General features: G+C 37.7%; 1 protein-coding gene across 1 annotated transcript; it reads right to left on the bottom strand.

Moving 5' to 3' along the window:
- Positions 1–62,859: 62,859 nt before the first annotated feature.
- GNAI1 (G protein subunit alpha i1) lies at positions 62,860–143,355 on the bottom strand. Its single transcript, XM_025449357.3, has 8 exons — positions 143,170–143,355; positions 91,337–91,379; positions 91,081–91,222; positions 81,745–81,902; positions 77,705–77,833; positions 72,391–72,520; positions 71,065–71,218; positions 62,860–64,929 (listed from the first exon to the last, which is right to left on the bottom strand). Exons 1-8 carry the CDS (start codon positions 143,285–143,287, stop codon positions 64,739–64,741), a joined length of 1,065 nt encoding a protein of 354 aa, XP_025305142.1. The 5' UTR covers positions 143,288–143,355; the 3' UTR covers positions 62,860–64,738.
- Positions 143,356–144,179: the final 824 nt, after the last annotated feature.

Here is a 144,179-nt window from a genome sequence, read left to right as displayed (position 1 = left end):
TAGGGGACCATGTTAAAATGTGGATTCTAATTTAGTACATTTGCAATAAGGCCAGAGATTCTGCAAGTATGCATGTGATGCTGCTGCTGCCGGCAAATCACAATTTGAAAAACAAAGGTCGGGACTCCTGGGTGCCTCAGCCATTGAGCTTCTGCCTTTGGCTCAGGTCATGATCCTGGGGTCCTGGGATCTAGTCTTGCATCAGGTTCCCGGCAGGGAGCCTGCTTCCCCCTCTGCCAGCCTGCTTCCCCCTCTGCCTGCATCTCTGCCTCTCTCTCTGTGTCTCTCATGAATAAATAAATAAAATCTTTAAACAAAAAAAAAAAAAAAAAAGAAAGAAAGAAAGAAAAACAAAGTCTAAGATTTTAAGGTATTCCATGTTACTCAAGGTGAGGAATAAATAAAATTGTTTTGAGCATTAAAAGGAGATGTTATAATAAAAATACAATGTTATTATCTATTTGCTCCACAGAGAAAATTTTAAGCTCTTTCCATTTCTATCATTAACTGTAAAAATAAAAAAATGATGTCTTACCAATCGAGATTATAACAGATAAGTAGAGACAAGTGACAACTAACTGTTAACTATCAGCCCTTTTTTTTTTTCAGCTAGCAGTAACAAGCCTGCCAAAAAAAACCCCAAAAAGCTATACTTGAAAAAGATTACTCAAATATCAGGTTTAAACAACAATAACAACAACAGTAAAACCAGGAACGATAGGGAGGAGTTGAATATTTAAAATCATGATTAATATTAGAGGGCAAAGAAAGTGGGAAATTATTTGCATTGTGTATGATGGGCAAAAAATTAGTCTTTTTAATATATAAAGAGCTCCTAGATGTAAAGATGTGCAGTTTAAAAATGGGCAAGTGGGGATCTCTGGATCGCTCAGCGGTTTGGCGCCTGCCTTCAGTTCAGCCCAGGGTGTGATCCTGGAGAGGCGGGATGGAGTCCCACGTCGGGCTCTCTGCATGGAGCCTGCTTCTCCCTCTGCCTGTGTCTCTGCCTCTCTCTCTCTCTCTCTCTCTCTCTCTCTGTGTCTCTCATGAATAAGTAAATAAAAAATTAAAAAAAAAAACATAACCATACTAGTAATCAAAGAATTGCAAATTTAAAATATAATGCTATTTTTGAGCTGTTAAATTGTGAGGCTAATCATTTTCATTCTTGTTATTAAAGATACAGTAGGATAGATAATCCTACACAATACATTTCAGTAATTTTTTTGTTGTTCTGTTTTGGTTTTTTTTCTGTTGTTTTATTAATTTTAATTCCATTATAGTTTACTTTTATTTTTTAATATTTTACTTATTTATTCATGAGAGACACACAGAGAGAGACAGAGATGTAGACAGAGGGAGAAGCAGGCTCCCTGTAGGGACCCTGATGTGGGACTCGATTCCAGGACCCCAGGATCATGACCTGAGCCGAAGGCAGATGCTCAACCACTGAGCCACCCCGGCATCCCAGGCATCCCAATTCCAATATAGTTAACATACAGTGTTATAATGGTTTTGGGTGTACACTGTAGTGATTCAACAATTCTATACATCACCATGTGCTCTCTTAATCCTCTTACCTATTTCACCCATCCCCCTCCCACTTCCTCTCTTGTGACCATCACTTTGTTGTCTATAGTCTGTTTCTTGGTTTGCCTCACACACACACACACACACGCACTTTTTTCACCCTTTGCTTGTTTTTTGTTTGTTTGTTGCTCATTTGTTTTGTTTCTTAAATTTCACACGATGAAATCATATGGTATTTTTCTCTGACTGACTTCTTTCACTTAGCATTATATGCTAGTTGCAAAAATCCATTCAGTGATCTGTATCAAGGACCTTAAAATATTCATATACTGCTCCATACACTAAAATATTCATACCTGATGTTTATTGAGGAGCAGAAAATATTTGCCCTCAAAAGTAGAGGTTTCTCTCCATAGTCCTGCCTAGAGGTAAAGACACTAATTCCTAAGTCTTAGTATTTGAGGTATCCTTCTAATTGATTTTACTGAAAGTAAAATAACATCCCCAAAGACTAGTCTGCTGAAGAGGGTCATAGGATCAGATAATTCACTTGCCCTGCTTCCCATCCTCTCAGTCCAACTTCTGCTGTGGCCATTGCTGCAGGAACGAGCTGCATGCAGGTGTAACCTGACAACACGTCGCTCCCTCTCTACTCAGTATGTCTCTTTTTCTGACCTGGGGCTTCCCTGCCACCACCATGTGGGATGTCTCCATGTAGCCACCCATTCAGTCTTCCTGTTGCTCCTGCAAGCCTGGATGTATGAGGGAGTTAATCTCCCATTGGATAGCCTTAGGTTAACAGCAAATGGAAATTGGATCCAGCCAATGCAACCAAGGAAATTCCCAGTCTGTGAGCAACAGAAACCATTGTCAAGCCTTATGTACAACAACACCTTTAATGGAGCCCAGCCATTTGCTTTATGGCATGTTGATCACACTGCACTGTCCTTAACCTGGAGGGGCAGCAATTATCTCTTGCCAGAATTGAAGTGATCTCTGGATATGAGTCTGCCTTTCCTGCCTAAAGGGCTTCTACCAGGAATAAAATTCAGAAACTAAGAAAGTGTCTGACTTATTTACATATGATCCTTCATAACATAACCTCAGACCAAGTGGCCCACTCTAGGAGAGAAGGTATGACACCGAGGGCCTGACTATGGGATTCACTGGTCCTACTACACAATGGGTCAGCTTGGAAGCTGCTAGCCTAATAAAATTTTGGAACACCTATTTAAAAATCTAGAGCAACAGCTTAGGGCATTCTCTAGGTGAGATATATGTACTGGACTAATACCTGATATGCAGTACTAGGACCCCAATACCTAGATTACCTGAGTCCAAGAAACAAGGATGGTAAGTAGGACTGGTTCACTGCATCATCTCATCCAGTGATGATTTTGCAGACTTTCTACTCCCTGACTCTACTTCCTACTCCTCCACACATTTAGGTTCTGCTGGGTTAGAAGACATATTGGTAAATGGGTTTGGGGAAGGGAGGCAATAAGAGGAAGATTCTCCCTGTGGACACAGTAAGATTTCTATTAAGGAAGAAGCTTTTCAAGTTATCTCATACCAGTGGAACAGAAGGCTGAGAATGGCATTGCCATAGCACTGGACATGATCCTAAATACCTTAAGGAGGAGTTGCTGCCACACAATGTCAGAAGACAGGAGTCTAGTGAGAACCCAGGAGTTCACTGGAATGTCTTTTAGTATTTCTATGCCTATTGATATGTCTAGTGGACAATCACAATAAACTCAAACAGACAACAGACATCAAAGCAAATGGGAGGTCCAAACCCTTACAAAGAAAGCCATCTAGACTGAAGTTCTAGTCAGTGGTATGAAAAGTATAAAACCAGTGATAGAGAAAGGAGAAAATAAATATCCCTTATACATTTTCAATCAGTTGTAGCAGTGGAGACAGTACATTGTTTTGTTAATCTTTACATACTAAATCATTGTGTGTATCCTAGAAAATTTTTGAAACATTAGCATAAGTAATAATGGGTGGTCAGCCAATGTGATCATTGGGTATAGTGACTGATAGTGATTTAGAGTGACTAAACAGTTATACATTTAAAAAATTAGGCAATTACAGGTAAGGAATATTCACACAGATTAATGAATAGAAGAGAGATTCCAGAAATATACTTAAAAATTATGTCAATTTAATATATGATGAAAGCATTTCATGTAATTGGGGAAATGATAGATTTTTCAATGAATAATATTCAGATAACTAAAAAGGGATCATTCCTTCCTGCCTTTATTATTTTAAAAATGTTAAACAGATCGAAGATGTATGTGTAGCATATGAAATGATAAAAGCACTAGAAGAAAACATTAAATAATTTATGCGATAGTAGAAAAATTGATTGACTCAATTATACAAAAATAAAACATAATTACAGAGCATAAATATCATAAATACAGTCAGGATAAAAGATGAAATTGTAAAATAAAAATTGTAACATGGATGATTATAGGAAATATTTACACATCCAACATGGGAGTACCTAAATATACAAAACAATAGCAAACATACAAAGGAACTAATTGATAATAACATGATAATAGTAGGGGACTTTAACACCCTACTTACACTGATGGACAGATCACCTAAACAGAAATAAACAAGGAAACAATGGCTTTGAATGACACACTGGACCAGATGAACTTAACAGACATACTCAGAACATTCTGTCCTAAAACAGCAGAATACACATTCTTTTCTTTTCTTTTTTTAAGATTTTTATTTATTTATTTGATAGAGAGTGAACGAGCCGAGGGAGAGGCAGAGAGAAAGGGAGAAGCAGGTTTCCTGCAGGGAGCCCAGTGTGAGACTTGATCCCAGAACCCTGGATCATGACCTGAGCCAAAGGCAGACACTCAACTATCTGAGCCACCCAGGCACCCTACACATTCTTTTTAAGTGCACATGGAACATTGTCCAGAATAGGTCACATATTAGGTCACAAAACAGGACTCAACAAATACAAAAAGATTAAGATCATGCCATGCACCTTTTCCGACCATAGTATTATGAAAGTAGAAGTCAGCCACAAGAAAAAGTCTGGAAAAACCACAAATATATGGAGGTTAAACAATATGCTACTAAACATTGAATGGGTCAGGGAGGAAATCAAAGAAGAAATTTTTAAAAAATACATGAAAACAAATGAAAATCAAAACACAACTGTCCAAAATCGTTGGGATGTAACAAAAGTGGTCCTAAGAGGGAAGTAAATAGCAATATAGGCCTACCTCAAGAAGCAAGAAAAAATCTCAGATAAACAATATCACCTTACAGCTAAAGGAACTGGGAAAAGAACAACAAATGAAGCCTAAAGCCAGCAGAAGGAAGGGAATAATGAAGATTAGAGCAGAAATAAATGATATAGAAACTAAAACAGCAATAGGACAAATCAATGAAGTCAGGAGCTGATTCTTTAAAAAATTAATACAATTCATAAACCTCTAGCCAGACTTACCAAAAAGAAAAGAGAAAGGACTCAAATAAAATCATAAATGAGAGGGGAGGAATAACAGAAATACAAACAATTATAAGAGAATATTATGAAAAACTATATGCTAACAAATTGGGCAACCTGGAAGACATGGATAAATCCTTAGAAAAATACAAACTACCAAAAGTGAAACAGGAAAAAATAGAAAACTTGAAAATACTGATAACCAACAAAAACATTGAATAAGTAATCAAAAAATTCCCAACAAAAAAAGTCCAGGGACAGATGTCTTGACAGGCAAATTCTATGAAACATTTAAAGAAGAATTAATATCTATTCTTCTCAAACTATTCCAAAACATAGAAAAGGAAGAGAAACCTCCAAATTCATTCTATGAGGACAGAATTACACATAAAGACACCACCAAAAACAAGAACTATAGGTCAATATCCCTGATGAACATGGATACAAAAATTCCCAATATAAAAGAAAGAGAAATTAAGGAGTCAATCCCATTTACAATTGCACCAAAAACCATTAGATGCGTAGGAATAAACTTAACCAAAGAGGTGAAAACCTGTTCTTTGAAAACTATAAAATACTCTTGAAAGAAATTGAAGACGTTACAAAGAAATGGAAAAATATTCCATGCTCATGGATTGGAAGAACAAATATTGTTAAAAGTTCTATATTGCCCAAAGCAATCTACAGATTTAATGCAATCTGTATCAAAATACTAACAGCATTTTTCACAGACTGGAACAAACAATCCTAAAATTTTATGGAACCATAGAAGACCCTGAATAGGCAAAGCAAACATGAATAAACAAGGTAAAGCTGGAAGCATCACAATTCCAGACTTCAAGTTATCTTACAAAGCTGTAGTCATCGAAACAGTATGGTACTGACACAAGAACAGACACATAGAACAACTGAACAGAAAAGAAAACCCAGAAATGAACCCACAGCTATAAAGCCAATTAATTTTCAACCAAGCAGGAAAGAATATGCAATGCGCAAAAGACAGTCTCTTCAACAAACGATGTTGGGAAAATTGGTCAGCCACATGCAAAAGAATGAAACACAAAAACAAATTCAAACTGGATTAAAGGCCTAAATGTGAGACTTGAATCCATTAAAAATCCTAGAGAAGAACATAGGCAGTGTTCTTCTTTTTGACAATCAACAAAACTGAAAGGCAATCTACAAGATGAGAGAAGGCATTTGCAAACAACATATTGGATAAAGGATTAATATCTAAAGAACTTACAAAACTGAACACCCCAAAAATTCATAATACAATTTAAAAATGGGCAAAAGACATGAATAGACATTTTTCCAAAGAAGACAGAGATGGCCAACAGACACCATGAAAAGATGCTCAACATCACTCATCATCAGGGAAATGCAGATCAAAACTACAAGAAGGTATCACCATACACCTATCAGAATGGCTAAAACTAAAAAACACAAGAAACAACAGGTATTGGCAAGGATGTGGAGAAAAACGAGCATTGGTGCACTTTGATGGGAATGCAGACTGGTGCAACCATTCTGGAAAACATTATGGGGTTCCTCAAAAAGTTAAAAATAACACTACCCTATGACTCAACAATTGCACTATTGGGTTTTTACCCAAAGAATACCAAAACACTAATTCAAAGAGATACGTGAATGAACAAAGAAGTCATAATATATATATATTTTTTTATATGGAATATTACTATATTATATATTACTATATATAATGGAATATTACTATGTTATATATAGCATATATTTATATATACGTATGTTATGTGTATATATATATAATGGACTATTACTCAGTCAGCAAAAATAATGAAATCTTATCAAATTTAACAGAAAAAAATCAGTATTCCAATTAAAAAAATTATATCCAATTAAGTAAAGATTTTACCTAACCATTCACAATTATATCCAATTAAGTAAAGATTTTACCTAACCATTCACATTTACCTAACCATTCACAAGAAAAGATGAATGTCTTTTAAATATGAACAGATTTTATCCTCATTAATAAATTGTAGTGCATCTATACTAGGGTAGCTCATATAATTAATGAACAAATTTCTAAAATGTATTTAGAAATTCAGTTTCAAGTTTTTATTTAAATTTCAGTTAGTTAACATCCAGTGTAATATTAGTTTCAGGAGTAGAATATAGTGATTCATCACTTATATACAATACCCAGTGCTCATCATAACCTGTGCCCTCCTTAATACCCATCTATTGTTATATTTTTTAAAAAGTTTAAGAACTAAGTCTAATCTGTAGATAAAAATGGGTATGCATGTATAGTACCTATGTATGCATATGATTGTATATGCACAGATTATCTAGGGAGAGAAAGATTATCTACAATCATGTTGCCTCTAGGGGAGGGGTAAAATGGATACTGAGATGATTACTCTTCATTATAAACCATTTCCTGTTTTCATGATTTCATACATTTATTATTTTTAAAAACTAGTTATATCAGCCAATTATTTTCATCATAATAATGACTTCAGATATTCATTCACATCATTTTTAATACTTCTTAGAATTCCATCATAAATACATAATAATTTGTATAATCATTTCTCTATTGATGAAACATTTTTTTTCTTGATTTTTGATATGGAAGATTTCATATGCATGTACATACTATTAGTAATAGCAAAAATACCCAAATATGATATATTATCATCAAGTATAGAGTTGAAAAGAAAAAGAGTCACACTGTATCTACTAAATATAGTTTAGTTAATATCTTTATGATACCCTAGTTACTACCTACTGGCTGGTGTTCAACTAGGATCAGCAGATTGGTAAATTGCATTCCTGATGCTACTTTTATTTTCTGCATAATGGTATATTAACTTAGCTTGCATTGACTGTCCTGATTAGAATCAATTACTACATCATAATGTTGTCAAGCATGGAAATGTTTGCCTTAATTCCTTTACTTTCTTGTCTAAAAAAAGAAGAAAGAAAGAAAGAAAGAAAGAAAGAAAGAAAGAAAGAAAGAAAGAAGAAAGAAAGAAGAAAGAAAGAAAGAAAGAAAGAAAGAAAGAAAGAAAGAAAGAGAAAGAAAGAAAGAAAGAAAGAAAGAAAGAAAGAAAGAAAGAAAGAAAGAAAGAAAGAGAAAGAAAGAAAGAAAGAAAGAAAGAAAGAAAGAAAGAAAGAAGAAGAAAGAAAGAAAGAAAAAGAAAAAGAAAAAGAAAAAGAAAAAGAAAAAGAAACACTGTGTGAAGAAGACTTAATAAGAAAGTAAAATAAAATAATTCTATTCAGTAGAGGAGAAACCCCAGCCCCAATCTCTTGATTTTCAAATCACTGGTGGATATTTGCATATAAAACTTCTTAGATAATAAAGAAATAGATGAAATAGTTGTGTCTATATATTGTAATTTTTAAAATTTTTTAATTTAAATTCAATTTACCAACATATAGTATTACATTCAATGCTCAGTCCATCCAGTGCCCTCCTTAGTCCCATCACTCCGTTGCCCCATCCCTCTGTATCCCTTTGTTGGTTTCCCAGAGTTAGGAGTCTCTTATGGATTGTCTTCCTCTCTAATTTTTCCCCACTCACTTTCCCTCCTTTCCCTTATAGTCCCTTTCACTATTTCTTATATTCCACATATGAGTGAAACCATATGATGATTGTAATTTATTAAAATTTACTTATTAATACAATATTTATATGTAAGATTTATATTTATATTCTGGATTATAGATGTTGAAATTAGTGAAAAATTCTTAGCTAAGAGAAGAGCATAATTAGAAGGTTAGATTATTTAAACAGGTACATTAATTTTGATTACCATAAGAAGTTGATCATCCAGTACCTGGGTAGCTCAGTTGGTTAAGCTTCTGCCTTCAGCCTAGGTCATGATCCCAGGGTCCTAGGATTGAGTTCCACATAAGGCACCTGCAGAGCCTCTTCCTCTCCCTCTGCTTTGCTACTCCCCCTGCTTGTGCTCACTCTCTCTCTGTCTCCCTCTCTCTCCCTCTTTCTCTTTCTGTCAAATAAATAAATGAAATCTTTGGATAAAAAGAAACTGACCTTCAATTTATGATCATAATTAAACAGTGCTGTATCCATTAAGGTAGAGTATCGACAAATTAGTTCTTAAAAGTATTTTGATGTGTTGGTTTTCCTCCATTTAACTCTGCTTCTAGGCTCTACTCTAAAAATTTTGGTGAACTGAATTCCTGGGCTCACCTACTCCTGGCTTCTGGTTAGATCTGTTACAAATTAAAAGGCACTGGAAAAGATGATAGGAAAGGAGATAGATTTCTTTCACTCTGAGATTCTGTTTGATTATGCTTGTATGTTTTTTAATGGTATAACTTCTGTAAGGGAGTTTTATTTCTGTGGCTACACCTCCTATCAAGTTTTGACAACTCCATGGGACTTCTAGTTTCAAGATGGTAGACTGAGCATGCACACCAAAATTTATTGCTTCTATTCAAAACTGGCATTGTCGTCTATCAGTTTAAAATAGATTTTGTTGGGATGCCTAGGTGGTTCAGCAGTTGAGCGTCTGCCTTGGGCTCAGGGCATGATCCTGGTCCCAGGATCAAGTCCCACATTGAGTTACTTGCAAGGAGCCTGCTTCTCCCTCTGCCTATGTCTCTTCCTCTCTCTGTGTGTCGCTTATGAATAAATAAATAAATATCTTAAAAAAAATAAAAATAGATTTTTTTAAAAAGTTTATAAAAATATTATTTCATACATTTCTATATTAAAAGAGACAGATATATGTCCTTATGTCAGTAAAGCAATGAAGAAAGGCTGCCACTACCTACTATACTAAAACTAGTGACATCGTCAAGAAGGTGACTGCAAGAAAGGCCATGGTGTCAGTGGTGGTCATAACTGAGAGCAAAGGATCAACACATGACTAAAAATCATCAATCATTAGAGAAAGGCCAGAAAAGGAAGCAATATATTCATGAATCAAAGAATGTATACAGAAAAGAAAGTAATATATTCATTAATCAAATAATTTATACCTAATAACATAGAGATAATATAGAAATAAAAAAGGAGTTGGAATAAGTATAGTTACAATTTACAAAGAGATAAATAAGAGAGATACACCCGTGACACAAAAGTAAATTGTTATTTTAACAAGTACAGTCTGTGGCAAAAGAGCTTAGAGATCACAGAATGCAAATTTGTTTGAAATGGATGAGAAAGAAACTCCTTATAGTCAGGTTAAATAACAAACTAAACCCAGGTAAAGAACAATATAGCTCTTAAATATAAAAATATATATTTTCCCTAGGAACAATTGCTTAGTATTTGCTAATTCAAAGCTTACAGAGATTTTATAAAATATAAGTACAAGAAAAACCAGAGTCAACTCTGGAAAATGTCAAAGAGAAGTTCAGATGCATAAATCTAGAAGTTCAAAATTTTATTTAAATGGAATTCAAGAATAAAGTAATAGAAGAAATAAAAGAAAGCCAATATTTGAGGAAATAACAGGAAAGAATTTCTCAGAATTGTAGAAGTATGATTTCACATATTGTAAAAGTCCATGGAACACAAAGCAAACTCAAAACAAACAATTAAGGAACAAATTAAACTTGACACCTGAACACATTGTACAGTAGCTTCAATATGTTAAGAATAAAAAGAAACTTCTAAAAAAGGAAAAGAACAAAATAAAGTATAAAAATCAGTTTTCATCTGCTATTTTTATCAGACTCATTAGACATATGACATCATTAAAGCAATATTTTCAAAATACTGAGCAAATTTCTGCATCTTCAATTACACACTAATTTATTTCAGATCCACCTTTCTACCAAGGAAAATTAAAAAAAGAAAATATATATATATGAAATGGAAAAAAACAGACCATATTTGAAAATGTTCGGTAAAGAGTTAATCAGCAGGCTTGGAGTGTTCAAACCTTTCACATTCCAAAGAAAGAACTGGCTCACTACTGGTTCTTGAGAGATAACCTCTAAGCCCTTAGAATATCCTGTGAGGAGCCTCTTTCATACATGAAGCCTTGGAGCATGCCAGGTAGTTCATGCTAACAACGTGGTACGTGGTTAAGACCCGGGTCATACTGTATCAGTTTGACCTCTGGAGTTGCAAGAAACTGAGTAACCCCACTTCATATTAAAACCTGACCTCTCTTATTCTAGCATTTCTAACTTGCTTATATTACTCTATTCTTTCTTTATTTCATAACCGTTATCTTTGTTCTACTTTTTCTGTCGTTTATTATCTACTGTCTGTCTACCCGTCTATAACGCAAATTACAGGAACGTGGGGATTTTTGTTTGTTTTATTTGCTGAGATAAACAACCAGAACAAAACCCGGCACTTGGAAAATACTCAATAAAATATATTTTGAATGAATGCTTACTAAGACATTCTTCATGACATCAAAACTTGCAAACAGCCCTCATAAATAGAATAAAGAGATAAAATATGGCATGCTCATGAAATAGAATATTAAAAAGCAGTTAAAATGAACAATATTTACATATTTTGACATTAAGAGATCTCAAAAGCAAAACATTAAGTGAGAAAAAGGCAAGTTGAAATGTCACATGTAGAATCAGGTCCCTTTTGTATAAAATCATACATCCTAGACAAACCAATGTACATCTGCTTTATGAGTGCGAATATTTACATAGCCTTGTACATATATAATTTCTTTCTGATAAGAAATTTTGAGATACCAAACTCAAAATGGTATAAAGAATGAGCACTGAAGTTAATGATCAAAAGGGGCTTCAGCTTTATCTATGAGGTTCTTGGTGTTATGTTTAACTATACACATATGCTATGGTCCACATAATATAATTTCAAATTAAAACTTATTTAGAAAACAGACACCTCTGGCTTGTGTGTGGAGAATAGATTAGAGTAAGAAGAGACAAAGGTTGAAGTGACTTCAAGTTTCTCTTTTCTACAGCCTAGAAAATGATTGGGGCTTCTAAATTCAGAGAGGAGACAGAGAAACCCCTGCCTATAACAAAGTGAAAGATGCCTGTGAGTGCATCAAAGCAGACCTGTAATCAGGCACACATTTGTGGATTCTTTCCAACCTCCTCTGCCCACACTTAGCACTTCCTCCTCCCAATTTCTGAATAAATTCTAGATCTCTTCTGCTTTTGTATCCTCACAGTCCCTGGCATCTTGTTAAACACGCATCAAAAGCTCTGTAAAATAAATGTCTACTAAAAAGAGAGACAATGAGGATGGAAGATGGAATGTGTGAAAGAGAAAGAAGAAAAAGGAAGAAGAGAAAATAAATCAGTTCAGCCAACACATCGGCTATGCTACTCTCTATATAATTGTGAAGATTTTTACTTTTATTTTTTTCTCTAAGTAGGGAAATACCAATGCCTAATGCAATTAAGAGAAAATTTATGTTCTGGCAAAGGAGCTCAAGCAAATATTAAAGTTTAGATTTATCAAAGTAAAGGCAATTAGCTTGTTGGTATGGCAACATTAATGGTGCATCTCAGGTATCCTTCTAACCTCTCTTCTTCCCATGTGGAAGTTGCCCAAAATAACCCTGACAGATTATTCTTCATAAATATCACTATTTGTGGATGATGTCTCTGTACAAGGACTTAAACTTTGTTCCCAAGTATTTTCAGCATCAAATCCATACTCTTATTCCTGGATTTTTGATCTACTTTTTAGTCTAATCTTATCTTGACAATAATCTAAACTTACTTCCCAAATTTACTGCTACCCTCAACAGTATCTACTTTTGTCAGAGCCTGAGCTTTGCCCTTTAATCTCTTTATGGCCTCTGGTTCAGGATAAGGCTGCTTTATCTCTCCAGAATGTTTTTCCTTCCTACCTCTTAAATTTGTTACCATTATCAAAATTTCCCTTCTTAGTGTCTGCAGCCCCTTGGGGATAGTAGGGTAAATAAAAAGAAGGCAAAGATAGGCCTGACTTCCAGAATTTCAATAATTTAATTGATTCCATGATGACTGTCACTATCAAGATATGGTATAATGCAGCTGGTGCTACAGCCCAACTGCAGCTTAAATGCACTCCTATAAAATATGTAAGATTAATTTTTTTCCATGGCTATCACAGGTGAGCCCTCTTGAATTGCCTCTATAATGTCTCATCTATGATAAGCAGAGTCAGCCTTAGTCATTCAACACAGTTGAATAGACATGGACAGGTTCTATATGCCAAGTGATCTTCAAAATACCGGATATTTATTGGTGATCGAGATATGCCCAACCCCAGTTCTTTTAGAGCTTGTATGTTAATGGAGAGAGAATTAATACATAAATAATTTCAAGGTGATGAATACTATCAAACGATGATACGACAAATTGGACAAAAGCGAGGCAACTGCAAACTAAGTCATCAGAGCAGGTTTTCTGATGTTGTACAATGTGAACCAGGGCTTGATAAAGAGACACAGCCTTTCCAAGGGCCAGGAAAGAGTATTCGAGGTAGTAGAATCAACAAGAACAGAAGTCCTATGGTTGAAAGGACATTGGTATATCTCAGTAACTAGAGAGGATGCGGTGTGGTTGCAGCACAGTGAGAAAGGAAGAGAATGACACAAGTTAATGTCAGAAAAAGGCAGGGACAAATCATCCAGGACCTTGTGGACCAAAGTATGGAATTCGGATTTTATCATAAGTAAACTGGAGGGCCACTGGAGGGTTTTTGCAGGAGGTTGACATTAGTTTTTCCGTCAAGATTGCTCTTTTTTCCTACATGGAGAGGGGGGAAGAAAGAAGATAGCATATCAGTTCCACTTCTGCTCCTTCTTCAGAGATAGGTTCTGGAAAAAGATGAGTTTTGGAATAAGGTAGCTTTTAGTGTCTACTTATGATCCCTAAAACTTTCCCAGGTAGACCCTGTTCTCTTGCCATCTTAGCCCTAAAGGTATTGCTTGCAGAGTATTCCACAGCCAACATCAGCAGAACGAATGACCACAAAACATTTCAAAGTTCTATATGCAAGCAGCTAGAGCTTTAGGATATATATTCTAAGATAACAGGAAGTTCCAGTTACTCCAGGCTAGCCTGGCTTATTAGATAAGGAAGGGATGTGGCTGAAACAATGCTTAATAACAAAGACATTAAGCAAGGCAATTTTGTCTTCAAGTGGAGGACACAGAATAGATTTTCCAATTCTGATTTAGTCCCTTTCCACTATATAGATCCCCTTTGTTCTTCCAGGTTAAAGTTAAGTCTTACCTCCTATAGGAAGGTATTTACAAATACCATCATACAGTATATTCTTTTTTTTAATTGAGGTATTATTGATGTCCAACATTATATTAGTTTCAGATACACAAGGTAATGATTAGATATCTACACTGGAAAATTATCACCACATTAAGCCTAGCCACCATCCACCATCATAAAAGATCCATTCTTCTAGCAACTTTCAAATATGGAGTGCAATGCTATTGACTAGCATCACCATGTTTCACACCATGTCCCTATAACCTATTCGTTTCACAACTGGAAGTCCGTACCTTTTGACAACCTTTCCCCATTTTGCCCACACCGCAAGCCATGAGCTGCCCTCACTGGCAGCCACCAGTCTGTTCTCCATACTCATGGCTTTTGATTGTTTTAGATTCCAAGTATGAGTGAGACTAAATGGTATATGTCTTTGTCTGACTTATTTCACTTACCACCCCACCCTCAGTTTCGAAGTTCCATCCACAAGTGAAATTGCTGGATCTTATGGTAGTTCTGTTAATTCTTTAAGGAATCTCCATACTGTTTTCAGTAGTGTCTGCACCAATTTACATTCTCACCCACAGTGCACGAGGGTTTCCATATCTCCATTTGCCAACATTTGCTTTTTCTTGTCTTTTTAATAATAGCCATTCTGATGCATGTAAGGGGTAGCTCACTGAGGTTTTGATTTGCATGTCTCTGATGTCTTCTTTGGAATAATATCTAGTCTGATCCTTTCCCTGCTTTTTAATCAGATTGTGTGTGTGTTGCTGTTGAGTTATAGGAGTTTTTTGTGTATTTTAGATGTTAACCCCTTATTGGATATATGATTTGCAAATATATCCTTCCAGTTAGTAGGCTGCCTTTTCATTTTGTTGATGGTTTCTTTGTTGTGCAGAAGCTTTTCAGTTTCATGTAGCCCAACTTGTTCGTTTTGGCTTTTGTTGCCTTTGCTTTTGGAATGAGATGCAAAAATATATCCCCAGGACCAATGTTGAGAATCTGACTGCCTATGCTTTCTTCCTGGAATTTTGTGGGTTTTGGTCTTAATTTAAAGCTTTTAATCCATTTTGAGTTAATCTTCATATATGATATACAATAGTGGTTCAGTTTCTTTCTTACACATGTGGCTCTCCAGTTTTCCCAATAGCATTTGTTGAAGACACTGTCCTTTTCCTATTGCATACTTTTGCTTCGTTTTTCATAAATTAATTGACCACATATGCATTGATTTATTTCTGGGCTCTCTATTCTGTTTCATTAATCTATGTGTCTGTTTATGTGTCAATACCATACTATTTTGATTACTATAACTTTGTACGATAGTTTGAAAGTAAGAAGCATCATGTCTCCAGTTTTGTTCTTCTTCAAGATTTCTTTGGCTTTTTGGGGTCTTTTGTAGTTCCATATAAATTTTACAATTATTCTATGTGGAAAAAAATGCCATTGGAGTTTTGATAGGGATTGTACTGAAACTATAGTTTGTGTTGGGTAATATGAACATTTTAACAATATTAATTATTCTAATCTATGAGTGTAGAATAACTTCCCATTTATTCATGTCTTCTTTAATGTCTTTTAGCTATACCTTATAGTTTTCAGGGTACAGATCTTTCACTTCCTTAGTTAAATTTATTCCGAAGTATTTTAATCATTTTGATGAAATTATAAATGGAACTGTTTTCTTAATATCTCTTTCTAATAGTTTATTGTCAATGTGTAGAAATGGAACAGATTTTTATATGTTGATTCTATACGTTACAACTTTACTTAGTTTATTTATGAGGTCTACAGTTTTTTGGTGGAGTCTATAGGGTTTTCTATATATAAAAATATGTCATCCAAAATGATGACAGTTTTACTTCTTCCATTCCAGTTTGCATGTCCTTTATTTCTTTGTCTTGTGTGGTTGCTCTGGCTAGGACTTCCAAAACTATGTTGAATAAAACCGGTGAGAGTGGGCATCCTTGTCTTGTTTGTTCCCTTAAAGGAAAGCTTTCAGTTTTTTACCATTGAGTGTGATGTTAGCTGTGGTTTTGTTGTATATGGGGATATTATTATGTTGAGGTATGTTCCCTCTCTACGTGCTTTGCTGAGATTTTTTATTGTAAATGGATGTTGAATTTTGTCAAATGCTTTCTCTGAATCTATTGAGATGCTCATATGATTTTTATCCTTTATTTTGCTAATGTGGGGTGTCATGCTGATTGATTTGTGCATGCGGAAGCATCCTTGCCTCCCTCACATAAATCCCACTTGATCAGGGTGTATGATTCTCTAAATGTTTTACTGAATTCAGTTTGCTAATATTTTGTTGAGGATTTTTATACTTATGTTCATCAGGGATATTGGCCTTTATATTTATTTTTTCTGATGTTCTTGTCCGGTTTTCTTATCTGGGAAAAGCTGGCCGAGTTTGGAAATGTTTCCTCCCCTTTAATTTTTTAAGAATTCAAAAAGAATATAAGAATATTTGAATATTCAAAAAGAAAATTTTCAAATATTTGGTGGTATTTACCAGTGACTCCATCTTGTCTTGGAAAGTTTTTGATTACTGATTCAATCTCCTTACTAGACATCAATATATTCAGTTCTTCTATGGCTTTGTGATTCAGCCTTAGAGAACTGTATATTTCTAGGAGTTTATCCATTTCTTTGAGGTTGTCCACTTTGTAGGCATATAATTGTTCACGGTAGTCTCTTATGATCCTTTGTATTACCGTGGTGTCAGTTGTAACTTTTCTTTCATTTCTGATTTTATTTATTTGAGTGTCCTCTCTTTTTTTTTCTCAGTGAGTCTAGCTAAAGGCTTATCAATTTTGTTTCTTTTCAAAGAACAAGCTTAGTTCCATTGAAATATTCTACTGTCTTTTTAGTCTCTATTTCATGTATTTTGGCTCTGATCTTTGTTATTTCCTTTATCCTACTAACATGGCAGCTTAGTTCTTTTTCTACTTTTTATAGGTTTAAAGACAGATTGTTTGTTGGTGACTTCCATCTTCATTTGTCTCAGGTATTTTTTTACTTCTCCTTTTATTTCTTCTTTAACCCAGAAGTTGTTCAGTAGCATGTTGTTTAATCTACAGGTATGTGTGATTTTTCCAATTTTCTTCTTGTAATTGATTTCTAGTTTCATACTGTTGTGGTGGGAAAAGATGCTTGATGTGTTTTCAATCTTCTCCAATTTACTAAGACTTATTTTGGGGCCTAACATGTGATCTATCCTGCACAAGGTTCCATGTGCACTTGAAAGGAATGTGTATTCTGTTGCTTTTAGTTTGAACGTCCTTTAAATATCTAAGTTCATTTGGTATAATGTGTGGTTTAAAGCCAATGTTTCCATATTGATTATATGTCTCTATGATCTTCCGACTGATGTAAGTGGGGAATTAAAGTTCTCTACTACTATTGTATTACTGTCCGTTTCTCCTTTTTTGTCTGTTAGTAGTTGTTTTATATATTTAGGTGCTCCTATGTTAGCTGCATAAATAATTATAAAAGTTACATTCTTTTGTTGAATTGACCCCTTCATCATGATTTAATGCCCTTCATTATCTTTTGTTAGTCTTTGTTGCAAAGTCTATTTTGACTGGTAGAAGTATGGCTACCGATTTTCTTTTCATCTCCATTTGCATGGCCTATCTTCCTCCATCCCTTCATTTTCAGTCTTTGTAACTCCTTACATTTGAATTGAGTTTCTTACGGGCAGCATATAGATGAGTCTTCTTTGTTTAATCCTTTCAGCTACTGTATGTCTTTTGATTGGAGTATTTAGTCCATTTATACTTAAAGTAATTATTACTAGGAAAGCGCTTTTTGCCGTTTTGTTAATTGTTCCTCGCTGTTTTGTATTTCTTCTCTGTTTTCTTTTTCTCTTGCTTCTTCCTTTGTGGTTTGAAGATTTTCTTTTCTGTGTTTAGGTTCCTTTGTTATTACATTCTGTGTATCTATTACACATTTTTCTTTGCTGTTACCATGAGCCTCACATAAACAGCGTGAGGTTATTTTAAGTTGATAGCAACTTAAGTTTGAACACATTCTAAAACGTCATTTTTACTCCCCCTCCTCAAGTTTTGTTTTTGACATCTCATTTTACATCTTTTATTTTTTAAATTCAATTTGCCAACATAGAGTATAACACCCAGTGCTCATCCCAGCAAGTGCCCTCCTTAGTGCCTGTCACCCAGTCACCCCATCTGCTACCTTCCTCCCCTTCTGTGACCCTTTGTTTACATCTTTTTATTTTGTCCATTTCTTATTATAATTATAGTTATTTTTATTATTTTTATCTTTTAACCTTCATATCAGCTTCATACATGATTAATCCACTATTTACCCTTATCACTATGATTTATATGTTAACAAGTTTTCATTAATGTCTTTCTTCTTAGCTTAAAAAAGTCCCTTTAACATTTCTTGCAAGGTTGGTTTAGTGGTGATGAACTTTAGCTTCTCCTTGTCTGGGAAATTCTTTATCTTCCCTTTAATTATGAAAGATAACTTTGTCAGGTAGAGTATTCTTGGCTGGAAGTTTTTCCCTTTCAGCACTTTGATTATATCATGCTACTCTTTTCTGGGCTGCAAATTTTCTGCTGAAAATCCTGCTCATAGTCTTATGGGGCTTCCGTTATTTAGAGCACATTTTTCTCTTGCTGCTTTTAAGATACTCTGTCTTTAACTTTGATATTTTAATCAAAATGTGTCTTGGTGTGGATATATGTTTGTGTTCATCTTAGATGGAATTTTCTGAGATTCTTGGATCTGGATATGTTTCCTTTCCAAGATTAGGGAAGTTTTCAACCATTATTTTTGCAAATAAGTTTTCTGCTCTCTTCTACTTCTGGGGTTCTACAGCTGTAATGCAAATGTTAGTACACTGGATGTTGTGCCAAAAGTCCCTTAAGCTATCTTTACTTTTTAAAATTCTTTTTCTTTTTTCCCTTTTGCTGCTCTGTCTAGGTGAGTTCCACTGTCCTGTATTCTAGATAACTGATCATTTTCTGCTTTATCCAGTCAGCTTTTGGTATATTTTTGTGTATTTTTCAGTTCAGTTATTGTATTCTTGTGCTCTGTGCCTTCTGTTTGTCACTTTCTTATATTTTCTGTCTCCTTGTTGAAGTTCCCACTGAGTTCATTCTTCTCCCAAGGTCAGTGAGTATATTTGTGATTATTACCTTGAATTCTTTATCAGGTAAATTACTATCTCTGTTTCATTAAAGTTGTTTTTGTTTTTGTTTTTTGAGGTTTTCTCTTTTTCTTTTGTTTGAAAAATATCCCCCTTTCTTCATTTATCTTGGCTCTTGGCGTTTTCTATATATTAGGGCAAACAGCTCCCTCTTACAGTTTTGAAGGAGTGGCCTTGTATAGGAGATAAACCTTATTTTTCAACCTTGTCCTAACTCCTGTTTTTCTCTTGAAACTTTGGTTGTCTAAGCAGCCAAATTATTCTCAATAAGTCCCAGTTAATGAGGGTTTGCAAGACTTGTCGGTGTTCCAAAGGAGAAATCTCAGTTAGCACCTAGTTTCTAGCTGATCAGAAGCCAGAAACTTAGGCAGCAGCTTTTAAAGTATCTATATGTACACAGTCCTGTGGATCTGCGATAGTGAACTTGCTGGCCTCTATGCCAGGAGACCTGGAGGGTCTCCTAGGCAACAGTTGGAAAATCTCGATTTGGGATGAGAATATTAGCTCCTTTCTGAGAGGTATTGGTGAGCTGTGGTAAGGCGGAGTTAGAGGGCGAAGTTGGGGTCTCCTGGTATCATGTGCATAGCCTCCAGATGTGAGGAAATCCTGAAGTGTGTCCCTGAGGCTGAGGCTCCAGGCCTTGTGCAGATTGCATGGCCCCACCAGCTTTAGTGAGGCAGTAGGAGACTTCAGCACCAGGGCACACCTGTCAGTGCTAACAAGGTAGAGGAGGAGCCAAAAAAAAAAAAAAAAAAAGGCACCCATCAGTGCCTTTGTCCCCAGAGAGCATACCAATAGGACTGCTTTAAGATTAGCAAATGAATCTCCTTTACATATAGCCTAGGGGATTTTCAAACTGCTGCTTTTGTGCTGGTCCCTGGGATGAGTGTATCTGTGCATAAGCCTTTTGGGAGAAGTATCTCAGTTCCCTACAGCTCTGTGGGTGTCCTGGATGTGAGCCCCATTTGATTTCAATGCCAGACATTTGAGGGGCTCATCTCTGTTGCAGGTCTATGAGTTGAGGTGCCTGATTTTGGATGAGCCACTCATTCCTCAGGGAGAAGCTCCAGATTCCTGAGATCCCTCCCTGCTGTGGGTCACCACTTTAAGGGTGGAGTTTTGGGTGAGACCAGGTCTCTGCCTCTCCTACCTATCTAAATGTAGCCCCTTTAACATTTGTGAAGGAGCCCTTCCATTAGTTTTCAGGTCTTTTTCAGATAGAATTGTTTTTTATGTAGCTGTATACTTGGAGTCGATGAGTTCAGAGTCGTTTCCCCATCTTGGATTGGAGTTCCCCTCCCCTATTATTCTTAAAGTGTGTGTAATATTTTATTCATATCTCACTAATAAATTGGAATTTCATTTAGAATAAAGACTAGAGATTTTTTGGCAACCACGGTGGAATTTGGTAAATATTTGATTGATCCATTTGACATGAGTTCATGAGCCATTCTTAAACTAATTTGACTTGCATTTAACAAACTATAAAAGTATTTTTGTATAAGTTTTATGTTAGTTACTTATGTATTGAAGCACTACTGTTAAAACTACCACTATTGCAATAATCCAAAAAATAAAATTGAGAATTTTACAATTTATTTTTGTGCAGTATCTGTCCTTACAATATACTGCTTCCAAAATGGATAATATTCAATAAAAGAAGTGATAAATGTTGTACTCCATCTGTTCAAATATGGTTAGAAAATTACATAATCCTAATAGGTAATAAGAAAGAAATACTGAATGGCTATATTTCACAAGATATTGAACACAAGGAAAGAGAAATTTCTGATTAATAAAATATATCAGAAACATACATATCCTAAAGTGAATGAAACCAGAGGTAGATTAAGAAGAGCTAGGATAACTATATTTACCATCAGTGGTTTTTAAGCTCAGTTGTATGGAATATAGGTAGATCCAATAATCACCCCTGATAGAGCTCATAGTAGACATTTGACACTTTTATTTTTGTTACCTACCATAGAAGTTTCCAGTTCCTAAGAGCACTTTATCTCCCTGTTGTCAAGCCTCCTTTTCCTGTCGCCCTGACGGAAGGTAGTGCCTAACCCCATAAATAATAACCAAGGGAATGGTTTTTCTCACTCCATACTGGCATAGCCAGAGGTGGCACATAATTTGGGATTGGACAATTTGAATTTGGGTCTCCTGAGACTGTGAATTTTAAAGATCTCATTCACTAGTTAGAGTTTATATTCTCTCAAGTCTGAACCAGCCTCTTCTTGCTTCATGAACCTTGTCATACTTCCATTAACTAGCCTTCTAGAGTTCCTTGGGTTTTGCCCATTTCCCAAATCAAATCCTTCAGGTTGTCATGAATTTTGTGAGCCTCCAATGTTCTTATAATAAAATTCATTTTTTTTGCTTAGGATAACCCAGGCTTGGTTCTAATGCCTGAAAGCAAGAAATGTTATTAATACTGACCCGGGCAATATTTCATCTTTTTGACCTCAGTGTCCCACCATACCCTCTAGGCCAATCCTACCCAAACCTGTTTATCCCTTAGGTGGAAGTCTCCTCTATGTCTCCATCGTGCACTGCTCCCCCAACAACAGCCCCAAGGACTAAGATACCTTATGCTTCTTTTTTTTTTTCCAACTCAGAATCTACCCTTATGATACAAAAATTATTAGGAAGAGATTAAAGCCATAGTTAGAGGAGTTCTTCTTAAGTTTAGTACCCTCAGAATCTGATACCCTCAGAAGTAGTTTTAGAGATCACACTTACTACAAAGTAAAACATGAGAGAAGCCCAGGAATTTGCTTTTTTTTTTTTTATACAGTAAACAGGATCCTACTAAACAGAGTCAAAGAATCACAGTTCTGCTTGATGAATGTACCTGTGTTCATTTGGCTTTGAAGAAAAAAGTCCCCATTTGGGTGGTTCTCTGTTGCATTATGTATTTCATAGCTCTTTCATATTTACCTCACCCACTGATTTCTTAAGCAATATGTGATTTCTTTGGCCTTCAATGCAGTTTGCTCTAATTTGTCTGTGCTTTCTTGTGAATTTGTTATTATCATTTAAAGCTTGCTTATTTATTTATTCATTCATCCATTCACTCATTCATTCTTTCATCTATTTATTTATTTATATTGTTGAGGTGTCTAGCTTCTTAAAGTCAAGGTTAGAGCATTTTGCAAAGGTCAGTATAGTCACTGCTCTACTAAGACAACTTTAATTCTGCTCCTCATGGGAATCCTTCCTCTCAGCTTGGAGAATGGTATGCATTTGTCATTAGCAACCACTCGCTGAGGGGCTTACAATAAGCTGAAAAATCTCATAGAACACATAAATATGTGTTTTCTTTTACTCTGTCAAAAATACTGACTACTGAAAATGAAATGGTTTCACAACAAATTGAAATTAAACTATTTTTTTTCTTTTGAAAATAATTGTACATGCACCTTTCTGAATAGAATTTCTGTGTAGGCAATGAAAAAACCAAACTTTTTTTTTCTAAGTTTCATATAGTTTTCATTATAGCTATATAATAAAAACAAACCTGGTTGGAAGTTGAAAAGAAAGTTTTAATCCCCTGCCTAACTTTTTTTGAATCTTATAATTTACAGTTCCCATTTTTTCATCTATTGAATGAATGATTCTACATGCCTCATTATATGACTACAAGTCAGGATTAAGCTTTGTAAACTATAAAGCACTCCACAAACAGAAAATACTTGTAAATACTGTAAAAATAATGTCGCAGAATATGTCATTCAATTTAAATAGTGTTCAAAATATTAACAACAATAATAGTGTATATAGTTTTATATGTTTGTCACTATTCTAACCAATTGCTTGTGTATGTGTATAGTGTGTAAAGACACACTCATTTAATATGCAAAGGTTCATATAAAGCTGATATTATTATCCATATTTTTGGATGAGAAGGCTGAAGCACAGAGAAGTTAGGTAATCTGTCAAGGATTCCATAGATAGGGATCCCTGGGTGGCGCAGCGGTTTGGCACCTGCCTTTGGCCCAGGGCACGATCCTGGAGACCCGGGATCGAATCCCACATCAGGCTCCTGGTGCATGGAGCCTGCTTCTCCCTCTGCCTGTGTCTCTGCCTCTCTCTCCCTCTCTCTGTGTGACTATCATAAATAAAAAATAAAAAAAAAATTAAAAAATAAACATTAAAAAAAAAAGGATTCCATAGATATTTCACAGATATTTTGCATAAATGCAGCAAGAACAAAATATTTTTCAATGAAGGCACCAGTTTCCACAAATATTTGGGAACTGACCCTGATATCTTTACAGTACCATGACATAAATATACATTTTTGGACTTACAGAACTCAACAAAATAAATGCATTTTATTTAACTAAAAGGAATTTGTGTTATTCTCACTTCCCTTCCAAATCCTATGACTCTAAGATGATTGCCTGCCTTTACGCAGATAGCAAAAATAGCCAACTGGAATGCCATGTAATTGCTGGAATTTTAATTGGCTGGGAAAGAAGAGCATAAAATAGTATTACAGTCATAGCCAGCCTAGATTTAAAGTTAGTGACTAAGTTTGTGATTATGAGGCTCTTCTGCAATGCGTGCTGCTTCCTCAGAATCCTTCACCAGAGAACAATAGTCTTACATCTTTTTTTTAACCTGACCTAAGATTCCCACCACTAATATCACTTCTATGTTATGTCATTTTTTAAATCAAATTTGTTCTGGTAAAAGACATAGAAATCATTATGGTCATTGTGTTGCACCATGAATTACTGATCAATTTTAACCATGAAATTACAAGACCAGGGGTGCCTGAGTGGTTCAGATGGTTGTGTCTGACTCGTGATTTTTGGCTCAGGTCATGATCTCATGGGTCAAGAGATTGAGCCTTGCCTCGCATCAGGCTGTGTGCTCAACGTGGAGTCTGCTCAAGATTCTTTCTCTTCCTCTGCCCTACCCCCACTCATGCTCTCTCTTTCTCTCCCTCTCTCACGTGCGTTTGTACCCTTGCTCCCACTTTCACTCTGTCTCCAAAATCAATTAATCAATCTTTTAAAAAAAATTACACCACCAATGATTTGTTGCCAAATTAGGGACCATTGCTCACTAGATTATTACATATACTTACCAAAGTTTTAAGAGTTAATGTATAAAGTTTGATTTACCAGTTTTATTTGCTTCTTAAACTTAGAAAAAGGTTGCCATTATTGGATTAATTCCAAAGAATACTCAGGTTCAATGGGAGATCTTTTGAGTTCTGAGTATATCTGGAATGGGGTGAGAAGACAGTCCTGTTATGTCTGCAGTGATTGCTTTGCATTTTGATAAGTTTCTGCTCACAAAATCATGGAGAATCTGACCCCAAGATCATTAGATTCAATAGGCCAGTAGAAAAGGATAGCAGAACAAAAGATGAAGGGAGCTGGTCAGTTTCATGAGAATTCAAGCAAGAGATGTTAGCCTTAGCTGAGCACCCAAATGAAGACCTCTGACCTTGATTCAGGGTAGGGAGGTCGAGGTGAGGAGTAGGATTGGATTCTGGGGAAAAAAGCCATACTAGAATGTAATATGTTAGAAAAGCCAAATGATTGCCACTGTTTTACAACTATAAATGAGGCATTTATTGCATGCTAGATTCTTTGTTTAAGACTCTCATTCTCCCGAGAAATTTTTCAGTGTGGAGGAATTTCATTTGGAATGGTTCTCCTCATCTCTTTCTACCCATTGGACAAGAATGACCCATATGATTAGTGAGTGTGTGAAGAGGAGATAATCATACTTAAAATATATAGAGTCTCTGTCTTCTAGATGTACCTAGTTTTGGAGAGAGCTGCTATCTTATCTCTTCTCAACCATGAGATAAGTGGTCTACCCCTACTAAGAGGGGCTAAGGTCATTTGACTCAGTTGATGACTAAACGTGTGAATTTATCTCCTGAGTGAAGTTTTGGAAAACTTGTGGTGGCCACACATTGAGGTCATATCATCCAATTCAGCCATCATCGGTAACAACATTTGTATTAACTTTTCATTTGTCCTTTGTGTCACACTTCTCAGAGGTTGGTTTTATATTTGAGAAATTAAAAGGATGTGATTTATTGACTCCCCAGAATCCCAATCCATATTTCAATTCCTTAAATCTTATAATATTATTAGGGTTAGTTTTCATTGCTACTATAACAAATTACCACAAATGTAGCACGTTTAACAACACAAATTTATTTTTTCATAGTTTCTGTAGGTCAGGTGTGATAGCACTATGTGGCTGGATTCTGCTCAGTGCCAAGGTGAGCTGAAATCAAAGTATTTGCTGGGACTCCTTTGCAAAGATAACTGATAGCTTTCCATGTGGCCCCCTTCACCTCCAAACTAACACATCAAACCTTTCTCTTGCTCTGACTCTCTACCTCAGACTTGCTCTTCTGCCTTTTTCTTTTGCTTTTAAGGCTTCATACAAGTACGTGGACCAACCTAGGTAATTTGGGATAATCTCCTGATCTCTAACTCAACATATTAGTAAATTTAATTACACCTACAAAGTATCCTTTGCCATGTTAAATGACATTCATAGAGAGCAAAAATCATGAAAGCAAAATTTCTTCTTACCACAGTTAGATAATAACATTTCCTTTTGTGAAGTGAGAAAGTTGAGATTGAGAAAAAATAAAGAACTTGCCATAAGTCACAGATAACAAATGGTAAAACTAAAGTGAGAGGCCAAGTATGTTTGAGTTCAGGCTCAGTCCTTCCCTTGACTGTGAAATTCCTCCCTTCCTGCCCAAAGTTCACCTTGGACAAATGATGCAATTTATTTCTAATGAAACACAGCTTGGGGAGGAGGGGGACATTTTATTCCAGAAAAGAGAAAGACATGCTCATTATACTTCAAAACCCCTCTTCCCTTTATCTTGGTTTTTCGGTTATACTTCTCTCACAAATGTTCCCCCCTTCCTAACAAATGAGAAATGGCTGGAGAGAAAATAACTGAGGGTAAATTTTTAAAAAGGAAAAGAAAAGAAAATACAAGAGGAAGTGGTACCACCAGAGAGAGAGAGAGAGAGAGAGAAGAGATGAGAATGTCATGAAAAAGAAAATGAAACGCTAGAAACAACACTGAGGTACTCAGAATCAAATATACTCACTGCAATCTAGAATAGTTTACCTACTGAGAGATTAATGAAAATTTTTACCCATTATTCTTTTTGCATTCTTAAAAAAAGCCTGCTGGCTAAGTCCCCCAAAACATACCATCTAGCATTAGCTCAAAAGAGTCTTTAACTGCTACTGTGTGGGAAAATTTGAGGCCAGAATTCCAGCTTTAGGTCACTTCATTCCATTTTGATTCTCATCCTCCACCTACTTAAGGACAGTCCCCAATGCAGAGCCATCTTCCTGTCTCTCCTACTTGTATTTTTGCTGTAGCTTTGCTCTGTCTTCCTTCCTCCACTCCGAAGCCCTGACAACTTACTTCTCTTATTACATCTTTTCCATTTTGTCTCCTGAAACCCCTATTTCACTGGAAATGTACCCTCAATCTTTCTTTTTTTAAAACAGAATGTTCTCTTTGCAAGCAGATCTCCCAAAAGGTCAGTTCCTTTGAGCACTTACTATGTGGAAGACACTGTTCTAGGACTGGGGAAACAAAAATATAGAAGGATGTGGTCATTGTCTTTGTAAATCGTACAGCCTGGCTATTAGGTAGATAAGGAGATGATGTTAGTGTGGTAAGGTGAAAGTCAGTAAGAGATGACACCACGCATTTTCTTGCCTTCCCTATTTTCAGATCATCTACCCTCCAACAAAATCTCTTTAAGATGCGTGCTATACCAATGTATTATATCTACCCCCAGTTCTACCCAGATATGGTCTTGTGTCCCAGTCGGCTCACTCCTCTTTCCCCTTCAGGAGACTTTCCAAATTTTTACATTCTTCATGAATACCGTCACTCCACTACCGTCCATCTCATCCTCCCAGGTACTTAAACTTCCTATTCCCCAGGTAAGAACTCTAATTTGTACCCTTTCTTCTGTTTCCCTCTTGTCATAGTGGAATAAGTGTCTCTTCACTCCTTCTTCCCTCATTCAAGGCTAATTCTTCCTCCTATTCTTTAGATCATGTTGCTTTGTGCTCCTCAGAAACTATGATTCATCATCCATTGCCAGTTTCCTCTTTGTTCCACATTCAAACACTGACAAGTCCCACCCATCTTATTTTTTTTTAATTTTTATTTATTTATGATAGTCACACAGAAAGAGAGAGAGAGAGAGAGAGAGAGGCAGAGACACAGGCAGAGGGAGAAGCAGGCTCCATGCAGGGAGCCTGATGTGGGATTTGATCCTGGGTCTCCAGGATCGCGCCCTGGGCCAAAGGCAGGCGCTAAACCGCTGCGCCACCCAGGGATCTCCCACCCATCTTAATCAAAAAGCTTGCCCTTGGTCCCATGTTCCAGCTTAGCTAACTCTTACCTCTTTCCTATATTTTGCCATCCACTGTCTTGAAGAAGTATTATTCACTATTATCATTCCTCCCTCCATTCCAAGTTAATTTAAACCCCAAGGTGAAGTAGCTAATAATTTGCTCCACTGAAGAGCTGCAACAGATGTGAGACATCTAGAGACAAACACATGGGGGAAAATAAGTAACATTTCTTATTTTCTTTCAACCCGATTAAACACAATTCTAAGTCTCCATCCAGCCAGGATGTTGACGAACCCAATCTCTGCTTCCAAAGAATCCTCTGCCATCCAGGCTCACAGTGTGCTGACCGGGGTACCTGGTAACCAGGGCTCTGACTTGTGTAATCATCTGCTGACTACCGGTCACTGGCCTCATCTCCCACCACTTCCCTGATCGCCCCTTGCCCATGTCTTATCAGTTACTCTTCTAATCTCCTGTACTGCATCCAGGCCCTCACAAGTCCTGTCTTCTACCCAGAGATTGCTTGCTCTTTTCTCTCCTCCCCCCTTGGACCTCTCCTGTTTATTCTTCAGCACTGAGCTCAAGTTTTCACACCTCCCTTCCCTGAACACTCCCTGACTCCTCAGGACGGCTTGGATGTCCTGAGAGCATTGCTGCTGCACTCTGTACAGACTTTGTATAATTATGAGATTCTGTGATTGGAAAAGAGAATATATTAGGCTCCACAGGAATTTACAATCCTGGGAAGAATGTAATGGAAAAAATAGGAGATTGCAATACTGTATGTGAAGTTTAGCAGATGTACTTACAGAACTTGGAGACAATTTTTAAATCGTTCACATTTATTCAGTCTTATGTATCTCACATATTATAAATATTTTAGACATGCCATCTTGTTTCATTCTTATCATAATAGTGTGAAGAACACCTGTACTCATTTTACAGGAGACGAAACTGAACACAAAGAGATTTGTAACTTGTCCAAGGATTCACAGCCAGTCCAGAGTGAAGCCTTTGACCTAAGGAAGACTGATTTCAGGACATATTCTATTAACCAAAATCTTACATTATATCACTCTTGTTTGTTAGCATTTCTTCAACAGTGAGTATTAACGGAGACTTCAGAGCTGAGAAATCATTGTCTAGTTAAACACTGGAGTGCATAAAAAAAAAAAGAACCTGATGAGTGATGAGAAATGAGCTTACAAAAGTAAGGAGTGGTGAGATAATAAAGAGACTGGTAAACTTTATTAGAATTTTGGAGAGCCAGGGAGTAACAGACTCCTAATTTCTTGGCAAGAGTAGGAAAATTTCTAATAGATTGAATTCTCAGCTCTGAAAGTTCATTCATAACATGGTGAGCTAAGAGGAAAAGAGTAAATGCTGCTGAGAGTCTTGAACTCCCACAGTCCCCTGAAACCACTGAGCCTGAAGACTTGGTTAATTTCCTGTTACTAGAAGATAGTGGCTGCCCCTTTGCTTGAAGATCACACAGAGGACACAAACAAGGCAGGCGCTCACGATGCAGTATTTTCCCTCTTCAGCTGCTACTCTGACTTCCCTGTAGGCCACCATGCAAAGGGCCAAATTCAAGCACAGCTCAATGATAAACACTTGGCCACCTAAGGGAAGAGAAGAACTAGGCGCTGATGGAGCTGCAGGATGGGAACAATATGTCCTGGCAAAAAGGCCCATCTTCTCCAAAATAAACTTACTGCATCTTACATCTTCCACAACATATTAAAAAAAATCACAGCATTTGATAGATCCTCTAGAACTCTATAATAGCAAATATTGCTTAAATCCGTATCGGGTGACACGGAATATTACCATCTTTGAGTGGAGACAAGAACAAGAAAAGAGCTTTGCAAGAAAGAACAAGGCCAAGATATGGTGCAAGCAGCGCTGTCCCTTGGGCCATACAATCTGGGACACTCTAGCTCGTGTCATCTGTAGTAAATATGGACGCTGTGTGGATCTTACAAGTGCAGTAGGAGAGAGCGTCTGATCCTGGAGCATTAAGTGACTATGTGGCCAGTTTCCTTCATGGACTGTAATCATCAAGGCATAAGTAGGGGAAGGCCCAGCAGAAACCCATGGTAAGATAGAAGTAGGACATGGGGAATTGAGGACAAACAGAGCCAGGAAGCACTAGTAAACAGGAGGAACATGAAGCTCAGATCCCTAGTCATTGGTCAACATTGTCTAGCGCTTCTTGCTCAGATCACTCCAGCTCCCTCAGGGGAAGTCTTTCGTGGCCTCCACAGAGCAGAAAAAGAGAGCAGGATTAATGGATGGTTCAGCTGGCCTGGTAGGTGCAAGCTAAAAATGTTTATTTCTCTACTGCAAGTAACACAGTTGGCCCAACAAGAAATCAGTGAGAAGAAATCCCCCCGATGGGCAGACCTCCCATTGGTAGACCGGGTCCATCCTGTTGTAGGAAAGAGACAAGGCCAAGGCAAGTGTCCCAGCCCTGACCTTGAGCAGCTCCCTTAGATGCTGGACCCGAAGTGCCTCACTTGCCCCAGCTGATCCCGGGTCCGCACAAGGTCAAGATGTTCACTGGCCTTCGAGAAAGGCGGGGTATGCAGGGTGCAGGACTTGTGCATCCTCATCCTCAGCTGTTGGTGGAAGGGCCAGGAAGGGCTGAGCATGCAGAGGAGGGCGAGGAAGAAGGCGAGGGCTTGCTCCGGGGCGCGGGGCCCACATCTGGGCTCTGCACCTGGCCCCGCGCTCTGTAAATGGTCGGTGCTTATTCCAACACTCTTCTTTTCCCATTTATATAAATTGCTACCTTTATCTCAAATTAAATTTCCATGTATTCATGAGCCTGTCTTTATACTCTTCTATTGCATGACCTCTTGATCTGCCATCCAATATTAAATTAATAAAACTACTCTAGTTTTATGAATCATTTTGATGACTGGTAGGAAAAAACCCTTCCTCTTTACTGCTCTTTATTTTTTTAAATTTCAACATTTACTTCATAAACACCATGGGCTTTCCTCTACTTTTTGGGTTGATTTCCAAGATGTTTGATCTTTTTTGTTGCTATTGTGAAATTTTTCATTATATATTTGTTTGTTGGGATGGGGAGGGCTATAGATTCTATTCTACTGATTTTGTATTGATCCCTTCATGGAGTTTTTATGAGTTTTTGCATTTTTAAATTTTCTTTAGGGTTCTTCTGAAAGCAATGCTTCTCTTTTCAGTAATTTAGGTTTCATTTATTCTTTTGGACCTTATTAGCTAGAACCTACTATACTGCTCTCTGAGGTGGAGATTTGAGTGTGGGAAGATTTGGAGGGGGGTGCTCATGGATGAACACCTGTGGAAAACGAAAGAAGAAAACAGTTTGGGCGCATCAGGAGGGTGGGTTGTTATACAATCACAGTAAAGTCGAGGGGGCCCTGGGGAACCCCTCATAGCATTCCCCGCACTCCTTACTGTGAATGACGAGGTCATTTTTGCCTGTATGCGATCTCCCATTTCTAGTCTCCATTTCAGAACACAGCAGAATTTTTGCTTTGGTCTTTTAGAAAAAAATTATTAAAAAAAAAAAATAAAAAAAATAAAAAAAAAAAAAAAAAAAAAAAAAAAAAAAAAAAAAGAAAAAAATTATTATCATGCAGCTTTTACTTCAAGAATTGCAACTTTTGCATTCTTTTGTGTAATCATAGTCTACATTATTTTAGTATTAATATTGTGTTCCAATAGATTACATATTCATAACTGAACTTTTACACAGTGACTTCTGATTAATGAATTTATGTAAGTACTGAGGAGTACAGGAATTATATATTTCTCTGGTACTTGCTTATTGGAGAGCATCTTTCTGATGCCTTAAATTCATATCACATTTTTGTGAAACAAATTATTTTCCTTAGAACTCAGCAAATCTCACTCCATTGGTTTCTCATTTAAAATGCTGAGGAGCCACCTAAAGCAGGGGAGTCGTGAAATGCGCAAGTAATCAATTTTGCTAAATCCAGTATTTTTATATTTAAATGATAAATCTTTTATGTTTATAGAGCAGAAGGCTCATATTACTTGAATGCAACTAAAGTCTGTAATCTAAACTGCAAGTACCTCCTTTCTGCTTGTCCTGTCTCACTTCATATACTAGTTTAATGTCTATCAGATATGCCCACTTATCTGTTTAATGTATTTATTTTTTAATTTTATTAGATGCAGCTATAGGAACACATATAGTGCTACATTTTCCTTTGTTCATTCAATAATCATAGACACTCTTTCCTTCCAATGTACATTTTTACCCATAAAGAAGTCTTAAGTTTTAATATAAGTTAAATTATGTTTAACTTAATCTGGGTTGTGATCTCTTCCCTTGTGTACATGGAACCTAAAATGTGTTTAGATATTGCAGTAATGTGGGGCACTTCACTTCCTGTGAGCAAAGAATATTACATTTCATCTTTGCAAAATATAACGTAATAAATATAAAAATAAGGATTCAAGAGAAAACTGAAGGGAACGTAGTGTTTGAAACTTCGGCTCTGTACTAATGTACTAATTACCTGATGATCTTGGGCTCCCCTAATCGATGACAGCTTCAGTGTCCCTGTCTAGGATCCCCTCGTCTCGCCCCTGTCCTCCCCATCCCCCCCGTGGCTGCACCTACCCGCGGCTGTAACAGCTAGAAGCCTGGGAACTTAATTATCTACCTACCTAGGAAGCCTACAAGGAACTTCCACTTTATGTTCCACGAATCAGAAACACCTGCTTGAGGTTTGGAGGCAAGAAAAGCAGCAGAGGCCGTATTATTTGCCCCTCAGTGGGCAGATGTCTGGGTTTCAGCAGAGACAGCAGCCTCTGGGCGTGTTCCTGTCTCACCTTGCACAGTTTTGATCCAGTCTGGTGGTTTTCACAGCATCATCAGCATCATTTGGGAACTTGCAACAATGGAAATTCTTGAACCACCCTCCATTCCCACACACTCAGAAGCTGTGGAGGTAAGTGTTTTAGAAAGCCGTCTACTTGACTTCATTTACCTGTTGACTGATAAAAGAGGTGGGACTGAACTAAAACAAAAGCATATATTTGGCATTTTAGAACTATAATTCAGAGAGTACAGATTGGGTAGCAATGCAAATTATGTCCCACCAGGGGAGCAAAAGTCATTTTTTGTTTGTTTTTTTTTTGAAAAGGTTTTTTTTATTTAAAAGAGAAAACATACATGAGTGGGGATGGGGAGCAGCAGAGGGAGAGGGAGAAGCAGACTCCCCCACTGCACAGGGAGCCCAACTTGGGGCTGGGATCATGACCTGAGCTGAAAGCAAACATTTAACCAACTGAGCCACCGAAGTGCCCGTAAAAGTCAATGGTTTTTAAAACAAAAAAGGAATGCTAATGTGAATGGTTTACAGAGCATTTTGATTGGTGCTGGAGGCAGAAAATTTGATCTCACCTTAACATAACTGGCCATTAAGGGCACCACTACTAGAGCAAGCTGCAGGTCATCATGCAGAGTCCTTGGAATATTCGCAGCTTGGCCCAGTTCAAAAGTTCATGGTTTCACCCAGTGATAGAAGCAAAAGGCCTACCTCCTTTATAGCCCTCTGGCTCATTTTTTAAAATCCTTACCATGAACAACTCCATTTATTTCACCTTCCACCTGCCAAAGTTGAGAAGTGTTGAAGTCTATTTTAATTCAACAGATCCTTCCTGGGGCACCTGGGTGACTCAGTTGGTTGGGCATCTGCTTTCCCCTCAGGTTGTGATCCCTGGCTCTTGGGGTCAAGCCCATGTTGGGTTCCCTGCTCGGCAGGAAGTCTGCTCTCTCTCCCTCTCCCCTTGCTTATGTTCTCTCACATGCTTTCTCTCTCTCTCTCTCTCTCTCATAAATAAATAAAAAATAATAAATAATAAATAAAAATAAATAAAAATAATAAAAATAATAAAAAATAAAAATAAATTAAAATAGATTAAAATAAATTAAAATAAATTTAAAAAATAAATTAAAATAAATTAAAAAATAAATAAAGAGATTGATTATCAGAATTATCAGGAGTGATCATGAAAACTATAGATTCCTGGGTACCACCACATAGCTCTCCATAAATGAGATTCTCCAGAAAAAGGGCCTATGAATCTGTACGTTTCCAGGTATCTCCAGGTGAGTCCAATTGTCAGGTGTGAGAAGTTGATCACGTATTGCTCCGTGGTCTTCACGGTGTCTTGTTTAAACAACATTTCCTTTTTCCTTGTTGTTTCAAAGGAAGGGAAAAGCCATTAAGTTTTGATGAAAAAGCTGTCACTTGCTTGGAAAAGTGTGTTCATTCAGCATAAATCCCCTTGTGGAAACTTTCCATTCTATGCCTCTGCATTTCTCAGTGTCGAGGAAGGCTGGACAGCTTCGCAATCAGCAGTGATCTCCTCACCATCCCTGGTGAAACTGCAGCCACCTGGGCTCCGGTCCATAGTGAACTGCATCCCTGGGCCTGGGGCATGTTTACCAACAAACACAGCAGCCACCAAAAACTTGAGAGCCACCGGGCAATTTTCCATGGTTTATATATCCACTATGCCAGAACGTATGCCAGAACCAGAGGTGCCGTCTGTGCTACAGGGGCAAAGGTGACAGAGGGACAGCTACAGAGAGACCTAGTAGTGGCTCCGGGCTTCGGTTTCTTCATGGGTCGGTGAGGGTGTGGAAACAGACTACCTCTAATTTCTCATAAAGTGGTAGGACTAGACTGCGTATTCTCAACCTATACACACAGCCACTTCAAAGAACCATAAATAACGTGATATGGTTTTCCATGGGCATCCTGCTTGACCACGTCATTTATTGCATTAGCTAGAGGGAAATATTTAGTTTTATTGCCTTTACTTGCACCAAAGGGGAAAAAGAGGAATCGTCTCAATATTTGTTTATACTTTGATCCATCTCTTACAAATTTTTCTTTTTTCTCAAAATATTTAAAATAATCACATTCTTGGACAATCTTAAAAAATGAATTAGATTATACTTCCAAATGAAAATATTACATACTTAAACACCAAAAACTTAATATCCAAAACATTCCATTTTATTTCTTATATAATTTTAGTAACTTTTTATTATAAAAATATAATCTATACTAGGGCAACTGGGTTGCTCAGTCAGTTGAGCATCCAACTCTTGATTTCAGCTCAGATCATGATCTCAAGATCCTGAGATGAAGTCCTGAGTTGGGATCTGTGATCAGCAGGGAGTCTGCTTGAAATTAGCTCTCCTTCTCTTTTGGCCTCTCCACCTGCTCACACACACACTCTAAATTAATTAATTAAAATAATAAATAATAATTATAATAAAATATTTTTAAAATTATCATGTTTGGTGACTTACTCTGAAATGATAAAAGTGTTGGTTTGAATAAACATAAGGGAATAGAAAAACAAAAAAAAAGGATGTAAGCCTATTAATTATAGAGAACAAACTGAGGGTTGGTCGTGGGGACATGGGAAGTGGGATGTGCTGACTGTACAATGAGTAATAAGGAGGGCACTTGTGATGAGCACCGGGTGTTGTATGCAAGTGAAGAATCACTAAATTCTACCCCTGAAACCAATATTACACTGTATGTTACCTAACTAGAATTTAAATTAAAATTTGAAGGGGGGCGGGGGGAAAGGTGTTGCTTTGTTGGCTTTTCTTGTCAGTTGTTAAGATGTTCCCCAAAACTAACTTAATAGTCATTTTATTTCTGGAATATTCCAGTCACAGTAGTGGTAATGTGTTAAGCTGTAATGATAAGGAAAGGGCAAAGCCATGGCTAATGGTCATGGTCCAACAAAGCTAAGTCTATTCTCCTTCAGGGCTCAGTTAAGGATCCATCTGTTTAGTCAGATTTTTTCCTAATTGAGGAGAAGTCAGTCCCTTAATCTCAAAATTGCATCCTATTTCACTTCATTTTGATGGCTTTACTTTTATATGCATAGTTCCTGTGATTTTTAATATAAGTACATTTTTAGAAATAAGTCTATAATGATGATTATGTTTTGGCCTTTGAGTAGATTTTGTTTTGTTACCACTAAAAATATTGATGCAATAAGATATATAGTTGGTATAAAACATGCCAAATTTAATTTTAAAATTTGTATTTTGTATAAATTACTCTGTGAAAATTCCTTGCCATGTGTAAGACTTTATTCTGAAACAAGATTCCACATACATAAATAACAAAATAATAAAACTTTTCCTCCAGGGGAAAAAATCATTTAAAAAAAATCACATTTCCAAAATAATGGCCTAACACTAGTGGTCCTCAAAGTCTGGTGTCTGGACCAACAGTAGCATCCCCTTCATACTTCTTATAAATGCAGGTTCTCAGGTCCCACCCACACCTACTGAATCAGAAGCTCAGAGTCGAGCCCAACTGTCTGAGTTTCACCAAGCTCCCCCATGAAATTCTGATGCCTAGGACAGTTTGAGAACAACTATCTTAGACTATGGAGTGTAAGTTAACAAAACTACAATAGATGCATCTGCGATTCTCAGTTCTCAATGAATCTCAGTCCTGCCCCCTGACCCCAGTCAAAAATGTTTTCAAGATGCCAACCCAGATCAATTGAATCAGAATCTCTGGCTTAGTCTCAGCATTTAAAAAAATTTCTCTGGTGGTTCTACTGAGCAGCAGGATTGAGAGACCCTGTTAGGAGTAATGGCTACTTGCTCTCTAGGTCAACCACGGGCTGCATCTACTGCACAGACTACCATGTGGTTCTTCCTGTTGCCCTCTTCTGTTGACCCTCCTTCCTTGCTTTCCCTCATGACCTCATTAGCTGAAGCTACAGAGAGCCAAAGAGAGCATGGCTCAGCCACCAGAGTAGCTTCTGTGAGCTGTTCCTAGTGGGGGAACTTTTATGTTTAGCTTAAAAAGTAGTCATACATATATACAGACCACTTCTTTTCCATCCTTTCACCTATCAGTGGCCACTTCAGCTGCTTCCACGATTTGGCTATTGTAAATGATGCTGCAATAAACATAAAGGTGCATATATCCCTTCGAATTAATGTTTTTGTATTTTGGGGGTGAATACCCAGTAGTGCAATTCCTGGATTTTAGAGTAGTTCTTTTTTTGAGGGGGAAGCAAGTAGTTCTATTTTTAACTTTCTGAGGAGACCCTTTCCATTTTCCAAAGTGGTAGTACCAGTTTTCATTCCCACCAATGGTGCAAGAGGGTTCCTTTTTTCTCCACACCGTCAGCAATGCTTGGTCTTGTGTTTTTTATTTTAGCCATTCTGACAGGTATGAAGTGATATCTCCTTGTAGTTTTGATTTCCATTTCCCTGATGCTGAGTGATGTTAACCTTCACTGTGCAGAAGCTTTTTATTTTGATGTAGTCCCAAAACTTTATTTTTTGCTTTTATTTCTCTTGCCTCAGGAGACCTATCGAGAAAAAATGTTGCTAGGGCTGATGTCAGAGAAATTTCTGCCCATGCTCTCTGTAAGGATGTTTGTGGTTTCAGGTTTCACATTTAGCCATTTAATCCATTTTGAATTTATTTTTGTGTATGGTATGAGAAAGTGGTCCAGTTTTATTCATCTGCATGTTGCTATCCAATTTTCCCAGCAACATTTGTTGAAGAGACCATCTTTTTCCTGTTACATATTCTTTCCTGCTTTGCCAAAGATTAAATAACCATATAATTGTGGGATTATTTCTGGGTTTTCTGTTCTGTTCTATTGACCTACGTGTTTATTTATGCCAGTGCCATATTGTTTTGATGACTACAGCTTTATAATATAACTTGATGTCAGAATTGTGATACCTCCAGTTTTGTCTTTTTCAAGATTGCTATGGCTATTCTGGGTCTTTCATGATTGTCTGCTAATTTTAGGATCATTTGTTCTAGTTCTGTGAAAAATGCTATTGGTATTTTGATAGGGATTGCATTAAATGTGTGGACTGCTTTGGGTAGCATGTATGTTTTAACAATATTTGTTCTTCCATGAATAGATCATGTCAGCTCTTAAAAATGGCTTGCTAGGCTGTGCCTAAATTCCTGCTTCCTCTATTCGCTTCTCTCCTCCCCATATTCCTTCTATGCTACAGCCATACTGTTTGGTCTGCTAGTTTGAACCCAGCACGTTTTCTCTCTCCTCCTACCACCAGATCACACACTAGTCTCCCTACTTGGAATGCTTCTCCCTGATGGGTGGTCACCTCACCATCACCCGTTCATCCAAGTCTTTGATATGATATTTTCTAAGAAATCTTAACTGATCATTGAAGCTTGTGATAACACTGAGGTTCCTTAGAATCTGCTTTATGGTATTTTGTTACATAGCTCGCTTGCTTATCTCAAATCCCCAGTGGACTGGAAAATTAAAAAAAAAAGCATTGTTCATTTATTTATGATTAAATTTTTATTCCTATATCTAGCACAGAGCCTATACATAATGTTTTCAATAAACTTTCATTTAGTAAATGAAAAAATGAATTTAAAACAACCTAAAGGCAGGCAACACAACCAAATAGAATTAAAAATAAACAAGAAATGCACTAAAGGAAAAACAAAAAGGCAGTATAGAGTCGAGAGTGAAAGTTGTGCATTAACTGTGCTGTGATATATCTAGGGTCCAGATGGCTGAGCTCCTGGGTAAATGGTCTTGTTCCTACACCAGCCTGATAACTTCCATTCTTTTCTCTCCATCTTGCATGAAAATAGTGTCTTTTGGCCAAACATTTCAAAGATGCCATTGCCATCGAAAGGAAGTCCACATCCTTTTTTTTTTTTTTTTTAAGATTTTATTTATTCATGATAGACATAGAGAGAGAGAGAGAGAGGCAGACACAGGTGGAGGGAGAAACAGGCTCCACGCGGGACGCCGGACACAGGACTCGATCCCGGGACTCCGGGATCACACCCTGGGCCAAAGGCAGGCACCAAACCGCTGAGCCACCCAGGGATCCCCCAGTCCACATCTTTTTATTGGTCAGTATTTCCCATACTTTGTTCCTCAAGCTACTAGATTTACAAGATTTTAGTAACTCTTTCATATAGAACTGTTCTCTGGCCAAAGAAGTTTGGGAAGCACTAAGTTAAACAGTTTTCTTTAGTGCTGGCACAGTCAGAATCTTTATTATGCTAGCCTACTTTGTAAATCTCAAAATATTTTTTGAGAGGCATCTTACAGAACGAATTGTCAATATATTGAAATAATTTGAGAAACATTGGCTTAAAAGAATCCGTAAACTTGTCATGCTAAGAAAGTCAAGAGAGAAAAGAGAGGGGGGTGTTGCAGAGAGATTCACTCCATTCAAGAAACTAACTTTCAATTATTTTCTGAACTATGTGAACATTGTGAGCTCAAAACAAAAATCTATATATAAAAATAACCCCCAAAATAAAAAAAAAACATTAATTCGAAGGGATATATGCACCTTTATGCTTATTGCAGCATCATTTACAATAGCCAAATCGTGGAAGCAGCTGAAGTGGCCACTGATAGGTGAAAGGATGGAGAAGAGGTGGTCCGTATATATGTATGACTACTTTTTAAGTTAAACATAAGAGTTCCCCCACTAGGAACAGCTCATAGAAGCTACTCTGGTGGCTGAGCCATGCTCTCTTTGGCTCTCTGTAGCTTCAGCTAATGAGGTCATGAGGGAAAGCAAGGAAGGAGGGTCAACAGAAGAGGGCAACAGGAAGAACCACATGGTAGTCTGTGCAGTAGATGCAGCCCGTGGTTGACCTAGAGAGCAAGTAGCCATTATATGTTTTGCCTGCATAAGACTATAAATATATAACAGTTCAGAGAAAAAATATAGCAAAATATAGCAAGACAAAGATTTAGGAGAGACCTTAACTGGCCCTGAGGGAAAATAGTAAGAGACCTTTTTGGAGTCTTGGAACATGGGGTTCAGTTTATATCGAACACAGTGGAGTGAGGCACCGTTGAATTCCAAAGTTAGGCTTTGGGTGTCAGTGGGTAGCTTTAGTGGGCACCTCTACTCTGTGTGCACATTTATCCACAGGAGCCTCCTAGGAGAAATCAGTATGACACTTTGATGACTGGGATTTGAAGGCATGAAACCCTAACTGACTGACCAGAGTGGGACCGAGTGAATCTTGCTTTTCTCAGGCCTGAGTTCCTCAGAAAGAAATTCCTCTCAGTAAGGGACGCTGGGCCAGGGAGCAACATTTGAGTGTGCCAAGGTCTAAGTTATCAGGTAAAAGTGTCTTTTCAGGCACATTGTATTCTTAATTCTATTACATTTCTAAGCAGCCATTCTGGTACTGAGGGGAAAATTAAAGTCATAATTTGTTGGGTTCATGCCAGAAGAACCATTTCAGGTTTCTGTTATACATGGAGACATGGAAGTCTCTAGCGTAGGATCCCTAACAGGGCTTATTTTAGAGGGGCCTACTGGACCATGTGTGTATATGTGTGTCTGTACATGCATACATGCCCACACATGTTCACACTTCATCACTATGTCCACTGAGGAAATGTTCCTCTTCCTTTCATAGTGGCTCTGAGGGGGCCTGTCAATCACCTAACCCCACCCTCTCCTAGCAGGGGGTTTGGCCTGGCTCATCAGGATAACCTATCTAGTCAATGAGTATGGTAATCTAATGGGTAGACAAGTGCATCTGAGTCCTTCATGAGATTAGCTAGAAATCGGGAAAGAGAGAGGCTCTCTTACTTTTAATTCATAAACTATGGAGATAAGGAGCTGAGGGTGACAGCAGTCCTCTTTCCCATCATGGAGAAAAGCTTCCATAAGAATGAAGTCATTGCTCAGGCTTCCAGCAAAGCTAGCAGTGCTGTTCTACGTCCAGTTGCACCAGAAAGAACAAGTTCTTCCAGAAAGAACAGCCATCGGTCACTGTGTCAGTGTCACAGGGCCATGTTCAGCTAATGGCAGGAAGGGATTTGGAAATGGAGTTTGACCTCTGGGAGCCTCACTTGAGGTTTTGCTCCCTTGGAGTCTGAAGGGTAAGTCCAATGACACATATTTCATAATCTACCACAAGCAAATGTTAGAAATCTCTAGAAAAATAGAAGTCTCTACAGATATCTTAATTTCTGTAAGCAAGAATGGTGGAGGCTCGTACCAATGGTGGTTTTAAGGTACAGTTTGAAGCATAATCTCAGATGACTTACACAGAGAACAGAATGAGGAGAGGTCATTCTAAAGAGAAGAAAAAACAATGAAGTCTTGACGTATTCCCACTACTCTGAGAATGTCAGACTGACAAGACAAGGTGACAGTTTTGGAGGGGGTTGAGAGAAATAAGGCTGGCTAAGGGTAAGAAGGATGGGTTATGGTGCAGCTTGTCAGAAAAGGTTATATCAGACTTAGTATAAAATAAGGGAGAAGGCAAGGGTTTTTTTTTATATCCCCAAATGGTATAAATTTAGCCTCACCTGTTTCACTTGCTTGCAACATAAATACCATCCCACTCCTTATGTTCTAGTTAGTTGTTTGAGTTTTCAAGGCTCCTTCTATTTTTTTTTTTAAGATTTTATTTATTTATTCATGATAGTCACAGAGAGAGAGAGAGAGGCAGAGACACAGGCAGAGGGAGAAGCAGGCTCCATGCACCGGGAGCCCGATGTGGGATTCGATCCCGGGTCTCCAGGATCGCGCCCTGGGCCAAAGGCAGGCGCCAAACCGCTGCGCCACCCAGGGATCCCTTCAAGGCTCCTTCTATACATTTGTTCCTCTATTTCCCTTTTTAAGATGTCTTGCTACACTCCGAGCCCAACCCCACACTGAATTGTTGAAGAACCAAAGGGCTCACTCAATACAAAGGAAGTAGTTCTGCTTCCATGTACCACACAGGGAGAGAGGTCTGTAAGGAAGACTGACCCACAGCGACCACTGGTTTGGTCATGGGCATCTTACACTATCAGGTAACGCTCATCTCCTCCTTCACAAGTATTCTTGCTGGTCCCGATACCTGCCCAGGATGGATTGAGGACGAGTTTCAGCTTCAAGGATATAGATCCTAGATTAATAGTTATTTTCACAGACATTGTTTCCAAAAACAGGCCACCATATACCACAGCGGCTGGGTCTGAACTCCTGCTGCCTCCCAAGGAAGCTAGAGCACAGGGGTGTTCTTTGAGGGTAAACTCAAAATTCCACAAGCTCTGCCTCCCAGCAGCTGATCTGGGAGTACATTTACTACCCTGCTGCAAATTGGCTGCAAGTTGAACAATACCAAGTGTTCTTGGGGATGTGAATAAACTGCAAGTTTTATAAATGCTGGTAGGAGGACAAATTGCTACACCCACCTTGAAAAACAATTTCACATTTAGCAGAGTTCAAGATGTGGCTATGCTCATACTAGATAATTCTTCAAGCTGTGACTCTGCTTGTACTCTATAATTCTACTTCCTAAGTATAAGCTCAAGATGAGCATTTTCATGGCAGTACTGATGAGAGAAGAGGAAATGATCAAACTGTTTAGCAATGAAGAATGACTACATAAATTATTATATGGTCATAGAATTAAAATTCTGTGAAAATGAACAAGGGTTGTATACACATGTCAACATGCATGAACCTCACAAACAACATTGAGCAACAACAACAAAAAGGAAGCCCTAAAGGAACACATGCAATTTGAGGCCCTATGTCATATGTTATTTCAAAAATAAGAAAAACTGAGCAATGTATAAAGACTATGTACATGTGCGGTAAGTCAATAAAGTAACACAACAATTGACAACTATAAACTTTAGGATCCAGGATAGCTCTGGAGAGGATGAGCTGTGATCAGGATTAGGTATATGGAGGCTCCAAAGATACTAACTTTAGATAATACAGACAACACAAGAATCCATTTTAGTCTTCTTTAAACCATACACATATATAATATATACACTATATATTTTGCACGCACCTATTTACATGCAGACACATATAGAATCTCATAATAACTCTTGAAGGATCATTTAAGTGGGCTCTGTAGTTCAATAACTCCAAGTTTAATCAGGAAATCTTGGCCTCCTGTTGACTCCCTGGTTTGCAAAACTCTGTGGGCGTGAAGAGTCATTTGCTAAGAATCTCGGGGGCTTTCTGAGAGTGGAAAGCCCAAAATACCAACTAGCTGTTCTCTGCAAACAACCACAGATACTTGTGACCAGATCACGAGACATTGGGAGAGTCTCCTTCCACAAAAGTCTCCCCGTAAACGATGACCACTCACATCTTCTTCCAAAAGTTATTACCTCCAGGTCTCTTCTGACCGAGCAACCATGGCTCAAGAGTGTAGCCTCCCGTCTACCTATCTACTCTATATTTGTTCAACATTTGTCCTCTTCCTGTTTTTCTCCTCTCTTTCTTCACCTCTTTTCCTGTTTTTTTTACCTTCTTTCTCTACTTAACCAAATTCTTAAAACACGTAGTAAAAGAGAAGTGAGGTGAGAAAAAGACAAAAAGAAAAAATACTTCCTAAAATAATGTTCTTAATATACTTATTGTGTAGCAGTAGGTGTTTGAGAGGTACAGAGCCTCTCTTACTCAGTGAGTATAGCAAATGTTAAAAAAAAAAAAAAAGCTTTGTTTTGCATCAGGACGTATAGGTATCTTTAAAATTCTAAGGGGAGGATCTAGTATGCCATTCATTTCCAAATTTGACCCCCCAAAATTCCTTTTTTTCTACCTTTCTCTCATGAATATTACTTTCTTCTATGGAGAAATTATGGGAAATACTGAGTTTGAATTATGGCCAGTACTGTTTTCATAGTAAAAGGAAAAGAAGTTAGATATTATACTTTTTCTATTGAAATACTAGTAATAAAATATTTTAATTCTACTTCCTCAAGGGATTTTTGTTGATATCTGGATAGCAAATTCTCTGTGGTAAATACTGCAGTTTAGTTAATGTTTTCTCAATGGAATCACCCTTTAAAAAAACTCACATCGTAAAAACAAAAAACAAACAAACCTCACATCGTGCTTCCCCCCCACCCCAGTACTGAATGAGTGCTCTTTATTAGGTACCATCTTAGTGCTAGGGACAAATCATGAAAAATATAGACCTAATTACTGTCCTTAAGGAGCTTGTATGTAAGAAAAGTAAATTATTAGAAATGAATCCCTTCTCTTCTATATGCACTTAACAATAAAATAAGGAATACAATTTTAAGCCAAATTTAATGTGATTTTGAGACCCCAATATGTTTTTCAAATTATTACAACTATATTCAAGTAAAAGCCTGGATTTTTTTACCTTGGTTTTATTATTTGAAAAATATCGAAAGTATTGCATAGGGAAGAAAAAGTCATCCTGACACAGAAAATTTACTTAGAACTTTTTATTTAGTTAGTCCCTGTTCAAACATCCCTCTTCTGTTAATAGGAGCACATTGCATCACAGGACAGCAATACCTTCATCCATCCAGGCTTTTAATTATTGTCTTTGCCTTTTATTATCTGAAGTTCTACACAAATGTACTCAAATTAACTGTGAAGTCAAATTACCAATGTTATTGAGAATGAGAATTAACACAATTGATGAAAATAATGAAGGAAAAATACTATACTCAAACCTGATATAGAAATGATGTGTTCTGGTCGAATAAGAACTGTTAACAAATAAAGAAAAATAATTATAAGAATAATAACAAAATGAATTATTCAGGGAGGAGTTATTGAGAGAGATGCTTGGGAAATTTGGTAAGCTAATATATTTTCAAAATATCTCTTTAAGATCATTCTGTAAAAGCCTAACATGATGGCAATCAGACTCTATCACATTTACTTGTTTATTTGGAAAAATGCTCTACCCAAAGCATATATCCCTTTATTCTTTGTTCAACAAATTAAAGCACAATTGAAATGTAATCTAAATTTTGTTAAATATAAGCTGTATATTGTTTTTCAGAACCTTAAATTTCATCTATCACGAACACATCTAGTTAACTTTTTCATTATCTGTTATGCATTTTTCTCCCTATTTTAAAAGGACTCATTTTAAAAGCCTTTTCCAGGGGCAGCCTGGGTGGCTCAGCAGCTTAGCACCACCTTCAGTCCAGGGCGTGATCCTGGGGTCCCAGGATCGAGTCCTCCCTGCATGGAGCCTGCTTCTTCCTCTGCCTGTGTCTCTGCCTCTCTCTGTGTCTCAGATAATGACCATTTCCTACACTGGTATTCTCCTAGTTTAGAGATAAATCTAAAAGTCACACTGTAGTCCAGAGCCCTTTTTTTCCTCAGTAAATGAGTTTCTAATTCTCGTTTTGGACATTGTAATTAGCTGACTGAGCCATGTGCCTGAGGTTGCTAAAATACTGAACCTTTCATTTTTAATAGGTTGGTCCAAGTACTGTACTCTTGACACCAAAGCAATGAAAACAGTAAGTCTCTGTGGTAAGCAGAGTAACGGCTCCCCAAAGATGTCTATGATCCAAAACCTGGAACCAGTGGACACATTGCACAGAATAGAAAACCTTGCAGATGTGATTGTGTTAAGGATCTTAGCATGGGGGACAGCAGCCTAGCCTATCTGGCTAGGCCCAATGTAATCACAAAGGTCCTGAGGGAATCAGGAGGGCCAATATATATAGAAACTGTAAAGATGAAAGTTGATGTCCTAGAGGAGAGGTTAGGCTGCAGAGAGAAAGGCCTGTGAGACAAGAAACGTAGGCAACCTCCAGAAACTTGAAAAGCAAGGAAATAGATTCTCCCCTAGAGCCTCCAGGTGACATGCAGTCCCAGAGACCCATCTTCTGACCCCAAAATTGTAGGAGAATAGTTGGTATTGCTTTGGGCCACTAATTTGGTGGCAATTTGCTGTAGCAAGAGGAAACCAATACAGTCTTGTTTCAATTTTCTTTTTTTCCATTTTCTGCTCTGCTGAAAACACAAGGAAAACTTAAATTTCCTCCATCCAGGTCCCTTTTAGGAGGAGCTTGGCAAGGAACAGAGAAATGGTTGCTGTTTTCTAACTGTTCCTTTTATTGAATCAGCTCAAATGTCTTCCCTTCACGAGGCCTTAAGTCCATCCCCTGGCCTCTCATACCAGGAGGCTTTTATCTACAGTGACCGTAGGTCAGTTCTGAAGGTGCACTGGATAAAATTAATAAACTACGCTGGGAAAACAGGGAAAAACTGGAACTGTCCTGGGATGGGTGGTCATCCTACTTATACCTCCACTGCAGTGCTCATTGCAGTTTGCTTTGGGATTACAATTAGACACTTGTCTGTCTGCCCCCACCCCCACCCCCACCCCACCCCATCTCCTTTCTCCTGACAGAGATCAGGAAAGTTTTCCTCTTTCTCTGTTCTCCATGACATGTTTATCTTCATCACTGCTATCAGTCTCATTGTCATTATAATATTAAAACTCCCATCGTTTCCACTATGTGTTAGGCATAGTGTACACCTCACATGTAATAACTCAATCCTTGCGACAACTCTGCAGGATGGCCCTAATGTTCTTCTCAGTTTATAGATGATTATCGAGGTAGGGACAGGCTGAGTAAGATGCTCAAGGTCACACAGTGGGAGGTGGCAAAACCAGGATTCAGTTTGAGGCTGGCTTCGTTATTACTGTCGCCAACCCAAGTAGGACTCTAATACTGACACCGTGTATGTAGTCATTTGAAAAGTAAAGGACACAGAATTTTGCACATTTACACCCCTAATTCTAAATGTTAATGGAAAAAAGGGTTTAGGAAACAATTTTAGTATAATCATTTGTGTTCTATCTAGACATCTATGGCAAATTAAAACTATCCACACAAAATGTTGTCCCTGATGTTTTAAGAAGTGAATTGCAATTATTAGAATTAATTGAGGAAATAAGAATTACTAGAAGGAAGATATGCATATTTATTTTATTTTCCAGTTTATTAAGATATATAAATGGCATACAGCCCTGTGAAAGTGGACAGCATGATTCAACTTACACGTACTGTGAAACGATGAAGAGGAAGTTTAGTTAATATCCATCATTTCATATTTTTTTAATTAAAATTTTTTCTTTGCGATAAGAAATCTTAGGATCTACTCTTAACAACTATCAAATACACCATATAGCAATATTGACTATAGTTATTAGGTTGCACATTATATCCCCAGTATTTATTTATAACTGGACGTTTATACATTTTGACCACCTAAATCCAACCCCCCTTTCCCTCCCTACTCATCTCTAGTAGCCGTAAGTCTGATGTCTTTTTCAAAGAGTTTGGTTGTTTTTTTTTTTTTTTTTTTCCATTTTTTAAGGTTTTATATCTAAGCAAGATCACATAGTATTTGTCTTTCTCGAACTTGTTTTTTTTTTTTTTTTTTTTTTGGCCTCTGACTTATTTCAGTAATCATAACCTCAAGGTTATGTCACAAATGGCAGGATTTCTTTCTTTTTTAGGGCTGAAAAATATGCCATTGTGTGTATGTGCGCGTGTGCATGCATGCTTGCTTGCCCACCACTTCATCTATTCATCCATCAGTGAACACGTAGGTTGCTTCCATGTCTTGGGTATTATAAATCTTACTACTATGAAAATGGGGATCCAAGTATTTCTTTTAGATAGTGCTTTCATTTCCTTCAAATATATTTCCAGCAGTGGAATTGCTAGATCATATATGGTAGTTCAATATTTAATTATTGAGAAAACTCCATATTGTTTTATACAGTGTTTTTAAAATTTATACTCCCACCAACAATGCACGAAGATTACCTTTTTGCCACATCCTTGTCAGAATTTATGTCTTCTTCACGAGGATAGCCATTCTGACTGGTGTAAGAAGATATCTCATTGTGGCTTTAATTTGTCTTTCTCTTATGATTAGTAATGTTGAGCACCTTTTCATGTACTTGTTGATCATTTATGTAGTTTTGAAAAAATGTTGATTCAGGTCCTTTGCCCATTTATTGGATTATTTGGAGGGGCGTTGTTAATGAGTTTATGAGTTCTTTTTTTTTTTTTTTTTTTTTAGTTTATGAGTTCTTGATATATTTTGGTTATTACCCCTTTATTAGTTATGTGGTTTGCCAAATATGTTTTCCCATTATGTAGGTTGTATTTTCATTTTGTTGATGGATATTTTTGCTTTGCAGAAACTTTTTAGCTTTTTAACAAGTCTCACTTGTTAATTTCTTGTTGTTGCTTGGTATTAGGTGTATTATTTAAAAAAATAATTGCTAATATTGATGTCAAGGAGCTTACTGCCTATGTTTTCTTCTAAAGGTTTTATGGTTTCAGATATTATAGTTAAGTCTTCAATCCATTTTGAGTTAATTTTTGTGACTAGTGTAGGGCAGTCTAGTTTCACTCTTTTACGTAGGAATATCTAATTTTTTTGACGACTATGTTTTTAATGGAGTATTCTTAGCTCCCTTGTCAAATACTAGTTGTCTTTATATACATGGCTTATTTCTGGGCTCCTGATTCTGTTCCTCAGATCTTTGTGTCTGTTTTTATGCCAGTACATATCATTTTGATTACTATAGCCTTATAGTATACTTGAAATCAGGAAGTATGATGCCTCCTGCTTTGTTCTTTATCAGGATTGCTGTGGCTCTTCAGGGTCTTTCGGATTCTAGAAAAATTTTAGGGTTTTTTTTTCTACTTTTGAAAAGAAAATGCCACTGTTTCCTTGAAAGGGACTGCATTAAAACTATAGATATCTTTGGGCACTATGACCATTTAACAATATTATTTATTCTGATCTATGAACATAGGATTCCTTTACATTTATTTGTGTCATCTTTGATTTTTTTCATCAATGTCATATAGTTTTCAGTGTAGCAATCTTTTTTCTCTGGTTAAATTTATTTCAAAGTATTTTATTGCTTTTGATGGTAGTATAAATAGGACTATTTTCTTTACTTTCTTTTCAAATAATTTGTTAGTATATAAAAATGCTACTACTTTTTGCATGTTAATTTTGTACCCTGCAACTTTCTGAAATTTGTTGATTAAATCTAACAGTTTTTTTGGTTCAGTTTTTCCAGAATTTTCTATATATAAAATCATGTCACCTGCAAATAGAGACAGTCTTACTTCCTCTTTTCCAATTCCAGTGCCTCTTATTCCTGTTTCTTGCCTAGTTGGTTTGGCTAGGATTTCTAGTACTATGTTGGATGGGAGTGGAGAAGGGGTATTCTCTTGTTCCTAATCTTAGAGAAAAGCTTTTGGCCTTTCACCATTAAGTATGATGTTAGCTGTGGGCTTGTCATATATGGCTTTTATTATGTTGAGACACATTTATTTTATACCTAATTTGTAAAAAGTTTTTGTCAGAAATGGATGTTGAATTTCATCAAATGGCTTTTCTGCATCTGAAATGATCCTCTGATTCTTTTATTCTGTTAATGGGATGCATCATGTTGATTCATGTGTATGTTGAACAATCTTTGCATCCCAGGGATAAATCCCATCTGATCATTATGAATAATCCTTTAATTGTGCTACTGAATTAGGTTTGCTAGTATTTTATTGATAATTTTACATCTATATTCATCAGGGATAGTAGACCATAGTTTGTTTTGTCTTCCTAATGATGTCATTTTATGGCTTTAGTATTAGGATCCCTCACTCTAAGTTTGTGGCCTTTCAGGCTTAAGTGGTCTCTTGCAGGCAGCATATAATTGGATCTTGCTTTTTTATTCATTTAAACATTCTGTGTCTTGATTAGAGAATTTTATCCATTCATGTCTAAAATAAACGTTGAAGGTTAGGGATTTCCTATTGCCATTTTGCTAATAGTTTTCTGGCTTTTCTAGATTTGTTGTAGATATGTTATTTCTTATTTCTTGTCCTGCTCTCTTTTTCTATGCTTTCATGTCCCTTGGGTATCAGTATGCTTTAACTACTGTGTCATGCTCTTTTGTGTAATTGCTATAGGTTTCTGCCTTGTGGTTATTATGATTGGTTATATGACATATATTTAAATTAGAACACTCTGTTTTGAACTGGTAATTTAATTTTGATAGCATTTATAAACTTTACACATTTACTTTTCCTCCCCCTTACATTTGAAGTTACTGACATTACTGTGTTCATATTTTTATATTGTGAGTCCAATATCAGATTATTTTAGCTGTGACTATTTTTACATTTCTTTTTCAACTTTTAGAGGTTAGGTGTAAGTTTAGAGTTTAATTGTAAGTGAATTATGCACTACCATTACCATAATGCAGAATTTAATTCTGACTATATACTTAACTAATACCAGTGAGTTTATACTACCTCCTTATATTTTTATGAGGTTAATTAGTACTTCGCCTCAAAGAATTCCCTTTAGCATTTCTTGTAAGGCAGATTTAGTGGTGATGAACTCCCTTAGCTTTTACTTATTCAATAGAGTCTTTCTCTCTCCTTCATTTCTAAAGAACATCTTTGCCAGTATAGAATTCTTGGTTGATAGGCTTTTTTTTCCTTCAAAATTTTAAATATATCATCTCATTCTCTCCTGATCTAATAGTTTCTGTTGAGAAATCCATCAGTAGTCTTATGGGGGTTCCCTTATATGTAACTTGTCTCTTTCTCACAGCTTTCAAAATTCTTTGTCTTTGTCTTTTGACAATTCAGTTATATTGCGTCTTGGTGTAGCCCTATTAAGGTTCAACCTATTGGGAGTTCTTTGGGCCTCATGAATCTGGATGTCCATTTCTTTTCCCAGGTTCAAAAGGTTTTCAGCCATTATTGCTTTAAGCATACTTTCTGTCTCTTTCTCATGCTTTTTCCTTCCAGAATTCCCATAATGCAGATATAGTTTCTTTGGATTTTGTCCTATAAATCCTGTAGGCTTTCTTTGCTCTGTTTCATTGTTTTCTTATTGACCTTCTAACTGGAGAATTTCAAATATTCTGTCTTTGAGGTCACCAGTTCTTTCTTCTTCATGGTCAAGTCTCTTTTTGAAATTCTCTAATCATTTCCTCAGTTAAGTCATTGTACTTTTTAGTTCTAGGACTTATGTTTGGCTTATTTCTTCTTTGATGGCTTCTATTTTATTGAACTTCTTGTTTTGTTCATCCATTGTTTCCCTAATCTCATTTAGTTGTCTGTGTTCTTAAGGTTCATGAAACTTCTTTTTGAAGATTATTTTGAATTCCTTGTCAGATAGTTCATAGATTTCCATTTTTTAGGGTTAATTACTAAAGATTTATTAAGTTCTTTGGTATTTTCATGTTTATGTGATTTTTCATGATCCTTGATTCCATGTGTTGGTATCAGTACACTTGAGTAAGCCATATCTTCATTCAGACTTTACAGATTCACTATGTCAGAGACAGTTCTTCACCAGTCAGTTCAGTTTAGGCATCTGGATATGTCCACTTATAATGTCCTTGGGACGTTGGAGCTTGCTGTCAGGGTTTATGAGTGAGGCCCATTCCCAAGCTCTAAGGTGGGGGAGGGGAGGCTACTGCTGGCTGAGAACAGTTGGATAAAACTCCTGGCTTTGTTTCCTGTCCAAGCAAGGCTGTAGGATGCTCTCCACAATTGCCTGGGTTCTCTAGTCAGGCTTACTAGCTGTTCAGGATTAGGAACTATACTGAATAATAGATGGGGATATAAATTAGCTTCCATGACCTAGTGGGGCAGAACAGCCTCACCGAGGACCTGCATGGCTCATTGTTTGAGAATCTGAATTAAGCAAGACTATGTACCAAATTCCCTGATACTTGGGGCCACTGGTTTTGCTCTGCATATCAGAGAAAGCCCTGGTCTGTGCTTTCTGTTCAGGTTATCAGAGTACACATGGATGCTGGGGGGACTGTGTAGCTTCTGTGTGCAATATGGACATTCAATGGTTGAGTGGACTGAAGGCTATGTATTTGGATGTGAGTAGGGCTATGAATTACTTTACTTTTCTTGCCTGATCAGAGTGGGAAATATGGTTCCAAGGCCAGAAAGTTTCTTTGGTCTTAACTCAAGTTGACCCATGCCCCAAGTTCTCTGGCTGAACAGGGTCCCTGGGTTTGCTCTGCTGATAATCAGGTCTACCTGCTGGATTTTGCTCAAGTGTTGCTGAGCTAAATAACCTTCTAGATGTTTTGGCCAGGCTTTCTGGTAAAACAGTTCCAGGAGCTACACTTAGCAGTGGGCTGGGACTATGACTCAGCTCTAGAGCCACAAGGTCTTTATTTGAAGACCTAAATCAGGCAGACCTACATCCTGTCAGGCTCCCTGTGAGATTGCACCACTGTCTTGGCACTGCAAATTAGCAAAGCTGCTGGTTGGGACTACAATTCAGGCCCTGCATGTATGAACTTAGTCTCTCAAGATCCAAGTGCTGGTTATTGCAAGCCTCTCCCTCCCTTCTCCACCCCAACCATATTTCCAGTGGTCAAGCCGTGAAGATTCCACTGCAGTTTCTATGGGATGAGACTGGAGTGGGAACTCCCAAAAACTGACCCCCAAGCCTGGGGATCTAGATGTCTAGCTTGGCTCTCTTTTCCCACTGGAAGGACCTAGGCACTATGCATGCTTTTTAACCAGCATAGGAGAGGGGAAATTGATCAGTGTGTAGCCATTCCTCTTACCCTTCTAATGTGGTCTCTGTTATAGAGTAGGGTGCTTCAGTCTCAGCCCTGTGTTCTAGGATTCTCTCAATGTTGTCTTGCACATGAATAGATATTACTTGTTCTTGTGAGAAGGAGCAAAGTCAGGAACATATATGGCTTATTAGATAAAATCTTTGGCCAAATTTGAGAAAAATCATGTTGAGATACAACTCTGGGTTTGGGATTGCCAGACAGGTATGTGAAGTCTTCTGCTACTTAGTAAACAGAGTATCATGATTTTACTTTTTCACACATTTAGGCAAAAACAAACAAAAACCCCCAAATAAACAGTAACAACAACAGAAAGGAGACCTAAAATATGAAGCTGGACTCTGAAAAACTAGGTCTCAGGATTTGATACTGCTGTTTCTCTATGGAAAAGTACTGCTTCCAATGTGAACCATAATGTATTTAATTAAAGATTAGTTCATTCTACTGATTTAGTGATATGAGGGATGGAAACACATGGAATTACTAGAATGCAGATAAAACCTGCATTAGTGTATACACGATGATTTGATTAAAAAATTCTTTCAAACATTATATTGTTTGATATAAAAATAGAAATATAAATTTGCTTGAATCTTAATGACTATTGGATATATAATTATTTAATCTATTATAATTAAGTTGATATGAAGCCAGTATTTTTTCTTCATAACTATTAGAGCAACTTAAATAAGCTTTAATCATTTGGAATCTTCCAAACTTAAAAAATACACCGAGACATAGTTCTAAAATGCCTAGTGCTTTGATGATTTCAATTAATTACAAATAAAATTATTCACATATTCCAATATAGTTGACTTTTATTTGGTGCACATTGTGCCAAGTAGAAAATTGTGACATTTCTCAAGGAGTGACTTACACATGTATATTCTAAAAAGGAGTATAGCTAAAGTATGCACATATGTATAATAACCTTTCTCAGATTGATACTATTGAACTAATGAGCTCAAGTCCTGAGGGAAGTTTGAGAATCTAGAAAGCTTCAATTATATAGATAAACAGATGTGATTTTATTGAAACTTTGAGAACATATGTGATTTTATTGCTATCTTCTGTCTTTATCAAAAAACAAAATATTCATCGAAGGCACTGGAATATTTGATATACTATCATGATTTAAGTCCTGCAGAATATGAGATTCCTGTCCTCCTCCACAGCTCCAGGGAGCTACTCTTTCCAAAAAAAGTTCAGAAGCTTTTTTAATGCATGACTATGCTCAGCCCAGTCCTGTGGGAGGTGTGGAGGAAGAAAGGAATTTGGCTAAGGGAATTGAAACATATTAAAAAACACAACACAACACAATAACAACATTAAAAAAAAAAAAAAAACAACTAATCTTGTGATTTGGCTAAAGAACACTAGAGAGATGGGTTTGTAAACCAGGGCTTAGTAATTTTCCAGTACCCTGATGGGTCTACTCCTACTCCATGTATCGGAACTAAAAATAATGACACAGCTAATCTAAAAATTCAGTTTTAGAGTATGGATTTTAAAATGTGTATTGCTCTCTTTTATTACAGCTGACATATTTGAAGTGAGAATGAGCCAGTCCCCTCTCCGCCCACAGCAAAAGGCCATATTACATCAAACAGTAGCATTTCAGAACTGGAATAGTCTTCACATCTAAGCTTTTTATCTATGGTATATGCTTCTCTAAAAACTTGGGAACTTTTCCATGGAATGCAAGTCAAGTTGTGGAAGAAAAAAAATGTTTTACTTTTCAAGTAGGAATATAATTCTAGATGCTTGTATATTTTAGATATTCCAGTAACCACATTAACAATGTAAGAAGAGGTGGAATTTTAAAGATACATTTAATTTAACCCAATATATCCAAAATATTAGTTTAACATGTGCACTCTTTTTTGTATAAGTCTTTGAACGCCCGTGTGCATGTTACTCTATAGTCACATCTGGGTCATAGCTGCCATGTTAGTACAGCTCCAGTGTTTGTAACACAGCAGATTAACACAGACTTCTTTTCTGCAGGATTTTCCATAGCCATTGGCATGCTAGTGTGCACCATGCACACTTAGTAACACCTGCTTAAACAACATTTGGGATATGCTGCTCTATACTTGTGGCCCTCAGGAAAAATGGATTTATGCCACTGGATTTTGAAAACATGGTTAACAAATGACCTGTAGCCCTGGATTTTATCCTGCCTCTGCAAACTTACTAGGTAGTCAACATTATATCAGATGCTTGAACTTTCTTAATTTATCAACTTATCTGAGAAATAAAACTTTTATCAGTGACTTTGCAGGACTATTTTAATGACTAAATGAGAGCATTACTAAAGCACTATAAGTCTCTGGTACTATGGGTGCTGAGTAGATATCTTATGTATGCATTTTTTAATATGTATTTATGATGTTAGAGGAGACAGATTATTTGTAATATATTTGAAACTATATACAGGATTATGATCTTGAATGAGTTACTACAATAGTAAAATTTTTCAAGGGACTCAGTTTGGAGCTATGTTGTTATAAATCTGTACTGTAGAAGCCTTACTTAGGTGCAGGAGATTAAAGGTGGTGTCTTGGAGAGAAAAAAGGGCACTTTATACTGGCTCCAATGTTTCCTCTCCACCTTCAGTCACTATATTTAGACTTTAGATTAGCTTCCTTTTGAAGAAAAGAGCCACAGTTAAAATTATATTATTCCACTATAATAGAGAATTTAAGAATAGAATAAAATGTATGCCTAAGCCTGCACAAATGTTCTGTTCACTAGATGTTAACTCTCTTGTGAAGTAATTGCTTGAGAAATGGTCACTTTATATTGACAGACACTTAATTTTGTTTAAAAAAAAAAAAAGGAAAGGAAATATATGTTATCCTCTAGTTGAGTGCTGAAAATGAGTCCAGTAGAAATTAGATGAATGAATTTGCTGCCAGGATGGTTCACATTCCACAGGCTACAGAATTGACCATTCACATTTTCTTTATCCATTCATCCTTGGTTGCTTCCATCCCATCAACACTTGTTATTTCTTTTTCTTTTTTTATAATAGCTATTGTTGTTTTGATTTCATCTCCCTGATGATTAATGATGTTGAGCACCTTTTCATTGGAAAAATGTCTATTCAGATCCTGTGAGCTTTGTTTGGATTGTGTGGCATTTTTTTGCTATTGAGTTGGAGAAGCTCTTTACATATTTTGCATATTAATTTGTATCAGATAAATGGTTTGCAGATTTTTTTCTCCGATTCTGTAGATTGCCTTTTCACTTCATTGATGGTTTCCTTTGCTTTGCAGTGCTTTTTAGTTTGATGTAGACCCACTTGTTCACTTCTACTTTTGTTGTTTTTGCTTCTGGTGTCAAGTCTAAAAAGTCATTAAGGCCAAAGTCAAGTTGTTTGCTGCCTATGTTTTCTTCTAGGAGTCTCACAGTTCCATTCTTAAATTCAGATCTTTAATTCATTTTCTGTTAATTTTTGTGTACAATTGTGAGATGTTTTATTCTTTTTGCAGGCAGCTATCCAGTTTTCTCAACATTATCTATTAAAGGGCCTGTCTTTTCTCCATTGTACATTCTTGCCTCCTTTATTGTATGTTAATCAACCTTATTTGTGTGGGTTTCTTTCTGGGCTCCCTATTCTGTTCCTCAGATCTATATGTCTATTTTCATGTTAATACCATACTGTAGCTTTGTCATATAGTTGGAAATTAGGGACTTCAGCTTTATTCTTCTTTATTAAGATTTCTTTGGCTATTTAGACTCTTTTTTGGTTCCCTGCAAATTTTAGGATGGTTCATTATATTTCTGTGAAAAATGCTACTGGTATTTTGATAGGTATTGCGTTGAATCTGTAGATTACTTTGGGTAGTATTTCTATTTATTTGTGTCTGCTTCAATTCTTCTCATCAGTGTCATGGTGACAGTGTCCTCTTTGATTAAATTTATTCCTAGGTATTTTATCCTTTTTGATTTTACATCCTGCAGCTTTACTAAGTGTATTAGTTCTCACAGGCGGCAGCTTTTAAAGTATGAAAATATGTACAGTTCTGTGGGACTGCAAGTCTAAAGTCTCACTGGCTACCACAGCCAAGTGTCCTAGAGGTGTCCTCTGTGTGGCAGCAGCAACAGTTAGGATGTCAAATGTTGGTGTATAAGCTCCTTTCCAGGAATGATGACCTGGAGTGATGCAGAAGGAGAACGCGAAGATGGCCCACTGGCCTCTCCCCCTAGAGAGCACTTCAGTAGACTCCTAGATCTGTGTCATATTAGAATCCTGCCCCTTAGGTTGAAGCTCCAGGAAAAGCAAATAGGCCAGTTTCAAAGAAAGACTTGATGTATGTTGCAATCTGTTGTTGGTGCTGTGCCCTGCAGGTGCAATAGCCAAGAACTATTTCTCCATTTGTTACAGTCCCATGAAACCCATGAAAGCAAGCTCTCCTGGCCTACCAGAGACAAGCAATCAAGAGGCATCCCTGGGTGACAGTCACAGAAACTGGGACAGCAGACACACATACATGCGCCCTTCTGGAAGACTGTCACTCAAGAGCACAGCAGACAGAGAGCACAAAGACTGAGCCAGCCCTCAAAGGTCTCTGGAGAGGATTAGTTGGCCCTTAGATGTGTGTGTAATTAGCCTGACCCTCAGGCTACAGGAATGAAGAACTAGTAGGCTTCTTCCACAGAAATACTGGGTGCCTCAGTCTGTTGCCTCCTGCTGTGCTATGGCCAGTAGGCAGTTAAGAACACTCTTTCTGTTATAGTCCTGTGTGAACCCTGAGCAGAAGCCCTGTGGGCCACCAGAGCCAAGTATCCTGGAGGTCTTCCCTGGAAGCAGCCATACAAGTCAGGGTACCAGATGAGGGCACAAACTCCTTTGCAGGAGTCAACAGCAAGCTGGTGTGAGGCAGAGGGAGAGCACAAAGATGGCACCTGCTGGCCTCCATTCCCAGAGAGTATTACGGCAGGACTCTAGATGTGTGTTTAATTAGATGCCTGTCCTTAGGCTAATGCTTTAAGATAAGAAAATAAGCCTCTTTCATAAAAGTCTGGGCACTTTACAGTCAGCTGCCTCTGCACTGGATGCGGGGGTGGATGAGTCTGCACTTGAGCCCTTTAAGAAGTGTTTTCTCAGTTCACTGTAGTCTTGTAGGTTTCATGGACGCAAGCCCCTGTGGCTTTCAGAGCTGGATGCTTTGGGGGCTCATCTCTCAGGTGCAGGTGTTAGAAGCTATGGTGTTCAATGCCAGGTTTAAACCCTTTGCTTTTCATAAAGAAGTGTGGGGTCTTGGGGTGCCTGGGTGGCTCAGTGGTTGAGCCTCTGCCTTTGGCTCAGGTTGTGATCCCGGGGTCCTGGAATCAAGTCCTGCATTGAGCTCCCCAGAGGGATCCTGCTTCTCCTTCTGCCTATGTCTCTGCCTCTCTCTGTGTCTCTCATGAATAAATAAATAAAAATCTTAAAAAAAAAAAAGCTTGATGTCTTGAGTTGTTTTTTTTTTTTTTTTTTTTTTTTTTTTTTTTTTTTTTTTCCCATGCTGCAAATGAGTCTTATGGTGAGATTGTGACTTCATCTCTCCTGCCCACTTTAATACGGGCTTTTCTCCCCTCCCTCATTCATGCAATGTTTAGGAGTTTCTCAGCTAGTTTTTTGAGGTTTTGGTTGTTTTGTTCTGTTTTTGTGGGATTTTTTGGAAGGAATTTTTCCATATGTAGGTGTAAATTCAGTGGGTCTGTGAAAGGAGATGAGCTCAAGGTCTTCTTATGCTGCCATCTTGAACTGGAACTCAGGACTATTTAATGTAATAAAAATTAAGGACAGAGTTGTCTGGAAATGGCTTTGACTTCCCTCCTTTTTTATTTAAAACATAAGGAAAGGATTGAAGCTGTACTGTGAAGTTGCACAGAAAATAATTAAAAATCAAGAATGCCAAACATAAAATTCCAGGTAATAGCTAATCTTCTAAATGGCTTACTTTTAAGACTAGCTTTATGATGAAATTATGCAAACAACTCTCAATTTAGTAAAAATGAACTCCCAAATCACAGATCTAACTTAATTAAAAAAAAAAAAAAAGAAAATCCTGGTAAGATAGAGAAAACATACATAGCGTGTGCAGGGATAAGATTAAGAATTCCTTCATTGACACTGCAGTTGGAAAAGTAATTTCCTTGGCCTTCTCAGGTTATCAGCAGTCCTACTCTATGCCCTAGTCTGCTTTCTGTTAGGTGAGGCACTATGTAATTCAGGAGGAAACAGCACCTCCTTTTATTAAAAGTGGCACTTGATCACCTGCTAAAATAGTTGTTAACATCGGCACTGATCTTTTATGCACACTTGGCTTCAATAATATTGTCTCCATTTTAATCCATAAAACAATGCATTCTTAATTTGAAGAACTGTCTCTTGGCAATGGCAGGGTTTCCACTCACTCTGTTGGTATGGAGCTCAGGAGAATGGCCAGTAAATCATGGAAGCTGGCAATACCTGACCTTTTATATGGCGCTTAAGATTCATCACATGGTGGTGACTGTCCCAGGGCAGGCTTCTTCAGCCTTGGTCTGCATGATGGCACATTTGGGTGTTTCTGCACTTGAAATGTGTTTCACAACTTTCTTTTTCTTTAAAGGTTCATTTATTTATTCATGAAAGACACAGAGACACAGGCAGAGGGAGAAGCAGGCTCCATGCAGGGAGCCCGATGTGGGACTCGATCCCAGATTCTGGATCCCTGGATCACGCCCTGAGCCAAAGGCAGACGCTCAACTGCTAAGCCACCCTGGTGTCCCTGTTTCACAACTTTTAATGTAACTAAAAATCCAAGTAAATAATAGCACAACAGACACCAAAGCAAGTTATTGGTTAAGGGAAAAATGCCTGGGAAACAGGCCAATGGAGTTGTGAAATCTAAAACTCGTGGTAGAAGCGCATTTTAAGTATTAAGATAGGGTTTTGAGAAGCAACTAACAGGAACAAAACTTCCCAATCAAATTTGACATAAATCTCTCATATTTTTGGTTATGTGAAACCAAGAGACATGCTGAAGTTGAATTAAAAAAAAAAAAAAGATGCATTTTTGGTCCTCCACATTTTCCATTTATCAATATCAGTGTGAGACACTCAGAATTTTTAACCATAAAGGTGAATCACAGTGGTTATTTTGTTTCTGAGGCATTTCATCCAAGGCTCATAGCAACAACCACTGGTCAAACACTGATGACGATTTTAAAGTCGCCCCCAAATTAAACAGTCTTTATGATCAAGTAACAGTGACATTTATTGTTTGCCACACACCAGGCTCACTTCTCAGTGCTTAATATGCATTATCAACTTAGTAAATACTGATAACCTTTAAGATTAGTGTTCTGATTAGTTAATCCCCATTTTTTCAGATGATAAAGCAGAGGAAAGATTAAATAAATTTCCCAAGTTTGCCCAATTAAAAAGACATAGAGTCAGGATTTGAACCCGGACCAGATGCTAGGGTCTAGGCCACCACCACCACTCTCTACCTGCCTCTAAAATAGCACACTGAGCAGTGACAAGAGTAGCAATTTAACGCTGATGACAGCATTAAATTCATTTATAAGAGGCACCATGGTTGGTTCAGCAGACAGTATACAATGTAAAACATCTAAAGCTTCATATAAAACATCTAATTTGTTCATACAAATTATATTAGCTTCAAATCTAATGGATGTTAAGAGAATATAGCTTGTGTATAAGACTTAATAGGTATATTTATGTTTTCTTGTTATTTTTATAGAGATATATTTGATATAGGACATTAGTTTCATGTATGCAACATGATAATTAGACATTTGTATATATTGTGAAATAATTGCCACACAGTTATCACCTCACATAGTCACAAAATTTTTTGTGGTGAAAACTTTCAAGATTCTCTCTGACTTTCAAATATGCAACACAGTATCAACGATCCTTGCCATGCTTTACGTTCTATCTCCGTGATGTATTTTATAGCTGTTAGTACCTATTAACTTCTTTCACTATTTTGCTGACCACCCTGCTTCTGGCAATCAGCAATCTGTTCTCTGTATCTATGAACTACTATTTTTTTTTCTTTATTCACATGTGAATTCATAAAGTATTTGTCTTTCTCTCATTTTACTCACACAGTGCCCTGAAGATCCATCCATGTTGTTGCGAATGGCAAGGTTTTATTTTTATGGCTGAAAAATATTCTATATTTATATACCACGTTTTCTTGACCCATTCATCTATTACTTGGTGCTTAGATTGTTTCCATAGCTTGGCTACTGTAAATGCTGCAGTAAACATGAGGATGTATCCGTCTTTTTGAATAAATTTTCATTTTCTTCAGAAGTGAAATTGCTGGATATTACAGCTCTACTGCTTAATTTTTCAAGGAACTTCCATACTGTTTTCAGTAGTGGCTGCACCAATTTACATTCTCTCCAGGAGTGCACAAGCATTCCCTTTCTCCACACTCTCACCAACTTATTTCATGTCTTTTGGATAATGGCCATTCTAACAGGTATGAGCATTTTTGTGATTTTTATTTGCATTTTTTTCTGATGATTAGTGATGCTGAAAACATTCATGGGCTTGTTGGCCAATTGTATGTCTTCTTTGGAAAAATGTCTAGATCATCTTTTAAAAATCAGATTGTGTGATTTTCACTATCGAGTTGTAAAAGTTCTTCATAGCTTTTCAATATTAACCCCTTATCAGATAGGATTTGTGAGTGTATTTTCCCATTCCATAGGCTGCCTTTTCATTATTTCCTTTGCAGTGCAGTAAGTAGCTTTTCAGTTTGTAGTCCTACTTCCGTATTTTTCGTTTTTGTTGCCTTAATTTTGGTATCAGATTAAAAAATTCATTGCCTAGACTGATGTTAAGGAGGTAGCTACATTTCTTCTAGGAGTTTTAGGGTTTCATATCTTATATTCAAGTCTTCAATCCGTTTATTTTTTGCATGTGTTTTAAAATAGTGGTCATTTCATTTCATTCTTTTGCATATGGCTGTCCAATTTTCCCAACACCATTTAAGGAATATCCTTTCCTCACTGTATATTATTGGTTTTGTAAACTAATTGACCATAAATGCCTGAGTTTCTGAGCTCTGTAGGCTGTTCCTCAGATCCGTGTGTCTATTTTCATGGCAATAATATATTATTTTGATTACGCTTTGTAATGTATTTTGGAATCGGGCAGTATGCCTCCAGCTTTGCTCTATCTTATGTATTTTTAATCTAAAAAACATGTTGTGGTTCAGATAAACTCAGGTTAAGGATAAGCTACTTACAGGTTTTCTAGAAATAAGGTAGCATTAAGAGTTCTATAACAGACATGAAGTCAGAAGTCCTAGGTTTGAAATGTTGATTTGATCTTGCTCGAGTTAACCTCTCTGAGCCTTTTCTGATCTTAGTTACTTTAACATTCAGTAAGAACATATGCATTTTATTCAGGACTTTTTCAGTGACTGAATTTGAATGAATTAGATCAAGCATCTAAGGAGTCTTTTAGAAGAGTACTGAAATGAAGGGAATGTTAGAAACTAGAACAGTTTTTAGAAACTTGGTGATAAGTGGGACTACAACCGGTTCATTCTGGGTCACTTGCCTAGTGATGGGAGACTAGGTCTGGTCAGGCTTGAGCCTATGCCAGGGAGGACTGGCAGCTTTACCAGAACCATGCAGTTCCCAAAAGGGCAGACTAAAGAAGATACCAGTTAAACCTAAAAATCGTATCACAAAATCCTAATTAGTAAAAATAACTAGCAGATATCAATGAACACTTCCCATGTTCCAGGCATTGTTTTGAGCATACCTCACATGGCGCGTAAACACTGAAGGAAAACCCCAGCTATGCACAAAGTACAATTACTATTAAGATGTAGTTTGGGAGTGGAGTGGAAATGTAATGACATGGGCTCAGATGATGGAAGAGCCCTGAATAGGAGGCTAAGTTTTTTTTTTTTTTTTTTTTTTTTTTTTTTTTTTTTTTTTAGGAGGCTAAGTTAAATTTGATTTTATTGACCCATCAGAGTCACTGCAGGTCAATGCAGAGAAGATAACACAACTGCAGTTCTATATTAGAATAACTGGCCTGGATTAGAGAAAGGGGAAATGGGAGGTGAATTTAATTAATGCGCCATTTCCTGTGGAAATTAAGCAAAAACCTGCATTCAGTAGGTGGTAGTAGGAATGGGAAGAAAAAAAAAATTAAGGCACCAAAAAAGTAGAATTGGGAGCGGAACGGTGGCGGAGAGGAGGGTTAAAAAGAGTTCTAAGTGGCTCAAAAGCTTCCCACTGAGAGACTGAATAAATGATGATACTGACTAGCTATACAAGGAGGGGAGAACTAGTTTAATAGGAGAACAATGATGAATACGGTTTGGGGCATATGGACTTGAAGCAGGCCGTACATTCTTAACAGGGAACATCAAGCAGGCAGTCCTAAATGTGGCACCACAGCTCATGAGGAAGACTGGAGGCAGAAAAATCTACTCAAGCTTCTGGAGTAGATGAAATTGCAAAAGGATAGCAAAGACAGAGAACAAATGGACATTCTAGATAGATAATTAAATCCTAATGCAAAACATGTATTTACTCAACAGGTTTGTAAAATTTTAAAAATTTAAATTTATTAGGATTTTTTAGTAACACAATTACACAGAATAAAGTTCAGGAATTCACCAATGATGGTCACCAAGATGTGCTTCTTTGTGGCTTTTTGAACAGTATTTCTCATGATTCAAATTTATTCATAGTATAGGTGAATTTCATACATAGCTTCACAATATGGATGTTACAGGTCTCCCATCGGTGAAATTAATGAAAACATATCTTTCATGGAAGGCACATAAAGAAACTAAACTAACACATTTAAGAAACTGTGATAACTTGGAGTTTCTTTACAAAGAAGAAAAATGAATCCCCAAAATAGAACAGGTGAAAATGTAGTCCGTGGTTACCCACACACACATACACATTACTTCAAGAAGTATACTGCAACAAAATGACAGCACATTAAGTCAACTTAGAAATTACTTATCCACCAAGCTTACTGAAGGACTTCTCAAGATGAGGAGAAAAAACAGGAGGGTAGGGAATGCTGTTCATGTGGTTGAAACGAGGTCACAGAGACACATTGTGAATAATCAAAAGAAATGACTATCAAAATTCAATATCGAGCTAACACGTAAGACTTATTTCAGGACACATACAATCACTGACTTTACTTAACACTACTACTCAGTTTCTAAGTGTAATTGCCCATTTCATTCTCAGAAATAACAGCACAATTTAAAAAGATACTAACTCAAGCAAGTGGAGGAAATTTGAATAGTCTAAGGGAAAAAGAATTTTACTATAGTGTGATAATTAAATTTGAGACTAGTTACATATATGAATTTAAAGCTTGCATTATATCAGCAGCAGAATATTCAAAGATCTTTCTTGTTATCTTCCAAATAAGGAACTATCATGTATGCTAGGTACAAGGGATTTCCCAAAGGAAATACACAAATGAATGTCTCAAAATTCATTATGCTGACATATTTTTTACCCACAAAATGCTCTCAATAATCCACCTAAGCTTAGTTATAAATAAAAATGTAGTTATTTAAAGTGTATAAAAATTAATCTGGCATCGCCTTTAAGGAAATGCATGAATACCATTCAAATATTAAAATTCAAAGTGAAAACAAACCAACTGAATAAAAATTAAGTGTTTATATTAAGTCGAAGAGTATATCCTCAAAAATCTGAAATTTTAGTTTTTCAAACCCAATTCAATGTAGAATCAAATCAGCATGCACTCTTTGAAGAAAAATTAAAATGCATACAGTGTTTACATAACTGATCCAAAGGCAGGTATAGTCATCCTCTTAAGAACATTTCAATAAAACACGTTAAATTTAAAGAACAAATCATGTTATTAAAATAGTCTGTGCAAGGTTTGTACAAATATTTTTAGGATAAGTATACATAGAATCAAGATAAAGACTGCAATGTTTCCTAATATTAATTACTGTACTTAAAAATTTACAGGACATGAACATAAATAAAGCTATTTAAAACTGGCAAACACAGTAATAGTCTGTCATTCAGTACAAAGTACTTAATATTTCTGTTATTACCAAAGCCATCGCGCTTAGAATCTTAAGTTGCCACTCTTAAAGCCTAAAAGTAATGTGGAAAACTAAAGTCATAAATACATGTATACATACATTTGCATATTTACACTTACGCAGAAATCATCAATACACTAGAGCCGAGCGTTAACATTGCCCTTAGGTTCACACCGTAGGACCACCTTTCACGTTTAAGAAAGGTCCTTCTCTTGCTTTCCATTAAAAAAAACACAACTTTCGTCAGGTCCCAGATGCATTTGCCATATACTACATTCTGTGTTGCTGCAAGACTCTAGTTTAGAGAGATCCACATATAAGCACTCATTTGGTTTGAAAATACATTTTCCCATTAACTGCAAAACTTAAAAGAGACCACAATCTTTTAGATTATTTTTTATGATGACATCTGTTACAGCATCAAAAACAAACTGCACATTCTTAGTATCTGTAGCACATGTGAAGTGGGTGTATATTTCCTTTGTGTCCTTTCTCTTATTGAGGTCTTCGAACTGACACTGAATATATGCAGCTGCCTCTTCATATGTGTTTGAGCCTGGGATGGGAAAAGGCAAGACAGAAGGCGAAAAGTTAAAATGAGTACATGGCTAATAAGCAAAATGGACCTGGAAATACTGAAGTCCATTTCATACATACAAAATATGTGGGGTATTTTGTTATTTTCTGTTCTGGAATGAGAAAAATGATTTCTTCTAAATGAAAAACACCCGACGTTAATGACCTTTTCATGACTCTAAGCCTTAAAAAAACAAACAAACATGCTCCCCAGGGTATTTTTCCCTGCCTGATCTAAATGTCAGATCTCCTCATTTTCTTCTCCTTTATATTCTCCATCCCAACACCGAGCCAACTCCCTTCTCTGATGGTGGCACGCCATTTCATTTCTAGCCTAGTGGCTGACCAAGAAATGCTGGCTGACTGAATGCCCATCTGTACTTTTTATTCTTCTCTATACATATTAATTAGCATTTCTTTTTTTTTTTTCATTTTTCTTTATTCAGAAACTGTACACAGGCCTACAATGTGGTTTATGGCCATGCGGTTGAAGACTTCTAAGTACAGACACTCCAGAAGTGGTCTGTATCTAAAGATAATCACAATGCACGCTCTGTGGGGCAGCAATACAGTGCCTCAGCTTGCCCTTAACAGAACTATACACACGTATGCACCAAAAGACATACAAAGACTGTTCATAGCGGAGGTAACCTCCATGTTAGGAAACCACCCCAAAGTTCATTAATTGCAGACTGGCAAATAAAGTTTGGTGTGTCCGTACAATGAGCTGCCATACAGTACTGAGAAATGAGAATGAAGTACTGTTGGATGTACAACCACATGAATGAGTTCTAGAAACATACTGTGGAACCAATGAAGCCAGACACAAAAAGAGCACAGAACTGTATGATTCAACTGATGTTTGGGAAGAGAAGGTGGAAAACAAAATCTATGAAGACAAAAGTCATTACTCGGTGTGTAGGGGGATGGTGGTGGTGGTGATTGCTTAAGACTGGGAGAGGTAGGTTGGGGTTTCAGGGGACGTGGAAATACTCAGTGCCTTGATCTGAGTGGCAAATATATCTGTATTTTCACTTCTTAAAATTCAATTTAGGCTAAGTGCACACATATGTATTTTATATATGTACATACATAACATCTCAAAAACTGTTCCATTTGGAAAACTATCGTTAAATCTTTTGTGGGGACACTAAAAAATTATTTGCTTGGCTTTCAAGGTCCTCTGTTACCCAGCCTGATTGGTAAAGCTATTCTCTATTCCCACTGGTGGCTCACCCCATGTCAGACAGGACCTTAGGCACCAACTCCCACCTGTGATACTCCAGTGCATTTCACCAGTTGTTTCCGTATCTTGGCTATAGTAAATAACGCAAAAAAATATGGGGGTGTACATATCTTTTTAAGTGTTTTCATTCTTTTTGGAAAAATTCCCCAAAGTGGAATTGCTGGATATTTCTACTTTTATTTTTTGGTTGGACTCTCTATACTGTTTACCATAGTGGCTGCACTAATTTGTATTCTCACCAGCAGTGCAAGAGGGTTTCCTTTTCTCTACATCCTCACCACACTTGTTGTTTTGATAATACCTATTCTCAACAGATAAGGGTGCTAGCTCACTGTGGTTTTGATTTGCATTTCCCTGATGATTAGTGGTTTTGAGTACCTCTTTGTGGTCCTGGTGGCCACTTCTAGGTCTTCTTTGGGAAAGTATCAATTCAGATCTTCTGCCCATTTTTTAGTGGACTGTGTTTTTTTTGCTATTGAGTTGGTGTTCTTCATATAATTTTTCAATATTAATCCCTTATCAGATACATAATTTCCAAATATCTTCTCCCATTCCATATGTTCCCTTTTCATTTTGTTGGTTTCCTTTGCTGTGCAAAAACTTTACAGCTTGATGTGATCCTACTTGTGTATTTTTGCTTTTGTTGTCTTTAATTTTGATGTCAGATCCAAAAAATCATCACCAAGACCAATGTCAAGGAGCTACTGCTTCTTTTCTTCTAGGAGTTCTATGATTTGGAGTCTTGATTTTTTTTTTTAAGATTTATTTATTAGAGAGAGAGAGAAAGAGAAAGTAAGCATGAGCAGAGGGGAGGAGGAGAAGCAGTGGAGTCTTAAGTTCATGTTGTGTATGGTAAAATATAGTGGTCCAGTTTACCCAACATGATTTATTGAAGAGACTGTCTTTTCTGCATTGTATGTTCTTGGCTTATATGTTCTAAATTTTATCATATATGTCTGGGTTTTTTTTTTCTGGGCTGTTTCCCAGATATATGCATCTATTTTTATGCCAATTCCATACTGTTTTGATTACTATAGCTTTGTAATACAGTTGAAAATCAGGGTACATGCTGTCTTCAGCTCTGTTCTTTCTCAGGACTGCTTTGGTTATCTGGGTTCTTTTGTGGTTCCACACAAATTTTAGGGTTATTTATACTATTTCTGTGAAAAAATGCCATTGGAATTTCGATAGGGATTGCACTGTATCTGTAGATTGTGCTCTAGGTAGTGTGGGCATTTTAACAATATTTTTCTAATCCATGAACATGGAACATCTTACCATTTATTTATATCGTCTTCTATTTGTTTCACTAATGTCTTGTAGTTTTCAGTGTAAAGATCTTTCTCCCTTTAAATTTATTCCTAGCTATTTTTTCTTTCTAATGCAATTGTAAATGGTATTTTCTTCATTTCTTTCTGATACTTCATTACTAGTGTATGGAAATGCACAGTATTTCTGCATATATACTGTGTATCCTGTTATGTGACTGAACTGATTAGTTTAATAGTAGTTTGGAAGAGTGTGTGTATATGCACACATACATGTATACATATATGTGTCATCTGTGAAGAGACAGTATTGCTTCTTCCTTTTCAATCTGGATGCATTTTATTTCTTTAATTGCTTAAGTGCTCTGGCTAGGATTTGTAATACTATGTTGAATAAAAGTGCAAGACAGGGATTCCTTGTTTTGTTTCTGATCTTAGTGGAAAAGCTTGCAGCTTTTCACTGTTGAAGTATGATGTTAAAGTATGAGCTTATAATGTATGGTCTTTGTATGTTGAGGTATATTCCCTCTGTACCCACTTCGCTGAGTTTTTATCAATCATTACTTACGGTTGAATTATGTCAAGGATTTTTCTGTGTTTGAGAAAATCAAGATTTTTATCTTTAGTTTTGTTAAGGTCGTAGAGCATGTTGATTTGCAAATGTTAAGCTACTCTTATGTCCCTGCAACAAACCCCACTACATCATGGTGTACGGTCCTTCTAACAGACTGCTGGATTCTGTTTGCTAGGATTTTGTTGAGGATTTCTGCATTTACATTTATCAGGGAGTACTGCCTACAATTTTCTTAAGTCATCTTTGTCTGATTTTGGTATCAGGGTAGTGCTGTCCTCATAAAATGAGTTTGGAAGTGTTCCCTCCTATATACATATAATTTTTACAAGAGTTTTAGAAGGACTGGTATTAATTTTTCTGTAGACGTTGGCAGAATTCATCAGTAGAGCCATCTGGTCATGGACTTATTTATTGGGAGGTTTTGATTACAAAGTAATTGGTTTGCTCAGATTTTCTATTTCTTCATGTTCCAGTCTTGTTAGGTTGTATGTTTCTAAGAATTTTTCTACTTTTTCTAGGTTGTCTAAATAACCTAGTTTGCTAGGAGATCACCACATACTTAACAAATCAAAATTTAGTATTATCAAATCACAAAAGAGTGGTGCTCTGAAATTCTTAAGCAATAAACTGTGTCCTATTTACAGAAATTAATGCAACTTGTCAATTAAAAATATGTTTTGGGGAAACAGCTTGCACTTAGTGGATAGCTCAACCTGCTGTATATATTATGCATAGCTAGACTGCTAAGTGCCAAGAGCTACAAGATACACGAATAGATTCATGAGCACATTTCTTAATCTGATTTTAATTCTTAAGAATGGCAAAGATGTGGTGGGAGGGTGATAGATTTTTTTCTACATACACTAGAACTGTCAAGTTATCAAGGCAGGTATAGGTGATGACCTAGTTCACGAATGGAGACCTGAAAGCGGGGGTGGTGATATAATTGAAAGGAAGATAGAGGAGAGTTGAGAAAACAAACAACACGAGTTCAGTTTGAGTTTCAGGTGCTAAAAAAACAGACATGTTCAACAAGCAGTTGGAAATGCGAGCCTAAAGCTCTATAGAGAAATGAGTCGACCATGGAATTTAACATGGTGAGAATAAACAGGACTATGAAAGGAGAGTGCGCGAAAAGATCACAGGTTGCAGATGGAATGTGCTGAAATGCCAACATATGGATATTTAAGTGAAAGAGAAGGAAATAGGAGCAGGCAGTGGTAGAGAGAAACCAAGTGACTAGTTTAGAGGCTATAGAGGCTGCTTCTATACAGAGTCAACAGTCAGGAATTAAAAGGGAAGGTTGCAGCAAGAAGCAAGGGAATCAAAACGTAGGATGCGCAATGAGGACTTGACATTATAATCCTAACACTGGGCATGTGAAAAAATTATGTAATACTCTCTGTGTTCAAAGACTGTGATATCACAGATTCTTACTAACTTGACAACATAAGAAATACTCTTTGCTGCTCTGAAATCCCTATAGGCATATGATATTTATGGATTCATTTGGGAACTCTGATAATATTAGCACAAATTGGTTACTTCATAATAGAAAATGACAAAAAAACTGAAAGATGAGGCACCTTGATTCTGGCTAGCTTCAAACTTGGACACAGGACTGCAAATAATTTTATACCTTAAAAGCACTAAAATGTTTCTGGACAAGGTGACAGGAAACTATGACTTTCAGAGAGAAAACAAAAGTTAACAAGCAACTATGTCAAATTATTTTGAAATGAAGTATAACCTTGGAGGCCACAGAAAGACCTGGAATACTTAACAGTGTGATTAACTTATCAAAGAACCTTCCCCTTTGGTTCTAATGAGGATCTAATTCTGGTGGTCTGGTTGTTAATGGTCCAGGTGCAGAAGTGCCCCAGACGTGGGTCTGGACCTGGACTGTCACTAAAGCCTGAGCGCTCCCACCTGCCTAAGCAGGATGAAAGAGGACTGGCCTCCCAGGGGGGTTTTATCAGTGCCTTTGGAAAAAGGTGGTAAATACATAATACAAGACTCAAATTTTGTTCATAATGAAATGAGTTCTTGAGAATTTTTTTTTTAAAGGATGGAGTGAGGGTAACTTGTATCATTAGCTAAATGAACCAAACTCTTCAGAATATTTAGGTTTAGAGATCCTATAAACCAGTGGTAGTTAAATTCTTTGAGGCACAGAGTTCTCCTCATTAAAATAAAATCTTACTCAGAAACCCAATATGCAAAACAGATTAAAAACGAACTCACTCTGCTTTAATAAGAGAGATGCTGCCTGTGTGCATGTCTGGTGGAGGAGAGAGGTGTCTCCCTTCCCGAAACCCACTTTTCAACAGCAGCCCAGGAGGTTCCAAGGAACTCAACTAGGACCAAGTTTTAGCTCAGCTTCTGATTTTACAAATGGGGTACTGAAACCCAGGTAAATTAACTGCCTTGTTGAAGATCAAAGAGCTAATCATGGAAAGGCCAGGACTGTACCTCAGGTCTCCTTTTGAAGTGTGAACCATTTCCCAGAGCTGGGAAATTACAGTACCATTAACAGTCTCATTACCAGTGCTGCAAGTTCTTGTGAACTTTTGCCTGACTCCCCTGAAAATGACTCATGGATTCCTTCTTCATTTATCCCTCTATAATCACCATTCACACTCCTTTGTAGTAACATGTTGCCCTACTTTATGAGTACATTTATCTTTTTGAGATTAGACTGTGAGCACAGACATGTCTTACTGTGCATCACACCTACCTGATATGAGATCTGGTCACTGGATGAACAAATCAGTGTTTTAAATTTACGAAGACCTAAGATTCGTCACAGAAAATTATCTAGCACCTTTTCTATAGGCCTATGTTTATTTTCAATAATCTTAGCTATATCTCAAGGAAATATTTGTCCTTCAGTGTGTTTAATAATTTCCCATAAAAGTAAGAGTCATTAAGGCAAAAGATTCAAAAATCTGTTACTGAAATCTTGTGTTAGGGGGACTTTCACTATAAATACATAACCTGACAAGTTATCCACAGAGAGTAAAATACCTGCATATTCAGGATAGCAAATAGTGAGAGGGCTCTTTTTGATTTTTTCCTCGAAGAGATCCTTCTTGTTTAGAAAAAGTATAATAGATGTATCTGTAAACCATTTGTTGTTACAAATGCTGTCAAACAACTTCATGCTTTCATGCATTCGATTCTGTAACAGAAAATAACATAATCCGTTTGTCTCAATGGCAAGGATTTTGAGGACTATTACTTTTAAAAAAGTGTTAGAACAGAATAGAGCTTAGTCTGCTGAAAAGTAAGATACCAAGCAACACATTCCTGCCATTTAGGAACAAGTACACTTGATTACAGGTGAGGTGAATGTATACACCAATCATCACTTTTTGCATTCAACCAGTACTTGTGGAGCGCCCACTGTGTGTCACTGTGCCCAGAAACACCCTGCTGCAGGACCCTGAAACCTACAGATGCCAAGTGCGAACATCTGAAGAGAGACCTCACTGTTACAGAGTGAATCAAAGTTTCCATTAAAAGACAAGGAGGGAAAAATAAATAAATAAATAAAAGACAAGGAGGGTTTTTAAAGATTAATGTATTAAACTGAACAAGCTGAAACACGATTAGCCCAACGTTCTAAATATAATGATGTATCAGGGAAGGAAACCTCCAATGCTGTTTCCTGCCCTTCTAGTATCTGTGGTTTCTAAAAGGACACCGATGAATTTTATAGCATCGAAAGGAGAAAAATGAACGAATGATGGTACAGAGTACCTGCTGCACTGTAACTGTATGTACTTGACTTTAAAAATACAAAAAGTGACATTTCGAACTTTTCCCCCCCATCTGAACTAAAGTTAACTTAAAATGACAGAGTTCTGGGGCATGTGGGTGGCTCAGTGGTTGGGCGTCTGCCTTTGGCTCAGGTCATGATCCCGGGGTCCTGGGATCGAGTTCCATATCGGGCTCTCTGCAGGGAGCCTGCTTCTCCCTCTATGTCTCTGTGTCTCTCTCATCAATCAATAAATAAAATCTTAAAAAGAAAAAACGAGCCTTAGATTATTGTGAGAACTAACTTTCAGTTACTATGTAGATACTAGACATAGGAAGTGCACAGGTAAGTACATAGGGTTGAAGTGAGATTAACTCTGTCTTTTCTTATTTTAGGGGTTCATCTGTGCTTCTTGAGTGAGTATACTTCTCTTATTATATAAACAGAAGAGCTAGAGGGAAAAAAAAAGCCAGCTGAACTTTCAAATAATTCACGCATTAGCAAGAATTACTCAATTTTTCTCAGAAAAATTCTTGGCAACATCTCCAGCCCTTTATATTTCATGCTTATTCTTTAACAGTGGTTCTACTTGCCATTTCTTCATCTTCAGCTAGAACCAGGTCATAGTCACTCAGGGCCACACAGAAGATGATGGCGGTCACCCCTTCGAAGCAATGAATCCATTTCTTCCGCTCTGATCTCTGTCCTCCCACATCAAACATTCTGTCAGAAAAACAGTGAGTTTGACATCGCATTAAATGTTCAAAAGCTCTGAGGGGTTCTATAATATCATCCCCCCCCCCCCGAAAAGACTCCAAATTTCAGGGGGATGTCGGATGGAAAGGGGAACATTATGGGAGGAAAATGATGTCACAAATTGGTGTTGGCAAAGGGGAAAAAAGTCTGGTTTTCAAATTTTTGATTGAAAACAAAGCCCAAAATACCCTCAAAAAACAACACATTCATTAACATATGAGAACACTTAGATCAGAACATTAAAGCAGATACAAATGAGTGGACTGGACTATGAGTAAACACTAAGAAGTCACAGGAAGCAGCCAGGCAATGCAGAGATAATAGAGTATATTCAATTTGCCAAAGTCACAGAACATTACAGTCAGAGTACATGGTCCCCTCTGCCCCACTTTAAAATGTTGCCCTTTCTCCCAGAGGCCGCAGGTAGGACTTTTACATAGAGAAGAAACCTTATTCCAGGTAAGGAAAAGCTGAGCAAGCAAGTGATATTTACATGGGGCAAACAGGTTACCTAAATTAAAAAAGTAAAACCATATTAAAGGAACAAAAGAGATGAAACAGGACATAAATGTGTTGCCCTACTGAACAGGTTCAAAATTTAGAGTGAAAATACTCAATTTTTCTACAATATATGACAACAGACCACTGTAGCTTAGTGCAGGGTAGGAAGACAAACCATGTGAAAACAATGGTCTTTCCTCATCTTTTCCTTATAAGACTTTTTTTATTACGTTAAGCAAAAGTTGAAATTCACATGGATGTTATGCAACCTAGAAATAGCCAATTATATAATGGAAACACTATGCAAACTGGTACATTTTAAGAGGCTCCATTTATCTAGATGTCGCACTAATTAAAACAGTCCCTATTTAATTCTCAGGCAAAAAGAATTTCCCTGCAGAGTAGTATTGGCCTATAAACCAAATCTGAGTACCTCAACTGATATTGTTACTTTTATCATCATTCAAGTGCCCTTCATTCTTTTGGGTTAGAGAACTGTTTATTAAGTGTGCTATATCACAAAATGATTCTACCACACAATAAATTAAAACGGGTAAGACCTAAAAAAAGAGAGCTGACGGTAAAGATCAAATAAGGAAAATAGAAAAGAAATTAAATGGTTACCATCTGTTAAACTGCCAAGGAAAACAGTTTGAAGATAACCTTATCCAAAAGACTTTATTTTGGGTAACTTCTTTGATCCAATGGCACGAATATCCTGACCACTCAATATAAAGTAACAACCAAACCCATCTCACCCCCTCCCACAATTTCCTCCTGTGATGGTGGGTTTTAGGTGTCAATTTGGCTAAGCAGTTATTTAGTCCAACACTGACGTAGGTGCCGCTGTGAAGGGATATCACTGCTGTGGTTGACAACTATAATCAGTTGTCTTTCAGTAAAGAAGATTATCCCTGATAATGTGGGGAGACTTCCTCCAGTCAGCTGGAAGCCTTAAGAACAAAAACAGGTCTTCCTAGAAGGAAAAGAAATTCTACCCTAGGATGGCAACATCAGTTCCTGTCTGAGCCCTAGGAGCTTGCGCTGGCCAGCCCTCTGGTCACGTGAGTCAATTCCTTGAAATGGACCAGCCTGACTGATATAAATTTTAGGACCCACAGTGGGGAGCTGCTGTGACAAGTGGCTGTAGAACGAACTGGGTAAGAAGCAGAGGCTGGAAGGATCCTGAATCACTCAACAGAGAAGTCCAGACTACTCTGAAAAGATGGTTGGTTAGAAATACAACACAGAAGGTAGCAATTTTGGAGATCTCGGGAGTGCAAAGGATGGTGGGGTCCTTTCCTACCTTAGAGGATACGTGAATGTTAAAGATGTTTTTGAGGAGTTCTCAGAAGGAATGTGAGAAACACATTCTTGGACACTGGAGAAAAGGTAATCCTTGGTGTAGAGTCACAAAACCTCTGCTAGAAGGCTCTAGTACTGGATGTTAGGAGATGAACTTGAAGAGTAGTTGAGGAAATTTCCTAGCAAAGTGTGCAGAGTATGGTTTTGTTTCTCCTTGTTGCTATCGTAAAAAATATGAGGAAAGAGAGAGAAGCAGAGGAAAACCAGGGAAGAAGGCCATGTGACCAAGGCCAAGGAACGCAGAGCATTTCCAACCAGTACCAGAAGCAAGAGAAGATTCTTCTGTAAAGCTTCTAGAAGGAACACAGTCCTGCTGACATGTGGATTTCAAACTTGGAGGCTCCAGAACTATGAAAGGATAAATTTATGTTGCTTTATACCACCTCACTTGTGGAAACTTGCGACAGCTACCCTAGGAATGAATATATCCCTCTTGCTTTTATTTCTCACTCTAGCAATTTATTACCTCCTGATAATTATAATATTTACTTCATCTTGCCTCCTCCTGTCCCAACAATGTAAAGACAAGACTTTGTCATACTTCATAAATATTTGTTGAGTGAATGAACTACGTCTACAGAATATTTTAAAATGCCTTCAAATGATAATAGACAAACCTTATTTCCTTGTTCAAGATCTAGGTCTTCCAGTTATGCTGTGGGATGTTACGTGTAAGGGAGCTTTACCTTGATAATCCAGTATTTTAACTACAGAAGAAATCTCAGCTTATTTTAACAATGAACGAGGGTCATTCATAGATTTGTCATAAACAAAGAACCTTCCATCTAAACAAGTACTTCTCAAACATTAGTGTAGATCAGAATCACCAGGTGGGCAAAATTGATGCTGCTGATCTGGGGACCATACTTTGGGAATCACTGGTCTTAACTCATTAAGCCAAGGAGCAAAAATGACTAAAATCTGATGTTACAAATAACTGTGCATAAGGCAGTATTCCTTTTTCACACATTAGAATTATCTTAAAATTCCGATTTTTTTAAAATTAACCAAAAACAGAACAAAATAATATGTTCTCCTTCAGATGAACAGATGAGAGTTTTTTTTCTAGCATCAAAGAGGGAATGAATTTGAGTTTTCTTAGGTTTCTTTTTTTTTTTTTTTTTTTTCGGGGAGGGGACGGAAAAGGTATACAGGGATATTGAAGATTCTGAGATGTTCTGATATTCTCAGACTGTCCTATGAGACCAAGACCGACTGGTACGAAGCCAGATGACCCTACAGGCATATCCACCCTATACATATAACGTACTCCAAAACCCATTTCACATTTATACGACTATAGAAAAGGAAGAGAAATCTATCTTACAATTTTATAAGAGAAGGGATGCTATAATTCCCTATTTGGCAAAAAGTAAAGTGGTTGATTCCTTAAAGCAAAATGATCCACGCAGACACTTTCCACAAACGCCTAGTCAGAGAGGTGAGAATATGTATTCTTAAATTACAATGCCTTATTGCCTCCTCTTGAATTTAATTCTGATCATACAAAATACTAAGCGAAACCGAAATTTTACATCAGCTGTTAAAATGAAAGAACGAATTACAATACAAAACACGAAAACGAGAAACACAGGAACTCCTGCAGAATCATTCTAAGTCTCCTTCTGCCCTCGTTCTCCCCAGCTCCGTGCATTTTCTCCTCAGACTGTATTTGTTAAAGCCATTAGCTGAACATAACAATATAAGCTTGCTTTTAAAATAGGGTGTTTAAAAAAAGAGTAAACAAAAAGCAAAAAAAAAAAAAAAATCAGAATCTAAGTAAAAACAAACAAAAAAACCCCCAAAACTTTGAAGCCTCATTCTGACAGTGAAGTTTCCTTAAAATTATAACTTTAAGATAAATGTAATAATAATAGTTCCCACATCAGACCTATCAGACTATTTAAATATTAATGTTTTACTATTCCCCACTTTGGTCATTTAATATCCTAGAAGTACTGAACAGATTAAAAGAAAGTAAATGATTTTGGTAAGAGCTACTGCCAGCCAAAGAATGTCCACTGCCAGCTTACAAACTGGCGAAAACAGAAAGGAATTAAAAGGAGATGAAAAAGTTGATCATGTATTTAAGTACAAAGTTACATGGTCAGATAAACTATGAATTGTAATTCTGTTTTTTAAAAAAAGCAGGCAATGTTTTTTTGGGGGGAGGGTGGAGGGAAGCTGCTATGGAAAATTAAAATTCAATTTTGGTTTTCTGGAAAATCAATTACAGGAACCACTGATAAATTAGTGGGATAAATTAGTGACTAATGATAATAAACATATTTAAAATACTTATAGAAGAGGGGCATCTGGGGGGCTCAGTCAGGTCAGCCTCTGACTTGATTTCAGCTTGGGTCGTGATCTCAGGGTTGGGAGATCAAGACCGATGCCAGGCTCCATCCTGGGCATTGAGCCTACTTAAGACTCTCTCCCCCTCCTCCTTTCCCATGTCCTCAGGTGCACGCACGCATGCTCTTGCTCTGTCTCTCTCTCTCCTAAAAAATAAGATACTTATAGAAGGAATCAGAAGTACATTTGCATCAGTATAGTTGCATATATGTAACTGTACTTCCCACGACTTGTAACAGTGACCTTCAAGAATATTTTCATCTTTGACTAGGAAACTTTAGGTGCTTTCAGAAATTCTGCTTCATTAAAACTGTTTCAGAGCATTAGGGCTATCTGAAGCACAGTCCAATAACTTTTTTCATACTTTAAAAAAGAGGAACATAGGTCTGAAAATTAATGTTTCACTAAACTTCCCTGAGTCTCATTCATTATGAAATGAGTGTATTGGACAAAACAAGTTCTGAGATCCCTTGCATTTCTACAGGCTACAATTCAGTACTTCTCTGCTCAAACTTCATTAAGTTAGTATTTAGCATACTCTAAATGACATTTTTCATCATGAAAAAGTGCAAACATTTGAATGAATAAAAACTTTTAAAAGGTACCCTTCATTTTTACCATTTCCATAAATAAGCATATGTACAATCAGTAAAATTCTAAGAATACATGTTAACACTTTCTCCAAATATGCAATATCAGAGCAATATTTTCTATTTAGAAATAAAAGCTAAAAATTATTTTTATTTAAATCACTTTGAAAATATAAACAAGAGATTTGCATGTTCATTTTTTCTTAAATAAAAATTAAATATTCCTAAGAATGTTTCCTGTCCTTCTTCATCCAAAATATTGTCTGTCTAATCACCTTTCTTTACTGAACAAGGTATTTTATACCTAAATTTGTAAATGATATGCTTTAAAGCTACTTACTTAAAATGGAGATCTTTGAAAGTAAAATGGGTTTCGACAATTCCTGTTGTTTTCACTCTGGTTCTGAGAACATCCTGCTGAGTTGGGATATAATTTGGTTGTGCTATTCTGTCCAAGTCATTCAAATAGCTGAAGAAATAAATAAAATAATAGTTAATATAGCCCTTAAAGATCATCTACATCAAGAAGTAAAACATTTTGATGCATGCAATATCATAAATCAATGGAAATTTTTATATTTCTGTGTAATGATGTAAAAATACAACCAATTTAAGTTTATATGTTATACAATTCCCACTGAAATGAAAATGTATACTTCTCCAGCCACAAAGCCCTTTTAACATTTTCTAAGTACTGTGTACTTTGTTTCCTAAGGACACGAATTAGTAATTCTCCTTGTTAGAAACAAAACAGAATAATTTCTTAAAAACCACACACAACCAATTGTACACTAGGAGTCAGCTTCTTAAAAGTCTTTATTACACTTTTTTTAAGTAGCATGTATTTCTTTTCTGGACATTACTCTTGTTGAGGAGTTACAAAGACTGAAGTTTTTGAGAAAGTAATGAGTAGATCTCCAGCCAAAGGCTAAATTCAATACTATTCTTTTTCAGCCAGCTTTAAGTTACAAATAGGAAAACACTACGCACGCTCTTTTACTCTGCATTTTACTGGTTCTCTAAATAAATATTCATATTTGGGGATCCCTAGGTGGCTCAGCGGTTTAGTGCCTGCATTTGGCCCAGGGCGCAATCCTGGAGTCCCGGGATCGAGTCCCACGTCAGGCTCCCTGCATGGAGCCTGCTTCTCCCTCCTGCTGTGTCTCTGCTCTCTATGTCTATCATAAATAAATAAATATTTAAAAAAATATATTCATATTTTACTTCTCACTGGTTTTAGCCACCCACCCGTTCAATACTCTTTGCCAACAATGTCAAATATGTTATGCTACTAAAATGCAGTGGTGTCATACCATGCGATTATTTTTGTAAATTATTCTGTGTCATTTTATATAGTAAATAATGTTATAGAAAGTCCAGGTATGAAGAGAGTAATGTGAACCTGAGTGGTGAAAGAAGCCTTCATGGGTGGGGAGGGTTGTAAACAGAAATCTGAATGATGAGGGATGTGAACAGAAAAAAAGAATGCAATCCAGATCAGGAGAGTAGTCAAACAGTATGAGGAGGCAGGAATTGTCAGATCTTGCTTCTCACAAAGTAAGGCCCCCAGGAAGTTGTGCATAAACTCAAATGAGAAGTCTGGAATTGATTCTAAATGGGAAGCTTCCCAACAGTGTTTTCTGATACTAGAGTGCAGTGGTCAAAGATAATTTAGAAGATTCACATCTGTGTTTATTACAGAGGCACCAACTACTACAACTTTAATGGACGTTATCTTCTGAAACTGTTCCTTAGCCATTTAGAACAGATCTTACAAACAAAAGGAGCTCAATAAATATTTGATTTGTAGAGATGGAGTTGAAAAGCTATCGAAACACTGAATTAGTAATCAACAGTGTTTTAGACAGTTAAGTATATGTATGTGATATTGATACCAGAATTCATAGAGCATACCTGGAGTTATCTGCATTGTATTTATTGAACTTAAAATAATCTTATTATCACATTGCTGATAATCCCCTAGTACTCTGTGTTTTTAATTCCACATATATAATGATATACAGTATTGTAAAAAAAAAAATCTAATAAACACATGGCAATATTTTACGAATTGTCCCTCTGAAATAGTGTGTTAATCTTATTTAAAATGCACTTTGATTACTCCCATACATTTATTTGCTTAAAAATGCTACTCAATAGTCTCTAAAAATAATGCACATTCATATTTCAATAACACAAATTAATCCGGCATTGGGAAAAACTCCAATTATTTAAAATGATCATGAATTTCAAGTAAATTGGTAGTTAGATAGTCCCAGTGGGCAACTTGGCAACATCTCCCATCTCTAGCCCAAAACTCAGAAATCAAGAGGCTCTGTGACCACTATGGAGAAAAAGATTTCTAGGACTTCCTTCATTCTTGAAAAGTGGCTCCCTTGTTGCCATCGTGAAGTCAGAACTACTAGTAATGAAATACTGGGGAACCAAAATGACTTATTTTTCCAGTGCATACCCCGATACTTGAGCACACGGGACAAGTCTTGGTCATTAGACTGCAGTGGTCCAGGAAGTCCCATCATACAGGGAAAGTGACTTCAACCGATCATCTCTGAGAAGGACCCCTTAATTACTGCAAAAGCTCCCCTAGCTGGGCTCTACTCAGAGCAATCTTCTCAACATGAGTGATTCCCATTTAGCTCTTTCTGCAGGAGCTGGTGGTGCCAAAGCAAATAATATGGTCTAAGAATCGTGTTCTTCCTGTAAATCATTTTCTTCTAATTTCTCTTCGAGCTTCTGTAAAGTATGGTTTATTCATTCACTCATTATTAAACAAGAGCATAGCAAATGACAACTGTGTGTCATGGAGAAAGCACACAGGGTGAAAACAGACCGCACTGAATTTACAGTGTAGTGGCAGAGACAGAAAATCATTTCAACACAAATAAAAATTACCTCAAATGTAAATCTGTGAGTGCTCTGAAAGAAATATTTTGTATTTTAAGTATGTAAGACAGGGAGGCAAAGACCTAATCTGTGAGTCAAGGCATATATCCTAAGAAAAGATGACACCAGTTGGAGAGGGGAGCTACATATTCAGTAACATGTTACATATACATATAGAAAATACATACAAAATAATATGTATATATTATATAGCTTACATAGTCATAAAGCATTAGAAATACAGATTAGGGGTCGCCTGGGTGGCTCAGTGGTTGAGCCTTCAGCTCAGGGCGTGATCCCAGGGTTCTAGGATCAAGTTCCACATCGGGCTCCCTGCAGGGAGCCTGCTTCTAACCTCTGCCTCTGTCTCTGTCTCTCCAAAGAATAAATAAATGAAATCTTAAAAAAATATATATAGAATAGGAAATACTAATAAAAATTGGTATGGGTTACACAGTAAGGTGTATTTACTCCCTCACACTAAATCACAGAACAGAAACTGAGTATTCTTATGTGTAGCCAATGACCTGCTGAGTGATAATTGGGGAGAGCCGTAACCTATTTCTCACTGTGGTGAAATGGGTGTATTTACCTAGTCCTCTCTAGTAACCATCATCTTCTCTCTCACCCTCATTTGTGTCCCTGAACACCAGTAGCTGTCAAGAAAATGGAATAAAGTAAAAGGAGCACAGAGCACATGTATTAAGACCAGTTAATGCTACTCATATCTGACATTTTTGACTGTGTCTGCTAGATTATGGAAACAAACACTTGATTTTTTAATTTTTATTTATTTTTTTTACTGTAGCTAGATCACCAAGCAGAAAGCTCCCTGACCAGGTTTTGCTTTATGAACTCTCAGTGGCCACCACTTAGAAAATCAGGGCAGGTTTTTCTTACAAAATACTGTACTTAGCTATCTGTAAATGATATCTAATGCAACAGAGCACATACAATTGACAATTTTCAAGCGTAGAGATATTTTACTCAATGAGGAAACATCTTGGGATCACCATACACCCCTCTAAAAGAGGTACATCTCATGCAGGGTGCCTGTCACTGGACAAATAATTCTTCTCAGGCACTTTTAAGTTTAGTGAAAAGAACCAAATCAGCTCCCCTCCCCTTGGGCTGGCCCCACACAAACTTGAGATACGCTCAAATTCAGGGTGAACTTTGCAAAGTTCCAGTTTACTTTCTTGGAAATATGCTGCCAACAGTCTATTCTGAATGTTTCAATTAGAGTTACATAAGGGTGAGTCTCTTGAGACACCTCCGAACACAAAGGAAATAACAGCAATGCTATCTACAAACACACCAAAAAATCCAGAAAAGTTTTCAAATACTGTCATCCTGAATATCCTGAGTTTTACAAGAAATGTGTCAGCCAGTTCTGCAATAGCACTGACTTGGAGGTATATTTGACTTGCAAGAAATTATTCATGATAGTTTAGTTCTGAAGTCATGATTACTTACTATGCTGCAGAGTCATTAAGCTGGTACTCTCGGGATCTGTTGAAACAGGCTTGCACGCCACTATCTTTCCACAATCTCTTTATAACTCCAGCAAGTTCTGCAGTCATAAAACCTTCTTCAGCAGCTCCAGCAAGCACAAAGAGTTGGCGGGCATCATCCTGAACATTCAAAGACCATTTTTTTTTTAATAAGTAAAAAAGGGAGACATTACAGATTAAAAGTACAGAGGGAGGCATTCTAGATTACGAAAAGTGCAATCATGCATTTCCTTTGTTTTCATTGGGGTCATGGCTTTTAGTTCTCTGAAGCACCACTTAAAAAAATGGCTTAACCAAAAGAGCATAACCTTAAATCGCAGGTCTATGTTTTGTAATATTAGTAATAAGCGGTCAAGGCTCCAGGAAACTAGAAGAATGACTTACACCTACAGGTCATGAGGGGACACATTAACCAGCTATTTGCTATCACTGACGGTTTATTGTGCACTCATCAGTTTTACAAACAGAGAACTAATGTATGCCTTACCCCTCCCACCCAAAATGTTTCTAAGAAACACACTAACATTGCTAGAGATTATTTTAAGGGAGAATCTCATTAAATGTTGGCTTTCTGATATTCTCTATGGAAGCAAAAGAAATTCAGAGAGGGAGAAATCAATGTGGAATAAACGATAATAGCTTTACAGAATGATCTGAAATTTTCAGGAGACCTTAAGATGTGTATACATTAAAGCCAAGGGGCAGGAGGTGGGAGCAGGTGTTTGTTAATGCAGGCAGAGGATACAAACACAGCTATGAAGTAGAAATACTCATGATGCATATTGAAGACAGCATGCAAAATATTTTAAATGAAGGAATGATGCATATAAAGTTATTAAATTTTCCTTAAGTTTTGAGACTACAAATACTTATTCTGATCCATAGGTAACCAACCACAGTAGGTGAGCACTTCCAAAGGAGTTGTGACAAGGATGCAATTCTAAATTTTCTACTAGCCATATTTTTTTAAAAGATGAAATTAGTATAAAAAGACTTTATTTAACCTGTACATAAGATAGCCTTTTAATGTGTAATCAAGATAAAATTATTGAAACATTTCATATTTCTATTCATATTCAGTCTTCAAAATCTGGCATTTATTTTATATAGACAACACACCTCAATTCAGATTAGACACATTTCCAATACTCAATAACTATATGTGGGGAGTAGTTATAATGCTGCATAACACAATTCCAGTTTTCAGGTAAAAATACAGTTAATCCAAAAATAGGGGAGATGTGAAGTTGCTAACTTCACAGAGATTCTCTATAGCCAGAGACTTGTAGCTTTATGTTAACTGGGTGGACAATCCCTAATTTCTCTCAAGGGCATTTCCCCAAAGTATTAGAGTACATTTTTATAAAGTGATGGCAAACACAAGGAAGGTACACAGTAGAGAAGCACTTGGTGACACAGGATAGCAGAGTACTTGCTGACAGTATAAATTCATTTTGCTGCCAATTTGTGAATTTTTTTTTCCTCCCATAGAACCCACAGTGAAAAATAATTAAGTAACTCAGCATGGGAACCTTTTATTCAAGCATATGTTTCCCTTTTTAGTAAATTACAAGATAAATGCAATGTACGCAAGCAATGCATGTACAACAAGCCTTAATAAAAGCTAACATAATAGAGTTTTAAGTCATTCTTAGCACCATTTACCTAATTGCAGTAAACAACTATTCACTTTTCCAAATAACTACCTATATATGAGAAATTTTTAAATTTGGTCATTTTTATTAATTGAACATCAAACATAATTTTCTCCATCCATTTCAGATAAATATTTTTCAGAACACCTGGGTGGCTCAGTGGTTGAGCATTTGCCTTCAGCTCAGGTCACGGTCCCGGGGGTGTCCTGGAATCGAGTCCTGCATCAGGCTCCCTGCATGGAGCCTGCTTCTCCCTCTATGTCTCTGCCTCTCTCTCTGTCATGAATAAATAAATAAAATCTTAAAAAAAGAAAAAAAAAGTCTACTAAGTGAAAAATACTTTTCTAAGATTTATTTGAGAGAGAAAGAGAAAGATACAGCACGAGTGGGATAGGCAGGAAAGGGGAGAGAGAGAATCTCAAGCAGACTCTATGCTGAGTGCAGAGCCCCACGTGTGGCTTGATCCCAGGACCCTGAGATCATGACCATCAGCTGAAACCAATAGTCGATTGCTATCTGACTGTGCTACCCAGGCATCCCTTACTTAGGAGGTTTAATGAGCTTTCCTCATATTTATTCAATTTCAATAAAATTTCTTGGTAGAAAACACTAATGCCCTGTGGTATGGGTCATAAGATCACATTCTCTTCAAACTTTCTACAAAGAAGCCTGAAGAAAAAACATGAGAGACTTTGGAAAGTATATTTATAAACTATATTCTGTTGCATTCAAAAATGTCTTCTTCACAAAATGTAGTCTCTTTTTCTTTTTTTTTTTTTTTTGGTCTCTTTTTCTTAAGAGGCTAATTAAAATATTCACTTCCATGTCATTAGGAGGACATTCAGATGTCTGTAGATGAACTTTAAGGTAATAAATCTAAGCAGGAGTGTACTTTAGAAATTATTCTACCTATATTATTGTTTTGTATAAAAAGACCCTGGGGCACAGAGAGATGAGGCAACTCATTTAAAGTTTCACAGCTAATTGCTCACCCAATCACACAAATCAGCAAGGAGTCAGTAAACAGCCATTGCCCAAGACAAGACAAATGTTAAAACTGCAGAATGATAACAATGATCCTACCTGGCCATGGAACGAGATCTTTTCAAAATTTATGTAAAATAATGTTTCTTAAAACATTTAGAAAGCTAAACATAAGTGCATCAAAACAGTGTGACGTGGGGTAGAAAAATATTGGCATCACCAAAGACAATACTGAAGTTTAATCAGAAGGGACACAGCTTAGTAAAGCAGAACAGGTAGTCATTTATGTTGCTGAAAGAAGCGTTTGCCAGGCAATTTGTGAGTAGCAAGGAAAAATCCAGGAGTAGCCAAGTTAGTATGTTTTCAAACTACTACAAAAAAAATCAGATGATGGAGAAAATATAAGTTCCAGTTCACATAACTATGTGCTCTGGGAACTCAGAAAGGAATTATGAAATGCTTCGGTGTCAAGAGACATGTAATAGGGCCCCTTTTCCCACTGATGGTCAGGGAACACTTGGCATGCTTTATTTAGTGATTGTGCATTTTATTAAAAGTTGTCACCCACTCTATGAGAATTAGGAAGAGTCCTTCTGGGCTGGGGAAGGGAAGACAGGAACTGTGACAGCTGTCTTCTGACATATTAAGTAAGGATCATTAAAGGTAAGATAGGTATTTAGATGTAAGGCTTTTACGAATTCTTAAGGCAAAAAATACCAGATTTCAATTCCATATGAACAACACTTTTTAACAATTAAAGCCATCAAAAAAGGGGGGGGGGAGGAATCAAAGATTGAAGTGTTTAAGCAAAGGCCAGATGATTATTTATGGTAATACAGCAAACAGAATTCATGAATGAGATTAGAGATTTAAACAGAAAATATCAGAAAGTCCTCTATAATAGAAACTAAACAATATGATATAGGAGTCTTAAAAATAGGGACAACTCTAAATTTTTGGCCACAAGGATAATGTATTACTGTCATGATTGATACGTGTATGGAAATCTTTTGTTCCAGTGACTTAGCTCAATTTTTTCAGCAATAACATTAGTCAACAATACTGAATACCACATATGAGAAGTACTCATATACTTAATGTACCACATTTCTATAGGATACAATCACTCCTATAAATTTAAGATAACTATATTGCTTTTATCAAAGTTAGTATATCTTTGGGATGCAGGGTGGCTCAGCAGTTAATCATCTGCCTTCGGCCCAGGGCGTGATCCCAGGATCCAGGATTGAGTCCCGCATCGGGCTCCCTACGAGGAGCCTGCTTCTCCCTCTGCCTCTCTGTCTCTGCCTCTCTCTGGGTCTCTCCTGAATAAATAAGTAAATCTTAAAAAAAAGAAAAAGTTAGTATATCTTTAAGGAAATCCTAAGAATAGTGGAGTCACTACTCCATGGCTCATGGTGCCAATCCCAGATATTTCAAGAACTGCTTTGGGGGGCGTGCCGGAGTGGCTCTCAGGTCAGGATCTCAGAGTTGTGAGATCAAGCCCCACAGGGCTCTCTGTTCAGCAGGGAGTCTACTTGAGATTTTCTCTCTTCCTTTCCCTCTACCCCTCCCCACCCACTGACCCCCGCTCTTGCTCACACTCTCAAAAAATAAAGATCTTTAAAAAAAAAAAAAAAAAGACGCTGCTTTCAGAAATACATAAATGTAAAACATTTTTCCCCCTCAAAACACAAATGTAATCAAAGTTAAAATGACTGAGGCAAGAAAAGAGGAAGTCATTTTTCTTTTTTCCCATAGCAGTGCTTAACAGGGTTGGGGGGAACCTAAAAATAAAATAATCTAAGTTAATTTTAACTAAATTGCAGACAGCAAAATTTCTGACTAAATTGCAGTGAGCATGAGCTTCTCTGTATCAAGAAAGGAGATTACAATAAATAGACAAATATAAGTTTTATACATATATTTGACTCATAAATATGTGTTTATTTTTAAGCTAATAGAATAAATATTTCAGCGTTTTTTGGATAGATAATAGAACCTATGGTCAAAAGAGATATAAAAATATGTGCTACCTGATATATGAATTAAGGAAAATTAAAAAAAAATACTATGCTGGAAAGGTTAATTACATTTCAAATGAAGGCTAGTACCTACCACTTTGCCACATACATCAATCAGTATTTCTCAGAATCAAAAATAACATAATCCTATAACGATCTCTTAGTTCTCAAACATAAGCCAGAATACAAAACTAATTCAAACATTCATCTGGAAAAATAACAAGTAGAAATAAACTAGGAAGATTTTGACCAAGGATACTGGGGAAGGAGAGCTAAAATTCTCTGGTATTAAAAACCTAAATATGTAGAACCCTCTGGTATTAATGCAAATCAACAGGGGAAAAATTCCAAATCTGAACTTATATGACAAAGGTGGCAAGGTAAATTAGTAGGAAAAGATATGAATATTTAAAAAAATAACCCTACTAAATAATTAGATAGCCATCTGAAGAGGAAAAAAAAATAATGTAGATCTCTACTCCATGCATAACACAGTTTTGGAGTGATTAAAGAACAAATACAAGAATAATATTAAAATTCACTCCCCTAAAAAAACATTTAAAATGAATATTTAGTAAATCTTTGAGAGATTTTCTAAATTTAAACATAATAGAAGAAAGAACAGAGGAAGATTTAAAAAACAAAAACTGTACGAATAAAGGCAGTAGGGGATCCCTGGGTGGCTCAGGGGTTTAGTGCCTGCCTTTGGCCCAGGGCGTGATCCTGGAGCCCCAGGATCGAGTCCCACATTGGGCTCCCGGCATGGAGCCTAGCCTGCCTCTCCTTCCACCTGTGTCTCTGCCCCTCTCTCTCTCTATGTCTATCATGAATAATAAATAAATAAATAAATAAATAAATAAATAAATCTTTAAAAAAATAAAGGCAGTATGCAAAATATGAAAGAACATTTCTATTAGTGGACAAAGGGTTAATGTATTATGTACAAACAAGCAAATAGATCATCAACACACCAAGACTCCAAGAGGTAAATGAATCAGGCATAAAATTGGCCACAGACACAGAGTAAGAAAAATACAGTTATTAAAGATATGGAAAAGGTGCAATTATACTAAAATTGAAAATGCAAATTAAATTGAGATAAGATTTACTAATAAATTATCCAGTATTTTTTAATGTTCATCAGACTTCTAAAGTTGGCTACTCAGAGTGCTAAGAAAAGGCACTGAAGTAAACAGGACAGGAAGATAAATTGATGCAACTTTTCTCAAAGGCAATCTGGCAGTTCAGGCAGACAGACAGAAACTAACAAAATAAACTACAAAATTAGAGAAACAGAAAAGTGGCCTTTATGCAGGCTCATGCTAAGGCATGGGGAGAAAGGGAACTTGTTTCAATTCAAGACAAGGTTTTCTGCACCTTCTATCTTAAATTATTCCAAGTAAGTGCTTCCTAAAGTATACGTTACAAAGGATCAGTCCTGTTTTTTATTTTATTTACAATCGATTTCAAAACTATTAGTATTAGAAAAATTAAAGATTTATGTCACATTAAATATCAACCCATTTTCCTAAACTCTTAAGGTTAACATATAAATTACTCTGCCAATTGTTAGAAATCTAAATGTTTACCCTTAATTTCATCTTAGGTGCATGCTTGTGGAAAGACATGGATCCATGAGCCACACTTTGAGCAGCACTGTTTTAAAGGATGCAGTGCCTAAGACATGCTAATGGGCCTCTACATAATGTTTCTCTAACTTTACATTATAAGAAACAATGATTTATCATCCACAGATTGAGTACACTCATTCTGAGAGGGTTTTGAAAGGATATTCAGCACAAAATTTGGTTGCTTTATGCCATCCTTGAAAACAATTTTGTTTCCTGATTTTAAATAACTAATGGGTAATCTGCTTTGCAAATCTGGTAACTGTCAAATATGAAGCATTCCATAGCGAATTAGTCACCATCTCTAAAAATTTTACAGCTATTTAGTCAATTCTCATTAAATTAACCTACAGACTCAGGTGTAATTCCAGTCAAGATAACACCAGACTTTTTTTGTTTTGTTTCTACAGGGATGTGGGGCATTAAGTTGATTCTCAAATTCACCTGGAAGAGAAAATGCATAATCACCTTCACACTTTGGTAAAAGAACAATGGGATGAGTGTTCTTTCCCTACCAAATGCCAATTAACCCTATAAGGCAATAGGAACTAAAAGGATTCTGACAAGAATAGTAGTATAATAATTATAAATGGCAACAATACTAGCAACGAACTTTAATGAGCATCTATTATGACCAAAACATGTGAAAAGTGTTCAGTGTTCATTATGTCCTTATTCCTCATAACCCTCCTGGGGAAATATTATTTCCATATTATTATAATGAAAGAAACTTATAAAGGTTAAGAAATTCAATAAGTGATCTGGGAAAAAAACACATCAATGAGGGAAAAATGGAGCTCAGAAATACATTCGATTTGATGCTAAAGGCATGTCAATTGTTTCCATGTCACTGAGGAATGGAGTATTTAATAAATGTCCGTAAGGCAAGGGATGATCAGTTCATAAAATATACTTAGATCCCATCTACCAGGATACATAAATATATAACATTTCCAGGGGGGGGTGAAGTGATAAATCTTAACAATAACCCTATAAACATTCTAGAAAATTAAAAGTAGATTTAAAAATAATTATAAGCTGAGGAAAATCTAATAGGATACAAACTGAAGTCAGAATTGATTGCAAAAAGTTTAAGAATTCTAAAACAACACAGCTATTTCAAGTAAAAAATAAAAAGAAATATACTGAGTAAAAACATTTGCAAAATTTAAAGAAGGGTTAATATGCCTTCTATTTAAAGAGAATCAATGTGAAAAGAACAAGTAAATGAACAGAACTGAGTCAAGAATACTAGGAGCAATTCACAGAGGCAAAACAGAAAGACACAGATTTCCCACCTCAGTAACAATCAGGAAAATAAAAACTAAAAAAAGAAAAGACGACGGTATCTCTCAGGCATGAGATATTAAAAATTAAAGTGTTGATAATAATATCTAAGTTGGCGAGACTCTGGTAAACACCAATGCAGTTGTTAGAAATGATTATTCGCGCCTCTTTCTGAAAGCACATCTGTGGTTCCTATCAAAATTAAATACTTGGTTATCCTTCAACTCAGGGATAATATTTCCAAGAACTGGTACTTTAGGAATAGAAATATTTTCAGCCTTTGAATATACTGTCTCTTATTCGCAGAATGTTTTTTCCTTTTTTTTTTTTGTCTAGAAAACTCTTCCATGCATTTCAGCATCAAGTTCCAATGTCCCTTCGTCAGGTCCAGGTCATGTTTAGTTCACCTTTGTATTTCTCAGGACAATTCCAAAAGCCTGCAGGTATTTTAAAGCTTAAGTGGAGGCAACGCAACCCAAGACATGGGGCAGACCAACGAAAGCCAGGGGGAGTGCATGGAGACACCTGTGTGAAGGAGTTAGCAACGATGGCCAAGGCACACGGAAGGAAGGGTCGAAGGCGGGAGGCCAAGAGTTACGAGGCTACAGCTAGACAGTCTACACAGAGTGACTCAAACAAGCACTGAGTGAAACCCAGAGGACAAAGGAGGTCCCACGTGTAGACTTCAAAGTCTCAGAACACCAGTAAAAAGCAAATAAAAATGTCTACAAAAGTTTGTGGCAACAGAGCAGTTACTGCCACTCAATCCTGTCCTTCAGTCCTTGAGAGGAAAACAGAAAATAGAAAGATCCATAAAATACTGCCTGCACTGACCTTTAGCTGCCACCAAAAATAGGAGGCCACGTATGGAACCTTTCTAATAATCACATAAAACATCTAAATGCAGGATGGCATCCATGCATGAGAGGGTGAACGATCTAAACCACCGTAGCGGGGAATGGCCAAAAGTACAATCCGTAACAACTGCCTCTCCTCTAAGGGCTCCTCCTGTGTACGATTAAGAGCTCAAAAAGCATTTGTTGAATGAATCAACGATACATGAATCAATTAAAGATGAAAAAAGATTAAGGGCACAGCAGATAAGGCAGAAATGTCTGTAATCGATCCAATCTTGTTCCAGAAAAGATGGTTCAGAAGGATGTAATGAATTATTGAAAATAATCTATTATTTCCCCAATATATATTTTCTAATAATGCCTTCATTCATCCATTTTTCTCCTATTAAACCTCAAAGTTAAAAAAAAAAATTCTACTATACACCAAGAAGACAAAAAGCAGTTTAATCTCCTGCTTTTTAGGCTGGGCAGCAATACAAGTAATTAGATCACTGCAGCATTCCAAATTATAAAACGTATGATATTCTGAAGAGTCGGCATTAAACTCAGTAGTAAGTACTAGAATTCGTTATGAGATGCAGGAGTACCCAGTATCACATGTTGACATAGAAAATATTGCAATAGTTACTGAGGCATCCAAATCAGCTGATGGATAAGGAAATGAAGACAGGATGACCCAGTCCTCCGTATGCTTAGGTCATCACTTCTGAAGCTTCTGACTCACCTCACTCACTACCATCCTTTTGACTCCTTTTACAAAATGGTCTTAAGACCGCAGAGAAATCTCTGTTCTGTAGTCCGGCACTCCCGCGCCAGTTATTCTACTACTCATCAGGCCTATTCTAACGCACGTAACAACTCACCGCCCGAGCTGAGTCACCGAAATCTATCTTCAATCTCCCCATGGCCCTAATGATGGCGATGATGGACTGGATGGTGTTACTGTAGACCACTGCTTTGTACTGTTTACATTCCTCCTCCGAATAACCGGCTTCGTGGATAATTCTAAGGAGACAAAAAGAAAAAAAAAATAGCCAAAAAAACACCACCACTTACTTCCTTTGATGTAAAGGTCCACTTAAACATAAAAAATAAATTTAATGTTTTCAATCTACTTACTTCATTTGCTTCACAATTGTACTTTTCCCAGATTCACCAGCACCTAAAAAAACAACAACAAAAAATAAAATAAAGGATTTCTAACTTCATTACTTAGGCATATCCAACTCCCCAAAATAGGTACACTCATTGTGTGTGCACACACACACATACACACACACACACATTTTCTCTGTCTTGTCTTATAGCTAAATTTTTATTTATCTATTTATTTATTTTTAAGAATTATCTATTTATGATAGACATAGAGAGAGAGAATGAAAGAGAAAGAGGCAGAGACACAGGAGGAGGGAGAAGCAGGCTCCATGCCAGGAGCCCGACGTGGGACTCGATCCCGGGACTCCAGGATCGCGCCCTGGGCCAAAGGCAGGTGCTGAACTGCCGAGCCACCCAGGGATCCCCTAAATTTTGTTTAAATAAAAACAATCTTTTTGAAAAAGGATTTATTCATTTTAGAGAGAGAAAGATGGACTGTGTGTGAGTAGGCGGGAGGGGTGGGAGAGAATTCTCAAGCAGACTCCCTGCTCAGTGTGGAGCCTGACAGGAGGGCTCAATCCTAAAACCCAGGAGATCATGAACTGCACAAAAACCAAGAGCCAGATGCCCAACCAACTAAAGCACCCAGGTGTCCCTTTATCAAAACAATCTTTAATGGTTTCCAAACATAGAAAATTGTCAAAAATAAGGCCCATCTGTTTATTCACAATACTTAAATTCAATAAACTTAACTGAAAAAAAATGCTTTTATGGTTGTGTATTTTCTCTAAAGCATTAAAAAATTCAACCTTCTGTAACTTAAAGCACTATATAGAAGTTTTAGTCAAAATTTTGCTCCGCCTTGGAAGATACTCTGTTTGGTCAGTTATTCTAATTTTAATCTTTGCTTCTTCAGCTGAACGAAGTAGAGAGCAGTGGTGCCAAGCAGCCATCTAGCAATTAAAAAACAGTATATGTTACAACAGCTGGGTCTCCTGCGATGTATGCTCAATCACTATTATTAAACATGACACACAGCCAGCATAATTTGCTAGCACTGGGGATGCAATGGTGTGCAGGACAGAATTGTCTCCCCCATGTTCTTTTAGCTTCTCTGTCACTCGAGTCATAAACCCATTTTCAAAACCCTCCTTCACTCTCTCCATATGCAAGGTCTCTTCACAATCTGGGTCCCTAGCATTATCCCACCACAGCATAAAAAATATTACTAATCCTATGGCCCTTTATAAAGGTAGAGCACTCCTATCCTTCACATTTAACAGTAGCTGATATCTTTACATCACATTAATGTCAACTACTTGTCAGGCTCCTTCTGATTGTTAGATGCAGAGAACATCTGCGGGTAGGACACAAAATAAAGAAAATATGACAAGTCTATCATTTGCCTTCGTGTTATCTTTCTCTGGGGCTACAGAGCATAGAGGTGTTTAGCATGGTTTGAGAGGCTCAGCTAGGATTTTTTATTATCCAGACGCCGTATTCCCATTTTCCCAGGGCCCTTCCTACAGTACTATGTGATCCAGCATTACTGAAGAACTTACCAGTCCAAGAACACCTACTGCGACCACACCACAAATCTTCAAATATACTGTTTTCCCCGACAAAATCTAACTTACTCTGCTGCTTCTTACCAATCTGGTTATTCTCCATCAACCATAAACTTAGCTCCTCATCAACCTCTCCTGACCCACTCACCCAAGGATTCTTGCTGCCCCACACTTTGCACATGTTTCTATGAGTATTTCTTAAATTCTCAGCAGCTAACTTGTGCTAGACACACAATCAACCAGAAATGTACCTATATTTATTTAAGTTACTTGTGTCTATTACACATTAGATGGCAAACTTCTGGGCTTCATTCCCTTTGCCCCATCCCTCTCCCGCTACACACACACATAGACATACACACATGCACACTCACGCACACACACTCCCAAATCATCAGAAGCTTCTGAGAACAGATCATAGTTAAATAGCTTATTTGAAAATCTGGGGGGAAAAAAGACTGCTTAAATTTTACTTGTGATTTGATACTCAAGAAATTTTCCCAAGATACCAGCACATTAAGTAGAAAAGCCGGAGCTGAATAAACAATGAGGGCATTTTTCATTTACAGACAGCCTTTGAATGTTTCAGGCATCTGCCAATAAAAACAATTCCAAGATAACCCATTATTTATTAATCAACAACAGTGTATTTGGCTCTGTGAAAAGCTCCACTGTAGCTGTAATGGCTCACACATTTATTTCTCTCATTGAAGAGAGATCCACCCAACTAACGTACCCTAGGTAGTTTCCAGCAGGGCTCTCTTCAAGAAAGCCCTCTGGGTTTCTACACCACTGCAAACTGAGTCAGCAGCAGCCATGCTGTGATGATGAGACCTTCTAGATCCCTTTAATCATACACAGAAGTGGTGATTCCATTGGCACAGTGACCTCTAATGAACAGCCACCTAAGGACCATTCTCTTACTGAAATAACTCAACAACTAGAAGGACCAGGAAGGCTCACATGATATAAGCCAGTAAGGTCTGAGAGACAAGTGTGGTAAAATCAGAGATAGTTAAAAAAAAAAAAAAAAAAAGGAAGAAAAGAAAAAAAATTAAGATTACCAGTTAAACTATATATATACACATATATATGAGAGTTTTATAATCTTAATAAGAAAAAAATTTTCCTGACATTATCTTTAAGTTCTAATTCATTTCACATCTCTTCAAATAATTGATAGCATGGGACACTTAGCTTACTTTGCAGTGAGCATCTTAAATTAATGGATTGTGGTTCAAAATATCCTGAGATTTGTTTAACATTAAAGATTGAGGATGGGAGTGTTATTAATTGTATTTCTACCCAATTTCTTTGCAAGTCACAAGGTGTTCTTTGAGGAATAGATATTCTAGACACAGAAATGCTGAAAATAGTCTTTCAAAGCTTAGCAATTTATGTAATTAGTTTTCAATTCTCACTTCCATGTAGACAGACTCCTAATAGGAAAATCAGAAATGCTACCTGGTTAGGGTTCCAACATACTAAATACTGGTATTTATGCTTTCCACACAGCATACAGGAAAGAGTTAAATGTTGTTCTCTACAAATCTCAGCAAATTATGTTTGAGAGACTGACAGGAAACAATATTGAAAAAAAAAATCTCAGAGCTAGTGGAGAGGCAGGGGAAGGGAGAAAAGGTAAATTTTACTAGCAGTACTCAACTAAACAGCTATTTTTTCCTTAAGTCCAGGGGCAGCATTTAAAAGGGTTGGAAGCATCTTGCTTTCAAGGAGAACCAAGGAATATGAATATGTACGAAAAGTTCAAAGTGTATGACCATTGTGGTCACAAGGTCAGGTTGGTCAAGGTGACTAAGTGATCAACAATGTAACTGTCAACAAGCTGGTCACTGTCAAATGAGAGAGACTTCAGAGTACTAGGAAGGGAGATTTTAACTCCCAGAAGACCAAGAATGTGTGCAACATGGTCATGGTAGGTAAGCCAATGGCTATAAAGCCAAAGGAGGAATCATTAAGGGGGTCCTTCAGTCTCTTTCTTTTTTAAGATTTATTTCAGAGATAGAGCGTGAGCAAGCATAAGCAAGAGGGACAGAGAGATAGGTGGAGAGAATCTCAAGCAGACTCTACTGAACATGGAGCCCAACACAGGGCTCAAGCTTATGACCATGAAATCGTGACCTGAGCCAAAACAAAGAGTAGGATGCCCAGCTAACTGCACCATCTGGGCAGTGGGGAAAGGGAGCTCAGCATATGATGGTAACTCACCATACAGATGGTGCAAGGACAAAGAGCATCGTCACAGTAACACGGAGAGGAAACTCACTGGCAGTTCAGGGTCACATGTGCACAGCCACCTACTGTCAAGGAGATTTGGGAAAGGGAAACGCAGCAAGCAAGGAGTAAGCAGGAGGAAGGAACCACAAATTATGACCTTAGTAAAGTAACCCTTGGCTAGATTCTAATTCTTTGCCTAGAATCATATAATTTGCCATTTAAAAAATAATAATCAAATGATGTCTGCCCCTGATTTTGTGGAGGAGCAGTACAGGAAATTTGAAGTTTTAACTGTAAGCAGTTTAAAAACAAGGACCCTCTGAACTCGGAAAACAAATTTTTTCCTCTAAGAAAACTTTTTTCCTCTAAGAAGATTCTTTGTCCAATTCTCTGCTTAGGGTCACAGTTGGAACATTTATTTCCTGGCTTCAGGATTTCAGCTGCCTGATGTCAGAGGCCATTTAGCTATTAACATGGTGATTTCGTTATCTTCTTCTGAATTCCTGACACTACCACTCTACTTTTAAGGAATCCTAATTTTTAAATAGAATTTAATAATTTCACATTTTCACACTGAATAAAGCTAGTATAATTTAGTTTAAATTAGAGTAAGACCAAATTACAAGTGCATATAAAGTCACTTTTATCATAGTGCTTTCTGTCTCTGAACCAGGAATTTCCCATCTTCTAGAGACAGGAGTTAGCATAAAACTAGAGTAAGCTAAGTTGTTAGCCTGTAAGTAGGGTAAAGCCTCAGATACTGAAGAGTTCTTGACACGCTGTTCTGCTTCATTTTCAGTTAACTCCCAAATTCTGGCAACTAAAGGCAGTTCCAGCCATTATCTCTACATCTGTACTGCTTTACTTTTAAAAATTCTAAATTTTTGCTTTTTCTTCCCACAAATGGCAGCTCAAACAGGTTTGCCCAATAAATCCAAAGGAACAGATCAGTGGTTCCCAAACTATGGACCTCAAACTGAAGTCCAAACTACCATCCTCAAAATCAGAACCAACAGTATAAGCAACGTGTATGGTAACAATAACACTTAAGAAATGTTCCTTCCCAGGCCCCACCTAGAACTTACTGAATCAGGAACTTTGGGAGTAGGCCCAGCAATCTGTGTTTTAACAAACTAAGTGATTCTGATGGAAGCTAAACACTATGAGCAAGTGAGGCAGAAGAAATGAAGGTCACCTTTTTTCCCTTGATTAGTGATCAGAATAACTGACATCATTTAATTGTTGACTACCTATAAAAATATGAAGTAACTATATTTCCCTCCTCCCCCTAAGAATGATATAAGTAATATTGTTTTACATTTCTGCAAATAGCTTATTAAAAGGCAGCTGGCTTCTCAATTCTCATATCTACTTCTGCATTTAATATGGTACAGTTACTTCGATTGAAGTATATAAAGAAAATCTATTTTCACATAATTATTTGTAGTTAGAAAAGGGAAAAGCAATTTAATAGCATTTATAGATAACTGTTGATTGTCTTCTTTGATTCTATATCCAAATTTGAAAAGAGCAGCTTAAAGATTGGTTATAATGCATTTCTATGAACTTTTCACACTTTGATACTTTAAAGTTCATTGGTCTATCTTGTACTTGGAGGAGTATTTTACCCATGTCAGATCTGGAAATTATTTCACTGAGCTGTGCAGAATTCAATATTGATATATTTTCAATACAAAATGATAATAGCATAATGATATGAACATATGATACATATTATATGTATTTTCATCTTTTTAATATTACCTGTAATTTCTTCAGAAAAGACTAGGTCTTGGGAAGGTATCAGACTCTCAGTGCTAGGCATACATTTTTTTAAATTTCAAAAAAAAATTTTTTTTTTTTTTTGCTTAAAATCTCTAGTTTTATTATTGGAAACAGTTAGTTGTTTTCCTTGAAGTGACAGACTAACTCTGCCAAATTCCCAAGTAGGACTAACCATAATTTCTTTCAAGTATAAATGGTATTTCAAGAAAAGAGCAACTAGTTCAATTCACTACTCAATCACACAACTGCTTTTCATCCAGATAATCAACATGCTTTGGAATACGCAGAGTCCTTTGGATATACTTCATTTTTGGTTACACAGCACATTAAAGAGATATGTACCTAATGGTCAAGATTTAATAAAAATAATGATTTTTACAACTTCAGAATTTTTTTAAATCACAAATGCATAGCAGTGAAGACTATAATGATTACTGGCACAATTCAGTGCCATTGACCTGACTCAGTAGATTGACCAATTATTTTTTTGGTACTCTCATAACAAATGACAACACGATAACAAAGGCAAACAAACAACAACCTAGTATTATTATGAAAATGGTCTTAGAGATCTCAGAGTCCATGGATCACTCCTAGAATTGCTGATTTAATGTCTTTCTCAAGCACTGGACTATAAGCTATGATGGAGGAGAGCCTGTTTTATTTTCAAGATTTATTAAGAAAGAGAGGGAGAGAGAGAGGAAGGGAGAGGGAGAGAGAGCAAGCACACAAACATGAGCAGGGGGAGTGGTGGGGAAGGGGGAAGCAAGCAGACTCCCTGCTGGGGAGGCAGCCCTCCCAAAGCAGGCTCAATTGTGGGAGCCTGAGATCATGACCTGAGCCAAGTCAGATGCTTAACCAACTGAGCAACCCAGGCGCCCCCCAGAGCCTTGTTTTTTTTCACCATGATATCCCCAAAGTTTTCTCCTATATTTAGTACATGGTAGAAATGCAGTAAACATATTTGCTGGCAGGCAGGCAGGCAGGCAGGAAATACACCATGAAGAAAGTATGAGAAAATGTAGCAATATTTCCATGAACTGTAGAAAGGGAGAATTCTGTTAGAAGACCAGAAAAAAATAAAGGAAATGTGGGAACTCGTGATTGCCCATTAAAACAGATTGTCTTCTACCATAATAGGAGTAGTGGCTGGGAACATGGCAGCTAAAGCCCATATTTTCCATCCTCACTTGCTGCTAGGTGTAATATCACATTTCCCATAAAAGCCTATGATGTATAAAAGGAAAATGCAGCCCTGGATTCTTTCTCCTGGTCCTTCGTATGAACCAGAAATTAGGTGTGCCTGTGGTCTTGCTCCAAATGTGGATTCAGACAATGCCCAGGGGATGCTGGGGCAATGAGAAGGCTGAATGGTCACTGAATGCCCATGTGAGGAGAGCATCTCAACACTACTTAACCTAAGATCTGTTACAGGGAAGAAATAAGCATCCATCTTCATTAGGCTAAGGTCAAATTAGGTGTCTCTGGTACAGAGCTTGGACTTTAGGCTGACACATTTTTTAAAAGCTGTCTAGGTTTAAATATAAGCAAATATATAAACATATAGATATATAAGCCAAACTAATAAGTCCCCAAACCTAGAAACATTTTTAAAAATCACCCTATATGAAGTGGAAAGGCAAAGTACAGAATAGGGGAAATATCAGTAATTAATGAGTATCAAAACACAGATTTAATGCATAATGAATTAACATTAATTGACCAAAAAGATAACAATTTAAAGAGAAAAAACAAACATTTTAAGGCTATATCTATATATACATTAAAAATACATTAAAAGAAGTATATCAATAAGTGTTTATATCTGAGTTAGGTAATTTTATTCTTCAAATATTTCTACAATTTTCAAATTTTTTATGTTGTACATAGCACGGACTCAAAATTATGCAATTCATTTAGAAAAACTTGATCATATCTCTCCTGTGATCAAATTTGAATAAAATTATCTTCTAAAATCTCATTTGCTTCAAACTCAACATTTCCATATCATCACTCATGCATATAAATCTCTCATTCTAATCACAGCAAATTACTTTTACTGCCAAAACTTTCATGATCATTCCCACCTCCCCTTACTCTATCCTAAGTGGAGCACCTTCCTTATCAACATGGACACTAAAAATGACCACACCATGTTAAGGGAGGGGAGTATCTGGGGTTGAGCCTTCCCAACCAAAGCATTTTTAATTTTTAGGGAGTGTGGAAACTAAGATGACAGACCCTGGGTCTACTACATGGTCCATTATGGCAGGCAGGGTGACCATAGCCTTACAGAGACTCAGGTAACAGACTGAAGCTGCACTCAGAGGCAGCGCAAGCAGGCAGGCTCTATGCAAGCCATGATTTATCGCACGAGACACTTCTAATGTGATGCCAGGACCACCTAGGCAACAGCCATCATGTTCAAGATAAGAAGAGGCAAAGCATAGGAATCCTAAAGGACTAAACTTTGTCCCTGCTATAATGAGTTGGGAGTAAGTCACTCTGCCCTTTCTTCCCATTCACATACTAACCCCCCACACCAATTAGGGATAATAACCAGGAGGGGAATATGCTAAATGATAAAACCTCCTCATCTGAACACTTACATAAATGGACTGTTTACTCAGCCATAAAGCAAAAAAAAGATCAAAATTTTGCCATTTGCAACATGGATGGACCCTAGAGAGTATTATGCTAAGTGAAATAAGTCAGAGAGAGAAAGGCTAATCCCATATGATTTCACTTATATGTGAAATCTAAAAAAAATTAAAAAATAAAAATTAAAAAACAACCAAACAACAACAGCAGCAACAACAACAACAAATAGACTCTTGAATACAGAGAACAAACCGGTGGTTGCCAGAGGCAAGGTGGGGGGGCAGGCAAGGATGAAGTATGTGAAGAGGATTAAGAGGTACAAACTTCTAGTTATAAAATGAGTAAGTCATGGAAATGGAAAGTACAGCATAAGAAATACAGTCAATAATACTGCAAAAACATTGTATGGTGACCATACTTATTGTGGTGAGGATTCAGTAATGTACAGATTTCTTGGATCAATGTTGTAGATCTGAAACTAATAGAACACTGCATGTTAATCATAATTCAATTAAAAAATAAATGGGCTGTTTAAAGAATCAGACTGGACTAAGGCTTAAGCAACACTGAACATTTTGTAATTTTCTCTACTAATCAGCAGGTAGGCGTTCAGCAGAAGGTAGGCTGATTTTAGAGTAAATTAAAACAAAAATGGTATGCATTAACTCCTGTAACCCTCATTATTAATACATAAGTAATGGTTTCTAAGCTATTTAGGAGGAGACATGGATATTATACTTTCCCCCGTGAAACACCCCAAATTTTACCTACTATACACAACCTGCTCTGAAGAATTATCAAAAGGGATGTGGATGACCATGTGTTACACACCATATGTGAACTAACATCGTTCTCTAACCACTTTATACTTTTCCCTCAAGTAATCTGATACATATACTTCCATTCTATTTTTCTATTTTCACCAACCCAGATTAAATCATTTCTGTGTGACACCATGCTTTTGGTGGAATGGAACAGAACAGAAAATAAACAGAAATAAACCCACAATTATATGGTCAATTAACCTTTGACAAAGGAAAATGACCATACAATGAGAAATGACCATACAATGAAAAATTAGTCCCTTCATCAAATGGTGTTGGGAAAAATGGGCAACCACATGTAAAAGAATGAAACTAGACTACTTTCTTTCACCATACATATATTAACTCAAAATGGGTTGAAGACCTAAATGAGATCTGAAAACAAATCTTTGAAGAGAACACCAGCAGTATTCTCTGATATAGATTGTAGCAACATTTTTCTAGAGAAGTCTCCTGAGGCAAAGGAAATAAAAGCAAAAATAAACTATTGGGACTACATCAAAATAAAAAGTTCTGCAGAGTGAAGAAAACAATAAATGAAACTGAAAGGCAACCTACTGAATGGGAGAAGATATTTGCAAATGACATAGCCAATAAGGAATTAGTATCCAAAATATACAAAGAACTGATCCAACTCAGTATCCAAAAAACAAGTAATTCAATTAAAAAAGGGAAGAAGACATGGACAGACACTTCTCCAAAGAAGACATCCAGATGGCCAACAGACACATGAAAAAATGTTCAAAATCACTCATCATCAGGTAAATGCAAATCAAGACTACAATGAGCTATCACCTCACACCTCTCAGAATGGCTGAACTTGAAAACACAATAAACAAGTGTTGATGAGGATGTGGAGAACAAGGAACCTTCATGCACTCATGGTGGGAACACAACTGGTGCAGCTCTTATGGAAAAGAGTGCGGAGATTTTCCCCCAAAATTAAAACTACTCTATGATCCATGAATTACACTAAGTTTTTCACCAAAAAAACATCAAGACAAGAGATACATGCACCCCTATGTTTACTGTAACATTATTTACAACAACCGAACTATAGACACAGCCCAAAAGTCCATCAACAGATGAATGGATAAAGAGGTAGTATACCAGAATGCAATAAAATACTATTCAATGGAGTATTATTTGGTCATTGAAAAGAATGCAATCTTGTTATTTGCAGCATAATGGATAGATCCAGAGAGTATAATGCTAAGGAAAATTAAGTCAGTGAGAGAAAGACAAATACCGTATGACTTCACTCATATGAGGAATTTAAGAAATAAGAAACAACACATATAAACCAAGATACAGACTTTTAACCACAGAGAACAAACTGATGGTTACCAGAGGGAGGTGAGTGGGGAGTTAGTGGATATAGGAGATGTGGATTAAAGAGTACACTTATCATGATGAAAAAAATAAAGCAAAAAAAATCATTTCTATGTGACCCCATGCTTTTGGCATGTAAACATGTAGCTTAAAGTGTTCAATAAAATTTTGATTCAAGCGAAGAAGTGGTTTACAAACAAGAGAAAGAATGGCACCTCTCTTTCACTCAGTGGTCCAAGTGTAAGCTTGTTCAGAGCTCACGGTCAGCGTGACAACGTCAGGGATCCATCTTCACATCATGGCTCCCGACTCAGTTGTAGATATCTGACTGTGATCTCACCTGTACATGAGCCTTGCAGGCAGTGAGAGGGAGAACAAGTAAGGCAAGTGGAGGAAATGCTCTTTCCTTTAAAGTGTGTAATCCAAAAAGTGTAACCATCATTTCCACTCACATCTCCATGAGCACAACCTAGCCTCCTGGCCCCACTTGGCTCCTAGCTGTGCGGCTATGTGTCTAGCAAATAAATACTGAGAGACAGTGGATATCGGGGATAACCAGAAGTCTCTGATGTATTCAAGTCTTTTCTTTTCCTTCCTTTGCTGCTTATCTTTTAAGAAACAAAAATTAAACATTATGCCAGTTGACATATGCAAAATAAAACAATTGGTGTGTTTTTTTTTTTTAATTTGTTTTGGTTTTCCTTTTGAAAACTCAATTGGATGCCTTGGAAAGACGCAATAAAGCAAGGTCTAATCAAGGCTATTGAATCAGCTGAGAGAGATACTGTTAACTAGAGGGGAAAACATTTTTAAAATCTAGGATTCTTCATTCGAATTTCTTTGCAGGTATCTTTAAATTCTCACTTGAAAGAAACAGAAACTGGAAATAAGATCTCTATTTTGGATATGCAAAAAAGACAACTCTGAACTGTAATGAGTGAAGCATATTCAAAAAAGGCCATAATCCCTCAGTTTTTCACCACTGAGCATGATGTTAGCTGTGGCTTTTTCATAGAATCCTACATCAAAAGACTGCTGAATAAAAGTATACTTATATATTTTTAACTAAAAGAAAATATTCAAGGTATGTTTGCATTTTTTAGGACTTTCCCTAAGAAGGGTATTTGTTTGTTTTTTTTTAAAGATTTTATTTATTTACTTGAGAAAGAGTGCATCCATGGTGGGGGCAGAGGAAGAGGGAGAAGCAGACTCCCTGCTGAGCTGGAAGGGGTGGGAGCTAAATCCCAGGACCCCAGAATCCTGACTTGAGTACTGAGCTGAAGGCAGATACTTAACCAGCAGAGCCACCCAGGTGCCCCAAGATGGGTAGCTTTTGACAAATTCTAATCCCATCGGTACAGAGGAAACCTCCCTGCATAATTAACATATTCAAAACTTAATTACTTCAATCTCCCAATTTTTATACTCCTCCCAAAACTACTTTTCTCAAACTATTTTGTTCAACTCTTCAATGCAAATTCCAAGGATCCTAGGATTTGAACGCCAATGCCTTTTAGTCTCCCCTCTTTCACATGCCTGCAACCATTCTCCAGCCACGGAAATCTTCAGAAGAATCCATCTAATCCACACAACCAGAATTCCAGCATCTCGGTGTCAACAACTATGTTAGGCAATCAAGTCAAAGTTAAATAAAACAGGGTTCTGATTCCAGAATCTAAGTCAAGGGAATGAACAATCACAGTGTTTTTCTTTCAAATATGAGGTACCCTCTATATGGCAGGCTCAATACCAGACCCTGAAGACAGAGTGAGTGGAAATAAGAGCTGTGGTCCCTGGTCTCATGAGGGGGAGAAATCAGTGTCAAGAAACGCTATAGATTGTGCAGTAAGGAAAGGCACTCGGAGCCAGTGATTAACACATGCAGACAGTTGACTTAAAATATCAACACCTGCTACAAATGCATCTGAACAAATTAATGCATCTAGTAATTCACTAGAAGAACTAAATTAATAAGAAAATGACAGTAAAAAGTTACAGTAAATACAAACATGTAATTCCAAAATATAAGAACTATACCCTGTTAGACTTTTCCATTGCTCCACTCACATCTGAAATACTTTACTCTTCTAGAAAGGACATTGATAAATGGGATTATGTCCCGGAGGTGGCATACAGGCCTATGAACTGCTTGGTTCCGAGAAGGGCTGAAGATGTTAACAGAAGAAAAACATCAGGGAAAATAGGCTGTCTGATAAATGTCTAAAGAGCCCTCATGCAGAAAGAGAAGTTATTTATTCTGTGTGACACTCAAGAAGGCTGAATTAAGATCAATAACAGAAATTACAGAGAAGAAAATTTGGCTCAGTAAAAGTAATAATCTATTAATAATCTGTTGCCAGATCTATTAAACAATATCATCTGTCAATGGGATTGCTATTCTTCCCAGTTCTCTACTGTAGAAGGCATATATATATAGATATACACATTTTTTTTTGCTAGATGTAATTTTACATAAGATATGAATTAAAATGAAGTGGGGCAACTCCACATTTCCCATAGTTAACAGTACTGTATTGTACACTTAATATTTTGTTAAGAGTATCAATCCCTTGTTAGGAATTCCTATCACAATAATAAGATGAGGTGTAAGGAGGGAGGAAATGGGGCACAAGAGAGCTCTGGATTACATTGCTGGAAATCATCAAAATTATTTGTACCATTCTGACTCATGCAGTTGTGTTAAAATGTAGATTTCACATAAATAACAATATTAAAAGACTCGGTTGAGTTAATATGTTCTGGTCATACCCAGGTTTCTGTTCAGGGTTAAAGTTCCACAGAGATCAATAAAAGACAAGGCTTCTCTGCTTTTTCTTAGCAGCTGTCTCCACGGAATGAGAGTGAGTCTAAGAATGATAAATGATGGGGCAGCTTTAACCAAATCCCTGCACTTCCTCCTGCACATGGACACATAGAGATCTAAAGTTTAAGAAGAAGAAAATAGGCAAAAGCCTTTGAGTAATATCCAAAAAAATAAAATGTTTTACAAGGAAATAGGGAATCATTTTTTTTATTCAAAAATGAGGATAAATAATGTACCAAATCACTGGCTAGGACATGACATAGTAAGTTCACAAGCACTGGCAACTAATCAGAAGGTTTATAAAAGCAAAAAGATTCACTGATATCAGAGACGTTAAAAGCAAAAAATGTGTATCTCTGAATTAATGAGATATAATGTGTCCCCCCTTGTTTCATCCTCACTAATGGATCTAAATACCAGGTTCAGGCCTCTACTGGGGATTTATTAGACTTAAGTTTGAAGACTTAATAAACATAAAAACATACTCAACATCAATAGTCATCTGGGAAATGCAAATCAAAACCACAAGAAGATGCCACTTGTCACCCAGTAGAATGGCTAGAGTCAAAGAGTGAGATAGTAACAAGTATGGAGGAAGATGTGGAGAAACTAGAACACTCATACACTAACGGTGGAGCAGTCATTTTGAAAAACACTCTGACAGTCCTTCAAAATGTTAAACAAAGAGATATCATTTGACCCAACATTTCTACTCCTAAATACATACCAAAGAGAAATGAAACATAAGCCCAGGTAAAAATCTGAACTTGAATGTTCATAGCAGCATTATTCTTAATAGTCCAAAGACAGAAATAACCTAAATATCAACTGATGAATAAACAGGATGTGGCATATCCATATATGCAAACAATAGACATTACTCTGCCATAAAAAGAAATGAAGTACTGAGAGATGCTATGACATGAATGAACCCTATAAACATTATTCTGAGGAAAGTGGTCAAACACAGAGACCACATGTTATACGATTCCATTTATATCAAGTGTTTAGAAATGTCAAATCTAGAGACAAAAAGTAGATTCATGGTTGCTTAGGGTTGGGGTAGGGTTTAGGGGAAATGGAAGGTTACAGACAAAGGCTATGGGGTTTCTTTTAGGGTAACAGAAATGTTCTAAAATAGACAGTAGCAATGGCTATATTACATTGTGAATATACTAAAAATCATTGACTCATATAACACTTCAAATGGGCAACTTATATGGTTGGTGTCTCAATGAAGATGTTTTTATAAGTTAATAAAAAGTTTGGTGAAAATAATCAACAGGTCATTTAAGAATATTTTAAAAACCTGCTTATAGATATTCCATTTACCTCATTTCCATGAAATCATTCCCAAACATTCAATAACATTTTGTACCTTGTTCAGGAAGACTAAACCTTTTCTAAGGGGAACATCTATTCCACTCACCCTCCTTCCACTGTGTAGCATGTCTGACAACACAGTTTGCTGAAAGACTAGTGATTTTATCTAAAGCAGAAGTCCAAAGATTTTATACCTAAGCATATAGGTGGTGTTTGATATGAGAAAACAATGTATTTCCACTACTTTAGTATGATTCCAATACTAGCAAAATGTTCCTTCAGGAGGAAATTTTAGCCTGTATGTCTGTAGACTTGCAAAGTTAAAAGCTTTTAAGATAGTATTTCAAACACAGTCATTTTAAAACTTTATTAAAGAGAGCCCAGAGGGTTCCTACAGAACCAAGTGGGTGGAAAGTCACTCCAAGTGCCAAATGTATAGCAGAGGATCTTCCTAAAATTGTCATCTCTCAATTCACAATTCTTGCTCCCTATTTTTTTCTTGCTATTTTAAATCCAAGAAAAAAATACTTTAAAAAATTTGACAAATAATGAAAATAATTAGGGAATGCAGCACAGAAAGAGGGCAATGAAAAAAATATTATTTAAAACAGATAAGATGAAACCAATAAACACTGAATAAGGACAGAATAAGTACCAAGAAAGAAATAAAAGGCAAAACACAAGAACTGACAAGAGGAAATCTACAAGCTCTGTAAACATAAAAGAGTCTATTTCAATGATCATCCAAAGAGGAGAATAAAATATTTTCAGCCAAATCAGTATGGTGACTTTTAAGAAATGGTGTGGGAGTCTGCATATGCTCACATACTATTACTGAGAATAGAACTGTTAACAACCTTTCAGAGGGCAACAGACAATATATCTTTTAAAAGCATTAAAAACAGCCTAAATCCAAACACGATGATCCTTCCTGGATATTTGTCCTTAACACTTTTATGCGTTTTAACAACACAACAAGAATATGGTTAGCCTAAATGTCCAGGAAGAGGGAGTTTATTAAACAAGTTATGATAGAACCATATGAATATGTTTTTATATAAGCATTAAAAAGGTGATGATTCTACATGAATCAACATCGAAAACGTACAGGATTCATTACGTGAAAAAAAAAGCAGGCTACCAAAGTGTGTGACTAGAATATAAATATATACATACATATATAATCAATCACTATCTGAAAGGATATACACTAAATTGTTAATCGTTTGAGGCTAAGATTTTAAGTGGTTTTCACTTTCTCATTTACATATCTTTTTGTAAATTATTTTTATAATAATCACATATCTTATAATAAAAACAATAAGCTTACAATGGAAAACATTTAAACAACGTCTATAAAAGTATCTAGAGGGTAATAACAAAAGGTAAGAAAAAAAATAAGAAAAAAAAAAGGTAAGAGATAAAAATATGATGGTTAATTTTTTTTTTTTTTTTTTTTTTTTTTTATGATAGTCACAGAGAGAGAGAGAGAGAGAGAGAGAGGGGCAGAGAGAGAAGCAGGCTCCATGCACCGGGAGCCTGACGTGGGATTTGATCCCGGGTCTCCAGGATCACGCCCTGGGCCAAAGGCAGGCGCCAAACCGCTGCGCCACCCAGGGATCCCAAAATATGATGGTTAAAGAGAAAGTGGAAAAGAGACAAGTTAGTTTCATAAACACAAAAAAATGTGCACATCTTTAAGAATAAAAATGACCTCATAACAAATTAGAATAAGTAGAGTATTTTAAAAATTAAATAGAAAAAAGTAATAAAGATATGTGATAAAGATATTAAGACATTAAAATGGTAACATCATTAAAACTATAAATAAATAAATCTGAAAAAGTGAAAAATCTAGTTAGATGTCACATGACAAAAAAATTGGATCATTACCTTATACCTATACTAAGATTACCTCAAAAATGGATCAAAGGGATGCCTGGGTGGCTCAGTGGTTGGGCATCTGCTTTCGGCCTAGGGCCGATCCTGGAGTCCCGGGATCAAGTCCCACATCGGGCTCCCTGCGTGGGGCCTGCTTCTCCCTCTGCCTGTGTCTCTGCCTCTCTGTCTGTTCTCTCTCATGAATAAATAAAATCTTAAAAAAAAAAAAAAAGGATCAAAGGCCTAAGTGTAAGGGAAAAAAAACTATAAGACAGAAGAAAACACAAGAAAAGCTTCAAGACTTTGCATTTTGCAATGGTTTCTTTGATATGACACGAAAATGAGAAGCAACAAAAAAAAAATAGTTAAGTAGGATTTCATAAAAATTACAAACCTGTGCATCAAAAAATACTAAAAGGAAAATGAAAAGACAGCCCACAAATGGAGACAATGTTTTCAAATTATATACCTGACATGGGATTAATATGCAGAATACCTATGTACACACACACACACACACACACACGTATATAAAATCCACAACTTAAAACAAGAAGACAAATAACCCAACTAAAAAATGGACAAAGAACTTGATTAGACATTTCTCTAAAGAAGATATACAAATAGCCAAGAAACACATGAAAAGATCCTTAGCATCACTCATTATTAATAGGGAAGGCAAATCAAAACCATACTCAGATAGATCTCACACCCATAAGGATGGCTACTATCAAAAAAAAAAAAAAAGGAAAATAACAAATGTTGAGAAGGATGTGGAGAAAGCAGAACTCCTGTGCTCTGTTGGGGGTAATGTGAAACAATATAGTCGCTATGGAAAACAATCTGGCCACTTAAAATAAGAAAAATAGAAATCTTTATTCTAAAAAATAAAAATAAAATTACTCTGTGAGATCTAACAATTTCACTTCTGGGTACATAACCTGCAAGAATTGAAAACAGAAGAGATACCCGTATCTGTACCACCCACATTCACAGCAGCATTAGTCACCATAGCCAATGTCTATCAATACACAAATGGATAAACAAAATATGGTAAATGTGTACAATGGAATATCAGCCTTAAAAAGGAAGGAAATTCTGACACATGCAACATGGGTGAACTCTGAAGACATTATGCTAAGAGAAATAAACCAGACACAAAAGGACAATTACTGTATGATTCCACTTCTATGAGGTATACAGAGCGGTTACACTAACAGACAGAAAGGAGGGCGGTAGTTGCCTAGGGCTGGGAGTGGGGTGGGGTGAGGATGTTTAATAGGTAGAGACTTTCAGTTTGGGATGATGTAAAAGTCCCAAAGATGGACAGTGGTGGTGCCTGAACAACAGTGTAATTATTCCTTTTTTTTTAAGAGAAAGAGAGAGGGGAGAGGTAGGGCAGGCTCCATGCCTAGCACAGTCTGACAAGGACTAGATGGATCTCACAACCTCGAGGATCATGACCGGAGTCAAATCGCCAAAATCAAAAGTTGGGATGCTTAACCAACTGAGCCACCCAGGAACAGGGTGACTATTCCTAATGCCACCGAACTATACACTTAAAAATGGTTAGAATGGTGAATTTTATGTTATGTACATTTTATCATAATAGAAAAAAAATGTTAAGTGTATCGAGTGCTGTAGGTATGGACTTTGTGTGCATGGGGGCTTGATTCTAATAAATTTCACAGTAATTAAAATCTAGTAAATTAGTAAAAAGGGGTCAAATAGATACCTAGAGATTTCTAGAGCACCTTTCATACACAAAGATTCATGTTAAGTTTTTTGACCTAAGGTAGCCCCTAGGGCTTCAGGTTGCTACATGATGTCCTACTGGAGTCAACATAGGACAACGATCCTCAAAAAGAAAAGGGGTGCCCCATGGGCAGTATAATGGAAATTTAGGAGAGCATTTGTGGTTTTAAGAGTGGCTATGTGCAATACACAGAATAATCCTACCAATGAAACATTGCCCTCTGTGCTGCAAAATTTTCAAACGACCCTCTGGGACATCCCTGTTAGTAAAAATAAAAATAAAAGAAGGGTCATAATCTGAGTCTAGGACCCCACTTTGCATATAGATACAAGATCTTTTTTGCTTGCCTTATATATATACCAAATTTTTCCAAGAATGCAACTATTTCACAAACGGAGAAAAGGCTATATATCCTTATCACTGAGAAATATCACAACAGGGGCACTTGGGTGGCTCAGTCGGTTAAGAATCTGCCTTCCACGAGGATCGTGATCCCAGAGTGCTGGGATGGAGCCCCTGGTCCAGCTTCTTGCTCAGCGAGGAGCCTGCTTCTCCCTCACTTTCTGTCCCTCCCCAGCTCATGCTCCCTCTCTCTCTCTCTGTCAAATAAAGAAATTTCACAACATTTGAGCATCGGTTTTGACAATGACATTCTCAGAGGTACACCTATTGCAGTTCGCATATGTAGCAAACCACAAATAATTCTACATATGAAAAAAGTCCTTGAGTTTTCTAATGACTTGTAGTTGCAGCTGATCATCCACATACTAAAAAATGTATTATAAATTACTTTCTTTTATTTCTTCAATACATTAGTTATGTTATACTGTTTGTTTTTTTTGTTGTTGTTGTTTTTTGTTTTTTAGTAAGTATACATAGATAGGTTACAATTATCTATACATTTTATCTCAGGGTATTACAGGTGGCATTGAGATTATTCCAGATACTGTACATATCTGTTTTCCACAGAATGTGAAGCAATGCATCTAGCCATATGCAGTGCTCAGGGTCAGGATGAGATGTAGAATGATAAAGGTCATTCTTACATTCACTCTAAGGCTGGACAAAGATCAATTGCAAGTTTTGTTCCAACTCCAAGAGTTCTATAAAACTACCGATGGTTCTCAGGTGATTCTGGGTTGTGGAACACTACCAGAAAACAACAATCCATTAATCCATTCATTCCCACTGGTTACATTTAGAATGATTCCATCCACCTCATCAATTCTCACAACCAACATGATGCCCCAGGTGATATACACCACTGGTGACAGATAAACTTGTCATAAAACCTCTAAAGAGTACACCAACTTATAAACCTGAAGACTTAAAAGAGGATCTGAAGCCTGCTTGGGGAACTGTAGCAAATCACTTAAGAGTCATAGGTATATACTTTTATGGAGCATTATGTGGAAGAGAGGATCCATATCCATCACCAACCAGTGACGTCAGGAATAATGCAGGGAAATGAAGCTGAAATATAAATGTATTATTTTTATAAATATGTATTATTCTCAGAACTCCCATAGTTTGAAAGCAATAAAATTATAATATGTAGACTTAAAATTAGAATGAATTCAATATGAGGAATCATAAAGTCAATCTAGAATACTAAATTACAGCAATATGCAAATATTCACAATGGTATTATCTGTGAAACTCTTCACTTCCAATAGTGCTCCACAGTCATTATAGCCAAGCAAATACAAAATGCATTTCTACTACTAATCCTACAATTATTGATGTTTACCAGAATAATTTATCAATCTACTCTGCACATAGAAAAGCAATCTAAATAGCACCTTTTTAAAAAAAATAATTTGGAGTTTTTGTTGTTCCCAAAGAGCAGGTTAAGCTGGATATTATCCAACTTCTTTTTCTGAAAGACTGCATTCTGTGATCGGTCTCGTATCACAATTACTACTTTCTACCTATGTTTCCCATGGAAGTAGGAGAGCTCCCCCAGAAAAAGGGCTGATTTTCTCTTGCTTATGTGCTCAATGCCTAGTACAATGCCTAGTAGATGGCGGTGAGCAAATCATATCTGTTTTTGTTAATGTATAAAAATGGCTCCCTTTACAGTTCTTACTGTGTGACAAGCAGTATGCTGAGCATTGTGCATTCATTTTATCACCAATCTTAACAAGCACTGTGACATTTCTATGTTCTATCATAAATAGTAAAACTGAGGCTTAATAAAAGTTAAATTACCCAAGATTACACCACTTGTAAACAGAGATCAGGAATGAAAGATTTCATATTAATTTATCTTCTCTGAGGCACCTGAGTGACTCAGTGGTTGAGCATCTGCCTTCAGCTCAGGCCATGATCCTGGGGTCCTGGGATCGAGTGCCACATCGGGCTCCTTGCAGGGAGCTTGCTTCTCCCTCTGCCTGTGTCTCTGCCTCTCCTGTGTCTCATGAATAAATAAAGTCTTTAAAAAAAACTTACCTTCTCTGTCATTAATAATCAATGAAATAAAATATAATGAAGGTCAATGAGGTGACACTGTCCTAATGATGCAGCAACAGTAATAGGATTATTTTGTGTATTTAATATTTTGATTATAGCTATGCCTATTTCATTTCTAAAAAAAAAAATTAAAGATGATATTCCCAGATAGCATCTGTTCTTTGGGGATAGATAATATGACATATTTAAGAATAATCTAGTTTTCAAAAAGTACTACAATAAGAAATACCTCCTATTATAGAATAATTTAGCTAAAAGAACACACTAGTAATGACATATTTGAAGAAAATAAAAATAAATGAATGGTATATTCAATTTTGCAACAGACACAAAAAAATACTGTGCCAAATTTCTGAAGATAGATTGAAAAATAAAGATTGTCACTAACAAGTATTTTGTGCCACTTAAATTAGTGGAATATTACATGAGGTCTTTCTACTTTATATAAACATATAGTTTTATTTTTATCCTAAGAAAAGCACACTAACTGCACAGTCACTTTTCCATTAGCAGATACATGATGGAATGTTAACAGCACTTTAAATGACAGAAAAAAGAATAAAAGTGACTAATGCAACAGATCTCTAGATGTGAGGGGAGATTGTGAAAAGACAAAATCACTGAGCAAGAAAGGACTTGTAGAGGTCATGCAGCATCTCTGCTAGCCTCTGGGAGCACAATAAGACTACAGCATTACTGAGAAATGAAAACTCTCATTTCTGGAGACTGAGGGAGAAAAAAACCCAACTTCCTCTAAAAAGTCACTCCAGAGATCAACAATATTTAGAATCATAAAATTCCTAAGAATACTCCACATAAATCCCTGAACAGCTTAAATCCATTTCCTTCTGTTTGGTCTTTGTGGAATGTGCAAAACAGTTACAACACAGCCTCACAAAGTCTTCAGCTTCCTCTTTTGCGGGGGGACAAATATGCCAACCTCAGCTTTTTCTCATAGGCTGTATGTCCTAACTTGTTCTAAATCCTTTTCTCTGATGCCCCTCCATTACTTTTTTTTTTTAATATTTTATTTATTTATTCATGAGAGACCCAGAGAGAGAGAGGCAGAGACACAGGCAGAGGGAGAAGCAGGCCCCATGCACGGAGCCCGACCTGGGACTGGATCCCGGGTCTCCAGGATCACGCCCTGGGCCAAAGGCAGGAGCTAAACCGCTGAGCCACCCAGGGTCCCCCCCCCCATTACTCTTAAAGGGAGGAGGAAGAAGCAGGTGGTATGCTAATGCTCTGAAACATCAATCAGCTATTATTCAGCCATCACTTTCGCTCCTCCAATCGCCAGTACCTTTGTAAAGTCATCAAATGAAAGCTAGGAAATCATGGAGAATGTTTGAGAAGAGGTGGGCAGGGAGGGATGGGAAAAGGAGGTAAGCCTGGAATCAATTTCTGACAATTGTGAAACCACTTGTTAAAAGGTAAACTGTGAGTACTCAGGAAAGCCCCTGGCATAAGGAAGTGGCAGGTTCACTAAAAAAAGCCAGTCCTGTCTTGTTAAGATTACTAAAGAAAAAGGCAGGAGTATACCTGCATCCTAGGGTAACTTCATTTCAGCAAAGCTTTAACAATGTTCCATAATATACTCGTGCTTCAGTGCAAGAATCCAGGGCTAGACCATAGTTCATTTAGGTGGGTTTGTATCTAGCAACTATTTAAAGAATATTGATTAATTATTTTCAGCGTATTAATCATGTGCTACAAAATCCATACCTTAATCATAAGGTGGGTAAAAGATAAAAGGAAAACTTCGATCTCTAAATATCTTAAAATTCAGAAATATTTTCACATATGCTAAAATGGATTTAAGATACAGAAGTTAGATACAAAATGACCCATTTCTCAGATGTGTTAATGGTTTTGAGCTAAGTAGTTACAACATGAATTTCAGAAGAATAGAATTAATCTGCCAATGGTGAAGTTTACTAAACACAAAATAGAATGATGAATTTACCCTAAACAGACCACATTATGAGTACATCTGGAGATCATACAAGGGCTAAGTACCTGCTGTTGTTCAAATATACCTGGTTTTACAAAAAGTATGCTCCCTACCCCCCATAGAAGGGCCACTAGGATGCTAAGGTATCTGGGGGTGATAAGATAATTACATGTGATAAAGATAATTACAGAGCTAAAATTATTTATCTTAAATAAAAAATTGAAGGGTTCTAGGGTAGGGACACTTTTGTATTTCAAATATCTAAAACCCGTCCAGATGCTATAAAAAAGGGAAGTGACACAAACATTGCCAGAGGGAAATGAATACAAGGACTACAGACACAAGGAGACCTAGATGTGTCAGCCTCCCTTAGGTAGTCTCAAGCCAGCTCTGACTCCCTCGAGGCTGTAGTCAGTACATGGCCACATTCCTTAAAGTAAGTCCAGCTTCACAAACTACTTTTTTTAAGTCTAACAAAAATTTTATGGGGAGACAAGGAATAAGATTTCTATCACACTGTGCACACCAGAAACCTAACAATATTCCCTCCACACATCCATTCTTCCTTCCCTGCTTCTCTTCACCGAAAGCCACTCCAACTCTCTTCCATTCTGATCTCAGACGTTGTCTCAACAACCATCCACCACACTCAGCCACACCAAATCCAAGTACGTGCTTGAACAATGACCACTTATTTCTCTCTACCAACCTTAAGGAGCTCTTCAAAGCATTCATTCAACCCAAGAAGAGTTTCTTTCTAGGCAGACACATTTCCCTGAACTAAGGGATTATTGAAACGACACTTCCAAGAGCAAAACCTCTTTGAAAATATGAAACTGAAAAAAAGAGAATTCTAATGATTTTGCTCATGCATCAACAAACCCAACTCTAGAAGATGTAGCATAGTTCTCTTCCTGCAGTTTATGGCATGCAGGGGTCTACCCTCCATTTGTGAAGATTATGTTTCCTGATCTATCTCACCCGGAGAAGAGTATCAGTTTCTTGATCTATGAGTACACACACTTCCTCAGCAAGTTCTTGATCTATGAGTACACACACTTCCTCAGCAAGTTGCTGTAGGATTTAATAAAATAACGTAAAGATCCAGGCTAACCACCTAGCACATTAGCAGGCACTCAACGAGTACTAATGAAATACACTGGTATTTTCACAGATCCCTTAGGAGACCACCTGGCCAGTGGTGAGCACTGTAGAAGTACCTGTTAACAAATACAACAATTGAGCACCTTTCCAGTGACTTTCAATCATGCCATACAATTCCATGGTCTACTAGAAATGTCGCAGGGATAATTTCAGCTTTCTAGAAAAGAGGATGGACTAAGCAAGGGACAAAAAAATCTCTCTGGACTCCCTATCATTCTATGATTCAGCATGCAGCTCTCACCTGATAAACAAACATAGCCCGTCTTAACAAACAGAAACATTACAGATTAACTTATATTTTTACATTAAATTTTGTAAGAACCCAGAGAGGTTATAATGCAGAGCCATGCGGTGCATTTCTAAAAACATATGTCATGTAAAAATATTCTTTCTTGTTGACACAAACATAATTAAGGAGTGGAGAATTTCACTAGTATGCCAGTGATAAATAGTTGACATTCTTAAGCTCTCATTCTCTAAATCAATGTCTTCTAACAGATTTCTCTTTAATCACCAAAGCCATACTCAATTAACTTCTCAAATGCTTCTCAAAACAACATGCTGATGCTGATTTAGGATCTAATTTCCTTCTCAGTATAAAATCATCTCCAACTGCATTAATATGTGCCTTTATAATGTAGCCAGTTTCCCCAATGCTCATGTAAAGCACCAGTAAAACACCACCTAACAGGGTTGAGAGAATCAAATGAGGGGATAATGCAACAGTACTTTATAAACTGCAAAGTACTATATATGAAGGAGCTTCTCAGGCTCATGAACTGTATCCTTGGAATACTAACATTAGGAAGCACGCCAAGAAGTGTTCTGTGAATACCAGGCTACAGAGTACAATAAAGTGTGTACTTTCTGAGAATTCACAATGCACATTAGCATATTAAAGATTCAAACTGACCTACAGTATAAAGTCTGTTACCTTTAACTTAGTACTTCTTAGATGTGGGAAGCAAGTTTACTTGATTTATGGAAATTCAGTGTTCTGGAGAAAAGTGTTTGGAAGATAACATACAGCATCAACTATTATGCTAGCTATCAAAACATTTTTTGAAAAATACTACTACTAAATGGAAAGCATATTAAAAATGTGCTCCCTGCCTTTCTCAGGAAATACTCAAATGGTTCTACCAAAACATCTTTAATGGATTTTCACATTGCTTTCAAGAATATAATGTACTATAACACTTCAAGGTAATATTCTTCTTCTTTAAAGTTTTAACTGGTACAATCAGTCCAGATAACACATTGGCGAATAACTTGAAATGAAACCTTTGATCTCCAAATGAACGTCACGGTATTCATCTTAAAATAAAAATCTTTGAAGGCCACAACCACAAGGGGCTGGAAGCTGTCTAACCAATTTCCAAACTCTGACTAGTTCTACTGAGTTTCTCCTGGACACTTAATTACTCCAGGATGGGAATACCAGAATGTCTCCTCCCTAAACCACCTTCCTAAAACACAAAGTTGAACATAGCAGAACTTTTAGAATAACAGATTTTTTTTTTAAGATTTATTCATGAGAGAGAGGCAGAGACAAAGGCAGATGGAGAAGCAGGCTCCATACAGGGAGCCCGATGTGGGGCTCGATCCCGGGGTTGAAGGCAGGCGCTAAACCACTGAGCCACCTGGGTTGCCCAACAGATTTTTTTTTTAAACAAATACAAGTTCTTAAAAGATCACCTGGTTCATTGCTGCCATTTTTCTTAATCACTACATTGAGGTCCAGAGAACTACAGAGAAACTGGGCTTCGTGAGCGCCTGTGTTTTACTCTACACTCTGCGACAGTCACATGCTCACATCTTGGGCAAACAGTTCTAAAATTAACTCCCCCATTTTCAAGGAAAACTGTCTGCAGTGAGCTAACCTAAAAGAAAGGCTACCTATACTGTATAAAAGTTACTTGTGGGGGATCCCTGGGTGGTTCAGTGCCCGCCTTTGGCCCAGGGTGTGATCCTGGGGTCCTGGGATCGAGTCCTGCTTCTTCCTCTGCCTGTGTCTCTCATGAATAAATAAATAAAATCTTAAAAAAAAAAGTTACTTGTGAAGTACTGGCAGAATCATTTAAAAGAGAAACTCATCTTCCAGAGAGGCCTGCCAGGAGCCAATACATAAAAAGCTGTCTCCTAGCAGAGATCTAGGAGACAAAGGGGGGGGGGGGTGTTTACCGATGGTTAATGAGTGATCCAACCAGCCAGGACGGTCTGTATTAACTAGCAGGTAATGAGGACCTGGCGAGTGCCCGGCCCCGATACATGTCCACCCTCCTTACAATCCCTGACTGAGGTTTTCTGCCAATGTCACAGATGAGGAGATGGAGTTGTCCAGGAATTGAGGAATGTGTCCTGGTCACTGCCCCGCTGGCTGAGGTGCTGAGGTGCAGATTCAGACAGGATTCCCCCTGCCGGAGACAGGGATAGTTTCCTACAGGAAACTGGGCTGGAGGGAGTCTACCTGCATTCAGCCTCGAGTAGAGACTCCTGGCCTCCCACACAGGAAACCAGGACCTCCCCAAATCCCAACAGTTTGCTGAAAAGGAAAACAATAAACAGAAATGAGTCAAGTGTCTGTGAGGAGCCTCCCAGTGAGTGTATTATGTGAACCTGAGCTGTGGTCATCGAGGATTTTAGGCTTTTCTAGACACTTCACAGACACTATTTCTAAAGAGACAGAAGAGTGGGGAGGAATCAAGTCACACAGTCCGGCTCAAAAACAAAGTTGCCCAGACTCCGAGCCATGGTTCTCAGCACAGCGTCACTGGGCAGAGAGCCCCTGGGCTGGTGCAGGAGCACCAGGGAGAGGGCAGCACCATCAGCAGGCGAGGGAGGCCTCAGGGGCTGCTGCATAGACGTCTGCGGGACTGAGCACAAGGCCCGAGCAGGCCAGTCCTGCAATGTACTGTTGTTGGGCTTCCCATGTCCCCAGCTGGGGACGACCTCCCCACCAGGAGGCTCCCCAGGAGCTGAGGCCCACCAGGAGCTGAGGCCCACCAGGGTGGGAGGATGGGACAGGTCTGTGGGGGGAGCCAAAGTCCCCCTGACTAATCCCAGGAGGGGCTGGCAGGGATGTGGACGGGATGGAGGCTGACGCTGGGAAGGCGAGCTGGTGCACGCTGAGATCAGCCTCCCCACTGGCAATGGGACTTTTTATTTAAAGGTCACTGTCTGGAAAAAAAAAAAAAAAAAAAAACTAGAAACGCTGTTAAACATTAGCAGATGATTAAGCATATAAACCCCTCATTAAGAGTTCTGGAATTAGAAAGAATGGTTTGGTTTCAGTCTTCAAAAGTTCTTTAGAGTAAGTGTTCTCTGTTTTTGTTTTTGTTGTTGTTGTTGTTTTTAATGATTTCAGTAGGTACATGACATTTACTCACAAAGTATGACAGTGTAGGTTCACCCTACAACTTGAGAGTTTCTCTTCAGGGAATTTCTATATGCTTTCAACTTTCAAATGAAACAGCTCTTTAGTTTTGAGGAAGGGGAAAGTGCCACAGCACATGGTCATTCAGATGTTCCAATACCTTCTAAGGAATTTCAATTTGATTGATGCTCAAGAAGTTCTCCAGAGTTAGCTGTACTTGCTTTGGCATTTACCCACTGGCCCTTATAACCTATGATGACTTCATTCGGGGACCTGAGATGGACACACACAGCTGCGGAAATACAAAAACAATGTATATTTGAGTTTCTAAAACAAACTGCCACGGATTAATAGACTTCCAGAAAGCCTAATTAGATACTATTGCTCAGGTTATCCATTTTATTGGCCCCTAAAATAAGATAGTTGAGTTTCCACAAAAGTATTAAGAAGCACTTCTTGGATAAACATATAATCCCTAAGGAGTGATATTAGTTGGGGAGGGGGGGACAGTTAACAGCATTGAATGAAGGCTGACTATGTACTCTAAGAAGGAATCTTAGAATTTTAATGCTTCTCAGGACCTCAAAGGTAATTCAGATGAACAGTTTTCAGTCTTTATTTAAATATAAACTTTTTCTTCTAATGTGGACTTTCTCTGAAGTCCAATTTCCTATTTCCCCCTGGTTGGTCCATTCAAACCACAGTGGTCTCCTCACTATTCCTAAATCTGGCATATTTCCACATTAGGGCCGTTGCACTCGCTGTTTCTAATCCTTGGAACTTTTATTCCAGTTATTAGCGTAACTGACTCCATCATCTCTTTTGAAGTATTTGCTCAAATGTTAACCTTCTCACTGAAGCAATCCATGAACTATTTACAATTTCAACTCCCAGCCCCAATACTTTTTGCAATTGTTGTTTCATTTTTCTTCCAGAGAATCTAATGCCGTATCACATAATATATATTTAACTTAAAGATCTTGTTTATAGTCAATCCCTTTTTTATCCTTTTTCAACTTTTTTACCCATTGTCTTTTTTTAAAATTCAGTTTAAACTTAGAACAAAAAACAAAAACGGTTCACTCATTTCTCTTCCTCCCTCTGTGGATAATAGCCACCAATCTGCTGTCTTTAACTAGGAGTCTATTGGGTGGGCTGGTTGGTTGACCGATTTTTAGATTCTACATATAACAGATCATTAGGCATTTGTCTTTCTTGGACTTATCTCACTTAGCATAATACCCTCAAAGTCCAACAATGTTGTCCAAATGGCAAGATTTCACTCTTTTTTTATGGCTTAATAATATTCTAGTGTGCATTTGTGTGTATCATAGTTTATCCATGCATCCATTGATGGACACTTAAATTGTTTCCATATCTTGGCTACTATAATGCTATATAACTATTAGCTACTATAATGCTGCAATTAACATGGGATTGCAAGATCATACAGTTCTATTTTTAATATCCTGAAGAACCTCCATACTATTTTCTGAGGTAGCTGCACCAATTTACATTCCTACCAACAATGCACAAGGTTCCCTTTTCTCCACACCCTTGCCAACGGTTTGTTATCTCTACTCTTTTTGAGACTAGCCATTCTGATTAGTGCGAGGTGTTACCTTTTGGTTGCGATTTATATTTCCCTAGTGGTTGGTAAGCATGGTGTCTTTTCAAGTACCGAATGACCACCCACATGTCTTCTTTGGGAAAATGTCTATTTAGATCCTTTGCCCATTTTTAAATCATACTGTTTTCTGCTGTTGAATTGTAACTGTTCCTTATCTATTTTGGATATCAGCACTTTATTAGATATTTGGTTTGCATATATTTTCTCCCATTTGGTAAAGTGCCTTTCATTTTATTGATGTTTTCCTTTGCTATGCAGAGGCTTTTTAGTTTGATGTAGTCTCATTGCTTATTTTGGCTTTTGGTATCAGATTCAAACAATTATAACAAGTTTTCTTCTAGGAGTTTTACAGCTTCCAGTCTTAAATTCAAGCCTTTAATATTTTCTTTTTCTAGAGAGAGAGAGAGAGCAAGCGCACACACACATGCACATGCACTCATGTAGAGTGGGAGGTGGGTGTGCAGAGGGAGAGAGAGAATCTTAAGCATGCAGCGCACATGGGGCTCCATCTCATGAGATCATGACCTGAGCTGCAATCAAGAGGTGATGCTTAACTGAGCCATCCAGGTGCCCTGTCTTTAATCCATTTTGAATAAATTTTTTAAAAGATGTATTTGGTTTTTAGAGAAAGCGAGCAGGGAGATGGAGCAGAAGGAAAGAAGAGCAAGAATCCAAGGCAGATTCCAGGCGGAGCATAGAGCCCGATGCGTGGTTTGACTCCCTGACCCTGACATCATGACCTGAGCTGAAACCAAGAGACAGACACTAAACAGTCGGGTCCATCCAGGCATCCCATTTTGAATTAATTTTTAGGTATAGTTTAAGAGAGTAGCCCAGTTTCACTCTTTTGCATGTCGCTGTCCAATATTCCCAACACAATTTACTGAAGACACTGGCCATTTTCCATTGTATATTTTCATCTCCTTTATCATAAATTAATCATATACGTGTGGGTTTATTTCTGGGTTCTCTCCTGTTCCACTGATTTAGGTGTCTTTTTTCTTTTTTATAACAATACTGTATTGTTTTGAGGACTATTGCTTTGTAACATAGAAATCAGAGAACATGATATTTCTGTTTTTCTTTTTCCACAGTGCTGTGGCTATTTGGAGTCTCTTGTGCTTCCATATACATATTTTTTCTAGTTTTGTGAAAAATGCCATTGGAGTTTTGATAGGGATGGCACTGAATCTGTAGACTACTTTGGGTAGCATGGACATTTTAACAATATTAATTCTGACAATCTGTAAGGACAGAATATCTATCTGTGTCTTCAATTTGTTTCATTAATGTCTGAGATAGTCTTCAATACACAGGTCTTTCACTTCCTTGGTTAAAGTTATTCCTAGTTATTTTATTCTTTTTGATGCAACTGCAAATGAGACTGTTTTATTAATTTACCTTTCTGATAGTTCATTATTAGTGTACAGAAAAGCAACAGATTTTAAGAGTTCACTTAACTAGTTATAACAGTTACATAATGGAGTCACTAGAGTTTTCTATATATAATATCATCTAATCTGTAATCTGTAAATAGTTTTACTTCTTCCTTTCCAATTTGATCCTTTTTCTTTTTCTTACCTACTTGCTCTGGCTAGGATCTCCAATACCATATTGTAGAAAAGTGGAAGAGTGGGCATCCTTGTCTTACTTCTGATCTTAGAAAAAACCTTTCAGCTTTTCACCACAGTATGAGGCTAGCTCCACAGAGGCCTTTATTATGTTGACGAGGAAGAAGTGTACTTATAATACAGACTTGGGGATTTATTTCACCCTACAAAGGATACCTTAAATCCCTCATTCACTACTAGACCCAAAGTACAACCACCTTCTCTTTTCTTGTTTTCTTCCACTTTTTACAATAGGATACATGACACGTTATAAGCACACAATATGTGCTTACAGACTACAACTTATGTATTTAAGACAGGGGAAAAGTGTCTAGGAAAATTATGCCAATGAACATGGCATTCTCAACAACCACGTCCTGCTCCAACAGTCCTTCATTAAGAGACTAAGGATAAGCTCCAACAGACTTGCCTGCTCGTACGTACATTAGCTTTCTAATAGTCTACTCAGTGACAGTGAATTTTTTTTTACTTAAACATCTAACTACATAACTCTGTTATCATTCTTTCTGGAATGCCACTGCTACTTAAAATTTCAAAACCTCAATTATAATCACTGATCTTTAATAATAAAGACACCAGCCTACTCACTGACTTTGACACCTTAATGACTAAGAGTGCAAAGTCTTAAAAACTAGACTACATAAAATATATTTAAAGAATGTAAGCACATAGGAGTTTTTGTTTAACCTTGACGAAATCATGTGATCTCAAAATAAAAACAACACTCCTAACAATCCAATTCTGAAATCACTAAAACATTTATTGCAGACCTGGCGTGCACGCATGCACACATGCATACACACCCAAAATTCATTTTTACGCTTTCTATATTGTCACAGAAATAAAGAATTAGAAATTATTTAAATTGGCAATACTATAAAAAAATCTGTTTCGTTTTCTATGCAAGAAAAAAATAATTCAGTTATGATTAAAATGTCCAAAAAGCAAATAATTTATGTTTGATTAATAGCAACTCTAATGGTTTGTTCTTAATCATGTAAGGAGACTCAAAGCATTAAATTTCCTTTTCACCAAGGAAAGCTCAATAATTCATAAGTTTCATAATCCTACTTATTGAGTCAATAATTTTGAAAAATCTCTGTACTTTGGTTAGAAATACAACATTCAGAGACAACCCATATATAAATGAATTTTCAAAAGCATACTAAAATGAAATAAAAAACTGACCTATTTAATTTTTATAATATGTAATAGGTATTTTTGCTGCACTAATATGTCTCACTAAAGATTCAACTATATTTTATAAAAATTACTTACTTTAAAAAATACTGTATTTGTAACTTAATAAACTGTACATCCCCATCTTTCACAACTAGATCCCACAAACAATTCTGGAACACAGCCCAGAAAGCTATTGCTGAGGTCAAAGCTCTAGTTACAATAATTGAAATCTTTCTAAGTTCTTGCAACTGAGAGAAAATACGACTTTCAAAGGATATTTTATAGTTTTCTCTCAAATGTAAAATGTATCCATCGTTTGCTTTACTATAAAGACAAGAACCCTAAACAATTATGTAACAATTGGACTATTACTTGTCAACCATAAACCTAAACAGCGTTACTCTAGTAAAGAATATAAATTATGATAGAAGCTTATTTATCTAAGAAGTACCCAAATAAAGAATGAAAGCGCCAGATAATTTCGGTCTGGAAATCAACATACACACTAGAGTTCACAGAATCACGTTCTATCATCCTATCCCCTGACCTCCCCCCCACACTCCTTCCAGAGCAAACTCCCAAGACTTTAGAAAAGATCAAAGCTTTATTTCTAAAGTCACTGGTTCAATGAGTTCAATCCTAGTTTACCGTAACTGTACCAAACACAAAATATGCAAATTTCACAGGGACTTAAAAACACACCCTTAACAAAACATTTACAGTCCAGAACTCAAACACAAGACATGAGAAGCATAAAAACAAAATAAAGGTGTGCCTCTTGGGATCCCTGGGTGGCGCAGTGGTTTGGCGCCTGCCTTTGGCCCAGGGCGCGATCCTGGAGACCCGGGATCGAATCCCACATCAGGCTCCGGGTGCATGGAGCCTGCTTCTCCCTCTGCCTGTGTCTCTGCCTCTCTCTCTCTCTTTCTCTGTGACTATCATAAATAAATTTAAAAAAAAATTAAAAAAAAAAAAAGGTGTGCCTCTCTTTATTGCTTTCTTTAAAAAAATCAGTTTAGTGAGTATACAAACCTAATTTCCATAAAGCTTATATAAGCTGGCTGCATGAAATGTTTCTAAGAATTACAGTGTAGGAAACAGAAGAGATGGCACAAAAGAAGGTTAAGAAAACTAGACAATTTTCTAAACGCAAGGAAATAAAGCATCTTCAGTTCAAGAAAAAGTTTTTCCTCTCCTTCTTGCCCATGGCGCAAAAGACAGATTTCTTTTGTAGTTTCTGAAGTACCCAGGGCCCTGTTTCAGGATGGTAAGGCCATTAACTAGTATGACCTCTCAGAATAAACTGACCAGAAGCACTCCTTTGTATATTTAAGATATTTTAGCATTTTGGATGGAATAAGCAGTCTATGCAAGACACCTAGGAGTTGTTTATTAATCATCTCTTTTTCTTCAATTGTAACAAAGCAAGAGTACCACCAACATATTCCTGGCTAACTGGCAGAAAGGGAAATGGTCTTATCTTCAATTTGATAATCAGACCTATCAGTGTTTAAACAGACTTCCCAAATTATTAGACAGATACTGTACAAGCATAACTACAGCTTCCCAATTTTGAAGATACACACATTATAATCAAAACCTTAAATTGGGAATGTAAAGCTGTGTATTATGCCTTTGTCAAAGAAAAAAAGGATACTAAATTAAAATGAATACTTGGCTCTTTCTGAAGAGTACATCTGACATGACAAGCTTGATTAATTTAATCGGCCCTCTTAGAGTCTGTCATCATCATGCTGGGGCCAGTTTGTGAATGATAGAGATATTTTTACATTGCGGCACACCTTGAAAAAATATTTTAGTTACTTTGGTTAATGGGGAAGTCATTGACACAGAAAAAATCTAAAATATAATAATCCACATTTAATTCTTTGGTAAATATAGATTGAACTCTTTCTTCAAAGATTTAGGATATTTAGCTGCATCTCTATTTTTAAAATATATTCCATTTTACATTTGAAATATTTCAGCCCTAGATAAAGATATGAGATGAGATTGACTCTATACTAATCCCAGATTATATCGTGTAGTTGGTTTCTCTCATTTTTAAAAAACAAAACACTGACACTATTTTAATGTACAGTAGGAGTTAAGAAAAATTCAGTTAAAACACTTGATTATATATCAGTTAGTACTGGTATTTTAAGTTATAGTTACTAACTCTTCCAACATAAGATATAACTAATTTATTCAACCGACATTTACTGAATGTCTACTCTTTACCAGACTCTGTTCCCCTAAGGGAGGAAAAATACCTTTAACTTAACAAATGCAAAAGCCCACTTACTGCAAGGATAGAAGCTTACTTTAGATCTAACCGTAATAAGTACTTGACAAGCAATATATGAAGAGGGTTAAGAACCTGGAATTTGATGAGAAGATAGGACGGAGCCTGGTCACTTACTAGTAGTATAACCTTGGGCAAATTACTTATCTATCTAAGCCTCAATTTCGATTTCCTACTTTGCAACAAGAGATTAATATTACCTACCCCAGTTCTAACAATTGAAGAAACAGGGTTTATGAAAGAGAAATGAGGAGAGGCAATAAAAGAATGAAGAACATAAATATAAAAGTAATCAACTCAATATAAACATTTCAATCTAATATTGTTTGTGCCCTTTAGTAGTGAAAGTACTGAACAGTTAACATCTCTGAACTTGAAATTCAAGTGCCTGCCCCTCCTTGTTAAGTTCAAAGCCCACCCCCAGCATTTACTGCCCCCATAACTAATGTTTCCTTTCGCTTTATTTTGCCACTACACTCCTTGAGGGCAGGACCCATGTTTGACACATGTCTGGGTCCACATGCTTGACATAGTGCACAGGAGACAGTAGCTGATTTAACATTTATTGAATGATACCGCATGAAGGTCCAGAGAGATTTTCCTCATGTATAAAATCAGGCTACATGGTAGGAACATCACTGAGCCTTATGATTCATGATACTCACAGATGATTCCTCAATGAGGCACTTATTCCAAAGAAGGTGGGAGCACCACGGGAATGAGGGTTTTACAACAGCTCACTTACAGAAAGTGGAGGACAGATTTGAGACATCTTGTGGCATTTGGTAGTACAGGCAGGCCAAATGCAAAAACAGTCTCTACTGGATTCATATCATAATCAGCACAGAACAAGTAATGTTCATAACAACTGTATAGTTTTGTAGATTTCTAATTTGTCTTTATGACTGCTTAGAATTTTGAAATGTATGATTTTTACACTTATTTACGTGCTGAGTAATTGTAATACAGTTAAGTGATAGCATAATATATGTAAGTCAATATGAGGAATCTGTAAGAATTGTTTCCTCCTTATTAAAGACATAGATATTACTCAACTTTGACAAACACTGGGCCAAACTCAGCTCATAAATACATGTGGGCAGGACTGGAAATTGCTAAGGATGAAAAGGTATTCCTAGAGAGAAGAACAGCATGAGCAAGAGTATCACAGATAAGAAAGTATGGAATGTACCCAGAGTTTGCCAAGGGAGAGTCATGGGAAATATGGAAAGGCTAGGTGGAAGCCAAACCACAAAACTCTCCTGTTTATACTAATAAACAGGTGATATTCTGTAAATAATCAGAATTACTAAAGACTTCTGAGAAATTACTGATAAGATCAAAGCTGTCATTTAGGAGGATTAATTTAGAATGAAGGGCGGAAAGTGTGTAGGTGGGAAGACCAGGTAGGTGGGAAGACCAGGTATTACAGCAGATTAATTTATGTGAAAATGGAAGGAAGAGGAGGATGGACAAGGCAATGGAAATGAGAGTAAACATGGCTTGGGAAATAACCAGATGTGGGAGCACGGAAAACGAAGATGCCAAAATTGCTACAAATTAGCCTATAATAACAAAACTTGTTTACTTATGAAATATTTCAGCCATACAAAAGTATCCAGAAAATAATAGAACATCTGTCCATTCAGGATCCTGTTTAAGATAAAACATTACAGTGCCCCGGACAGCCCTCCCTCATCTACTTCCCTTTTTACCCCCCAAAATGGCCAGCACTCTGATTCTGATGTTTAGCCTCCCCATGCACTTCCTCATACTTCTGCTAGTATGTTCTACCTATGTTCTAACATATGATACAGTTTTGGATATTTTTTAACTTTATATGGAAGTGTCAGAGTATATCATCTTGCAAACTGCATATTTAACATTGCCACTGAGATTTATCACACAATTTCTCTGTATATTTCATTTGCATAATTGTATAGAGTAGTTCATTTTTTGTTGTTTTAAAGATTTATTTATTTATTCCTGAGACGCACAAACCGAGAGAGAGGCAGAGACATAGGCAGAGGGTGAAGCAGGCTCCTTGCAGGGAGCTGGATGTGGGACTCGATCCTGGATCCAGGGATCACGACCTGAGCCCAAGGTAGGCGCCCAACCGCTGAGCCACCCAGGTGCCCCAAGTATGTCATTTTTAACATATACCCTATTCATTCTCTCACATTTATTCATATACGATGGTGAATAATTTAGGCTATTTTAAATTCTGCTACTACTAGCAATATTGCAGGGAACTTTTTTTTTGGTACAACTACTACACTTTCCCTGGAGTCTATACATGGGGGGGAGGGGATTACTACATTGAAGGGATGTGTATCTTTACCCAAAAGCTTGTAGCAATTGATGTTCCCACTGAAAAGGATATTAAAGATGTCCAGGTCAGCATTTGGTGTTGTCTGATTCTGATAGGCGTGAAATGGTATCTCATTTTATTTTGCACTTCCATCATAACAGGTTGTACATAGTATGCTTTTTGCCCCACTTTGTTTATGGTGCACAGGTCATCAATGTTAACATGAATGAAATAACCAATTTTGTCTACAAAAGTTTACATTTTTTTCCTTGTTGAGGAAAGTCTTCTCTATTGCCGATGAAAAGGTTCTCAGGTCATATATTCTAAATGCATATATAATTAACTTAATACAATAATATCATTTGTCAAAATCACTCAAGGCATATTTAAGCAATTCTAAATCTTCCTACTGAACTTGAAGAAAAACAAGCAATTTCTGTCCAAAGTAATAAAATCAAGAAGCACACACAAGAGGGGACGTTATATGGAACAAATACGCAAAGTTTTACAGGGCAGGTTCTGATGAATCTCAAAATGGACCAGACTCACTTCTTTAGAAGAGACAGTCCTTCCACCACCCCTCTGCAAATTAGATTGCAGATTAAAGTAACAATGTGAAGTCATTTTTACTCATCAGTTTAGTACAGATAATTACAAGAACCCTCAATGCTAATGAAGGTGAGGTGAAACAGCAGCCTCACATGACACCTGCAGGGGTAGAAACCAGAACGTGCGGGAAAAGCAATCTAGCTGTACACATCGTTAAGTCCCAACTTTTAACTCAAGAACTTAAGGAAATAATCAGGAATATAGGTGATGATATATGCATAAAATACAGTCATCATGGTATAATATCCGATTATAAAACTAAAAGACCTCAATTTTCAACATCAGTGTGATTCAATAAATTATGGAAGATCTGTAAGATGATCATTATGTAGGCACTAAACTTGAGATATGTTGAAAATATTTAATGATGGGTAAATATATAAGCCACAGAAGTACACGGTTATATCGATATACAGTACCATGTCAACTATTCAAGATGCACAGAGGAAAGAAACTTACTCAAAGGTTTATTTTCCCAAATGTTCAAAGAACACATGCAATACTCAATAACTAGACAATCAGCCTTTGAAAATAATTAGATATTGGAACAAACCAGAGCAATGCCTCTTCCCACAATAAAATAATGCTATATATAATCACAGATATTCAAGTTACTTTGAGATATCAGTAACATCTCAGGTAAGGCTCAAGACTACACGACACAAAACATGTAGGACAATGAACATAAACGCCACCGCCGATGGAACAGTCTAATAGAAAAAGCCACTTCTTTGTTGTTTAGGTATAACGAACTATTTTTTGATACTAGATGTAACACAGGCTTGGAGGCAGCACCAAACGTTTCTGTTTAACGGAGTCTGGTAGCCCTTTCCTCCCTTGGCTTCCTGAGGAGCAGGTGCCAGGGCCCCGCATTTCTCTCCTACCAGAGCTGCCCAGACCACAGGAGAGCGAGGATTTGACCAAAAGGTAGCTCGATCTCCACCTGCCAAAGGTTGAGGACTGTACTTGCAGGGACAAAAAGTTGAGATGGGCAGATCAGAGTTGTCTGATTTTGGAAAACCAGGTATGAGTTTGAGGCAGTGAATGATATAACCTGGGCATAAGACTTAACAGAGTGTGGAAATCAGAAGCCAGGAAGGAAACCGCCACGGCAAGGCCGTCAGCTCCAGAGCCAAAGGCATCGTCTGGTTCTGAACCCATCAGCTTTAATGTTTGTCTTCTTTGGGTTTCCCTTGAGCTGTGTCATAAAACACTCTCTGTTGGAGCTAGCTCAAGGGGTATCTCTTCCTAAGACAGAAAAAGCCTTATCTATAAACAGAGGCACCCCTCACACACTTTCCATGCCACATGTTTACCATACCTACCAGCACATATGCCATTGTTATCAGAGAATAATATGTAAATGTTAAATAGAAAAATAGAAGAGGACGAAAAACTTTGTGAATATTTTCTGTGCAAGAAAGTTGCAGAATGTATGTTTTATGAAGTCTCTAAACTGAAGTTATCACACTACTGCTGTATTAAAGTATGAAACAATCTTGGATCTGCACCATATAATCCATTGTTACAAGAGACATATTCAGAATAACAGAATCACAATATAAGAACAGAAATGCTCCAGCTGAATGCTTCCATTTAAGGCACACACATATCAAGTTTTAGAATCTCAAACTAATCCCTGAAAATGCTGCAAAGATAAATGACAAATATGTTATTAAAAGACCACCTTTCTTAAATCACAGACTACGTAAAAGAGAAATAAATGACAAGTAAGTGCCATCTCTATATTCTCACTCAAAACGTCGTATCAGATGCGCTGGATATCTTCATTGCAAACGTATGATATTTAATGATATTAAATGATTACATGATATTTAATGATTTTTTGATTGATATTTAATGATTAAAATGATAATAAATCTAAATAATCTTAACTTTCAGAAATCCAGACAAACCATTATGCCAAACAATTTCTAGATACCACACGACTCTGAAAACGTTAAAGCTGATTTCTTAACCTAGTCCCCCAGGTGTATGGATCCATTTTTAAAAATGTTATAGCATTTTCTACTTTTATTCAGGGAAAAAAAAAGTGAGTTATCTAAAAGACTTATTCTGATGCTTGAATATTCTAACATTTTTGGTTTTGTTTTTTTTAAAACAACATTTGTTCACTGATGAAGACAAAACATCCACATACACCCAAATACAATTTACACAAGTCTATGGATTATAGAGCTTAAGTTCTGTTGACTGGCTCTCCAAACAGAGCCACTACTCAGATTCTGTTAGAGCTTTCTATTCCTCAGAACTACTCTTTTTATACTGGCTACATTTTATAGTAGAGTTTAAGTCATCTCAAATGTGACTGCTAGGGACCCCTGGGTGGCTCAGTGGTTAGGCGTCTGCCTTCAGCCCAGGGTGTGATCCTGGAGACTGCTTCGGGCTTCCTGCATGGAGCCTGCTTCTCTCTCTGTCTCTGTCTATGTCTCTGCCTCTCTCTGTGTCTCTCATTAATAAATTCTTGAAAAAAAGAAAAGGGACTGCTAAAAATCCCTTGGGCTGCAGTGTTGGTTGATAACTTTTCAAGAAATTAGTCCTAAAATTCTAAGTATCTCCATGCACACAGTATAAGTTACTTTGGAATTCCTTACTTATTCCTTGCTCTGAAAGCTTTTGAATAGTTTTCAGCAAAAAGCAATAAAATTCAGCCTGATGTATAAAATGCAATCATCCAAAACAAAGTTAAAATGATTTACTACGAAGCTACAGTAAGACAAAAAGAGAGAAGAAACCCAGAGCTCATTTTCTTAAACTTATTAGTAAACAAGCCGAAATAACCATATTGCTTTAATCCTATAGTAAAACACTTAAAGAATGTTTCCTCTATTTTAATTAATAACAGCTTCTCAAAGACTGTTTCATTTCCAGATACCTAGATAATGCAGGCCATATAGTTGGCCTCTATAAATATTGTTGAATGAATTTACACATTTCGTAAGATCCAGGTGTCATAACTAACTTGAAGTTAGGGCTAACCAGCAAACGAAAGCAGAAGTGATAGATCATTTATGAGATATTTAATCACAAAATGTTTCATATTTTGTAGTACTTGTCAGTAAATATGAGTGTAAAGGATCGTTTTCTAGGATCAGAAATGCCTTTTAAAGGCAATGGAAATCACCTTGTATGTAGTCAGATTAGGAGAGATGAGGTTACATAACAACAGTATGATCAGTTATTTCAAGACCAATGACTGTAAACTTTCTCAGAGTTTGCAACCGCCCTTTATTTACTTCCGAGAAAAGAATGTCATCATGAACATTACCAGCTGAAAATGTTCATAAAAACATATTTATAAGGTCACACTCAACCTGACCTTGAATAATCATATCATCAAAAGAAGAAGTCCACTTTAAAAATTCTTGCTAAGTACACAGAAGATTCATTATGACTAATTATAGTTTTTGATCACTCTCCAGGAAGTGCATGTTTCCATGTAAGATAATATCAAGAAGTTTTTCTCAAAATGTGCTACTAAAAAACCATTTCAGGTTAACTTTAAGAGCTTAACTATATAAGTCTGATAGGCTTTGCATATGCATGTGCACACAGGCATGTGTATAAATTACAGTGAGCTCTTACTTTGTGCAAAGCACTGTTTTTAATACCTTATAGACGAGGTTATAGGAGATTTCGTGAATGTGGCAAAGAGAGGATAAGTCTTGAAAAACGTTTATCCAATGGATAAATGGAAAAGATCCAGGAGGATCACCTACTTTAGGACTCTGCGGCCCAAAATATGGACCAGCCCGGTGATCAGCTGCAAAGGCAGCCCGAGGGCCTGTGAGAAATGCGGGATCTCAGGCTCCATCCCAGACCCAGAATGAAAATCTACATTTTAAAATACTCCAGCTTATTTCCACGCTTACTGAAGTTTGAATTTAAGAAGAGCTGCTCTGGGAAAATAAGGTGAGCACACCTGGACCAGCAAAAGCATATGATAAGGACAGTGTGAAAAAAATCTAACCTCAGAGCAGGGATGCAAAGAACAATAGAGGATATAACATGAGGAATTTTTTAAAATTACAGATGTGTTTTTCTCTCTTCTCCTCTGCTCTTACATGCATAATGGGAGAAGAGGTCGACAGGATTTATTAGTGCCATCAGATGAAAATGAGGAGCACAGGTGGCTTACTTTCCAGGCATCACAGGGCAGAGACCCTGGCAGCCACAGGGCAGCTGGTGGCCTAGTGGCAACTGCAGAAGGCAGCTAGGGATGAGAGAGGCTGGGAGTCCCCTCTACCTTGCTCTCCTCTCTTTGAGCCACAGCTTCAGAGGTGAACAGTATGTCAGAAAAGATGAAGAGATTGCTCAAGGCAGAGAGGCCTGTTTGAGGTCCTGGGAGAAGAGCCACCTCAGCATGAACACCCCCAAGGAGCCTGGAGGAAAAGGCTGGCTAAGCAGAAGAACAGCTGAAGTCATCTCTTGGTGGCACACTGGCACCACTGCAAGATGGACAGGATATGGAATTTACCATATGCTTGATGGGACCAAGAAGACAGGTGTTCAAGGCAGCCAAAAGCCTGGCTACTAATACTGGCTCTGCAGCCGAGGGCTGCCCAGGAAACACAGGGATCAAGAGGTCCACAGCATCCAGGAGACACAAAGGAGGGCCAAGACAGTAAGAGGGATGGTCCCGGCTGTGAACAGAATGAGACGTAAGAGACCAATAAGCAGTGCATGCTGGCAGGCAAGCAAAAAACTGGCTGCCAGGACCAGGGGCACCAGGGCAGTACTGGGAGAGCCAATCCCCCCTCCACTCACACACATTCGCACCCACGTGTGCACGCACACACACACTCACATATGCCTCAGAAGCACAGACCACATGAGCAAAGGGTGGCAGGAGGCAAAAAGCCTGCACAGCAATGAAGGGAAACCTTACATTCAACGTTGCTGGATGAGAAAAAAAAGTGAAACAGGAAAATAAGCAAAATATTCAGAAAACAAAGCTGATGGAGCTTTTGACGGAGTGTGAAAGCAAATAAGAAATCAAGGATCAGTGGGGCCACCAATAAAACAGAGGCAACAGGGAGAAGGAGGAAGCAGCTGAGTAAGTGGGTGAGAGAGGATGCCTTCTGCTTTGGAACACTGTGTTAATAAGGTAAGTGAAGGACATCTGCCCTCTACTCTAACCCTGAGAGACGAAGAAGAAAATTATAGCCAACGTGGGGTGCACGTGATTCACAGAGACGATGTGCTGGTTAATATGTGCTGGCAATAAAAAAAAATTACTAGAGGACACAATCTACCAACCGTGAAATACAGTCAAGACCCTACAACTATCTGAACCCTAAGAATTTTATAAAGATTTCATAAAGAAAAAAAAAAGATTTCATAAAGAGACTATGAATTAAGTACGGTAGGATGAAAGTGACTTTTTTAAAAAGCTAGAAAAACAAGTATCACTAATAAAATTAAAAACTTGATTTATTAAAAGGCAGATCAGTTTACCGCTAGATAGAGAAGGTGAACTAAAGGATATATATAAGTAACACGAAAAGATAAGGAGATTTGAAAAAATTGCAGAGGCACTTGGGTGGCTCAGTTGATTTAAGCATCTGCCTTTGGCTTGGGTCATGATCCCAGGGTCCTGGGATGGAGCCCCTGAACCCCAAGTCAGTCCTTGGGCCCCTGGCTCCTCCCCTGCCCCTCCCCCACTCCTGCACACGTGCTCACTCGCTTTCTCAAATATATAAATAAAACCTTCACAAAAATGAGAAAAGAGACAGGAAGTTAGAATGAGAAGCTTGACCTAATTATAAAAGAAAATCCAGAAGACAGAGACCAACCATAAAATAATCTCTAAAAAAATATATTCCTGTGGGTTATAGGAGTGCCTCTTTTATTTCTCAATACTCCTATATAATTGAAAAAATATTTTAAAGAAAAAGGAATTTAAAGAGTGAATAGAAAAAGTGGGCACGGGGTGACTCAGTGCTTGAGCGTCTGCCTTTTGCTCAGGTCTTGATCCCAGGATCCTGGGATCGAGTCCCACGTTGGGCTCCCCACGGGGAGGCTGCTTCTCCCTCTGCCTGTGTCTCTGCCTCTCTGCGTCTCTCGTGAATAAAAAAATAAAATCTTTTAAAAAAGTGACAAAGTAAAAATAGGAATGCAGCCTATTTTAAAAAATTTAGATGAAAAATGAGAGGTTAAAAATGATTTAAGGAGAGTATGAACAGTTTTGCTTGTATTTTATTATTTTTAATGCTGGACTGACTTAAGAATGTTTATGGACCAGGGCACTGTAGTTTTTAGAGAAATGTGAAGATGGCAGAGAGAACCAGGGTACATGAAAGGTTCTGGGAGGCAAGAGAGGATGAGTGAGGGGGGAGGCGGTACGCAGCACTGGCCCCGATGAGCACCAGCTCATCAGTTCCAGCAACTTAACTGACCAGAGTGACGACTGGTTACAGTCACAGCACATCCCTTGCGTATAATTCTTGATCCTGTTGCTGATTACATGGACTGCTCAGGTTGTGAAAACTCAACAGATCAATTTTAAATTGCACTGAAATAAATGTAAACGTTACTCCTGAAATTAGATTAACTTCAGAACTACCAATAAAAATGCAGTTTTCTTCTAATTCCCATTATATTATATTGATCTTAGGTGCCATTTCATTACAGATCCCATGTTTAGCTGTCAAATAAAAGCTATGTGCCCAAACAAAAAAAACATACGATATAGATAAGTAAATTAGTAGAAAAACTTTTAGACTGTGCCTTAGAAAATCACAGTAAACAAAAGGAACTTCCAGGTAATTTAAGCCTAAGTGTTAAAAGACTTCACTGCAATAGTGAAGTAAAAGACACAAAAACTATCAGAGTCCATGCTTCGTTGTTTCTATATCAAGGCTAAGACCACTTTTCAAGAGGTGCTCCTTCTCTCTCAAAAGTAAATTCATGGTAATTTTGGAGTTTTATTAGGAATCTGTTTGAGTCATCAGTACAGAAAGTTTCAAAAAGGTTTTTAAATTTGTGGGAAGTAATCATAAATTCCCCAGAGAGATGGCACATTCATTTCAGTCAACTCAAATGATGTTTCATGACTTAACACTAACAGCCTTGTTTTATTTTCAAGGAAGATAAAAGGAAAGTTTGCAGGAAATTATTACATTTATTCTAAAAAATGGGTAATAAAAGAGAGAAAAAAATACCTTTAACTCTTTTGTAAAGTTTTCCAATTACTTGAAATCCACTCTCTCTAGAATTCCTAACACAACACAGTTATTTACCTGGTCTTTTCCCAATGGGGATACTGTTAACAGAAAGCCAAGTCCTACAAGGATGTCATGGTTGAATCAGAAACTAGTAATTAAGACTGATTTTATACTTTTTGATATCTTTGCTATGTACATACATACCCTTTGCTAAGAAGAGCCAACAAAAGGATTCAATGACCATACATGGATCAAACTGGAAGGAGACAGAGAAGGCTGACTCCAAAGAATCTCTGAAGTATTTATCGTAACAGCTTATATTTATTAAGAACTTCTGTGCCATGTATTATTCTCAGCACTCTGGAGGTATTGGCTTACTTTGTCCCCCAGTCCTACGAGGTAGGTACATTTATTATCTGGAATTTATGGAAAAGAAAATTAAAGCTTAAAGAATTAGGATAACTTGCCCAAGTTCTCAAGGAAAACATTTTCCTGCCAGAGTTCTAGGTCAACCGTCTTTTCCTGTGCAGCAAGTCTCTGGACAGAGCTAAACAAACCCTGGAGGGCCAAAATTCCTTATATGTGGAAAATGTAAGAAAACGAAGCTATAGAGAGCAAAGTCTCTTCTAGATTACAGGTTTCTATATAATACAGAGTGTACAGCCAGCCAGGATCAAAAAATAAGCTCAGAAATGCACGGAAATAGACAGATTTATAACCACAGTAATTTCTGAAAGGTATGTGACGTCCACCCTCATCTCTGATCAACAATGAAGACCCCAATGTTAAAGCTTACCTCCCTACCTCCCCTCACAGCTATTACTATACCATGTCTTCCCTATGTCGCCATTATGAGGAATTATTTTTAGGTACATATTTTATTTCCCTATGTAAATCATAAAGTCTCCTAAGGATTTGGTAAACCTAAGGTATAACTCAAAACCAAAAAATATACAACGCCCTTTGCAAATGTCATCAATGATAATTCTTGCCACTTAAGGATAGGCAAGACATAAAGAATACACTGTGGTCAGTTTCTGAGCATCCTACTGGCTCCAGAAAGCCAAAGTTACAATCTTACTGCCCCGCTGTGATAGATATGATGGTGAGCATTCATGCGATGCCACCTTGTATGACTGTATGCAGTTTAAGAAAGCTCTCAAATAACATGGGAAATAGCAGTACAACAATCCTGTTGAAAACAAAGTGTCTGGAATACACAAATATAGAAATCACGTTTCACTCTACACCTAACATACCCACAGTCATATCTTTCTGACCATGCAATAATAATTAAGTACCCTAAATTAATTTCAGTTTATAGAAGATAGTAATAATATAGTAGGTATTACTTACTCTAACCAGCAAGATATAAAAGAAATAAATGAGAATACACTGGGCCAAAACTCATTAAAATTACTCAAGGCACAAGAAAAAAATGTACCAACTTTTTCACTTTAAAAGACTATTAGTTAAAATTAATGTTCAATAATTTACCTAGTCATTTAAACAACATTTATGGAAGGACTACTCTGTGCCTTTAGATGATAAACAAGTCGAACTGGATTCCTGCTCTGAGGAAGCCAGCCCCACAGAGAGGCACAACAGACAATAAAAAAGTAAATGCACAAGATGATTTCAAAATGGTATAATTAGGAAGGGAGAGGAAGGAAGACAGATTTAGACTGGAAGGTCAGGAAAAACTTCACTGAGGCGGAGGCAAACAAAAATAAAAGTCTTATTTTTTAACACTTATGTCTGGAATGAAATACCATGGGTTCAACATGAAGCACTAGAACCTGGTGATTTTGCTGTTACCACGAGAGTCACAGGCAAAGGACTGAAGAAAATGAAATTCTAATCATTCTGCATGCTCTAAAGTTATACATGAGATTATCAAGGAGGATATCAGGAAGTGGGGTGCTGCAGCAAAAAAAAAAAAAAAAAAAACACTAAAAATGCAGAAATGGGTTTGGAATCAGGTACCAGGCAGAGGCTGAAATCTTGAGGAGCGTGGTAGCAAGAGCCTGTACTGCGCCAATGTGCTACTGGAACTATAGATGCCAACACCCATGTGAATATGTATTAGAGAAAACCTACATGGAGATCCCAGGAAACCTACATGGAGATCCCAGGAAACCTACATGGAGATGCCAGGAAACAGGCTGCCGCAGGACACATGGACTCTAACTGTGCTGCCGGTGAGGACGTGGTTGCAAAGGAGAACGTGATGTGCTCAACTAGCAGAAAGGGACCCTTGCTGCCTAGTGGCAGGGAGCCCAAGTGAATTTCGTCCCGCGGGTGGGAGAACAGAGCGTGAGCTCAGGACTGGGATATCAGAGGAGAAGACTCCCAAGTAAACCCTTGGAAGGTCCAGGCTGTTTCCTTCCTCGCGGGTTACAGTAAAACGGGACAGGAAGCAAAGATAAATTAAGAGACTCCAAAATGACAGAATGCTGTTAGGTCACAATAATTCTAGAGGCAAGAAACCAGCTGATAGAATTACTCAGCTGCAAACGTGCCACCTTCCCTGCCGAAGGAAGGGTGGAGCGGAGCACCCAGAAGGCCGAGCCGGGTCACAGGCTTACCCCCAGGCCTTGAAACCTAAGTTTGCAAAGTGCAGAGGACGGGACAACTCCCTTTTTTTTTTTTTTTTTTTTTTTGTTCTACTTTCTTTTTGAACAGGCTTATCTATCTTATTAGAGAAGCAGAGGACAGGTTCTCAAGTTTCACTGGTTCACAGGTAGAGATGCGTTTTGGCCCAGGCTGGCCCAGCCCCAGAAGCCCACGCAAACTGAGGTACAGGAGATCCTGGGCACCGCTGATGATGTACTGGGTGGAGACTGTGGGAGATGCTGGGATTCGGTAAATGCATTTTACATAAATCTTTGGCAGCCAGAGGGCAGACTGTGGGAGGCAGAATAATAGCTCCCAACGATGCCCATGTCCCAATCCCTGGAACCTGCGAACACGTCACCCTACGTGGCAAAAGGAACTGCGGAGATGTGATTAAGGCAAGTCTCCCGAGGCGAGGTAGGTAGGTGGCCGGAATCATCCAGGGGGACCCAATGTAATCACAGGGTCCTTGTAAGTAAAAGGAGGCAACACAGGAGCAATGCATTGGGAGAAAGCCTCTACCAGCCATGGCTGGTTCTGCAGATGGAGAAAGATCCCCATGAGCCAATGAAAGCAGACAGCGCCTAACCAGAGGATGGGAAAGGCAAAGAAAAAGATTCTCCTGTGAGTTCTCCCGAGCAAATGAGTCCTGCGGACATCCTGATCCTAGCCTGATGAAACCTGGCCTTCTGACCTCCAGGAATGTACACTTAATACGTTATACTTTATTTTAAGCCACTAAATTTATGGAATGGACATTCACTTTAAAACTAATTTTGGCCTATTTCTGCTAAGATTTTTAATTAGCATTTAACATGTTATAACAGGAGCCAGTCTACACACTACAAGATTAGGCACTGTTGACCTTAGTTCATTAGGCTCAAATGCCATCTGGGATCTCAGCTTCACCAATGTCACGCTGTGGGAAGTCACACATTGGGTAACTGGATGCCAGAACATGTGACCAAAAAATATGTGACCTAGAAGTGCAACAAATACATCCAGGTCCTCCCATGGGAATTTGTGGTCGCTTAAACTTTCCAAGGCTGAGGCCCACATTAACAAAAACATTAAGATCGTGGTTGGATGTTCACCTTTTGTTTAAAAAATTACAGCAATCTTTCTCAGGTTTAAATAACATCTCCCACTAAATCCTATAAGGTAGGCATTATATTTCCAAACATCTTCAACTAAATTCTCTAACACAGGCATTATACTTCCTATCATGGATACATTTAACAAGACTCATGCTCTTTACTTATGGCTAAAAGAGGCCAAAAATAAAGGTCACAAAATGAGAGCTGTACAAAAGAAAAGAAAAAACTTAAGGAATGACACTACAACTGCAACTTAGCAAACTATCCCCCAATGAATATCCACTGTCATCTTCTCTAACAAATAATACAACTCGTAAAAAGTTCTCACAAAAATCGGAAACAATTCTTAAACCAATATGCTTTTAGATACCACGTGCTTCTTTTGGTCATCACATACTGTTAACATTCCTTTTTGGTTTACTTTGTTTGGCTGGGTAATTATTTATTCCCATCAATACTGAAAATGGCAAAGTATATGGTTTATATTCTAGGGGAAGTCCTAATTCTATACAAGGTATTAACATAATTAGGAATTAATTAAGCACACGACAAAGTGGATGGCTGTTAGGGATGGATACAAATCCAACTTAGAATGATCCTGCCCCTGAAGTGCTCACACCAGTCAGAGAAACAGGCAGGGCACAGGGCTAAACAACACTAGAAACCAGAGTGCAATATGCTTCGCCATATGCCAACCGTTCCTATCTGGAGGAGGAGGGTACCCTGAGGAAAAGAGCGTAAGGATGCAGGGAAACGAGGCCTGGAAGAAAGTTTTTATTGTGCAGGCAATGGAGAAGTCAACAAAGGTTTCTGAGCAAGGAATGAGGATGATAGGAAGGGTAGGCTAGATGCAAAAGACAGAAGCAGGAAAGTCTTCTGGAATTAGCCTGCCTGAGGCATCGGAGAACTTGAAACTGCAAATTTTAAGAATGAGAAACAGAAGATACAGAAAAATCAGCCCTTTCAAAAGACACTTTAACACCACCTGTAGTGCCCACATTGTAATTGTTAATATTAAGGTAGGGGAGTGAGAGAGAAGCACAGAACCCATGTTCAAATACCAGGTCCATTTATTCAAGGAAACAGACTTTCTGACATCTAAGATCCTGAGCCAATGCTAAGGAAATAGCTAAAGCAATTCGAAATCCAAACTCCTGCAATGCCAGAATTTCCCAACTAAGGAAGTCACAGGGCAAGTTTAAAGGAAACAAAAAAGATTAATGATGTAGCTTCTCGAAGAGCTGGTTGCTGGCTCCAATGGAAAAATAATCACCAAGCAGAAGAGATCTTATCCCTCACCTAATTTTCACTCAACCTACAATATTTAAAACAAACCACAGAAAGAGATAGGGTGTGGGCTTTGTGAGGATAGCGGAGTACAGAGGACAGTGAGGTGGACTAAAGGAGATTTAAAATAATTTTAGAGTAGAATGATTTATGAAGAATGAATGAATGTTTAACTTCTGTAAATCTAACCCTCTACATCTTTGAAAATCATACCAATATTTAATTAATACCCATATGTGCAATATAGTCCCACTGAAAACACAGCCAAAACCTAATGATGTAGCCCTTAAAACAATGAGAGACCATAACATCCTCAAAGGTATGACTATAAGAAATGTATTCCCCTCAGGCAATTGGCCATCTCTAATGGAAAGAAACGGTCATTATAAAAATAAGTTTTTCTATTTAGGATTATCATTCCCATACCAATGCCTGAAAACTAAACCTAAAGACTTGAACCACTCAAACCCTGACCTAATTTCCTTTAGGTCAATGATTAAACTAAGTCCCTCTTTTTGAAGGCCTAATTCACTGCTCCTAACATGGATAGTAAAATATATGATTTAAAAAAAATTAATTATAATAGACAGTACCATTTTTTTTTTTTACTAATAATGTGCATCTCATACCTGAATCTCTCAACCCAGATGTCTAAAAGACGATACATATATGCCTCAAGAAAAAAAAAAAAAATGCAGGGACGCCTGAGAGGATCAGCGGTTACAGCGTGATCCCAGGGTCCTGGGCTCAGGACCTTTGGCTCAGGGCGTGATCCCGGGGTCCTGGGATGAGTCCCACATCGGGCTCCCTGCAGGGAGGAGCCTGCTTCTCCCTCTGCCTCTGCCCCTGCCTCTCTGTGTCTCTCATGAAAAAAAAAAATGAAATCTTTTTTAAAAATGCAATATAATGAACTATTTACTATCTTAAATATACTTTGGATGCTTTTTGCCTTAAATGGAATTCATGTAATGAAAAAAACTAAAATAATTAAGAGGAAGATGACCTGATATAAATGGAAGTGACAATGGTTATAGACCACCTAGAAAACCATTTTCTATTTCTATTTGATTCAGTTGTGTTTTATATGGGACGATTTCATCGAGCTACTTACACATTTGACTTTAAACATCTAAAAAAGAACCGAAGGTCAAAACTTCACTGCTAAAGACAAATTAGGGAAAAAAAAAATGTTTTGAAACATTCCAAGAATAACATTTACGAAATAAGCCAGCATTTTGTTTATAGGAACTAGAGTGCTGGGACCCTGGGCAAAAGGGTAGAGTAGGACTAAAATAAGGAGTAAGGAGGAGAGCTGGGCCAACAAGACAGGGGTGCAAAGGATTTCTACAGAGAGAGGAGATGCAAGGGGAAAAGCAAAACACTAGAGAAAACATAGCTGATGGAATCCAGTTACCTAAAAAAATTTTAAAAATCATTCTGAAATCTAACATTGCTGGTACAGAAAAACAAAAATCTCATAATGTCTTCTGAAAATCATGACTCTTCTACACCCTCCTCCTCACTCTCACTATAGCTGGTTGTAGAGGTGCAACTTTTACTTCCACCTCACCCATTGAGCTATTCCTGTCCATGCAGGCGCTGCTCATCAGAGGTTAATCTTTACCCCCAGGGGACTCTCCCGACTATCTGGAGACATTTTCAAGGATCAAAGGTTGAGGGCGGGCGCTGCTACTGGAATCCCGTGGGCAGATGCCAGAGAACACCACGGATGCTACACATCCCACAACCTACAAGACAGCCTGCCCAACAAAGAACCACCCAGCCTAAGACGCCCATAGAGCTAACGTTTGAGAAACACCGACCTCTTCCAAACAGAAGCAAACACCAACTCCTCTGACTTTTATCCCAGCCCATCCCTTTCCAACAGACATCTAATGAAAGCATCAAACGACAGCAGAGGACTCCTTTTCCAATGGCTCTAAACATGGTGGATGGCTGGCTCAAAACTGGGGTCACAGGGAAATCCACGGAAAGGACGTATCAGAGCAGGAGTGCAGAAACTGCAGGGAAAGAACTTTGGGATCTTCCTTTTGTTTCCTTTATGTCTCAGGCACATTCCCAGCACAAGCGGACCACCTACCTGTTTCCCTGTCAAGGTGTGTTTCTTCTATGCTCCGTACACTGAAAATACACTGACCTCCGCCAAATATGGTATTTCTTGTTAACATAAAAACTTAGGTAAACAGCGCTAACTGAGAAAGATCTATACTGGGGACAAGGGTGAAGAAAACCAAGCAGGTCTTTAAGATGCAAAGTTATTTCACAGCTTGCTAGCAAAATGACTCAGATCATTATTACTTTTAGTCATGCCAAGTTTGCTGCTTCTAAGCCTACTAGTAATGGAGAAAAAAAAAAAAAACCACCATTTTTTCCTGCAGTCATTAAACCAATGAGACAGGAGCTTACTGAAAACAGGTTTGTGTAATATTTCTTTTATTATGGCTGGTGTAAAGCAGAAGCAGTCGCTGCTGGGGCAAATGAAGGTTCTGAGAAACCTTGCACCTGCCTAAGTAGCCATAGGGTGCATGTGAGCTGGGGGGGGGGGGGGCAGGGAACAAAAGAAACCCCAAGTCAGATCCACAAATCCTACGCTGTGGGCATTTTCCTAATGCATCCTCCCGTCAAAACCCTGGCTTACTCTTTTTTTGTTTTTTGGCTCTTTCCGAAAGCTGGAGCAGAGCTCCGCAGCGCGCGTCTCCGGGACGCCAGCCCCGAGCACCCGCAGCAGCCCGGCCCGGGGAGGGCGCTCGGGCCCCGCAGGACGCGCCCCGGGCCCGCGCGGCGCAGGTCGGGGTCGGGGCCGGGGCCGGGTCCGGGGTCGGGGCCGGGGTCCGGGCGGGGTCCGCGCGGGATCCCGAGGTCCCGAGGTCCCGGGGCGCTCACCGAGCAGCAGCAGCTTGACCTCGCGCGCCGCCTTCTCGCCGTCCTCCCGCAGGTTGCGGTCGATCATCTTGCTGCGCTCCACCGCCGCCTTGTCCTCGGCGCTCAGCGTGCAGCCCATGGTGCCGCCGCCGCCGCCGCCGCCGCTCCTCCGGCTCCCGGGCCGGCGCCCCAGCGAGCTGCCCCCGCCCCGCCCCGCCGCCCGCCGCCCGCCGCCCGCTCCCGCAGCGCCGCGCCAACTCCCGCTGCCCCGCGCGAGCCCCGCCGCCCGCCGCCGCCGCCAGCGCCCGAGCCCAGCCCAGCCCAGCCCAGCCCAGCCCGAGCCCGAGCCCAGCCCGAGCCCAGCCCCAGCCCGGCGTCCGCGCCGCCGCGGCCCCGCCCCGCCCCGCCCCGCCCCCCGCCCCCCGCGCCCCCGCCCCGCCCCGCCCCCCGCGACCACTCCCGGGCGCGCTCCCGCGCACGTGCCCCGGACAGCGCCCCTCGCTCGGGCGCGCGCCCCCCCCCCACCCCGAACCCCCCGGCCGGAGCCGACCTGCCCCCGGGCGGCCGCGGGCGGCGCCGAAGTTGGGAGCCGGGAAAAGGCCGCCGGGCGTGGGAGCCTGCGCCGCCGCCGCGCGGGGCCGGGGTAAGGGGCTGCCGGCCTGGGGGGTGTGGGCGACGGGGGCAGCTGAGGGGGGCGGGGGGAGAAGGAGCAGAGAGGAGGGGAAGCGGGGGGGGGGGAACAGGGAGGAGCGGGGGAGCAGCGAGGAGTGAGGGAGGAGTGGGGATGGGGGAGCGGGGAGCAGGGGGTGGGGGCAGCGGGGGGGGGGGGAGCAGGGGAGGGGGGTGGCGGGGAGAGGGAGGGGCAGGGGGAGCACGGGGGAGGGCGAAGTGGGGGGGAACAGGGGACCAGGGGAAGAGGAGGCAGTAGGGGGAGCAGGGAGCAGGGGAGGGGAGAGCAGGGAGGGAGGGGAGGAAGCAGGGGAGTAGGGAGCGGGGAGTAGGGGGCAGGAGAGCGGGAGCAGGGGGAGAGT

This window comes from Canis lupus, chromosome 18, assembly GCF_003254725.2.
Source record: "Canis lupus dingo isolate Sandy chromosome 18, ASM325472v2, whole genome shotgun sequence".
Taxonomy (NCBI): domain Eukaryota; kingdom Metazoa; phylum Chordata; class Mammalia; order Carnivora; family Canidae; genus Canis; species Canis lupus.
The sequence above is the reverse complement of the archived record's forward strand: the minus strand, read 5'-3'. Positions and strand labels throughout refer to the sequence as shown.

What these genes read in the sequence shown, in the direction of transcription:
- GNAI1 (XM_025449357.3), bottom strand. Translation starts at nt 143,287, where the DNA reads ATGGGCTGCACGCTGAGCGCCGAGGACAAGGCGGCGGTGGAGCGCAGC. An exon ending in GGTCAAGCTGCTGCTGCTCG is followed by an intron (nt 91,380 to 143,169) that starts GTGAGCGCCCCG and finishes TTGTTTTTTTAG; the next exon opens with GTGCTGGTGAATCTGGGAAA. An exon ending in TTGCTATCCTGAATATGCAG is followed by an intron (nt 64,930 to 71,064) that starts GTATTTTACTCT and finishes TTCCCATCCCAG; the next exon opens with GCTCAAACACATATGAAGAG.